Genomic DNA, 144,179 nt, shown 5'->3' with positions numbered 1-144,179 from the left:
GGATTCTTAGAAAAAGTGCTTTGTCCCTCAGTAGTGATAAACATTACAGAGAGAAATTAACTCATTCCCTACTGTTAGGGATGTGCTGTCAGAAGTGTGCTATTCATGTGCCAACCCAAACAATGCCTATTTGTAAATATAGTAAATACTCCAAATCTGAAGTATTTCTGACATTTTGGAAGAGCTGGAAACTTTCCAGTCTGAGAAAATGGGTAACCAGCTTCCAGATGGTGGCTGGAGATCTGGAATTACAACTGATCTCCAAGCAACAGAGACAGGGCTTTTTTGGTAGCAGGAACTCCTTTACATATTAGACAACACAGCCCTGATGTAGCCAATCCTCCAAGAACTTACAGCTGGCCCTGTAAATTCATGCAGGATTGGCTACATCAGGGTTGTGTGGCCTAATATGCAAAGGAGTTCCTGCTATGAAAAAAGCAGTAAACAGAGATAAATTCACCTGGAGAAAATGTCCATCTGATGTTGCCTCCTAAGACTAGTATTCAGACATTTGCCCCTCTGAACATGGAGGTTCCCTGTAGTCACTATAACTAGTAGCCACTGACAGACCTATCCTCTGCATAAATTGGTCTAACCCCCCCTTAATAAAGACATAAGCCCCACTGAATTCAGTGGAAGTTACTTCCAAGTAAAGATGCATGCTATTTGGCTGCTTGGAATATGGGTACTGAGCAATAATTGGTAGCCCATTCTGCTTTTCATTGGCTTGTTTCCCATTTTAGTAGCTCAGCTGCAATATCATATAACTCAAACTGTTACCCAAATGATTACAAATCACTCTAATGCAATTTGCTCTCTCTCCCTTTTTTTCTTTCTTTCAGGGATTCAGAAAATTAATAGACACAAACAGGCTTGCCAGAAAGTTTGAAAGGAAAGACAAATTAAGGGCCTTGGAGCCAGAACACATGCTACCAAGCTAGCAAGCTGATTATGTGCTTCTGAGAAAGGAAATATAGAGTGTGATAGATTTGTTCACTGTGACCAGCAGGAAGCTCTGCCAGAACAGTCTTGGGAGTCTGGCTTCTGCTCAAGTATGTCATCATACGCAAAGTCAAACCAAGCCAGGCACACAGCTCAAGCCAGCTTCATGCTGTCATTGGCTTGACCACTGTTATGGACAAGGACACTGTTTTGACAAATCATAAATATCAATTAGAGAGAAACTCACACAGCTAGGGTTGCCAGGCAGAGGGGCTGGAGTGCCGTTAGCACAGTCCTGCTCCACCCATCATGGCAGCAAAGCAAATTTAGCATTCTGCCATACAAGGTACGGAAAGCCTGGCTCAAAGAAATACCTGGTCCACATATGAGTTGCTTCCACATGGCAACAGTGTCAGCCCAGATGGAATATTTAAAGCCATTTCCCACAAGACATCTCCAACTCACGTGTAAGCTGTTCATGCTACAATCATTGCTTCTGTGGACTGATGATACTGGCTTTTGGCCTTCAGCAGGGCCAAAGGAAAACATGGAAAGGGGAGGCTGGACTTGCCCCACCAATAGAGTGGCCAACTCCATCAGGACATCCCTGGAAATTTAGGAGTTGTGCCTGTGATTTGAGGAGGGATTTCACCTAGATTCTATGATATACCATGGAGTTTGTCATTTTCTCCAGGGAACTGCAGTCTAGATATCAGTTGTCAATCTGGGAGAATTTCAATTGATAACCCTAGGTGAAGTCAGGGCTTTTATTGCCCTGTGTTCCTGTGTGCTCCTGCTCAAAAAAAAGCCCTGGGTGTAGTCATCACATGTATTTGAGACCTTAAAGCAAAATTCATCTTAGCAAACACATGTTCTCAGCCCATCAAGGCCACCGAATAGCTTAAAAAATTGTTTGATAGCCAGGCAACACAGGAGAGATAAAAATAGCCCGGGAGACCATTGGCAGCTGGAGGAGAATTAAGCCCTCATTTTTGCTATGTAACTTTTAACTGAGATGTATACTTAAAACATAAGGTTCCATGTGAGCCTAAAATATCACTATTTAGTAGTAATCTGCAGAGATCAGGGTGTGGGGGAGGGAAGGGGAAAATGAAAATTCCTACAGTGGGAGAGAAAGATGGGTTGCCAGATAAAGCTTTCTTTCTTTCTTTCTTTCTTTCTTTCTTTCTTTCTTTCTTTCTTTCTTTCTTTCTTTCTTTCTTTCTTTCTTTGCTTAGCTAGCACCCCTGCCAAAAAGGGAATCTGCTGTACTGATGATATCCAAATCAGAGTTCCCACTGGACCTGCCCTAACGTAGTTTAATGTGTGTCTATGTGCTCAGCAGCTTGCCATTTTAAAGTCACCTACATTTAAAGGGGTAAACAAATGCAAATGATTGTCTTTACATTCACAAAGCCCCTTTGGAGTGGCAGCTGCCTTATTAGCAGGTAAATTTAATAAATATCTCACTGTCCAAAATGATTCCCCTTGATTAAGATGTAAGTCAGAAGCAAGAATCATAGCCAGAGGCATTTCCTGACTAATATTTCTGAATCTAAACACACAGACATTTTATCACTTATCATTTCTACTAACCCTTTCCCCCCTTCTGATTCTCTTTTGGAGCCCTCCTCGCCATGAAATTGAAAGATTTCAAGTAGTAATGCCTTTGTTGTATTGGGATCCTATTGGAAATATGGATTACAGTATTCTGTGAAAAACATTTATTACTCTGAACTGTGACTCAGACATTGTTGCATTTCTAAGGTTATAGATTTTCTTTCAGCTAAACTAAGGCTGTAAGTCACTGTGACAGTTGTAATGTGTGTAGAACTATAGTACCAGATTCTATTACATACATATTTTTGCCAGAGGTTTATGATGTTAAAAATGTTTCTTCTCTTTCCAATACCTTTCTGTGCCTGTTGTGTAAATATATATAAGCTTACAATGGTGAAGTCAATTTCCAGATGAAATCTTTTCAGGAACACTAGTTTGTCCTTTAGAGAGGGGGGGGGGGTTGCGAAGGGACCATTGCATACAAACTAATTATATTCACGCACAATATTGAATTGTAATAAAAGATGAATGACAGAAAAGTCTATGTCATTGTGAGGAATGGGGAAGGTTACAGAAAGCTGAGGCTGGGAAAGGATTTATCATGTGCTGTGGCTCCGGGCATTGTGTCGAAAGATCTGCGGGCTTATTTGCAAAAGTGTTTTACGGAAAATAGAGCAGGCTCCACTAGAAAGAATGGTGATAGATTTTTATCCTTTATACATAGCAAAGGTAGAAAGATGAAACAGGTTTTTTTTTCAAAGGAAATCTATAGGAAATTGCAAGGCAGGGGGAGAAGCCTTCCAACTCAGTCTGAAATCCCAGCAATTCCCTAAATTCAAGGAGCAGACAGTTGCTAAAGTACAACTGATCCATCATTTTTTATCATTGTAAGCATAAAAGGGGGGGCAGGTTGAAAGAAAGGGGGGAAAGCTCAACATCTGGGGACTACTAGAAAGATCCTGAGCTTTGCTTGCAACACTTCTGTGTTGCCTGGCTATGCAAACAATCCTTTTAGCTAGTTCTTAGAATTCAGATCTAGTACAGTCATAACACAGATGTGGAAGCTGGAGAAAATAATGGCTTTCTGACTGTATTAGAATGCAAAGCAGCATGTCAACAGCTCTACTTTGCTTCCAGAATTTCTACAGCCAGCACAGATAGTGTTTCAATCCAAGCAAGCTTTAAGATCTATTAGGTCAAGAGCAGTTGAAAGGTTTTCTTCCATTATGTAGCGGGTTGGATGTAAATGGATTTGTGGCCTTTTTCATATATTAAGATGTTGGCTCAGGCTAAGAAGCTTGCTGTATGACTTAGGGCCACTCACTATCAGCTCACTCTACCTTAGAGGGTTGTTGTGAAGATAAAAATAGACCATCTACTTGTACTCCTTCCTGAGTTCATTATTAAAGAATGGGATACAACCTAGACGACAGATTTTTTTTAAATGTTAGGTAATGGGCCAGATCATACAAAGGAGCACTTTCCAACTAATAATTAAATAATAAATAATTATCTGATATAGGGGCTGTCCTGTAAAAGGAACCTGTGTCTTGCCAGCTGTGCACTTTCTGTATATTTTTTAAATAAATCAAATACAATCAAGACACCACAAAACTCTGGTATACTCTTGTTCCAGTGGATTAACCACAGCTCTCACAGGTCTCTTATTGCACTTCTGTGTTGCTGATTCCAACACATGTTTACATATAAATTTGCAGATAATCAAAGGGGTATAAAAAGAACCTAGACTAAAATACACAAGAAAAATAGTTACCCATATCAAATATAAATTTATACTAAAATTGCAAATCTATTCCATCTTTGCAGTGTATGAATGGTTTAAAAAATCTGTCTCCATTTTTTCCAGTGCTGTTTTCTGTAAACCAGTAATACTAAAGCAGGGGTGTGTCGAACTCAGTTGCTATGAGGGCCAAATCTGACATAAATGAGACCTTGTTGGGCCGGGCCAGTTGTGCATCTATTTAAGATTAGGTAGCAGAGATATAAACTTTATAAAGGACACAGATAATCACAATTAAAGATTAAAAAAAAAAAAATCTTAAAACATTAGCACTTGTTCGTCTTAAAGTTTCTTTCTTTGTATTTCTCCAATGGGATCCAGGGAACTGGACAAAGGAAGTTCTAGTTCTTTCCTTCCTTCCCCATGGAACTAGAATGGGGAAGAGCCTCAGCCAATAGAAGGAAGAGAGGCTTGACTCAGTAGCTCTGCTGTGTGATTGAGAGAACTCAGCAAAGCAAGCTCTGCCTCTCCCCCTTCTTCCCCAACGGAGGAGCCTCAACAAATGGAGAAATAGAAGCTTTTCTCTGTAGCTCCTGTGCGATTGAGTAAGCCTTGAAAAGCAAGCTGTTATACAGAAGGAGGCAAGAGAGAGGGAGAAGGAAGCAGAGGACAGCCAGTTGCTCAGGGGCCTGATAAGAGCCATCCAGGGGCCTGATTTAGACCCTGGGCCACATGTTTGACACCCCAGGGCTAGACTATTGGAGAAAATGACCTGCAGGCTGACAATTACTGGCTGGCTCAGTTGTTCTTAAGCAAGTTTTCTTCAATCTTGGATTAGTCAATCCTAGCATGCTTTTTGCTATGCTTAGTCCAAAAAAAGATGTCCTCATCATCATCATAGGGGACTGGAATGGCAAAAGAAGTCAAAAGATAACAGGAACAACTGACAAGTTTGGCCTTGGAGAACAAAATGAAGCTGGGCAAAGGCTAATAGAGTTCTGTCAAGAGAACAAACTGGTCATAGCAAACACCTTCTTCCAACAACCTAAAAGGCGACTCTACACATGGACATCATCTGATGGGCAACACAGAAATCAGATTGATTATATACTCTGCAGTCAAAGATGGAGAAGCTTCTTACAGTCAGCCAAAACAAGACCTGGAGCTGACTGCGGCTCAGATCATGAGCTACTCATTGCAAAATTCAGGCCTAAACTGAAGAAAACTGGGGAAGCCATTAGGCCATTCAGGTTTGACCTTGATCACATCCCTTATGAATATACAGTGGAGGTGAAGAATAGGTTTAAGGAACTAGAGTTGATAGAGTGCCTGAAGAACTATGGATGGCGGTTCATGACATTGTACAGAAGGCAGCAATCAGCACCATCCCAAAGAAAGAAAAGCAAGAAAGCAAAGTGGCTGTCTGATGAGGCTTTACAAATAGCTGAGGAAAGAAGGAAAGCGAAAGGCAAAGGTGAAAAGGGAAAATTCACCCAACTGAATGCAGATTTTCAGAGAACAGCAAGGAGAGGTAAGGAGGCCTTCCTGAAGGAACAATGCAAAGCAATAGAGGAAAATAACAGAATGGGAAGGACAAGAGATCTCTTCAAGAAGATTGGAGAAATCAAGAGAATGTTTCATGCAAAGATGGCCATGACAAAGGACAAAAACAGTAGGGACCTAACAGAAGCAGAAGAGATCAGGAAGAGGTGGCAAGAATACACAGAAGAATCTCAATGTCCTTGACAACTATGACGGTGAAATCGCTGACCTCAAGCCAGACATCCTGGAGTGTGAAGTCAAATGGGCCTTAGAAAGCATTACTAACAACAAAGCAAGCGGAGATCATGGTATCCCAGTTGAGCTATTCAAAGTCCTAAAAGATGATGCTGTTAAAGTGATGCACATATTATGTCAACAAATTTGGAAAACCCAACAGTGGCCACAGGATTGGAAAAGGTCAGTTTATATTCCAATCCCAAAGAAGGGCAATGCCAAGGAATGTTCAAGCTATCACACCATTGCACTCATTTCACATGCCAGCAAGGTCATGTTAAAGATCCTACAAGCTAGGCTTCAGCAGTATGTCAATTGGGAACTACCAGAAGTTCAGGTTGGGTTTCGGAGAGGTAGAGGAACTAGAGTTCAAATTGCCAACATTTGTTGGATTATGGAGCAAGCACGGGAGTATCAGAAAAATGTCTATTTCTGTTTAATTGACTACGCTAAAGCCTTTGATTGTGTGGATCACAACAAACTGTGGCAAGTCCTTAAAGAGATGGGAGTACCAGACCACCTCACATGTCTCCTGAGAAACCTGTATAAGGGTCAAGAAGCAACTGTCAGAACGGGATATGGAGCAACTGATTAGTTTAGAATAGGAAAAGGAGTTCAACAAGGATGTATTTTGTCACCCTGCTTATTTAATTTATATGCAGAGTACATCATGTGGAATGCTGCCTGGATGAAGCACAAACTGGAATTAAGATTGCCGGGGAAAACATCAACAACCTCAGATATGCAGATAAACAAACACGAACCTGAGCAGACTTCGGAGGATGGTGGAAGGCAGGAGGGCCTGGCGTGACTTTGTCCATGGGGTCACAAAGAGTCGGACTTGACTGTGTGACTGAACTACAACAAAGTCTTCCTTACGCCCCTAGTAGCTGCAGCCAGAATTGCATTTTAAAAATAAAAGCAAGCATGATGGTGGCTTCAAGGGCTCTCCCTCAAGGGTCCTCCTCAAGCTGCACATGAGGTGGAGTGCACCCTCCATCCTGCCCTTGGTACATCACTGGTCAGTAGTTCTAGGAGGATGATGTATCTTGTCCTCTGAGTCACTGAAAACTTGATTTGAGAAATGTCTGTCAGATGGGCATACAGTCTCTTAACATCAGTCTGTCAGTGGGGAATGTTACTTAGGTGAGAATATAGATATTAGGTAGGTTGATTGTAGGTTTAGTTCCTCACTTCTTGTATCTTCTCTATAACAGAGCTAAACCTGTACAGGCGTGTTGGTATTCACCTTCCTCTCCCAGGAAAGCAATATGTACATCAGACTTAGGGCTTTTTTTGTAGCAGGAACTCCTTTGCAGATTAGGCTACACCGCCCCCATGTAACCAATCCTCCAAGAGCTTACAGGAGGCCCTGTAAGCTCTTGGAGGATTGGCTACATCAGGGGGGGAATCCTAATATGCAAAGGAGTTCCTGCTACAGAAAAAGCCCTGATCAGACTTACTTTGTGTCCTTCATCCCCAATTAAATATTGGGCATGAACATTATTTGTATGCTTGTTTGCCAATGTCCCTTCTCTCCCTGACACAATAAGTGGTTCCACACAAGTCAAGTGTAGCTCGAGTACATCATTTGCACTCACAGTTATAACTTATATTCCAAACTTCAGAATCATCAATCCGCTGTTCTGCCAAATCTTTTCATGGCCCCATTTTTTCTAGATTTTTTTCCAATTATTTTTTGCTTTTGTATGGGATAGATGCATAATCTATGTAGTGTATAGACCATCTTTGCACTACTGTTTGCCATGTTTTCAAGCTGATGTGTTCTGGCAACTCAGCAAGTAACTCCAGTTGTCGGCCTCCAAACTCTTTGCTGTAGTCATTTTCTTGTATATTTTTAATATTGCTACAGTTATGCCATTCTGCATTTCTGCCATATCTACTATTACGTGTTAGTCCTATATGACATCAGGTGAGGGAGGTACCAGGCAAGGTGTGCCCTGCTGGCATGGGGGGAAGTCTGGGGAAATTTGGGGAAATTAGAAGATTTAGCAATGTGGAGTTGTGATATTTTTTCATTGTGCAGTAGCACAAATCAGCTCAAACAGCAGACAAGTTGGCCAAGATATACTTCTGCTGATGTAGATGAATGAAAAGGAGAAACAGATTCATGATCACACTTGATTGGAAGGAAAATATGGGTGGTGATTGAACATGGGTAGTGAATGGCACAATGTCCTCTATTCTAATTCCAGAAGCAGATAATGATATAATTTGATTGTGGAGAATAGCTCCAATGGAAAAACATAGTACTATTCTGTTGTCAGAATATTGGCCCCGTGAATGTAGCCGCATAGAGGGGTAACATATAAGAAGGCCCAAGTTCTATGGACAAGGGCTGTTCTTTGGTAAGGGACTCATATCAGAATACCTGCACATCTGTCAGCTGCCTGACTCAGGCTCAAACTAGACATTAACGCTTACATGGGTCAGGACACGGGGCCTGTTCCAATTCACTGTCATGCATACAAACTGAGAGACCTTCCTCTACAGCAGCGTTTCCCATTTGAGACCTTCCTCTACAGCAGCGTTTCCCATTTGAGACCTTCCTCTACAGCAGCGTTTCCCATTTGCAGGGTCGTGCCCTGGTACCGGGCCGTGGAAGCCTCAATATTGGGTCAAGAAAAGCCAAAGCTAGCCACGCCCCCAGCAAAGCATGAGCTCTGCTTCCTTTCTTTCCTGTCTCTCTATTGTGCAGAGAAAAACTGGGCTTGAAGACTGACACAGGCTGCAAAGCCTGAGCCCTGTTTTACTTCCTTCCATCCCCCAACGTCTCGTGTAGAGAAGAGCTGGGCTGCCTCTCCTTCCTTCTCCCCCCCCACCACAATGTTTGAGAGAAAAGCCAGAGTCCACTGGCACTTTAGAACCATGAAGTGTTCTTCAGGGTATGAGTTTTCATGTGCCTTGCAGCATGTTCTTTTGGGAAGATTTCCCCAGGAGGCCTGGGCAGCAAAGAAGGGGAGATGTTTTTTTCAGCCCAGAGTGGCGGGTAGTGGGCGTTCCAGTAGCTATTTTTTTTTTTTACCAAATTACCCCTGGGCAGAATTGTTGCTGGCTGGGGTCATCTGTTGATGAGTAAGGCTTTTTTTTCTTTGTCCCTCCTTCTTTCTTTCTTTCCCTGCAAGTGATGCTCTATCTGTATTCTTGGTGCTGGGGGGGGGGAACAGTGGGAGGGCTTCTAGTGCCCTGACCCCACTGGTGGACATTCTGGTGCTTTTGGGGCACTGTGTGAGAGAATTTTGGACTGAATGGTCCACTGGTCTGATCCAACATGGCTTCCCTTACGTTCTTATGTTCCTTCTTTCCATGGCTTTCTTTTCTTTTCCTTTCCTTCCATTTCATTCTTTCCTTTTCTCTTCTTCCATTTTTAATGGATGAAACTTTTCTGTTCATCATACTGTTGTTGCAGACATAGGAGCTCTGCAATGAAAAGTTGGCACACCCAGTTGTAGCCAGCTGACCTTTCTATGAGATTTCTGTGTGAGTGAGTGAGAGTGATAGGTGTGGGGCAGTAAGAGATTATTGGAGATTACTGCTGTATATCTCAACAGCACTAGAAGTGATGGTACTATGAACTTGGCACCATTTTACTGGTCCTGCTTTTAACAGCTGTCTGACCCCAAAATTAAGCTCCTCCTGTAGATATTAAAAAGGATGAAAGACGTTCACTGGCTAAGTATCTGCACAACAGGTTGCTTTTAAAGGCATGGGAAACACAGCCAGTAAAAAGCTGCAAGGTCCTCATAAATATCCTTTTGGGGATAACTGCAGAAAAGCTTGTATGAACGTCATATAACTTGAAAATAATTCATTAATTGCAATACAATTCTCTGCTACCTTTCACAACAATTCCCCAGTGTTTCAGCCAAGGAAAAGTATAAAAAATAGCTGTCAGAAAATTTTCTTGAAACCAAGCAAGTTTGGTTGTAGCTTGGCAGGTCTCCAGTAGTAGCAGCTGAAGGAAGGGCCTACTAAATGTGTCAGCATATTTTGAGGCAGAGCAGCTGCCAGGGCCCAGTGTGGATGGTACACAGTGCTGGCATTTCTGATGGCAATGGCAACAGCACTCCCAACTGCATACACTGGCCAGTGCAGTTGAAGAAGGAGTGTGTAGGTGGTGCAGGCAATTGAACACGGGCATTAGGAGTGCTTGCAAGCTGGAGAAGAACACACAGATAGCTGCATGCAGATGTGGGGGTGGAAAGAGAGGACCCTGGGAATGTATGAAAAAGTTGCAGACCGCCCACTTTCCACCCCCATTTTGACTCAGCATGAGTTTCAGAGATAAAACATATTACTTCCAAAGAAGAGGCAGGTTTAGGGGAGTGCCCTGAAAGTGACATCACAGGAAGAGGTGGAGTTTTGGTTCAGTGTGCCCTGGAAGTGACATCACTTGGCCCTTGACCTGGAAGTGACACCACAGGAAATGCCGTAATTCCTGTCTCCTGGCTCCACCCCTGAATTTTAATGAGCCATGAAGGAGAAGTGTAAAAATAACCAGGCCACGGGAGGGGCGGGAGTTTGGGAAACCCTGCTCTACAGTATTCCCTTGCTCTCTTCAGCTCTGGAGCCCTGCAAGTGGGGGGAGGGGCTCTTGGCTTCCTTACCATACTGCTTCCACCAACGCTACGTTAAGAAACCCTGTTCTTCTGTGTGACAGCAGCACATCGGAACAGGTTCCCATATTGTGACCTGAGTAAGCTGTAACATCTAGTATGAGCCTCACTGGATCCTCAATATTGGGAACTGTCTGTGTTTTTGTTTTGTCTCTTACAGGACTTCGTCCGAGCAGCCACATCCATAGAAACACTATCCATTAAAGACTTTAGTGTATGAACCTGCCAATAGTTGCAATGCTGCCTCCTAAGAGTGTCAATTAAAATAATAATAATGTTGTCATTTTTTCATTTTGTTTTGTGATTCATTTGTTCTATTTTCCATTGGTTTGAATGGGAAACACATTTCAATGTGTAACTTTTTTTTATTTGCCATCCAATTTGGTTGTCACAAGCAATGAGCTAGTGCCATGTTGAAAATATTACTGGAGACTTGGGTTCCCACTTCAATAGCCAAATTGATCTGATAAAGGACTCCAAAACATGAATCATCACCAGACTGCATCTCCACTTGTTGGCTTCTGTCCAGGATTATCACCTTAATTCAAAAATAAGACTTTCATAAGAAGAGAGACTTTTGTGATTAACTGGACAGTTTTCTATATAACGGGATTGTATTTGATTATTGTTATTTGCTTTGCTCACCTGCGTATGCCACCCAGGTGTCGGAGTCATCCACTGCTGGCTCTTTAAGGAATTGTTCTTTAAAACTTTCAACTTAAAAAATTTGCCTTATATAATTCAACATTGTCTGAAGCGGGGCTTTTTTTTGTAGCAGGAGCTCCTTTGCATATTAGGCCACACCCCTGATGTAGCCAATCCTACAAGAGCTTACAGGGTTCTTAGTATGGGGCCTAATGTATCATTCATAATATTGATGATGGTAGCTTGGTGGAGACATCTCTAATAGTATGTATTTTGACAACCCCAGAAATTGAAGGGGACTGTGATTCTCTTGTTGTCCATCTTTTGGATAGCTGCCATTTCTTTTGGATAAAATGTTCGGCTACCTCCAAGGTAGCAGATTGCCAAAGGAGAACACTGCAACAGAGAAAGGGAGATACCAGTTTGAAAAAATTCTGATATCTAGTACCATTATAAACACAAAGAAGTTATATATTAACAAATAAAACAGAGTTTGAGTCAATTACTGTAAGAATATTTAATTGTTGTTGTTTATTTTGTTTTTTGTTTTCTTACATTCAGGCAGAGTTATACAGTAAAGAGGAAGTTACCTTGCAAACATGCAGGCAGGCATTTCACTGGCCCAACAAGGAAAAAAGGTAGTAGTGCACAGCAGATAAGCAGAGGCTTGAATTTGGTAAACTTAAAGCAAGCAGGCAACAAGCAGAGCAGACAGAGATGGAAATTGGGTGTCCCAAGCAGGCAGCAACATACAGGATCTATTTCCACAAGACAGAGATTACAGGGTGAGGATGACAAACCCAACCTTTAAACAAACACAAAGTCATATGTGAGTGGTGTGTTGTTCTTGGTTCTCACACACCAGATTCTCACTACAGCTTGCAGATGGGGGCTCAATTTTCCACCCCTGTGCTGTTACCCAAAACAGAAACAGTCTAAGGGAAGCTATTTGGCCCACTGCCAAAGACCCTCTGATGCCTGTTAGGTATGAATCCAGTCACACCCACAAGCCCAATGTAGATCACTTAAGATCCTCCAGCAAGAGAATTTCAACCCAGTTCTTGCCTGGTGATGGAAGCTCTATGTACCTCAGCATCCCAAACATTCTTAGAAGGCCCGTACTCTGCCAAAAGGAGCTCATCCCCACTGTTTGACAATTGCTCTTTTAATCACCCTGATTTCTGTAATACAGATCCAACTTTGTCATTATTCAATCCCTACACTTTGTCCGCACTTTAAGTCTCTAGAGAGAAAGTCAGCCAGTAAATGTCAGACCATTTCCTAGCCTTTTTCTTTTACTGAAACATGTGCTGACCTTAGTCTTGCAAATAACTCAGACTAAGAACATCTCTGATGTTTCAAATAAATCTTATGTTTCACCTTTGTCACCAGGATCAACTCAGTAAAGTGTGCTTCAAACCAGTCCTCCCTAATTTTAATCTGTACAGTCAAAGACTTCAACCGTAAATGAGTAAACCTGCTTCTTAGCAGCTGGCATTCAAAGGGAGACTGAACACAGGGCCGGCTCTGCCACTAAGCAAACTAGGCGATTGCCCAGGGTGTCAGCCTTCTGGGAGTACTGAATTGGGCACCCCCCCGTGACTTGGTGACAGTATCAATGCGGGGTGGGGGGATGTACCAAAGGTTAGCTTTGCCTAGGGTGCCATACAGTCTAGGGCTGGCCCTGACTGCACAGCTATAAAAATCTTCCAGTGGTGGAGGCAACTGCTCCTCTAGCATTTCATTCTACCATTGGGAAGATCTGCCTTCATTGCTCATCTATATTTGTGATTACATACATATACAGAATGAACAAAACTTTCTTAGACCTTGAGTGATGATCAAGCCCAGTTGATGCCAGTGACAAGGATGTATACATTATTCTTGTTGGCTAATGGTATTATTAGGAACTAGTGTCTGTGGTGCACACAATGTTATTTTAAAAAACCACCACTGTTTAAGAAGGCTTTGTCCGGTTTTGGTCTACCTTCCCTGCTAAGCAAAATGGAATTTGGGGGGGAGGGTATTGTGAACGTTATTGTACCTTGTATGTTTTAAGATCCAAGAGGGCAGCCATGTTGGTCTGAAGCAGCTGAACAAAGCAGGAGTCAAGTGGCACCTTTAAGACCAACCAAGTTTTATTGAGAACGTAAGCTTCCGTGCGCTCTCTAAGCACAGTTCATCAGATGAGGGGATCCCCTCATCTGATGAAGTGTGCTTAGAGAGTGCACGAAAGCTTATGTTCTCAATAAAACTTGGTTGGTCTTAAAGGTGCCACTTGACTCCTGCTTTGTATGTTTTAAACTTGGGTTTGTAAGCCGCCTTGAGCCAAAAAAGAAACACGCATCCTTGTTTTAATAAATAAATAAGAGCCAGAACCCATTGCAATAACAGTTGTGTTAAAATCCCTAAGCAAATAAAATGATTGCCTGCAGGAGTACTTGCAACAAGATGGCTCAGCTGCCGCTAAAAATTGTCCTTATCCATGAGAAGCACCTGCATTTAGTAGCATTATACACTAATGAGCCACTACCTTTCATTCAGAGACAGATGCAAAAATATGTTTGGGATGGGGACAGCTATACCACAGTCTATATTTACAAGATGCATGATCTTTGCAGGAAATCTTACTCGCTGCACAAGTGCCATGACAAAAATGGGCATAATTAAGTGCATGAACATGTTCCAGATCTGTTTTGGACAGTGTGGCAGTATTTGTTGGAGAATTCTCCAATCAGAAATGCAGGATACTAATAAACCTAGTTTTATAAAGCATTCCCAGTCCAGCAAACTGGAATGCTTTGTTTTTTAAAAAAATTTAGGGGATACATTTACTGCTAGATTATCACATAAGGAACTTGAGCAGAATTTAATCTGCTCTCAAAAAAAATCTTCCCTGTCAAACGTGTCAAATACAGTTCCCAAATATGCAGCAAATATTTCTTAAATGTTCATTGCATGTGTGATATTGGTATTTGATATCCAATGGCCCTTGCCAGCATTTGGTAGAGGACATTCAGTGCCATTTAGCACTATATGATAGCATCTGATACTTGGCATGCTTTTGCTTAGTGCTAGCACTATTTTTTCAAGCCTACCCTACCTCATGGGAGTATCACCTTGAGATAACCCATGTATGTTTCACTGAACCCCCTTAGAGGAATGACAGACTACAAATGTGATATGTTCCCTTAAGCTTGTGTCCAAAAGAAGCAGTGGTGTTTGCACAAAAACAAAAGGATGCAACCAAAAAATTACAAAACAAATCCATCTATAGGTGTCAATTCCAGCTGTTCCTGTTTTGTCTCAAAATGTCATCATGTTATACGCTAATTTGCTTTTCAACCCTTTCTATAAGTTTAAACAGTTTTCATCCATCTCATTTTATCTGAAGAACTGTGCTGTAAGCCAAAATGCCCTCAAAAGAGGTTGGGGAATTTGGTGGTCACCTTTGGCTTAAAAAGAATCTAGAATCTATGTATACAGATTCCACTTCCAGAAATTATTGCTAAATTTACCAAGTAAGTAAAACAATCATGAATTTATTACAGAAAAATAAAGAATACACACATGCAAGATAATAGACTCATATAACATACATACAGTCCTAATAAAAATAGAGAGAAATGTATAGAGGTAACATAAGGATCGACAAACAGGGTGATAATTACCGATCGTAGTCTTCAAGGAAGGCTCCAATGGCGACAAACGAGGACTACGGGGAAGGGGACCCTCAGCTGGCCAAGAATTGGGGATGTATCTAAACAGCAGGAATGGAATACTGCTAGATGCACACCTGTGGGGAGTTGGGGCTGTGGTTATAAAGACTACCTTGAGCCCTTAGGGAGTAGGAGGTACAGAGGTGGATGACAGATGGTCAGCTGGTACATGACCTCAGAAAAGGGGGAGGCTCCGCAATGACCATAAGGGCTAGACTTATGCGGTAGCCAATAGCCAGTTTATTGGGGGCACCTGATTGGATGCCCATACCTGGCCAATAAACAGACCTGGCCCTGGTTACCTGATTGGACTTCCAGGTAACAATGGGCTAAAGGGGGAGGCTCCAAGATGACCAATAAGGGAAAGAATGGGTGAAATTATTGAGGTGGAGGTGATTAAAAAGCTATCAAAACTTATCTAAAAGGTGACAATAGATGGCCAAATTGCTACCTAAGGTAACACCCGATCTATACAAAGAAATTTGGCTCTGGGTGAAGATGTTCTTCCTCTTCTTCATTCCTCTACTGGCACCATCCTTTGTCGTGGGTTCCGTTGGACAAAGGCTTAAGCAGTCTGACAGGATCCATGCCTAAGATAAGCTTGATGGCCTTATGCATAGGTGACATCTGTTGAGTACGTGAGCCTCCCGCTTCGCTGTAATGGAGTCTGGCACTGCAGGAAGATAGTTGCTGGTGATGTTAGCCTTCCCATATGGATTCTATGGTCAAGGCTGGAATCCATTTGCCTGGACAGTTCCTGGCGACGCAACTTCTTCTGCTGCAACGGCCAAGATGGTGAGCGCATGGAGCGACTGCAAACCCGTCTTTCCTCCTGGTTACCACTCTTCCAGAGATACAGAGTGCTGCTGCAATGTTGTGGATGTTAGTACTCACATAAGTCCCTTACAGTCTGGTAGACAAAACCCATGTTTTCCTGGCAGATGTGTGTGAGTTGAGTCTCCAGGCACCCTGGCAACCAAACAGGTGACTACAATGTTCTGAAATTAGGGGTCTTTTTCTCACAGTGCATGCACATAAAAGCTCATACCTTGAATAAAAATTTGCTGGCCTTAAAGGTGCCACTGGACTTTAACATTATTCAATCCCAGTGTCAGTATTTCCAGTGCATTAAATACCCCATAAGCCAGTGGGGAGTGTGCATTTATTTCAGTAGCATGAACTCGTCATGACACAGCAATGCAAAGTTCTCATAAGGGAATACTGAGCACCTTGAACCATTTTCTGTTTTTCCAAAGGTAGGGCTAGTGATCCTGGACATTTCATCAGCTCCCACTTTTTGTGAGGGCCTTATAATCTTGAAGTTGCAGATGAATCTACTAGGGCTGGTTAGACTTTCAGTCTGATTTCTTAGTGCAGTGGTTGGAATACATAACCTTCAGGCGCCTTTGAAGCCCAGTGATGCTGTGGAAATGTTTGAAGAAATTCTGCAGCCCCAGACAAGAGAATGATTGTTAAGAGACCATGATTTCATGTGGTGTTTGCTATTGCCGGAGCTGCTACTGTTCAGCTCCAACTCACTTTCCATGAATAGCGACATTATTGGTTACAAGCTTTCAGCAGGGAGTGATCACCAGACACTGTATTACAAACTTCTGTGGAGGGAAAGTCTGTGTCGAAAAGATTTTCCATTTCTACCACCTTCCTGCTTCCCTTGTTCTTTACACATTATTTTCTTTTAGCGGAGCAGATAGTTGTACTGAAATTGAAAGGAAACCAGAGATGTGAATAATAACATACCTAGAATTTTTCTGTAAAAAAAATAGCACCTTCCATTTCTTTGATGCTAAAACAGGAGTGAAGAATAAGCTATCATGTGTATTACAATGTGGCTCATCAGAAACACAACATAAATTCTTCTCTCCACCCACCCACACACACCCCAAATTCTCATAGCTTTAGAAAACAGTAATTTCCTTTTAGGCACTGGGAAGACACAGGTGGCCAAAAGTTGAACGGCACCAATGTTTCCCACCAGGCATGCTAGGAATTTGACATTGCCACTGCTTACCTCCCCACCAAAACATTAAGCTACCTCGTCGTGGTCAAGGAAGCCACATTTATAAATCATGGTTTCCCAATGTCTATTTGTGTTTTATATCTCAAATGGATTTGTGGTGCAGCTAATAAAGAGATGTCTTCATTCCTTACATCCTGTCCTTGTCAATTTCTAGGCATTCTGCCCACTGCAAAAAGCCTTAAATCTTACAGGGAGGAACTGGTGAGTACATTTAGCCTTCTTAAGGTCATTTCAAACGGTCGACATGTGGATGAGCAATTGTTCCTTCAAGATTACTGGACTGAAGCAGTACCAGTTCAATAACAAGCAAAAATGGGTCTCACAAGGGGCCCAACACTGGAGATGAAAATTCTAAACAAATGAGATAATTACATGAACTTGCACATTCCTGTTAGTGAATGCACGTAATTTGTGTCTCAAATGAGTGCTTTAAAAGTTAGTGTAATGTACAAGAAGAAGAAGGATTGGTTTTTGTACCTGACTTTTCTCTACCAAAAGGAGTCTCAAAGTGGCTTACAATCTCCTTTCCCAGGGGTGGCCAAACTGCAGCTCGGGAGCCACATGTGGCTCTTTCACACATATTGTATAGCTCTCAAAGCCTCCCCCATCCCATTGACTGGCTTGGAGAAGGCATTTCTCTCTTAAAATCACTTCTCCAAGCCAAGGCAGCTGGAGGCTTGGAGAATGCATTTGATGTTAAAGTTGCATTCTTTCTATCTCTACCTCCCCCCATCTATTTGCCTGCCTGCCTTCTTTGCAGCTCTCAAACATCTGACGTTCATGTCTTGCAGCTCTCAAACATCTGACATTTATTCTGTGTGACTCTTACAGTAAGCAAGTTTTGCCACCCCCATCTTTTCCCTTCCTCTCCCCACAACAGACATCCTGTGAGCAGTGTTCCCTCTAAGCTCAGTTAGTGTGAGCTAGCTCACATTTTTTTAGTTTCCAGCTCACGCAGTTTTGTCTCAGCTCAGGAAAAATGGCCCTAGAGCAAACTAATATTTGCAGTCACTCAAAACTTTAATACCAGTAGCTCACAAAGTAGAATTTTTGCTCACAAGACTCCACAGATTAGAGGGAAGGTAGCCTGTGAGGCAGGTGGAGCTGAGAGAGTCCAGAGAGAACTGTGACTGGCCTAGGGTCATCCAGCAGGCTTCATGTGGAGGAGTGAGGAATCAAACCTGACTATCCAGATTCAAGTCTGCTGCTCTTCACCACTACAACATGCTGGAAACAAAAAACAATTAAAAAGGTCAACGCTGCCCTTTTTGTAGACTTGGGGGAGGCTCAAACATGAAAGTGCACATTGCAGTACATGGAGCTTTGGACTTCAGTTTAGCCCTATGGATTTCTCCACAATCACTAGGCAATGTATATGCCTTTGGCACAAAGACAAACCTATACTAAAACCAATCCATAATGTAGCATATGCTCCACCCACTATTTAAGCCAGGTCAACTCCCTGCTGCCATCACACCCACCACTCTGTTTAGTACAGTGTATTTCTCTCTAACATGCAGGGGCAGAGTGGCCATTTAACTTATATTTCCTGGTGGGCACTGCATTAAAGAACCACTGATGGTCTGGGGCAAATGGAGTTAAGCCCCAGCAACTCTGCCAGAGCCTCGGGGTCCACTTGGCTCAGGTGCTTCATCAGCAATGGCAGATGGTTTCAGCTCAGTAACTGTCACTTCTTGCACTGCTGCCAGTTTCAGGAAGGAACCAGAGCTGACTGGCCTCAGCAGCTAGGCTTGCCAGGTCAGAAAATACCTAGAGACTTTGGGGGTAGATCAGGGGGAGGGTGGGGTTTGGGCAGGGGAGGTGCTTCAGCATGGTACAATGCCATAGAGCCCACCCTTCAAAGCAGCCATTTTCTCTAGTGGACTGATCAAAGCCACCAAGTAATACACCATCTTTCAGTTTGCAAAAATATATTATAAGGATTGTGTACAACACATTACAAATAATACAATAATGATAGAGGCTGGCGGTGCCAGGGCCTTTTAAAATAACAGAAACCCCAAGGGGACAAAAAAACCCATCCTCAAATGAATAGATGTAAGTCCAAACTTGGAAATAGTCCCACTGAAATTCACAAGGTGGGTGCTCCTGAGGAGTGCAGCTTCAATGCCGCCGCTTTCTTAAAAAGACGTCTCTCTAGATTTTGATGACGTTTTAATTCTTTCTTCAGTTTAACGGCTCAATTATTTAGGAACCCCGTTCTACATTCTCTAATCACAGCATTAAGCTTCTTTGAAAGAGCCTGATGTTCACACTGAAATGAGAAGCTTAATGCTGTGATTAGAGAATGTAGAACGGGGTTCCTAAATAATTGAGCCGTTAAACTGAAGAAAGAATTGAAACGTCATCAAAATCTAGAGAGACGGCTTTTTAAGAAAGCGGCTGCATTGAAGCTACACTCCTCAGGAGCACCCACCTTGTGAATTTCAGTTGGACTATTTCCAAGTTTGGACTTATATCTATTCATTTGGGGATGGGGGTTTTTGACCCCTTGGGGGGCCCTAGCACTGCCGGGCTCTATCACTATTGTATAGTTTATTATGTGTTGTACACAATTCTTATAATATATTTTTGCAAACTGAAAGATGGTGTATTACTTGGTGGCTTTGATCAGTCTACTAATTACACCTTAGAGACCAACAGGATTTCCAGGGTCTAAGCTTTCAAGAATAAGAGCTCCCTTCATCAGATATAAACAGGAATGCTGTTCCTACTTGTACTCAAAGGTGCTACTGGACTTGAATCTAGTTCTTTATTTGTTATTAGTAATGTATCTGTATGCTTATTCTGTCAAAAATTTGATTTAACCCTCACTAGTATATTTGAACTTCTAGTATGCAAAAGACCTGGATCCACTGAAGGAGTTCTACTTCAGCAGTTGGATATATCTTAATGAAATCAAAAATGTTATGCAGAATGGGCACAGTGGGAGGGGAGGGGCTTTGCCTCAGTGGCAGAGTACGTGTGTTGCATGCAGAAAGCTCCAAACTCAACACGTGGCATCCCGATTAAATGATCTCCCCTCTTTGCCTCTGACCCCAAAGAGCCAAAACAATAAAAATAGACAATACTGAGTCAAATGGATTAACAGTCCAATTCAGTTAAAGACAGCTTTGCATATTACTCCAATTAGCATTTGATCCTTTGCTTTATTAAACAGATCAGCATTTTCTAATCTACTATTATTGTAACAAATAATACTGATACTTAGAATTTATGAAGCACATTTCAAGCTTCCAAATATATTACCTCAGACAAGCCTTACCACAGGTTTGTACTGTAGCCATTATTATTAACCACATATTGGAGGGCGAAGTTGAGAGAGAATAGAGATTTTTCTAAAACCAGGCCAGTTCATATAATATCAGTAATAGGATTTTTGTAGATGATCTACTAAGTTGCTAACAACAGGCAGTGAGGAAGCTTAAAATAGCTAAGAAGTTTTCCCATCCAACTAGGTACTAAAGTTGATGCATGGGACCTCATTAAAAACAAAATTACATTTCCAAGTCCTTTAAGAAAACAACTTAGAAGATAAAGATTAACTGCAGACTTTTCCTGGACATTCTTCTACAATGCTTCTGAGAAACACCTGTGAAAATCCCAACATCAGACCTGAAGAAAATGGTGATGGGCCCCTTTATTTTCATTTTCTTTCCACAGAATGCTGACTCTTAAACTTCTACCAGTGTTGTAGATTGAAGACAACAGAGCTCCCACCAGGTGTTCACTGAGGCTGCCAGCTGCCTGTGCCACAACTGGAGGGGTACCAAGCCGACATTCCCTGTAGTGACAATAGACTATTTGCTGTGGACCACCAGTGGCACCAGTGCCCAGCAGAGAAAAGAGGGGACCTGGGGGAGGCCACTATCAATGCCCCTCAGGCCTGCCTTTGCCATCCAGCACAGCACCTAACTGTAGGTAGGCATGGCAGGAGGTTGCCCTGGATGGTGCCATGTTCCTGGGCAGCAGGCAGGACCTTCTCCCATTGACAGATCCAGAACTGGAGACAGGAGTGCCGAGGAAAACCAGCTAGCCCTGGCCCCAGCCAGGGTTGGCCAAGTAGTGATGCCTTCTCAGCAACATTGTGGATAGGGGACAAATGAACACCTGTGCTTGCTGTGGGAGACAAAATTGGACATTGGGTGTGTGAGTGCAGGACATTCCATGTATCATGTGGCCAAGTAGTGGACAGCTGCATGGAGGCTAAGCTCCACATGGCAAGATAAGAAGTCTGTGCTGAAGGCTGCAGTCCAATGTAGCATTCAGTGGCACATTACTGAGTACTGGACTGCAAATTAGAGCATACTTATACATTATAGGTGATGGCAGCTATGGCCAACCCATCTTGTAATGTCTAGTAGAAGAAATGTGTGTTGTAACACTGTCGCATTCAGCATCCACTCCAATTCATTTGGCTGCTGCTTGAAGAGGATAGAGAAATGTCAACTGTAAGAGCCTGTTTATTTTTCTAGATGTTTATAGCCCTACACCCCCATAATGTCTAGCTAGGTACTCACTCAGCTGTCTAATAGGGTTTCACAGTATCTCCAGTTCGGTGGCTGGATTCTTTTAGCACAACATCTAATTATGACACACACAAAAGATCAGTTTCTCATGCTAGAATGCATACTTCCTTAAACATGAGAGAATTTTAGCCTTTGTTGTGAGAGAGGCTTGGTTACAAGGGAAGAGAACTAAGACTTCAGATTCCATTGTGTTATACTGCTCTCTAGAGTTCAAAAGTGGAATGTCTTTTTCTCATGTAGAAAAAAGCAGAAGTGATGTTGCACCTTTAAGACCAACCAATTTTTATTTAGAACGTAAGCTTTCATGTGCTCTTAAGCACACTTCATCAGGCGAGGAATCCGGCACAGTGAGCAAATGAAATAGCTGAGCAGAGCCATACATAGCTGGTAGACAGTGGCCCAGAATGCAAAATGGTACAGATTTAAGAACCAATGACAGTGAAGTAAAATTATCTGGTAGGCAGTGGTTTAGAATATAAAAGGTAGAATGACAGAATAGTAAAATTAACAAATTGAGCAAACCTTTGATCTCAGTAGCATGAGCATGCGAAAGTAACAAAACAGTAGTATGTCAAAATGTGAGATTGTCTATCAGTGACTCTATTGCTATGAACCTGGGCCAAAAGGAAGGAATTATTATGTTTACCCATCCAACTAACCCATCTTTAAACATGCAACATACATATAGTTTGTCATTAGGAGAAAAATTTAGTGGGAGATGGGTTCAATATATGTAATGGGATAAGCAACAAAGTCCCTGTTTGAGTGTGTCAATACAGCTAAAAGAGAAATACATTAGTGATGTTCTTGTCCACCTAATTTACTTTTTAACATATAAACATCATTCTAGTTTGCCATAGGAAAAAGGCATAAATAAAATACAGTGAAAATGGGTGAAGTATATGTAATGAGATATGTAAAGTATATGTAAAGAGTGCTTGTGAATGGTTCTCATCCTCTTGGAGAGGAGTGACAAGTGGAGTGCCTCAGGGATCTGTCCTGGGACCTGTTTTGTTCAACATCTTGATCAATTATTTGGATGAAGGAATAGAGGGAATGCTTATTAAATTTGCAGATGATACTAAATTGGGAGGGGTTGCAAACACAGTAGAAGACAGAAACAGGATACAGGATGACCTTGACAGGCTGGAAAACTGGACTAAAACCAATAAAATGAATGTTAACAGGGATAAATGTAAAGTTCTGCATTAAGGTAGGAAAAATCCAATGCATGGTTATAGAATGGGGGAGACTTGTCTTAGCAGTAGTATGTGCGAAAAGGATCTAGGGTCTTAGTGGATAATACACTGAACATGAGTCAGCAGTGTGATATGGTGGCTAAAAATGCAAATGCAATTCCAGGCAGTATCAACAGAAGTAGAGTGTCCAGATCACATGAGGTGATGATATCACTCTGCTCTGGTTAGGCCTCGCCAAGAGTATCGTGTTCAGTTTTCTTACATGCCTAGGGAAATGCTGACTGCCTCTTTGGTAGGGCTGCCAAGCCCCCAGACCGAGCAGGGGTTCTCCCACGCTGGAGGTTCCCAACCTGCCAGCCCATATTGGGCCGGTGGGAGAGCCTCCCCAGACATCGGCGGTGCAATGATGTCACCCAGAAGTGACATAATCGTGCCAGCAACATTGCTCGGCAGCCACTCTAGGCATTTCTGGGAAAACTCGATGGTTTTCCCAGACACTCTAGCAATTTGGGAGGGAAAACTCTATGATACAATAGGTACTATCGAGTTTTTCCCAAATCGCTAGAGTGTCCAGGAAAACCATAGAGTTTTCCTGGAAACTCCTAGAGTGGCCAGCGAGCAATGTCACTGGTGCAATGACGTCACTTCCAGGTGACATCATCATGCTGCATGCACATTGCAAGCACGAAAAAAGTCCCTTGCCAGAGGCAGTGGGAGACTTGGGAATCCTACTCTTTGGGGTCAGCATTTTTTCTCCAGGCTAGTTTGGCAAGGAATCCTGAAGGTTTTTGCCATCTTCTGGGCATGGAGCAGGGGTCGCTGAGGATGCATGTGTGTGGGGGAGATATTTGCGAAGTTCCTGCATTGTGCAGCAAGTTGGACTAGATGACCCTGGAGGTGCCTTCCAACTCTATGATTTTATGATTCAACTATATTTATTATTTATTTACATCATTTATATCACACCTTTCTCCACAGTGGGGACCAAAGCAATGCTTATTCTCTTCTTTTTATCTGCACAACAACCCCGTGAGGTAGGTTAGACTGAAAGCATGTGACTGGTCCAAAATGACCTAGATTGTTTCCACAGCAAAATGGTGATTCAAACCTGGGTCTCCCAGTCCCTACTCTGAAGCTCTCACTGCTACACCACACTGGTTTTCATAGGATGGCTGCTGTTGAATATTAGGGAGCAGACAGGCCTAGTTGAGTCAGGCATGTCTGTGGTTTCAAGCCATCCAGAGGTTGCTGCTAGGCCTAGAGTTACCAGCTTCCAGGTGGGACCTGAAGATCTCCCAGAATTACAACAGAATTTCAGAAAACAGAGGTCTGCCCCCCTGGAGGAAATGGTTGCTTTGGAGGGTGGACTCTATGGCATTATATCTGCCTGAGGCCTCTTCCTTCCCCAAACCCTGCCCTCTTTTTACACAACCACAAAATCTCCAGAAACTTCCCTCAAAGGTCAAAATAGGCTGAAAAGGACCCTGCCTCCTCACCCTGCCTTTTATTGACAGAACCTCACCTAGAATACTATGTTGCCTAGCAACAGCCACTAGGAAACTCCACTGCTTAAAGCTACAGGCACTCCTTTTATCATTTTCAGGATTTTAAAACTCCTCAATGTATTTTTTTATATATATTTCAGATTTTTCTGCAAACTCAAGGCCTTTTTAAGGTTTCTAGAAAGATCTGCCTTGCCTGTTCACAGTTCCAATCACTGGATTTAAATATGCAAAGATTTGGCCAACTTTGCAATTAAAATACAAGAAAAGGAGGAGTCCACAAAATTCAAGTGGGGGGGCGTCTCATCTACCCTTCATCGATGAGCTGGTGAAGTCCAGCCACAGCAGCAATGCCTGGGAGCTGCTACTGTGAATGCAGAGCAACTCCTGTCAGGCCCCAAGTGGCTTCTGGAGTCTGCCTGCACTGTGCTGAGCCTGGAGCAGCTCCCAACATGTGCTGCCCCAGCAGTCAGGCCTCGAGCAGCTCCTGGCATCCACTGATGCCACAGCTGAACCCAGACATTTGAAACTTATGCATTTGAAACCTATCCTGGAAAATTGTCCTGAAATTTGGGGCAAACTATGGGAATTTTTAGTAAATATGCCACCAGAGCTATAGTCAAACCAGTATATTGCATTTTGAGAAACTGTTGTCACCATGTGTATTTTTGTCGCTTTTACATTTTTTCAAGTTTGTGCTGGTATGTCCTGAGAGACAGTTCCTTTCAGCAACAATTCAGTCCCAAGACACATAGATGAAATAGCTGAAAATGTGGAAGATACATTTTTCAGCATACCAAGGACAACAGAATTTGAATTACAGCAAGATGAGTCAACTTTGAGAAGCAATGAATCTTTGTTTCTCACTTACATGCACTTTATAAAAGATAAAAGTTTAGTTCAAGAGTTGTTATTTGCAAGGCAACTAAGAACAGATTTTCAACATTTGCTGCTTCATACTGGAATTTGTTAGCTATCAAAACACAACTGTGTGAGACACTTTTACAATGTTTTGACACTATTGTGGAGTTTTTTGAACACACAAAGGCTTTACACAGTGATTAACTCAAAGAAATCAGGCATGGTAGTGCTTATGTATCAGAACAATTTGCAAAGTTCAGTGTCAAGAATTTGTAGTTGCCAGGCCTCATTTTGAGCAGCCGCTCACAGGAGCAGAGCTCCGGAGCATCCAAATTCTATTGTGTTCTTTCTTTCTTACCACCAATCCCCAAAGTATTTTCTTCTGGGGTCCATTGTTCAAACCCCCTGTGAGAATTTTGTTGAACTCTTAAGATTTGACAAACATTCTAATATTTTCCCCCACAAAAAAAGGGAAAAATAACCAAACTATATAAAGCAGACCAATGGAAATCTTAGTCCTGCTACTGTGGCCACATAGGAAAAAGTAATTTTAAAAGTATGATGGGAGGAAGGCTTTATGATGACAATTCTAATTCAAGAAGCCTTTTAGGATAGATGCTGAGCTGATATAATTTAGTACACCTTCCAGTGATGTTGGGGGGGTGTGGCATATGCAAATGAGTTGTGCTAATAAGCTCCAGCATCTCTTTTTCTACAAAATGACCCCTGGTAGTTGCAAAGAAATTAGATTGATCGTATTATGGCCAAACCTGTTGTCCCTTCATTTATTTCCAACTTAACTTTAGTCAAACACAATATCGGCCATCATGAGCAATACCAATTCGCAAGCCTGCCTGAGCTAGAAGACAAGATGGGATACAAGATGATGATCTGCAAGTTTTTTGCAGTCAATTGAATATGCTACATGAAGATACATCTGAGCAATTTGAGGAACTTCTTTCAATAGACATTCCAGATCAGGTGCTAAATCCATGTTCAGATACTGAGGAATTCAGGGTAGTGGAGAAAGAATTAATATAGCCATAAAATGACATTGAGCTGAAGCCAAAGTTTAAGAAATCATACCAGGAGTTTTGATTGCAAAACTGGGTCGTCTGGCTCACCCATCTCTTATTTTGTCATGTATTCTCCTCCCCCTCCTCCATCCTTCTATTCACCTCCCCAGCTTCTTCTGCCTGCTATTGTCTCTGGCTGTGTCCATGGCCCTGGAACCTACACACCTCATGGCAGAGATCACGCTTCCACTGAATGAGCTGTGCGTTGTGGAGGGCAATGCTGCCTTTGATGTGGAGGTTGCACATGCAGGCCAGCTTGTGTCAGCCAGCAAAAGGCCACATCCTTCACGAGGGAGAATGGTTGGCCATCGATAACAATCATCTCGCTAATGAGACAAATGATTGTTTCCTGAGCCCTCTCTCTTGCCCTTTTCCATAGCACTGGTGGCACCCCCATGAGTATGACTTCTTGGAAAGTGCCTTGCCTTGAAGTCCCAACCACAGCACCCAGAGTCCCTCTTTGAGTTGCCTGCTCTTCCACCCACTTAGAACCATAGAATCATAGAGTTGGAAGGGACCTTTAGGGTCATCTAGTCCAAACCCCTGCACAATGCAGGAAACTCACAGGCACCTCCCCCTAAATTCACAGAATCTTCATTGCTGTCAGATGGCCATCTAGCCTCTGTTTAAAAACCTCCAAGGAAGGAGAGCCAACCACCTCCCAAGAAAGCCTGCACTAGGACGCCATTGGATCATTTAAACCAGCAGAGGGCCTGTGATTGGAGCAGGGCAGCAAGGATTTGGATCCTACTGCCCATTGTTCCTGAGTCCCCAAGCTCAGTTCTCAAGGCTCCAATGAGCCAGGCAAGAACATGGGTAATGGTATCATTAGTCCACATACACAACAAGCAGCAAAGCTCTTTCACGGGTACACCCCCTCTGTCCAAAACCATAGTATCAACAAAGGGAACGCACACTCATCCTACACTTACACAGATCTGAGTCCCATCTAGGGTTGCCAAGTCCAATTCAAAAAATATCTGGGGACTTTGCGGGTGCAGCCAGGAGACATCGGGGGCGGAGCCAGGAGCAAGGGTGTGACAAGCATAATTGAACACCAAGGGAGCTCTGGCCATCACATTTAAAGGGACAGCACACCTTTTTAAATGCCTTCCTTCCATAGGAAATGAAGGATAGTGGCACCTTCTTTTGGGGCTCATAGAATTAGACCCCCTCGTCCAATCATTTTGAAACTTGGGGGGTATTTTAGGGGGAGGCACTAGATGCTATACTGAAAATGTGGTGCCTCTACCTCAAAAAAGAGCCCCCCCAAAGCCCCCAATACCCGTGGATCAATTCCCCATTATTCCCTATGGGAATGGTTCTCCATACGGAATAATTGCCCAGTAGACATTTCCCTTCCCCCCCCCCCGCCGCTTTCTGATGACCCTAAAGTGGAGGGGAGGGCCTCCAAACCTGGGGATTGGCAACCCTCTCTCTCTCACACACTCACACACTTACTAGGTCTGGTTCCCCCACAACGACATCTGAAAAGAACAGAGGCTACACTGCTCCCTCTCTCACACACACAGACACACACACACAGTTGCTCTGAAAGGAAAACAAAACAAGCCAAGGGACTGTGTTGCTGACCCTTCCCATGAAGCGCTTCCTGTTTCCTGCTTCCTGCTCAACATTAAAGGCACACATTATAAAAACGGACCTGTTTGCAGGTTTCTAAACCTGCCCAAGATCTAGAGCTGCATGGTGGCTGTGGGGGCGGGGCTCCCCTCACCGGTCAGCTGGCTGGGGGCAGGGGGAAGCCTGTAAAACCGGGGGATCCCCCTCTGGGACTTTGGGAATTAGGAAGCCTAGTCCTATCACAACAAATGGGAATTCTATTATTGGCAGGCAGCAGTGCCTGTCAGGCTTTGGAGAGTCCTATTTGTGTTTCCAAGGCTGGAAAACACCACGCCAACCATTGTCTAGCATTTTCGCGCCAGAGTTTCTGGGTGGGTTTCGTTTTCAGACTGCACCCAACAATTTGGAAATTAAATTTCTTCAGAGACCACGCATGAGCTGAGTGTTCCAAGCACTGATCCAGCTAGAATTTGGCATGTATTTGGCTTGTCATGTGGTTTGTGCCCATTCCTCCCGGTGTGCAGCCTCTCTGAAGCAAGAGCTGCCAGGATTTCTCTGACCTCATATAAATATTTTCTTGGCCATTTTGCTTTGCCTGGTCAACTGAGTTGCTCTGCTTCACAATTCAACTTGTCTAATACAAGCCACTACATTCAGGAATCCCAGAAGTTTTTTCAGATTCTCTACAGAGGTCTCCCAAAATTACAGTTGATCTCTAGGCAATAGAGGTTGGTGCCCATGGAATTACACTCTTTGGAGGATGGATTCTATGTTCCCTGCTGAGATCCCTCCCCTCCTCAAACTCCACCCTCCCCAGGTGCCACCCCCAAAATCCCCAGGAATTTTCCAACTCAGAGCTAGCAACCCTAAACAGGATACATAAAGTGAAGCAGGACTTTTTTGAGTAGGAATGCAGTTCTGGCTGGCTTGGTGTGGCCTAATATTTTTATTTATTTATTTATATTAAGATTTATACCCCGCCCTTCTCACCTAGGTGTCTCAGGGCGGCTTACAACATAATAATTAAAACAATTTCAGTTTAAACAATTAAATACCATTAAACCATAATTTAGTAAAAACAAGATAGAATAAAAACCGGCGGCCTAATAGGCAAATGAGTTCCTGCTGGGCTTTTCTACTAAAAAGCCCTGTGTGAAACAATGGTGACATCAGGCGGTATGACCTAATATGCAAATGAGTTCCTATTGGGCTTTTTTTATTTTAAAAAGCCCTAGAGGGAAGGTATTGCTGCCCCAGGGACGCTTATTAAGACAGTTATTTCTGTGTGCTTTGGTCCATGTGCTTCTACAATTCCCAGTGATTTTTCTATACATTTAGGTAAAGGACTAAAATATTTGCAGAGATCTCTTCATCAAAACAAGGGTTTTTTTAAACAATTAAAATTGCTTATGCCCCAATTTTCATTCTACTAGACCACTAAGTCCGCTTGCGGAGAGGGCAGGATATAAGTCGAACGTAATAAATAAATAAATAAATAAACAAACAAACAAACAAACAAACAAACAAAAATCTATGAAATTTACAATCCTTGCTAAATAAAGTGATATATTCTGCTCATATAGTATCCACATATCTAATCTGGCCCTCATATTGTTTGGGAGAGGAAATTTGTAGATGTACCAGTATGTATAATAAATGCATATTCTCAGTTTCAGTATGTATCCCATTTGTGTATACAAATAGTAAAATAGATATTTCTGTGAACTTCTTTCATGTAATTTCTCTATAAGAAAACACTGCAAATATTTTCCTACTCATTTGCATAAGAAGCACTGCCAGAACTTTGATTCAGTGTTTAAATGGAGGACGTGTGTTAAACAAGGGTTTTCTTCTCCCTCAAGAAAATATTTATATTCCACTTTTCAGTCCAGACAAAGGAGCCAACACAACAATCCATTCAACCATTCAGTGCTTCATGGTGGTGGGGAGGGTTGCTGTTGTTGGGAGGTGTGTGTGTGTATTTTAACTTAGCGATACATAGAGTAGAGCTGGTGTCTGCAACAGAAATAGCATTACAAGAGCTTTGTCAGGGTACAGTCAGGATAAATTTGATACAACTGTTTTATGAGCAAGCTACAAGTCTGATTATATTTTGAGCACAACATATTACACTCCTTCCTCCAGCCCAGTTCATAAACACCACATTATCTCCAGCATTGGGAACCTTGATATTGCTCATGGAGAATATTTTGTCTTCAATAGACAGCAGAATACTTTTAATAACAGTTGGAGTCCTGTAGGAATGGAAAGATGCCTTCTCCTCCCTCCATCCCCTTACCGCAACCACACAGACAGATGACTGTATGAGAGTTGCTGAGAGCTATACAGCAGAAGTGTTGTTCACTGAATATGGAAGACTTTATCTATGTCTTCAGGACTTATGGGAACCGTGTTTGCTTGTTTTATATCAGCAATATGCCCATCAACCAACTTTATTCCAAAAAGCAGGATCATGCACTACAAAACTGACTAAAGACAATGGCTGTTGCATTATAAAATGACACACATAACTGAAAGCAATCACATGCTTAGCAGGCTGCTGCCATGTTTTGCTTGCCAAAAGCATATGTCAAATTAAAAAATTATTTGCTTCCCACCCAGACCCCTTTGAATAGGGATCGCCTTTCTCCCATGGTGACATGCTGGCTTTCACTTCGATTACTAGAGGGTTTGCTTTCCTTTTTGAGGAGGTATTATGTCGCCTATCATTACCCTCCCCAGCTAAGGGATCTGCCTCTGCAAAGAGCTCATCTTGACTAAAGGCATTCTTATTAACCCTTTGTAGATCTGTAGGAGAAACATGTTCTTCCCTTAAGTCTTATTCAAAATCACAGTTCAGATTTGACCATGATCCAAAGTGCCATGTGTGAAGGCAATGGGGCTTTTTGGCCTCGCTTTTCTACCATAGTTTCTGAAGCCCACTGAAAAATTGATTGGGAAAGCCTCTCAGGTGGGACTCAATCGGATTGCCAACCTCCAGGTGGTAGCTGGAGATCTCCTGAGATTACAACTAATCTCCAGGTCACAGAGATCATTTCACCTGGAGAAAACAAACACTTTGGAAAGTGGACTCTGTGGCGTTATAGCTAGGGTTCCCAAGTCCAACCCCCAAAATATCTGGGGACTTTGGGGTGGAGCCAGGAGACACTGGGGTGGAGCTAGGGGGAGGGGGGGGAAACGGCGAGCCGCCCTGTCTCGGAGCGTGCGACACCGCTGCGCAGCTGACGCCTCTTCTCTGCTCGCCGTGGCTGCTCCTCCGAGATGGGCTCAGGCTGAGCCCATCTCGGAGGAGCAGCCACGGCGAGCAGAGAAGAGGCCGCCACGCCGCTGCCACCTCGCCCACTCCGCCTCTGGGGTGGAAGCGGAGGGGGGGTGGAGGCGGGCCGGGGGCATGGCGAGCCGCAAGTCCGGGTCCTAGAAGGGCCCGGATTCGCGGCTCGCCATGCTCCTGGCCTGCCTCGCTCTCCCCTGCGCTGCTGCTGCCTCTTGGCTGCTCCTCTGAGATGGGCTCAGCCTGGGCTCATCTCGGAGGAGCAGCTGCGGTGGGAGGGGAGGGGGCAGCAGCGGCGCGGCGGCCTCGCCGGCTCCGGGATGCGGCAGCTGGCCATGCTCCCCGGCGCCGTTTCCACCCCCTCCCCCCGCTTCCGTTTTTTGGGGGAGCGGGGGAAGAGGGTGGAAATCCTGGGGTCCCCCGCCCGGGCGGGAGGGTTGGGAAGCCTAGTTATAGCCCACTAAAGTCCCTCCCCTCCCCAACCCCCCCTCAGGCTCCACCTCCCCAAATCTCCAGGTATTTCCCAACCCAGAGGTGGCACCCCTAGATGGACTGCAAGTGGAAAGGGAAACTGGCATCTCCTTCCACTGAGTGCAGAAGCACTTTCCACTTGCATCTGAGGATCTTCCATTTGCCTTGGCAACTGTACATTGCCTCGCCTCGATTTTAAATACATCTAAATTTATTTCTAGAGATACCAATCAATTTTGCCAAACTCAAATTTCCTTTTACTTTTATTTCAATACTCTAGGTTGGACCCCCTAGACAGTCTGAGGTTCAGTTCTGATTCTGAAATGGTAGTCATTCTAGCCATGTTACAGTGTTACAGTGAATTCACATATAATCTGCATGTATACACATATACCTGTTTATAATTGTCAACTAGCATTCATTTCGCACATGAAACCAGCAACCGTTATCTGGATAAATGTAGGGTTTCACTAATATGTCCAGTTGTACACACATTGAATATAACATGAAAAAAATAATGCATGTACAAAGAAAAATCAAGGGTCCACTATTCTTGGATTGTACTTGTGTTCATTGTAGACTGTGATCATGCCTTAATGGCTTCCAAGCCCTGCAGTGGTGTTTATGGTAAGAAATGGGCACCACCAACCCTGTCTATTCACTTTATATTACTTACTGAAGACTAGTGACAAATAAGGGGTTAATTTTTCAAGTTGACAGTCATAGACATTGAAACAGAAGAAAAAGGTACTCAGGCTTTTGAGCTGATTTTTTATTTCCATTTAAACCGTGAGAATAGTAAAAGCATATCTGCAGGCAAGTGAACGAAGCAGAACTACATCTGCATTGAATTCAACACTGACTTTGGGCTGGGGGAGTTGATCAAGGTGACAATTTAACTAGATTTATCTTTGCTGCAATCCAAGGAGTTTGCATGGAATCTCTCTGTCTCTCACTGTGCTATTTCCACCATGACTGATGATTTCAAGTGATTCACTGTTAAAAAAAATGAGTTCACTTGCAATATCCATATGCCCTCTGTAAATCATCTTCTGTTTGTCTACATCTTGGTATCATGTGTACTGTGTAATATTGCACAAAGATATGTTCCAGAGGAGTAGTTATGCTAGCCTGTTGTAACAGAATAAAACAGTGGCACCTCAAAGACCAGCATGAGCTTTCATAAGTCAGACCTCATTTCTTCAGATGCATATTGGAAGGAAATCATTTTGCACACATTTACAAAGAAAAGTACAAGAGGGGAGAGGAAGAGCTGGGGCTGAGAGGGGCTTGGTGTGGACCCTGTCATAAATCTTTCATGTGTAATTATCTGTGTAAGAGTCTGGAACAGATTAGGATATTACACATAAAAGAATATGAATGGTCAGAGGTTCCAAATTCTCATGGGATACAGATAAGCACAGTAAATGAAAAAGGATGAACAACAAATAACCAAGGGAGAGGCACTCTGAAGCATTACTTGATGATTTCTAAAACAAAATAGGAGCCAATTGCACCAATGTAGTTTTATTCAGAACGTAAGCTTTCGTGTGCATGCACACTTCTTCAGACGAGGAATGAGGTACAATAAGCAGAGTACAGTAAGCATAGCTGGTGGGGTTTGGAATGCCAAGTGCTACAAAGTTAAAAACCAACAGCAGAGTAGTAAAATTAAAAAATTCAGAAAACCTTTGATCTGAGTTGTGTTCGCGTGGGAAACCATAAAATAGTAACATGTCAGAATGTGGGAATGCCTGATGATCTCCACGAAGGACTTCTCGGTGAGTTTGGCGGGGGCTGAGAGACCCTTGGCGATCTCGAATGTGGCCGCCCCGCAGACGCTCAGGAGAACGTCCCTTTTCATGCTGTCCTCGGTGACCTTGTTGGCCCTCAGGTAGCATTCTACCCGCTCCGCATAGGACTCCCAGGCCTCGGGATTCGCGAGGTTGAATGGCTCGATGTGACCGGTGGTTCCGCTCTGTTGAGCCATGCTGATGGCGGCGGCGGTCATGGCCCGTGGGTTGCCCTGTCTCCGATGTAGCCGACGTGGCTAGAATCCCACCTTCGTCGCCACTGTAACGTACTGAGACAGGAGACATTGGTAGGGCAACATGCTTTAATGGAGGCACGCTACAAGAGAGAGAACACGCGGGCCGGGTCCCACTTATGTACAACTCCAGGAACCTCCCTCCAGACAGGCCAGTCCAATCCTGGCCTGTTGAACTTCCCGCCACAGCTGGTGATTGGCTGGGAGTTCGTGCCCTGTGCTGAGCAGCCCGGGGACGCCCGGTCGCTCCGCGCAGGGTCGCGCTGCTTGCGTATATCTTTATCTGGATACACTACAGTGGCCAAGTGCAAAGTAATGCACATTGGGGCCAATAATCCCAGCTACAAATACTAGTTGATGGGGTGTGAACTGGCAGAGACTGACCAAGAGAGAGATCTTGGGGTCGTGGTAGATAACTCACTGAAAATGTCAAGACAGTGTGCGTTTGCAATAAAAAAGGCCAACGCCATGCTGGGAATTATTAGGAAGGGAATTGAAAACAAATCAGCCAGTATCATAATGCCCCTGTATAAATCGATGGTGCGGTCTCATTTGGAATACTGTGTGCAGTTCTGGTCGCCGCACCTCAAAAAGGATATTATAGCATTGGAGAAAGTCCAGAAAAGGGCAAATAAAATTATTAAAGGGCTGGAACACTTTCCCTATGAAGAAAGGTTGAAACGCTTGGGACTCTTTAGCTTGGAGAAACGTCGACTGCAGGGTGACATGATAGAGGTTTACAAGATAATGCATGGGATGGAGAAAGTAGAGAAAGAAGTACTTTTCTCCCTTTCTCACAATACAAGAACTCGTGGGCATTCAATGAAATTGCTGAGCAGACAGTTTAAAACGGATAAAAGGAAGTACTTCTTCACCCAAAGGGTGATTAACATGTGGAATTCACTGCCACAGGAGGTGGTGGCGGCCACAAGTATAGCCACCTTCAAGAGGGGTTTAGATAAAAATATGGAACACAGGTCCATCAGTGGCTATTAGCCACAGTGTGTGTGTATATATACAAATTTTTGCCACTGTGTGACACAGAGTGTTGGACTGGATGGGCCATTGGCCTGATCCAACATGGCTTCTCTTATGTTCTTATGTACTGATCGGAGGGGTCAAGGGGCATAGCCAATCATGCCAGAGGGAGGGAAGTGCCCCTGTGGGAGCCGTCGCCTTAGGCTGTCACCTAGTTCGCTGACTCCCATGCACCAGCCCATAAAAAAAATTTCCACTGATTTTGCCAAGATTGGAGATACTTCTTAAGCCTATTTTAGGGCACTGTTGAAAATAATTTTCAGCCAAACTCAACTCTAATAAGGTAAACAATGAAGATTATATTAGAAGGTGGTGGTAATCCCCATCCTAACCTGGAAAAGTAGTCTACATTATACTGCAGAATTAATTTGGTCTGCTTCCTCCCTCTCCTTCAGTATGGTGATAATGACACTACACTGCACTGTTCTAGGCCATCCTGTAGGCAATATAAGCATCAACCGGAAATATACATACCTCATCAGCAATATTGGCATAATAATATTGATGAGTTTATTTTTCCATTCTTAGCTCAAGAAGCATTTATAGGGGGATTTTTGAGTCATTTTTTTTCCTCATGAAAGAAGTATAAAAAAACAAAAATGCCTATCTTCTAGTTTGGGGGATGAGGAACAAGCTGCTGCCACATGACTGCAAGAGTACTGTGTCTTATAAACCACCTTCCCTCCCCTCTACTTTAACAAAAGGTAGTAATGGAATCTAAAGAAACATGGAAATCCAACTTGCCAATAGAGAAACTGTCAAGCAAGTATTCTTTTATGATGCCAGAGATGTGGCTATGTGAGTCTGTACTAACAATAATAAACAGCAATCTTGCAGTGTTATAAAAACCGAAAACATTTTATTCCAGGATAATTTTTCAATAACTAGAGCTCAGGAAGAAGTCTGAAAAAGTGAGCCTCAGTCATGTTGGACTTTTTGTTCATTTATCTCTTGTGGCTATGATCAGTGAATTTCACACTGTCGATATATACAGCACATTCAGTAACACTGGGAACCATGGGACTGAGGCCTGTAAATCCCAGAACATGACATTACCGCACCAAAACCTAGAGATTTATCCAGGCAGATCTGGAATTGGAGCAGTGGCATAAAAGCTGCATGTTGCACTGTAACAAGTTTATTGTTCAGTTATGAAAGTGTACTTCAGCTTTTTCTAAACCCTTGCTTGATTATAAACCACAACTTGACAAAAGAACCAACAATTCACTAGAACTTACAAAGCAACAGTGGAGTTCTGTGCATAAGAAGTCATTTTCTCAACTGGAATGGGCAAATGGCCATAAACTGGATGAAGCAGGAGCCTAGATAATGTATGGCCAGTGGGTGCATTGACCCCTGAAGAATTCAGGTTTGCCCCATCTAAGGATTTTTTTAATTTTAAAAAAGGCATTGAATTTAGGACATGACTGCTTCTATTAAAACACTTTATTTTAGAACAGGAAATTTTCTGATTAAAAAAAACTGATTAAAATCCCAGTGACGATGCTTCAGCCTGTATGCCACTTCACTTGTCCAACTCTCTCCACCTAATATTCCCACTAGATCAAAGTGGAGTTTTCAAGATCATCATCACTCTTGCCAGGTTTAAGTCACCCCAGGGGGAAAAGCCCCTTATTGGTTATGATTATTGATTAGATAGTGTATTTAAAAGGGGTATGAGTAACTTAAGAATGCTATTATTTAAGGGAGATTTTCACTATGAGCAGAAGAAATGTTATGAAATTAAAATTACTGTTCTCAAACAACTTACATTTCTGATGCTCATAGACAATTGGGCTCAGCAGTTGGCTACAGAAGGAAACCACTTTATTGACTGTCATTTTTTTTGAAGCCCCATCATGGAAAATGGCAGCCCTACCTACAGTGGAAAGCTGGCTACATCTTAGGATGAAGGTAAAGCTTCAAAGAGCCAGCGTGGTATAGCATTAGACAAGGACGGAGGACACACAGGTTCAAATCTTTGCTCAGCCATGATGCTCATTGAGAAACACTAACCAATCTCCCTCAATCTAGGGTTTATTGTATCAAATAAAGTAGGAGAGAACTATGTATGTCGCCCCTGAGCTCCCTGGAGGATAGGCAGGGTAAAAGAAAATGGCAGAAATGCATGGGATCTGGTACAGGGTAGTGAATCTGTTGCCCTGTAGAATTTCCCTCCAACCCTCAGCTGTGGAGAGGGGTTTTGTTCTTGGATAGTCATGCAACTTTGGGCCATGCCCACTAAGACATTCAGTATTGGATGTGTGGTCACTAAGGGCATTTAGCCTCTTGGAGCACTGCACATGTCTCTCCTTCCCTGCCAGACAGAGTCTAGTTCGGGATAGTGGATCTGCTGCCTTATAGAAGGGACTATTTGCCTTCACATGATTATTTGTACATAAAGCAACCATTACAAATATGCCCTTCATCTCCAGAGTTCTCCCATCCAAATGAAACCAAACCTGGCACCCAGGAATCCCTGGAAACTCAGCACTCAGGAAAATAAGAAAGGAATAGAAGAGCACTTTAAAAATGATATACAGGCAAAGGAATGATCTGAAAATAACTGCTCAGGTATCATTTAAATTAGGCAGAGATGCAAGAGTATGGGTTTTCACCTTAAAAATTGTCAGAGACCCAAGCCTGTATTGTCAGGCGACCCAAGGGTATTGTTCCTTGAGCAATACCCAGCCCTGTGGGTCCTTAAGGTTGCACACAATGCACACAAACAAAGCAGATCTTTTAAAGGTATATAAAAGTTGTTATTCAAATATTTTTAAAACATATCACCATGCAGTACGGTCTCTATAGCTTAGCAACAGAGAAATAAAAAAGCTGTCTGGTCTATCTAATACATTTGGTACTCAGTATTAGATGGCATATCTTCCTGCAAAATAAGAATCCAAGCTGTAGCCTAAAAGTATTCTATACATTGCAATCTATCATGATGAAGCATAATGTATCAGAGCATACTAGCATGGCCTTCCCCATGCCTGTACCCTCTCTATATTATTTTGTCCAGGTGGTCCCTTGATCTGATCTGGAATCCCCCTTGATGGAAATTTCCAAAAAATGCTTAACATCTGCTCCTAATCCCCCCCCCCAATCTGGTTACACAACTGAGCAGAGGTTCTCACAGTTACCCAATTGCCACATTCTTGAATCCAGACTTGAAAGAGATTAGGATGGTCCAAATCATGGGCACTTGTGCAGGACCTAATCTAGGGAGGGGGGCAGAGGGGGATGCTTGCCCCGGGGTATGGAGCACATTCTATTTTATGGGCCCATAAGATCGAATGGGCCCATAAGGGGGTGCCATTTTTTAATTTTGCCCCCCTCCTGAAAAAACATGTAGATCCGGTCCTGCACTTATGAGTTAGAGAAGAATTTCTAATAATCATATTAATCCTTATGGGAAATCAGGGTACTTTGCCTGATCAAAGTGTAGGGCTCACTGCTGCACAATTGTCATTTATTTCAGTGGGGGCCCGGACAGGAGTTTTTCATCAGCCTGATGTATAAGATTCACCTGCATCATATCTTCTAGATTCTTGTGGAGAAGGGATTCTGTTCTATGGGGATATCCATGTTTTAGTTGCAGGTCCATGTATGAGCAGTGCAAAAATCTTTGAAATACAATTAACTTCCTATAAACAGACTTACCTGGAAACAATAGAACTTCTACCATGTAAACTCGCACCCTTGGAGAGGAAGAACCCTCCACAAAAGCTTCAGGCATTCTGATGAAAAAGAAATAACCAAATACCACGGAATATTTAATTATCTATGCTGGAAATGAGAAACAGGTGTAATTAAACTAACACTTTTTAAATTAAGTGACCCCTCTTGACCAGCCATCTGTGAATAATTCAGTTTTTTTTCTCTTATTATTACTGTAAAATTAAAACTAGGGCATATAAATGGTGAGATCCTCTTTAACTATCTTTAAGCACCAGCAATATATATTTTCCACCAGTTAAAATCCTTAATGATACCAAAAAAATCTGTCAAGCATAACTCCCCCAATTCATTTGCCTGAAACCATCAATATTTTATCATGCACTTGCAGTTGGCTTTAATTTAACAGTCCAGGTTACTAATCAAACAAAACACCCAAGTCATTAAAAGTTAGCGTGCCATTTAGAAAGTGCATTTCACGTTTATTAAAATATCTTTCATGGAGCCATTAGAAGGCTAAAGTTTTAATTACAATCAGATATTTAGTTCTACTTCAGTTATGCTTTTGGCACTCTCTTGCAACTGCCTTGATTAATCTTCCGGACAGAGCTCATCCATTACCTTCTGAAATTATTTTCCTCTTTACTTCTTCATAATTCATCTCTTCCCCCACCCCACCCCATCCTACCCTCCTCCAAACACGTAAAATGTATTAAGCAGGTGTGCATCATACCTCCCTGGAAAATGTCCTTATAAAAGGTTCCATTTCAATTGCAATTTGGTCTCCAAAGCACTAAAATAACTATAATTCAAAGAAAAGTGCAGTGAGTGACACAGAGATACAGTTCTTTGTTGTCAATTTAATTTTTGAACTCTTTTCTTGGACAAGAAACACTAATACACTCATTCCCTCTCCCCGATATTAACTTTTTATTATGTTCAGTTCAGTGTTGTCTGCTGGACCTTTCAGAGAACACCTTGAATTCCAACATGCTTCTCATCTCCGTTCATTTTCTCCTGAAAGATAATCATCTGCTTCACCACTATTACTTTTTTTTGTTAAACAAATATCCCATAAAACAGCAATTAAAATATGATGCAAAGCAATTTGGATAAACAGCCAGCATATCATGAAAAAGTGGCCTGAAAGTTCAATACAATCATACTTAATTTCAAAAGAGGAATTAGTTAAAAATAAGAGGATTAGATAAAAGTCACCTAAAAGGCAATCAAGAGTGTTAAAATCCTTTAAGAAGGTTGGGGGCTATCTAACCCTATTATAACAGAGGCTCTAATAAAATGCATGCCACAGATTAGAAAAGCACAAATAAAGCTCAAAAGTACCCAATACTGTTAAACAGCACAGCCAAAAAAGCTGTGAAAAGTTCACTGTAGAAGAACGCAAAGTCTGGTACAACAAAGATAAGTGCTTGGAAGGATAAGAAAAAAAATTGGAGAGCAAGATATTTGTGGAATGTGGGGCATTTATAGGAACATAGCAGGATCAGCCAGAAAACTAGCCAATGAACATGTAGGAGTGCCACTGCGCCCAACCAGTGCCACTGGGCCCAACTGCATGGTGAGGAACCCCAAAAAACTTGGGAGGGACTTCACTTTTCCCTGTTTCCTATTCCCCATACTATTTCTTCTTTCTCTCCTCCTAGCTACCCCTATATCCTTCTCTTTCTTGCTTCCTTTCTCTCCTTCCCCCACCAACCAACCTTTTATATGCCTCTCATCTGTAGTTATACTTACTCTTTATTTACTTCATTTATACTCTGCTTTTCTTCACAATGAGGACCCAAAGTAGCTGACATAATTTTCCTCTGCTCCATTTCATCCTCACAATGACCTTGTAAAGCAGGTTAGGCTGAGTATGTCTAACTGACCAAAGCCACCCAGTGAGCTTCCATGGCAGAGTGACTCAAACCTGGGTCTCTCAGATCCTAATCTGAAACTCTAACCACTACACAACTCTGGTTTTTGTGGAGTGGCTGCTGTGGGGTGACCAAGTAAGTCCCAGGTGAGTCATGCAGGTATCATGGCATCGAGTCACCTGGGGGTTGCTCCTAGGCCGTGCCTTGATGAATCTTCCCTCAAGGACCAAAATAGCCCTAGAATTGCCCTTCTACCTCTCCCCCCCTTTAACAAACAGAAAACTAGAGTTGATAGCTGGCAATACTGTTGTGGTTGCCTAGCAACCCACCTAAGGGCTACTGCGTTTCTTAAAACTACAGACCAATGGTGTCAAACATCCAGCTCACAGGTCAAAACTGCCCACCCAGGGCTTTGATCAGGAGCTAATATGTAGCATCGCCCCACCCAAATGTCTTAATGCGGGAGCCAGTTACGCAGAACTGAGCACATGTACATTTGTTTTATGTACAGGTTACAAAATTCACCTTCCTTGGTGCTGAATTGTGGTTATCTTAGCATAAAATATAGAGAGTCTGGCTACAACGAGAAAGAAAATTCTAAATCAAAACAAAGTTAGCATGCCTGACCAGACAGTGCTAATAGAAAACAATTGATATATTGGTTGAATTAGACGCTTGAACTTGAGGAATTTGTTCAGGCATACAAAGTATTTGTAAAAGATTTTCATCATTATCTAGCAACCTTTTTTTCCCTGTTAGCCTGCACTGCCACTCTTTGGTGTTGTCCCTATGCAAAAAGCTATTGCAGAAAGCTCTGGCCCCAGCATCAATTCTTGTCCCCAATTCAAACAGTTACAAACAGCTGGCATGTATACTGCTGTGCTTGAATCCCATGCCACCCAAACTTCCCCCTTCCTTTCTCTTGGCAGATCTGTAGGGGCATCAGTAGGCAGCATAAGTATTCCATCTCTCACACGTCTCTGATCATTGTAAATGTCTTGTTGATAGGGTTTATAGAGATTCAAAAGGAAAGGATTCCACGTAGGTAAAGTTTTGCGGATATAATTGATAATAGTGCCATCTAGTAGTTAACAGCAAGAATAGCATTTTAATAAGTAAGTGTTGGCTGTGTATTTCCTCAGAAGCTTCTAAAACTATCAAGATGATATGATCCCATAAGATGCCATTTGATAGCACAAACATACACTTTTATCTCAACTTCCTACAGTTTCTCTCCTTTCTTTCATGCTCCCCTTTCCCCACCTAACTCTTTGCACAACTTCACCCAAAACTACCCAACCCTATACCACCTGTTTAATTAACTATAATATATTACTGTTGTATAAGTAATATTAAACCATAAAAGTAATGGAAAATATTGGGAGAAAATCTTTTAAAACTGGGGTGGATCCTACTCCTATCTCACCATTCCACTGAGCAAAGTTTGAAGCCTTCTTCCAACCCAAGGGCATTGAAGGAAGAACCACTTAAATTGATTCATAGCTCCTTAGGCTTGAGAAAGATCCTTGGAGGATGGTTGGATCTACCTCAGTAACTTTAACTGGGTTACAAGTTTGTACACCTATGGTTGTGGCCTTAGTAAATTATAACCTTGACACTTTGTTTTGTAATATTTGGCTGAAACCAGAGATATGTTTTAAAAGTTTCTCTTGGGGTAGATTATTTTTTAACAGCCTATTCACATGATGATAATCCCATGATGCAATTATATCAAGGTGATTATCTCATGGTCCCTGTCTTGCTGATTGAAAAACAGGTTAGCATGGTGGCCAGGGGTCGCTTCTATCACTGACATCTGATCCACCTAGTCTCTCGTAACCTAGCCTCAGCCAATCTGGCAACACGAATCCATGCTTATGTAACCTCATGTTTGGAGTACTGCAATGCACTCTTGGTGGGGCTGCCCTTGAAAACAACCAGAAACTAGAACAGATCCAGAATGCAAAAACCCAGCCACTGGGAACTTGCAATAGGCCCTGTACTAAGAGCCTTGTAAACTCTTGGAGGATTGGCTACATCAAAGGTATGTGCTGTGGAATAATAGCCACCTCCCCTTAACCATTGAAAGCAAGTTTAAATAATTCAGTCTTAAAGGCCCTGTGGAACTGTGGCAGGTCCTGCAGGGCCCTGATGTCTTTGGGGAGGGCATTCCACAGAGTGGGGGCTGTTATCAAGAACGCTCTGGCTCTGGTGATGGATAATTGAGCTTCTTTCGGTGACCTTAAGAAGATTTGGGACCCCGAACATAGTGCTCTCTGGGGTATATATGGGGAAAGGCGGTCCCAAAAACAGACAGGTCCCAGACCATACGGGGCTTTAAAGGTTATAACCAGCACCTTGAAACGAATCCAGAATGCTACAGGCAGCCAATGTAACATTTCCAGCACAGGTTGAATGTGCTCCCCTACAGGTAGCTCCATTAACAACCTGGCTGACACATTTTGCACCAGCTGCAGCCTCCGAATTTGAGTCAGGGGCAGCCTCATGTAGAGGGCGTTCCAGTAGTCTATTCTCGAGGTGATCATTGCACAGATCACTGTTGCCAAGTTGTTGCGCTCCAGGTATGAAACCAACTGCCTTATCCGTCTGAGATGGTAAAATGCAGATTTGGCAGTGGCTGCTACCTGGGCCTCCATTGTCAGCGAAGGCTCCATGAGCTCCCTTGACCTTTGAAACTGGCACTAATGGTATCCCATCAAAGGCCAGCAGAGGGATCTCCCTACCCAGGCCACTGTGACTTAGGCACAGGACCTTTGTCTTCGCTGGATTCAATTTCAGACAACTCTGCATGAGTCATTTCACTATGGCTTGCAATGCCAGGTCCAGTTCTTCCAGGGTGCAGCTCAACTGGCCTCCCATCAATAAATAGAGTTGGGTGTCATCCGCATACTGGTGATAATCCAGCCCGTATCTCTGGACAACCTGGGCAAGAGAACGCATATATATCCATATCATTTCAAATGCCCTGTTGGGGTTAAAAATAGTTGTTTAAAAAAAGCTGGTTTTCAGTGTGATGCTTTATGGACTCTACTAGCCCATAGCCAGGATTTTTTTCTGGGAAGAAGGGCTCCAGAGCATGCTAATTAACTTAACTAATTTAATTAATGCAGCCAGGACACATGTCTCTCCACCCAACATTATTCCCCCCCCCCAGCACCACTCACACAGCAGCAGCTACTCACCACCTCCACCTTGGGTGACCCCAATCCCAGGCTGCATCTCTCCTGCAGTTCTTCTTGGGTCATGGGTGGGGGTGTAGCAGATTCAGAAGGCGGCATCACCCCTCCCGCCACCTAAGGGTCTGCCCTGTGCTCACATTGCTTTGAACACAATCCATGTACAGTATACCCTTGATTTTTCTTTGTACACATATTGACTAATTCTGATATTACATTCAAAGCATGTACAATTGAATGTGTGATTTAAACACCACATTTAAAGGCAGCCAAACCGGAAAATGGAACATACTAGGAATATCTCGATTGGGGAAGAACGGGGTTGCTTAAACCTAACAATTATTTTAATAATTACTTTTTTTTTTTTACTTTGTCAGAAAATATTAACTTTAAGATCAGTTTCTTGAAATCAAATTTTAAAAATAGTGCAAATCATCATTTAATAAACAACTCTAGATTCATACCTTTAGCAATTAAAATAGAGGAGTGACTTTCCTATTTTTGTATTTCACAGATGATACTATCCCCTTATCCTGTGGTTAGAAGGGAGAATTGGAAATCATATGTTTGATGTCTCAACTTAATCAAGATGTTTAAAACATGACTAGTACCAGCAGGGAGAAGCTTGGCTATAAAACCAGTTTTGATTAGTACAGCTAACATTCTTAGAAATCTTTGAAACTTCTTTATATGAGAAATTGCAGGTTGCAGAAGCTTGTAGGATGCAGAACCCTTTGAAGTTACCCTTTATGTGAAACTCCACATTTACTGTCCACTGCACTGAATTACAAGAATGACGAAGTACAGGGTACATGCAAAAGAATATTCTTCCCTAAACTTTTGAAAGTTCCTACTTAATCTAGATTTTTCTGCTCTGATTTTTCTTGAACTTGTTATTTTCTAACTATAATATTTAGCAATTTTATTATAGATTTTATTTATTATAGATTTTATGCTTCCCATAATCTTGTGACCGTAGATTTTAAACTGTAAGATTTTTTAATGGAATTGTAGTGTTTTAAGAGTGTTGGGATCCACTTTGGAGACTCTGGTTAAAATGTGGGATACGATCTAAAAACAGATATAAAGCTGACATTTGAAAAACATGTATTTTTAAAGGCTACTAGAAACTACTAGAAAACACAGAACTACTTAGGTAAAACTGTCCTTTACCCCAGGTTTTTGGGTAAAAATTATAACTTTGGTAAATGTTTAAAGATTACCGTATATTCTTAAGAAAACCACAATCACAGGTGCACAAAGTTTTTTTGTTATTTATATTTTATTAAGTTTTTCATTAAGCATATCATAGACATTCATTCCATCGAACGAACAGAAGCACTCATCCTACACCTTGTACACCGCCACCAAATATTCTCCTAATCTGAACTGCCTGAACTTAATCGAGTTAATTAGATGCCGGCATGCCAATTCCCCAGCCCAAGCACCCCCAGGCAAACAAATCCCAGACTTCAAGATGCGGAGCTTTAAGCATTAGATGCTTCTAAAAAAAAGCCGACCAAATCTCTTCAAATTGTTGTTGACATTGCCGGCGATATGCTATCCTTTCTTGCACAGCCAAAGCACACATTCCCTCGAGCCAAGTAGTAATCGTGCCGGTGAAGTCTACACGCCACCACAGGTGCACAAAGTTACTGGTCGGGTTTTTCTAGCTAGCCTTCCATTTGCCTGGATATGGATGTCTTATAATCTTGTGCAAGAACAGAAGCCATTAGAACAAATCAGGTGCTTCCTGTGGTTTCTGGAATAAATGTCCTGAGGAATTTAAAAAATATTAGTTAGCGAGCAAAGTATTAGTGAAAAAGAACCTCTGCAAAGACAATATATGTAAAACCAAAACATCCACAGCTGCATTGCTACTAGGGATGGGCACAAACTGTGAAAATTTGGTTCCGTTTGTGGCATGCCTACATCGCAAACCACAAACCACCATGAACTTTTACAGGTTAAATGAATCGGTTCAGTTCATGAGGTTAATTACACAGTAAAATCTCCCCCTCCAGCATGCTGGAGACACCAAACTTGCATGCTGACTCTCCTCTACCTGCCCTCCAGATTTGGTGAGGATTGGATTTATAGGACCCAAGTTACGACCCCCAAATAATGTGCCCCCATCCTCCATTGTTTCCAATGGAGGGGGAAAACAGCAAAAAAAGCAAAGGCAACAGAAACTGAGCAGAACAGAATCAAAGTCCCCAAGAACCTTTGCAGTAAAAACTGAAGGGGGCAGGATTTTTGCAAGTCTAACATAACCAATGTTACTGTGACAGTACAAACCCAACAGGACTAAGGTCAAACTAGAGAATCTCTGAAGTAGAAATTGAAGGTAGGGGAGCATTTTTGCAAGCTCAGGGGAACCAGTGCATGTATTAATGCCCAGCAGAACTCAGTGCTAATGTGGCAATGCTAGCTCAGCAGGACTTGCACAGAATTTCTTGCACAGAATCACATTCCAAACTGGGGGTGCGGGTGGTTTGGAATTCCATCAGTATCAGTGCAGTGTACTAAGTGCCCTGCAGAACCCAGTGCCAATGTAGCAATACCAGTTCTATCACAATCCAAGCAGGGGGAACATTTCTGCAAGCCCAGTGGGACCAGTACAATCTACAGAGTGCACAGAAGTACCAATGCAATCAGATTGTTCAGCAGAATCCAGTAATACTGGCATGGCAAGCTTAAAAGGACTGATCTCAAAGCACAGAGTCACAAATCCAAGGAATGGGGGTGAGATTTTGCAAGCTCTGTGCAAGAAAGGAACCTCAGTAAAGGGGGGGGGACCCCTCTTGAAACTGACATGATTAGTCTGAAACTGAGAACAATGTTTTCAAGGCTGAAGAATCCCTCTCCCCATTGCTTTGAACATTTCCTTTGAGTGGAAACATTATGTCTGGAAATGTATCTGTTCATGAACCCACATGAAACTTCAACAGCTTGAAAGTTCATGGAAAGTTCATGCTGGTTGACCTGAACTTCACTTTGTGAACCAGCCAAAATCCATCACAAACTTTAGTTTTTGTGCCCACACCTAATTGCTACCACAACAACAATAAATTAAATAACTAAACCAAAAGACACTCTTATTATTACACTGATTTAATGGGTTCCATGGTCCTTTTTTCATCCAAGGCAATAACATAATTCAGTGAAAATTTTACCTTAAGAGCAAGATTAATTTCAATATTAGTCATCTGTCCCGTTTCACTTACTGAGCTCTTGTTACCATGCTGTTTGCTTTGCAGATTTAATCAATGTGTAATGCATTAACTCCTTTCCTTCCCCCACCCCCAAGCAATCAGTTCAACTACTTGTCTGATATCCTGGCTAAAGGGTGACACTGCAGTCTGCATACCAGCAAGTAACAACAAGGAATACTCACTGGCTCAGCTCTACTTATAGGTAGTATTGCCAACTTTCCCCTACAGTGCAACTTTTGAGGTCCATAAATCATGAATGGAATGATCCCATTTGTAGGAGTGATGTGCTTTGCAAGTGAATCCAGCACTTTTTTATTTTCTAAAATACTGTTGCATTAAACTCTGATGTCAACTATAATTTTAAAGGATTTTATTCATATTTCTTCTAGGTAAGATAAAATGACAGGGTGCAGCAAGAATAGAGAGTAAGCATCAAGCCCCCTCAGAATCTTGAGGTCTGAGTTTTCTGTTTTCAGAAGCAATCCAGTGGGCCACCCTACCAAAACCTTCATAAACAGAAACAACCTCCAACGCAGCAAAAGGAGATACTGCCAGAAGATGGAAAGAAGATTTAAACAACATGCTACTGCATGCAGTAGTTTTTGCACATGCCAATCTGGTGGCTGGGAAACATTCCCAAAAGCTTTACTATTTATTTAGGCCAGGGCTAGAATACTTGCCCTGGATGGCCCAGACTAGTCCAATCTCATCAGATTATGGAAGCTAAATAGGGTTGGCCTGGCTAGTATTTGGATGGGAGACCTCCAAGAACTATAAGGGCTGTGACTAAGAGGCGGGTAATGGCAAACCATCTCTAAATATCTCTTACCTTGAAAACCCCATCTGGTCACTGTAAATCAGGCATGACTTGATGAAACTTACCAACATAATACTTGCATATGAACACATAAGAAAATAAGAGAAGGCATGTTGGATCAGGTCAATGGCCCATCCAGTCCAACACTCTGTGGCACACAGTGGCCAAAAAACTCAGATGCCATCAGGAGGTCCATCAGTGGGGCCAGGACACTAGAAGCTCTCACACTGTTGTCCCTCCCAATCACCAAGAATACAGACCATCACTTGCCCCAGACAGAGAGTTCCAACAATACGCTGTGGCTAACAGCCACTGATGGACCTCTGCTCCATATGTTTATCCAGTCCTCTCTTGAAGCTTGCTATGCTTGTAGCCACCACCATCTCCTGTGGCAGTGAATTCCACATGTTAATCACCCTTTGGGTGAAGAAGTACTTCCTTTTATCCGTTCTAACACGACTGCTCAGCAATTTCATTGAGTGCCAATGAGTTCTTGTATTGTGAGAACAGGAGAAAAGTACTTCTTTCTCTACTTTCTCTAACCCATGCATAATCTTTTAAACCTCTATCATGTCACCCCTGAGTTGACATTTCTCCAAGCTAAACAGCCCCAAGTGTTTTAACCTTTCTTCATCGGGAAAGTGTTCCAACCCTTTAATCATTCTAGTTGCCTTTTTCTGCACTTTTTCCAATGCTATATCTTTTTCGAGGTATGGTGACCAGAATTGTACACAGTACTCCAAATGAGGCCACACCATCAATTTATACAGGGGCATTATGATACTGGCTGATTTGTTTTTAATTCCCTTCCTAATAATTCCCAGCATAGTATTGGCCTTCTTTATTGCAGTCACATACTGTCTCGACATTTTGATGGTTGATGGGGTGTGAACTGGAGGAGACCATGACCCCAAGATCTCTCTCTTGGTCAGTCTCCTCCAGTTCACACCCCATCTCTCTCTCGGCTCGGCTTCGCGAACGAAGATTTAAGAAGGGTGCAATAGTCCACGTTTGCTGCAGGCTCGCTGGTGGCTGACAAGACCAATGTGGGACAGGCAGGTCCGGCCACAGCAGCTGCAGGGAAAAGTCTGATTTAGGGTTGGTCCTGCAGCAGTGCGATTCTTCCTCAATCTCCTTTTGTCCTCAAGACCAGCTATGCGTGCATTCTCAAAGGAAGAGACAGCCTGGTGGATGGTGTGCCTCCATGCTTTGCGATCTGAGGCTAGGTCAGACCACTGGTGATGGTTGATGTGACAGGTGCTAAGGGATTTCTTCAAGGAGTCCTTGTACCTCTTCTTTGGTGCCCCTCTATTTCGATAGCCGGTGGAGAGTTCGCCATACAGGGCAATCTTGGGAAGGCGGTGGTTTTCCATCCTAGAAATATGCCCTGCCCAGCGCAGCTGCGTCTTCAACAGCAGTGCCTCGATGCTGGTAACCTCCGCCCTCTTGAGGACTTCAGTGTTGGTCACAAAGTCACTCCAGTGGATGTTGAGGATGGTGCGAAGGCAGCGCTGATGAAAGCGCTCAAGGAGTCGCAGGTGATGACGGTATAAAACCCACGATTCGGAGCCGTAGATGAGGGTTGTCATCACAACCGCTTTGTAAACATTGATCTTTGTGCCTTTTTTCAGATGCTTGTTGCTCCACACTCTTTTGTGCAGTCGGCCAAATGCACGGTTTGCCTTTGCCAGCCTGTTGTCAATCTCCTTGTCGATCTTAGCATCTGAGGAGATGATGCACCCCAGGTAGCTGAACTGCTGGACTGTCTTCAGAACTGATTCACCCACAGTGATGCAGGGAGGGTGATAATCTTCCTGGGGTGCAGGCTGGTGGAGAACTTCTGTCTTCTTCAGACTAACTTCTAGGCCGAATAGCTTGGCAGCCTCTGCAAAGCAGGACGTCATATGCTGCAGAGCTGATACTGAGTGGGAGACGAGTGCAGCATCATCAGCAAACAGTAGCTCTCGGATGAGTTTTTCCATTGTCTTGGAGTGTGCCTTTAGTCGCCTCAGGTTGAACGGGCTGCCATCGGTGCGATAGCGGATGTATACACCATCGTCATCATCTAGATCTACTGCGGCTCTTTGAAGCATCATGCTAAAGAAGATCGTAAAGAGAGCTGGCGCGAGAACGCAGCCTTGCTTTACACCTGTGCCTATTGGGAAGGGCTCCGAGAGGTCGTTGCAGTGTCTGACTTGGCCTCGCTGGTCTTCGTGTAGCTGGATGATCATGCTGAGGAACCTTGGGGGACATCCTAAACGTTCCAAGATTTGCCACAGGCCTTTCCTGCTAACGGTATCGAAAGCTTTGGTAAGGTCGACAAAAGTCACATACAGAGCCTTGTTCTGTTCCCTGCATTTCTCTTGGAGCTGCCTGAGAACAAATACCATGTCGGTGGTGCTCCTGTTAGCTCTGAAGCCGCACTGGCTCTCTGGGAGGAGTTCTTCTGCAATTGTGGGCACCAGTCTGTTCAGGAGTATTCTGGCAAGCATTTTGCCTGCGATGGAGAGCAGGGTTATCCCCCGGTAGTTGGAGCAGTCTGACTTTTCCCCTTTGTTCTTGTATAGGGTGATGATGATTGCATCGCGAAAGTCCTGTGGTAATTTGCCTTGTTCCCAGCAGGTGACAAGTACTTTGTGAAGTGAGCTATGTAGTACTGTGCCCCCATGCTTCCAGATCTCTGGTGGAATTCCATCAACTCCCGCTGCCTTGCCACTTTTCAGTTGCTTGATGGCTTTAACAGTCTCTTCTAGGGTGGGGATCTCATCCAACTCTGTTTTCACCGGTTGAAGTGGGGTGAGGTGGATTGCTGAATCTTGAACTACGCGGTTGGCACTGAAGAGAACCTGAAAATACTCCGACCACCGGTTCAGTATGGATGCCTTGTCTGTGAGGAGCACTTGGCCGTCTGCACTATGCAAGGGACTCTGAGCCTGATATGATGGACCATATACTGCCTTCAGGGCTTCGTAGAACCCTCTTAAATCACCAGTGTCTGCACACAGCTGGGTTCTCTCTGCAAGCTTGGTCCACCACTCGTTCTGAATGTCTCGAAGCTTGCGCTGGAGGTTGCTACATGCAGCGCGAAAGGTTGCTTTTTTCCCAGGACAGGAGGGCTGAGCAAGATGTGCTTGGTAGGCAGATCTCGTTTTTGCCAGTAATTCTTGGATCTCTTGATTGTTCTCATCAAACCAGTCCTTGTTCTTCCTTGTGGAGAACCCAAGGACTTCTTCAGAGATCTGCAGGACGGTAGTTTTTAGGTGTTCCCAGAGTGCTTCTGGAGAAGGGTCTGTGGGGCAACTGGGGTCCTCAATTCTTGACTGGAGTTTTGCCTGGAAGGCAGCTTTAACTTCAGCTGACTGGAGGCTGCCAACCTGAAACTTCCTCCGAGGGATACCTCCTCTCCTGGGTGTGGGTTTAAAGTGAAGACGGAGATTGCAGCGTACAAGACGATGATCCGTATGACATTCTGCGCTGGGCATTACTCGGGTGTGTAAGACATCTCAAAGGTCTCTCTGGTGCACCAGAATGTAGTCGATAAGGTGCCAATGCTTGGACCGTGGGTGCATCCAGGTTGTCTTCAGACTGTTCTTCTGCTGGAAGATAGTGTTGGTGATGGTGAGCTGGTGCTCCATGCAGAATTCTAGCAGGAGGCGCCCGTTGTCATTGCAGTTGCCAATGCCGTGTTTGCCAAGTACTCCTTTCCAGGCTTCCGAGTCTTTACCTACTCTGGCATTGAAGTCGCCAAGGATGATCACCTTGTCCTCTGTAGAACAGTGTGCGCGGTACTGGCTGGCTCCACCCTTTCACCTGGGGGTCATCTGCCATGGCCCAGTAAGCCGGGACGCCGGCAGCGAGTCCTCCAGGTGGTAGGTGTTACATTAACGAGCTCTCTCTGCCCGGGTTTGATGTTAGAGTTTTCCTTCTCTTAGGCTGGCGAGGTTGGTGGGCCCAGCCTGCCCATCCGGTTATACCGCCGGACATTCGGTCGCACCATGACATAGCAAACTCTGTGAAAACGGGGGGGACCAGCGAGAAGGTGTTGCTACGGATGCAGTAATGCAGGAGAGGCCATTGCAGTGACCATCTGCCAGGTATAGCCAGACAGTGACCACGCGGCGTTCACTACACCGGGAGAGGAGAGGCTATGTATTGCGCATGCACTTTCCCTGGGGGGGGTAGGATTCCCAGAGGGAGCCCACCCCCCACCCACACCCCATCAACCTGTATTTATAGTTAAGAATTTTGGCCCCAATGTGCATTACCTTGCACTTGGCCACATTGAACCTCATTTGCCATGTTGATGCCCACTCACCCAGCCTCAACAGATCCCTTTGGAGTGCCTCACAATTCTCTTTGGTTCTCGCCACCCTGAACAATTTAGTGTCATCCACAAACTTAGCCATTTCACTGCTTACTCCCAACTCCAAATCATTAATGAACATGTTAAAAAGCATTGGACCCAGTACTGAGCCCTGCGGCGCCCCACTGCTTACCACCCTCCACTGAGAAAATTGCCCATTCGCACTCCCTGTTTCCTATTAATTATTTTTTTGATCTACAAGAGGACTTGTCCTTTTACCCCATGACTCTTGAGCTTACTTAGGAGCCTTTGATGAGGAACTAAAGCTTTCTGGAAGTCAAGGTAAACAACATCTATTGGGTCCACATGTTTGTTCACCCTCTCAAAGAACTCTAATGGGTTAGTGAGACAAGATCTTCCCTTACAGAACCCATGCTGAGTCTTCCTCAATAATTTTTGTTCATCATTGTGCCTACTAATTCTCTCTTTAATAACAGTCTCCACTAACTTTCCTAGTATTGAAGTCAGACTGACTGGCCTGTAATTTCCCGGATCTCCTCTGTAACCCTTGAGGTTTGGAAGTAAAGCACCAATCAGCATCTTTTCCCTGGATCAAATATGAACCAAACATTACACAAAAGATGTAACTGATAAGATTTAATCAAGCAAATGTGCTACAAGGAGGTGAACTGAATGAAAATTCCACATTGGCTTAGCTTTTTCTATTACATTAACTTATAAATGTAACAGTTTCCTAGCCTGTTCTTTGTATCACTTTTAAAATAGAGCTGCAGTAGCGGGGAAGCAGGAAGAAGCAGACCAAAATTGTTGAAATGTTCTTGTCATTTCCTGCAACATTATCAATCAATTCAGAAATGTGGTACATGTGCATTTTTACTTTATAGGTCCAAACTGATATCTAGAGTTGTTTGGCTAGAATTTAGGCTTTTCATGCTCCCATTAATAATAATAATAATAATAAATTTTATTTGTACCCCGCCCTCCCCTGCCGAAGCAGGCTCAGGGCGGCTAACAATACGGTGACCAATGGTGCACCAACAATAAAACAGTTACATTAGAAACATTAAATTAAACATTAATTAACCTTAAAAACCTGATTAAAACAATTAACTAAAACATGTTATATTAACACCATAGCCACTACAGGAGTAGTCCCCAGCCTTGTTAAACTAAATAACAAAACAATAACTAAACTGTTGGGCACTTTGGACTTTTGAAAACAGCTAGTGAGTGCCACAACAAATTGTCTGCTATAGAGGGGCTGAGTTTAGTCACAAAACATTTAAAGGTTCCAAGCCACACATGCTCCTATGATGGAGACAGCTGTTTCCAAATGGATGTTCATGCAGACCTTCTGAGATCTTTTTAAGCACCTTCCAACTGCAATGAAGTTGGAGTTAATTGGATAAAAACTGAGTTGATACCTCTGGGAGACAATATATCTTGCAATGATGATTCCTAGAGATATTACATGATTATGCTAGATTTTAACAAGCTAATTGCTAATGTATCTTTGGATTTGTTCAGATAGGCAACCTTAAACTTGCCTTTATAGGGGCAAAGTAAATTCACTCAAAATTAATGTTATAAATATGATTGTTTATATTTTACATTGATATAGTAATAACATTAATACTTTATTTTGGAAATTTATGAGGGGCTCCTTATCATCTGGCATTTCTTTAATGAGAATGCAACTCCCATTCAATTTAAGGATTTGGTTCCATGATCTTAATTTATATTATTAGGAACATTTGTTAGCTTGTACTAATTACTGGGATTGCTCCTCACTGTTGGGATTTTTTTGGAGGCTTCTTGTCTGGTGCCTCTAAGTAGAATGCATTAGTGTCTAATTATGCTAGAAGTATAGCATCCAGATCACGTGATGTGATGGTATCGCTTTACTCTGCTCTGGTAAGACCTCACCTGGAGTATTGTGTTCAGTTTTGGGTACCACATTTTAACGATATAGACAAGCTGGAACGGGTCCAGAGGAAGGCGACAAAGATGGTGAGGGGTCTGGAGACCAAGTCCTATGAGGAAAGGTTGAAGGAGCTGGGGATGTTTAGCCTGGAGAGGAGGCAGCTGAGAGGTAATATGATCACCATCTTCAAGTACTTGAAGGGCTGGCTGTCATCTAGAGGATGGTGTGGAATTGTTTTCTGTGGCCCCAGAAGGTAGGACCAGAACCAATGGGTTGAAATTAAATCAAAAGACTTTCCGGCTCAGCATTAGGAAGAACTTCCTGTTAGAGCGATTCCTCAATGGAACAGGCTTCCTTGGGAGGTAGCGGGTTCTCCTTCCCTGGAGGTTTTTAAACAGAGGCTAGATGGCCATCTGACAGCAATGAAGATCCTGTGAATTTAGGGGGAGGTGTTTGTGAGTTTCCTGCATTGTGCAGGGGGTTGGACTAGATGACCCTAGAGGTCCCTTCCAACTCTGATTCTAGAACAAATCTTGTTCCCCCTGTGAATTCTCGCAGCTATAGAATTATAGTGCGATATATCAATTTGAGCCATTTCACATGCTAAATTAACATTAGGGGCCAATCCAGACATAAATTTTGGGAAGAAATCTTTTTAATTGAAGTCTTACCAAAAAAAGAGGGGGATTTTTATATTGGACCAATTGATAGAGTATGATTATGAGTTGTTATCATTTTCTCAGCTGAGATGTGACTTGTCAAGTTGCTGAATGGCAATATTTACCATTGCAACATCTATTATATCTGTATACGGCTCTGCGTTTTAAGTGTCTCAAGTGTCCTGAGCCTGCTTTGGCGGAGAGGGCGGGATATAAATCTAATAAATCAAATCAAGTCCCCTTGGCTGCTGGAAACGCTAATTCAGGGGTGTCAAAGATGCAGCCTGTGGGCCATATCTGTCCCCCACAGGGCCCCAATTCAGCCCACAGAGCAACTGGCCCTCTGTTGCTGCTTCTTTCCTGTTCCCTGCATCACAGCTCTTTTGCCCAGTCTCTCCTATTTCCTACTTTGCAGAGAAAGAAAGCCTTCCCTCAATTAGCTGAGGGAGGCGGAGGGAAAGAGCCAGAGAGAACCTTCCTTTGATTGGCTGAGGGCTCCTCCCCCTCCTCTGGTTTGCACTAGTTAAAAAGCCTGAGGACATTTATTTGTGTGCTTGGACTGAACCCTGCTGTTCCAAACTGAGACCTAGGTTTCCTATCTTATTACCAATACTGCTATCTCCATGTCTATTACCCCTATACATATCACACTTTAATCCAATCAAGCCTGCTATTGCCATTTGGCATCTGAAATCATCTTTATAAAGTTTATATCTCTGGCACCTCGTGTTAAATATTATGGCACACATGGCCCACCCCAACAAAGTGACATTTATGTCAGATCCATCCCTCATAACAAATGAGTTTGAAACCCCTGAAGTGATGCAGAAAACAAAACTTACAATATTTTTAATAAATATTTGCTGTTAATAAAGATGATATGCAGAGTCTCAGGAATGTATGGAATAAGGAGCTAGACCAATCACCCTGTTTTGCCAAAAGCAATGCAATATGACTTTAAAAGTTTATACTTGCTGTCTCCATGGATCTTAAATAGTGACTTATTCAGCAAAAAATATGTTCAGGGTATACTGGATACCACAGTGACTCTTTAGTAAAGGACTGAGTAAAGTGTCTAGTTCAGGGGTGTCAAGCTCATTTATTATGAGGGCCAGATTTGACATAAACGAGATATTTTTGGGCCCGGCCATGCAGGTCTTAACATGTAATGCTAGGTAGAACAGATAAAGGCCACAAACACAAATAATTTTTTACCTAAAATAAGACATGCTTAAAACATTAGCACGCTTGCAGTATCTTTTTTAACAGTCTCTGATAACTTGACATCTCTTGCTCTGAATTTTTGCATCAAAAACTGGAGACAATGTCTGTGTTGCAGCAATTTTGAGTATGCTGTTCAGGTGTTGTTCAGGTGTGCAAACCTACTTTTGATTTATTGACATTCATTACAGAAATCTCATGGTCAATGTTTTGATCCCAAAACCCAGAGGAAAACATGAAATGGCTGGGCATTGTGAACTTTTGTACATATGTTGCTTCATGTGCTGGACAAGAACATGTGAAGGCACCATGGCACAGACTGAAGGCTATTTTTTATCTATAAAACTCGTCTTCCCTAGAAAAATAACTGCAGCTCCTATAAGACAGTTCAGGAACAAAGAGACAGCCATGTATAGGGGTCAATACCAGCCTACTATCTGGTAAATTCAAAATCCACAATCACTCAAAGGAAATCAAAGGAAAATGTGAAAGAAAAATCAAAGGAAATGTGCTGGACACACACTCTCAGTCTAATCCTGGCACTGGATTATGAGAGCATGAATATAGGGGAAGGCAAACTCAGTTGCACCCATAACAAGCCCAACACACACACTGCCTCTCTGTAGCAAGGCAAAAACTCATACCTTAACTAAAACACTGCTGGTCTTAAAGCTAATTTCTTTGTATCTCTCCAGTGGGATCCAGGGAACAGGGCAAAGGAAGCTCTCCTTCCTTACCCAGGAGACGACGAAGGGGAGGAGCCTCAGCCACTGGAAGGAAGAGAGGCTTGGCTCAGTAGCTCTGTAGTGTGATTGATTGAACCTTGCCAGCTTAATCACACAGTAGAGCTACAGAGCCAAGCTCCTTCATTGGTTGAGACACCTCCTCCTCCCTTTGGGAAGAAGGGGGAGAAGGAAAGAGCAAGAGGCTGCTTTGCTTGGCTGCCTCTTCACAAGAGAGAAAGAAAAGATGGCGACTGAAAAAAGCTGGTGAGGGAGAAGGAAGCAGACAATGACTACTTGTTGGCAGACCTGACTGGAGCCCTTTGGGAGCCAGATCAGGCCCATGGGCCATATGTTTGATACCCCTGGTCTCACAGGATGCATCCATTAAAGATATGTCTTGAGCACCTTCAGTCATTCGGTTTTTCTGGAAGTAATTATACATATCAATTTCATATTAGAATGTTCATTGATTTTTGAGGATGACTGCATTTTTAAACTATCTGCCCATCCCTTGGAAGCTAACCCATAGTCAACACATATGAACCCTCAGTGCCCTTTCTAAACTTAAAACACTTGTATAACAACATTGGAGAGATAATGCCCACCTCCTATATATCAGTGGACTGAGGACCTTAGAACTTCATCAATATTCAAAAGCATGACATACAAACAACTGCATATGGACTTATTTCTAAGAAACCTTTTCTAAAAATTATTTGTAGATCTGCCACTAATGTTATATTTTTGTTTCTACTTTATTTTATTCCATTTACAGCTCGCTCTTCCCGAGACCAGCCCAGAGTAGGTGACAACATCTGATATACAATTAAAAGCCTTCTAAATTCAACATATAATTGCTCAAAATCCATTTTAAAAAACAGTAAAATAAGACAATTTCTATAAAAATCTAGATGGCATAAAATTAAACAGGGGAGTATGCAGAACAGCTAAGAATGGAATGGGGGGGGAGCGGGGGGAGAAAGGAAGAAGGGGGAGGCCAGACTCTAGCCATAGTCTGTTGTCTAGGGGCCCTCAACCATAGGCCCAATGGAACAACTATTTTACAGGCCCTGCAGAATGATACCAGATCCCCCAGAGCCCTGATCTCTCCTGGAAGATTGTTCCACCAGATCAGAGCCAGGGCCAAATAAGCCCTGGCCAAGGACAACCAGATGCTCTTTGGTCCGGGGACCACTGGCAGATTTTGCTCAAGTGTAACACTCCTTGGGGGACATTCCAGGACAGGCAGTCCCAAAGGTGTGCTGCCCCAGTGCTAAGTGCTTTGAAGGTCAGCACCAGAATCTTGAACTTGAACAGTCCTAAATCTGGAGCCAGTGCAGCTGACAAAGCACCAGTAGAATATGCGCTCTAAAGGGTGTTCCTGTCAGCACCCTTGCAGCTGCATTTTCTGGATCAACCTTAAGGGAAATCCTACATAGAGCAAGTTACAGTAATCCCTCCAGGAGGTGACCATTGCATGAATCACTGTGGCTAGATCAGAGGGTGATGGTTACGGGGTCAACTGTTTCACCTGGTAAAAGTGGTAGAACACCAGCTTAACCACCTTTGTGACCTGGGCTTCCATTGAAAAGGAGGCATCCAGAATCCAGTTGGTGGATTTTGAGTTTTTTCCCCTGGAAGCGGGGGGGGGGGGACACCATTTTTTAAAAAATTCAACCAAGTGGAAGAAAGCCAAGACTGGCTCTTTGCTGGGGGAAGAATGGGTACCAGTAAATATCATTTGGCACCTTGGGATTCCTGCATTATACTGTTTCCCATAATAATCTCTAGAATCAGGTTTCTGTGTACACACACAGAAATAGAAACAAAACCCACAAAAGCCTCAGATATGGAGCAATTAGATGCAAACAGCAGCAAAGCCTTAAAGTGGGACACAATCAAATGCACATGGCAGAGAGAATAGGGAGATGAACCCTTCTGCACCTGTGTTTTTCTTCAATTCTGAAATCCACCAGAAGTATCTTTTAGTCACAAGCCTCAAGGATAGCAATGTCACTTTAAAACAAAGGATAAGTCGGAGGAGAAGGTTCAGTACATACAATTCTTGCAAATCTATGCCTCTCTTCACTGAAGTCTCTTCAGTGTTTAAAATACTTCATTGGGTGAAATAATCCAGTGACCCTGCAAATGAGGCTGGTATTACCCACCTGCTTAAACTAAGTGCCATAGGGTCCCCCAGTTCTGGTAATGACAGCAGTATGGGGAGAGGAGGGACTTCCATCTTCCCCAGATCCATTCTCGTGACCCAAAATGGAAGCAGGAGGCATTATTCGCCCTGTCTGCCAGTGGCTCTAAGGAACATGTCACATCTCACTCAACCTTAAGCTCAGAACTGAAGTAACATGTGAATCAAAAACCTCACAGCATATAACATGTTATATGGCACTACTTCACATTATCCAGGCTCACCAAATTATTCATTTACTGAGTATCTTGAACTTTTATTTATTAAAGGACTGTACCTACAAGCTAAAATTAAAGGGACACCCACATGTATAATCAACTCGTTTAGCTTTTATTTGGAAGAAAAAATTACCCCCATCTTAAAAACAGCCATCTTACATTTCAGAATACAAATCTGAAAAAGCTATAAAAACTAAGATAAGTATTCAGCCTAGTAGACAGCCCCTTATTGCTGTAGTTGTAACCCAAGTCCATGTATTTTGGTCATTTGGTTTCAAGAATTCAAAAGGGTTTGAACACTGTTTACATACTAATAAATGGTCCATAATGTAAGCATGATTATACAACAGGAACAGCCATGGTCTTTTCACTCAATCTATATTAAGTTACACTCCTTGAGAAACAATGATTTACAAGTACAGTTCAGTTGGAAACTATTAACAGCAGCATTAAAGTGTTATCACAAAACTCTATGAAAAATTAGATGGTATATATAACCCAACTAATCCTTGACATGCACATAAGGGTCCGGCCCAGTATATTCCTCTACAGCATCGTTTCATACATATAGTTCTATATGGTTGCATTCTTTCTCCCACACAAAAGGCTTTCTCTTCATTGTTAAAGCAAATTAGAGTGATACAAATATCCTGTTTGAGAGTCTCAATAGCAAATGAAGCACCTGAGTTAAGTCTTTACAAACATGGTTTTGCAAGATTCAATGAATATATCCACAACTTTGTATGAATCTAAACACTTTCTTACAAAATGTGTTATTAGAAATATACCCAGATGAACATATAACCATACAATAGCAAAAGCCTTAAGCCCCATTAATATGATTTTTGATTAAAAATAGAAGGCAATTAAGATGTACTCAAAAGTTACAATAAGAAAAGCTTTCACAGTATAATACTGAGACTGTCACAAAGTTAAGAAAATACTGATATCAAAGGTACAAACAATCACAATGTTCATAGACAAAAATTACTATACAAGGAAATTTTGTAAAACCAAAAGAAAATGCCACCAACACTCAGGACATAATGCATCCCGTATGTGTATGTGTGTGTTCAAGTTGTTGCCTCATCTTCAAAGTTGTCACTATAATGCCTTGCTTGTTTTGTTGACTGTAGAAATCCTTAATAGCAGATGGTCACTTCTTCGTAGGTATCTGGTCTGTAGTTTCTGACCACTCCCTGGCTTGAGACATTCTTTATCATTGAACAATTTCAAAATAGTGCAATATTGCCATAATATGCTGAGGCATGAACACATAGCCAGTGTAAAGTGCCATTCCAAGGATGGACACTAACATGGAATCTGAATGACAGTAAAGGAAAACCACTACCATATGCCAACACTGCACTAAAATTCATAATGCAAGGAAGTTCTGAAAAGAGTGATAAACATGCATCTATTTAGACAGTCGTAGGCAACTGGAGGAGAGGAGCTACATCCTTTCCTTGGCCTGTTTTACTCATTTGCATTTCATATTTTTAAGCCAGATGGAGTTTGCCTTGTGACAAATAAAAAGTGGTGTACATATGGCATCAATTAGTTAACATTAGAACTAGTTAATATTGTTTAGATTTGATGTTTCTCAGAGGCTCTTCTATAATCACCCATCATTAAAGGCAAGTCAGGTGGTTGCCAGAAACAGACTATTCTCTATTGATTCACCTTGTTATGGAGGTCCTTTCCTGCACTCTTTCACATGGTACCTAGTTTTGGACATCAAGTTAAATGTTTTTATTTGCTCAGGTCATAACATTCATATAAGCAACTTTTATGTTGACTTTCTGCTAGACCTGGATCGTTTTGACCCTCTCAGCTTGGAGGAAGTTGACAGAATCCTCTCTGCTGCACGCTCAACAACTTGTGATTTGGATCCATGCCCCTCCTGGTTAATTAAAGCTTGCCTGGAGGAGCTAAGATGTCCTATACGGATATTGGATCAAGCTGAGCGGGCTGCAACTGAATCCAGCGAATACAGAGGTCCTTTGCCTAGGTCACAGTGGTCTGGAAGGAGGGATCTCCCTTCCAGCTTTTGACAGGACGCCATTGGTACCAGTGCGCAAGGTCAGGAGCTTGGGAGTGCTACTGGAGTCTTCCCTGACAATGGAGGCCCAGGTAGCTGCCACTGCCAAATCCACTTTTTTTTCATCTTAGACGGCGAGGCAGCTGGCCCCCTTCTTGGAACGAAGTGACCTGGCAACAGTGATTCATGCGACGGTCACCTCGAGATTGGACTACTGTAATGCCCTCTACATGGGGCTGCCCCTGTACCAAACTCGGAAACTGCAGCTAGTGCAGAATGCAACAGCCAGGCTGCTAGTGGGACTACCTTGGTGGGAACATGTGCGGCCTAGGCTGCGGGAACTGCACTGGCTGCCAATTGTATACCGGGTTCGTTACAAGGTGCTGGTTATTACCTTTAAAGCCCTATATGGCCGAGGACCTGCCTACCTTAGGGACCACCTCTCTCCATATGTTCCCCAGAGAGCACTGCGCTCCAGCTCACAAAATCTTTTGGAAATCCCTGGGCCTAAGGAGGCCAAACTAAAAACAACCAGGGAGCAGGCCTTCTCTATAAAAGCACCCCAATGGTGGAATCAGCTGCTGGAAGAGGTGCGGGCCCTACGGGATCTTAATCAGTTCCATAGGGCCTGCAAAACTGCCCTCTTCCAACTAGCCTTTTAAGATGAAACCATTATGCTATCTTGGACAAACAGAGATTGTAGCACCATTGTATTGTTTTTAGATTAATTTTAATATTAATTTATATATTGTATTTATACCATTGTTTACTGATTTTATTATCTCTTTATTGTTATATCATGATATTATATCATGCTTTGTAAGCCGCCCTGAGCATGCCTTGGTGGGGAGGGCGGGGTATAAATAAAAACTTATTATTATTATATTATTAGACATTGGATATTGTTTTGTAATTCATTATATTTTTATCTATCTCATTTTAAATATATTTTCATGTTTCCTTCTTATTGTGCCTTAGAATAGTGTAAGCCAACTAGAGAACCTTCCCAGTTAGTAGACAGAGTAGAAACATTACAGGGAAGCAGTTAGATTTACATTCAGTTAGTATTTTACAAAAAAAGAGATCCTAAACTTGCTTTCCCCTATCAATAGACAAAGGAGTTGACAGGAAGAAAAACTTACTCTTTGTTATTCTTTTCACACAAAAGTTGAGGTTGAACAACCTTGACCTGAATTTGAGGCCCTGACCTGAATTTGAGGTGGTAGCAAGTTAACATACAGAGCAGGGGAGTAAACTGTGCTGGACTTATTTAGACTCTAACAAGGGGAGGATCCTCAAGGACATGAAGGGGGCGTCTCATTTTACTTGATATTCCCTTCCCCACTATTTTGTCTTTCTCTTTTCTGTCAGCCTCCATAGCTTTTTTGTGCTTCCTTCCCTTCTTCCCACCCATTAGCCAACTTACCTTTACCTGCCCTCTTCCCATTCCCTAGCGACCTCTTCCAAGGAGAAATCTGGTTGAGTTGAACAGTGGCCACCAGGCCTGTCTCCAGCAAGTTCTCCTCCAGTAGAGGACACGATGGGGGGTTGGAGCAGGACCCTTTCTAGGGCTGTTTTGGCCTTCAAGTCCACCCCCATTCTCCCTCCCTAAGCTCAGCAGCGATATTGTTGTAGTTACCTAGCAACTTCCAAAATGGCTACTGAGAGCTCAGTTGGCATTCTAATCTTAAAGCCACAAGTGTTTTTTCTATTACTTTGAAAGGTTTTAACCCCTGGATGTGTTCTTGGGGTTTTTTTAAGGTTTATTTCTCTGCAAGTTTGGGATTTCCCTATGTGGGTGCACATTCAGCCAGTGCTGTGCCAACTGCATTAGCTGCCGACAGAATTCCAGATCTGTTTCAAGGTGTTGGTTTTAACCAACATACCTGCAGGACAGCCTCCCCCCATATGTGCCCCAACAAGCCTTGCACTCTCTGGATCATCACCTACTGGTCATCTCTGCCCAAAAGACGTCCACCTAGCCGACAGAATTCCAGATCTGTTTCAAGGTGTTGGTTTTAACCAACATACCTGCAGAACAGCCTCCCCCCATATGTGCCCCGACAAGCCTTGCACTCTCTGGATCATCACCTACTGGTCGTCTTTGGCCCAAAAGACATCCACCTAGCCTCAACCAGGGCCAGAGAGTTCCTGGACCTACTTCCAACCTGGTGGAACCAGCTCCCAAGAGAGATCAGGGCTCTGTAGGATCTTTTGGTTTCACAGGGCCTGTAAAATGGAGCTGTTTCACAAGGCTTTTGGGTGAAGCAGTGGGTGTTGAACACTACCTGGCCCCTCCTCTGATGACTTGCTGTAAACTGTTCCATCAGATAACCTCTTTAAAGGCACTGGCCTCTCTCTTCTTTACTGTGATACAGTACCAGGACACAGCGGAATGATTTATCAGATTGCCATCTTGTTTTAAGGGCTAAAGTTTTACAGTAGTTGTGCTTGATTTTATTGCTGTGTTTTTGCGTTGTAACCTGCCCTGAACCTACTTGCAGAAAGAGCAAGATAGAAATTAAATAATAATATACGTATAAAGAAATTCCCCCTTCTAGCCTAATCAATCTATTAATCCACACTCTATAGCCAGATCCAGAATTATATGATTGATACCAGCATGCTAAATTTGCCTGGCACCAGTGTGACCTGACAAAAGCCCACAGAAACTGCATGAAGGGAGGGGGTAGATTATGATCTACCAGCAGTGTGTCATAAATCCTTAAATGGAGAAAAAAGCAAACACACTTGACTGGTGAGGGACCCTCTACTTTCTGTCTTCTCATAAAGTAATTTCAGAAAAAATAAAAATAAGATTTCTCCTCCCACCCATCTTGCTCTCTTGAACCATATGCGGAAGAAGCAGGGAAGGAGTTTGGGGTTTAATATTTGGAGACAGAAAGTGTCTTCTAGAACTCAAATTTGGTTGGGAAAACCTGCCTGCTTCTGACCACTAATTCCAAAGAATGACTATTCAACAATACCATTTTAACTAACCTCACAATTTGCTAGGTATCTAGTTATCAGTAGCAAATGATCCCTGCTCTCTAGAACCAGGAATCCCACGAATACAACACAAAGCCATGCAGATGGCATCTGTGACTATTGCCCTTTCACATGGCCAAAGGGAGTACACAAAGTAGAGTGCACATGTTGCATCATGATTATTTTGCAAGTTGGTATCAAGGTAGCTTGCCATGGTGAGTTGGCACCATTAGTAATTATACCAAATTCATCACTGTTAATAGGCAATGACTTGCACTGAGTATGCAATGCTGCTGGGGGGGGGAATGGAAGACAGACACAGCAAGGACACAAGAAGCTGACAAAATGCAATATGATATTTTACTTCTAACACACTATACTGGGGAACAGGCTTTGCCAGATTCTTGTTCTCGCTCATAAGGGCAATAGGTTAATAAGATCTGCACTTGTGGTGGGAAGTTAATTTGATTGTTGATTAGAGCCTTGGATTGTGTGTTGCCTGCATGACTCTTGGACTGGTTTCTGACTATGGTTTTTGGATCTGCTTGGCTTCTGCTTATCATCTTTCTCTTCCACATGAGGTCAGACTGCTGAAAGAGGGGACAAAACTGTCACTGTGGGGAGCCTATGGGACAAGATCTCTTCTGCTGGGGACGAATGGCTTATGAAGTGCTGTTCTGACTGCTGATTAGATTACCATCATGTCATTTCAAGCGGAGCTACCTTTGAAGAGGCCCAGAAACTATAGTTAGTACAGGATGATACTGTTAATTTGTTAATTACAAATTTAATTTGCTGAAGAAGCAAAATTACAAGACCTAAAGGGCAAGATGAGGAATCTGATACCAGAAGGAAGGCATCTAACTAGCCATTGGTGGAGGCACACAGCTCAACCCTGTGCATGATTACTTGGAAGCCTCACTGAATTCCTTAATAAGAGTTTTAAGTAAGCCAACTATGTCCAAGATTGCAACCAGATTTATCTGGACCAAGAAAGACCCTGAGTTTGGTCCATCAAGTTTTTGTATTCTAGGTGGAGAAAGGCTTTTTGGCACTTATTCTTACAAAATCTCTTCAAGGTGACATAATGTCAAGTACCTGCCATGAACAACTTAAATCTTTTGTAAGTGCCTTACAAACTGTTTTGAAATACTGTACCCCGTCATCACATCCTCTCCTTTCCTCCCCTTATTCCCACCACTTGTTGCAATGCACATCTGGACGGCCAAGTCCTAAGCTATTCAAAAGCATTTCAATCCTGGGTGTACCCAGGGGAGCAAGCTGAAGGGTGAGAGTCAAAACCTGAAGGAAGTAGCCAGCACTCGAGCAGGGAAGATCTGGAGAGGCTTAACTTGCATTTTGAAGCCTTTCCCCCACGTTCTCCTGTTTGTCTGTTTTTATTGTATTTGTATTGTATTTTTTGTTTTCAAACTGCTTTGTATCCCCATGTACCTAAAAAAAAAAAAGATCTGCACTTGTGTGGACTCTACTGCAAAAGGGAGTTAATATATTAATACACAACCTTGCCATATGCTTAATGATTTTACATGCTACAAACACAATTCTAGCATAAACATACAATATGCATATTTATGAGGCTAGGGAGGTAGTGACCCAAGAAAGGGCCTTCTCCACTGTGGCACCAAAACTTTGGAATTCCCTCTCTACAGAGAATCATCTTCTATCATTGACTTTTGCCAGCAGATGAAGATTTCATTTCATCAGATGTACCCCCAAAAATGGTTATTGACCCTCCTTGTAGTATTATTCATGTGTTGTTAATTGAATGTTATATTTTAACTGTATTTTAATTGTTTAAAAAATTAAAGTTCTTTTAATGTGGACCCTGATTGGGTGTAAAGGCAGCATAAAAATGTTCTATATAAATAAATAAATATTAGCAAGAGCCTTGTCAGCTAACCTTGATGGAGGCTCTCTCAGGTCATTAATGATTTGCCTCTACAAATGTTTACAGTTTGTGAGGGATTAACTGACAGGCAGAAAGCTTTGAGGGACATTATATTCAACTGGTGATGGCAAGCAAAATTTCTAAAGGACTATGCTTCAGTAATGGCAACAATGCAGAATTCTTTCTTCTCTACATCACTATATGTGCAGAACAGTCACTTGGAAGAGATGAATGGGATGAATGGTTCAAGGCTGCCTCACATTAACAGAGAAGGAATTTCCATATATGTGCCGCAGTGTTCCCTCTAAGCTGAGTTAGTGCAAGTTAGCTCAGTTTTCTAGCCTCTAGCTCACACAAGTTTTTATTAGCTCAGGAACAATGTCCCCAGAGCAAGCTAATTTATGCAGTAGCTCACAACTTTAATGCCAGTATCTCACGAAGTGGAATTTTTGTTCACAAGACTCCACAGCTTAGAGTGAGTATTGACTTGCTGTCATGGTAGTCCCCCAACCTACAAGAAACCTATGGTCTATGATTCTTTATGGATCATTTCAACAACTGTCAAAAAAATTAAATCTAAATTAAAATAAATAGAAACAGCAAATTCTTCTGTTGAGTTCAATAATGATTCCAGAAGCAGAAAAGTAACATAGTCAGAACAAAGACAATGTCTCAGTTCCAATCCACAGTAGTTTTTAGTTTATCTGTAAGATTTTGATCTCTCTTCTGTCAAATGGTAAGTGTAACACTAGTGAAACCGCCATATGCAAAGAGTCAAGCATGGGAGGCCAAAAATATATCCTAGATATTAAGCACCAGCCCCCAAATAATCCAAGTGCAATAATTTAAAGAAAGGTGTGCTCTTGGTATATCTGATAAAGCACACTATGAGATTACTGTAACACAACAATGTAATGCTCTTTTCAATTAATGGTGGTCCCATCTATTGGACAGCACAGCTATATTTGCTTCAGATGCTAACTCGGGAGAACTACTTATGTTGCTGCAGCTGGCCTTTGCATAGAGACTTCTAGCCCAACCCCATAAGAGCGACCTGTGTTTTGACATAAGGATCAGCTATGCAAAAGGCTGGCCTGAAATGGGAAACCAAGGCTATGTCTACTTATTAAAGTAATGGATACACCCATGAAGGAGTCTGTTTTGCAGAAGCATGGATGAAACAAGTTCAAAGAGTGTATTAAATGTTTATAGCTTAACATCCATGGTTTGGATCCTTCACAGAGAGAATTTTCCAACTTCCTCAACCCTTCTGCTGCAGTTTACCACTCTGCTTCTGCTCCCAGGGGTTGGTAAACTCTGGGGGAGTAGCAAAGTGGGAATCTGCAGTGGAGCAGCAGGGGGACTGCCAAACCCTCCAACACATGCACAGAAGCAAGTACAAGCAGAAAAGCAGATTAGAGTCTAAGATTATATTTGAAGTAAGCAAACCATAAAGGTTATAAAAAAACAGCACAAAAGGAATTCTCAATTCTGACAGCAAGTTTTTAAAAGATGAAAGTGGCAGGGAATATTCTGTAATGAAAAGCCAGTATGAAGAACAACCACAAAAAGGTGGGAGGGAGGCTGCTAATGACCTGGAAATAATTTTCAATGAGAAGTCTGAACAGATAATCTGTAGATAAAAGCAGACAAAACAAACAATGAGCTACTACTAAATGAGAAACACCCTTAGAAGAAGATGGAAAATATAAAATCTCAAGTTGCCCTGTGAAATGTGTACTAAATGGAGTACTTCATACCTTGCATCAGTGCCCTAGCAGGTACACAATGTCTTCAAACAGTGGCACCATTTGTGAGAGGCCTTCTATGACAGTAAAACTCACAAATCCAAATATTAATTTGTTGATGCAGGCTAAGAGTGAAAAGACCGGGACTTTAACTAGAAATAGACACTGATTTTGCTTCTTACAGACACATAAATAGTGACAGACTTTGTTCTCTTGTGAAACAAAAACAAGCTAGTAGATAGATACAGGAGCTGGGAAAGAGGTCATGAAAAAGGACAGCTTTTCCTATTGCTCTTCTATGAAAGAACTTCAAAGGGAGAATCAAGTGAAAAACTGCTGGAACAGAATTCATCAATTAGTTTATATACCCCTATTAGGTCTGAATAAGAACCTTTGTTTCCTCACTCACTACAGATGCTAATGTCTTAACATGACCAAATATTCAGCTGTATCTTTAGATTGCCACTTGAATGCACTAAACTGCTCATCATAGTTCACATTGTATTTTATAAAATTTATAATTTATATTAATCTTTGCCTCCCATCAGTTATTGGGGGTGGTCCTCACCAACTCTGAACAGACCACTCTTTGAATGGTTCTTGTTTGACAGTAACCTGTCCTGTAACTTTTCCCCTCACTTCCTTTTCTGTTACTTTTAGTTTTAAATATTAACGTAAAACCACTTCATATACCAAATAAGATGAGCTTCAGTTCACAAAAGCTTATGCTGCAATAAATGTTGTTAAGTGCTTAAGGTGCCCTCAGACACCTGTTAATTTTTATCCCTAAAAGGATTTCTCAGATTTGTTTTGAAAAGAAATCTTCACAAGAAAGCATAGCAATTACTGTACCCAACTGCTCACCACAACTGAAAAACTTGATTCTAGCTACTGCTGCATCAGCTACAGCACACTACAAACCCTTTTCCTCACTCTGACAGTCTCCAAACCCCATATAATGTAAGGACCTACACCTACATCAATATATCACATCTAATTTCAAACCATTCCACAAAGTATATGATTCACAGATTGGATCTATGGACAGAAGGCAGAGGATTTCTGTACAAAATGAAAGGAAGCCTTAGATCTGCAGAAAAATCTGAAACCTAAAAGGGGGGGGATTAAAGTTCGCTAAAATAATAGAAGCAATGTCTATAGTTTTAATAAAAGAATGCTCATATTATTGCTAAGCCTTCAAAGTTTCTACAAAGCAAAGCCTTGGGGGGGGCAGAGGAAACAAGTGTAGACTGGAAGGCCAAAACAGACCTGGAAAAAACCCCCCCATCAGATCATCTAATACAGGCGGAATCACTGTAACATGCCTGGTGGTTCCAGCCAGTGGTTGCTGCACAATCAGGCCCAGAGGCCACTGCAGGCTTAGTTGCACAGTGGCTGTCACAGGCCCAGTTACATGGTCCCTGGAAATAACGTGTTTTGATACTGAAATGACAGAATACTTCTCTTATGCCTAGGTGCCATCCTTCCATTCTGGTGGCTGTGATTCCACTCCCAGAGCACTTCCAATCACAGTTCCCATAATTCCACTCTGGGGCTGTCATTCTAGATCCATAGCGGTTTATCTGGTTCCAAGGCCCATTATTACAGTGCAGAACATTTAAGCTACCCCCAGAGATCATCATTCCACTCTGAGGCCTGTCGTTCCAGTAGTGTAATGCTTATGCTAGGGACTGTTATTTAGAGAGAGATCTCTAAATAACAGAATCATGGAAGGGACTTTCTAGGACATCTAGTTCATCCCCCTTGTACAATGCAGGAAACTCACAAATACCTCCCCACATACACCACCAATGACACCTGATCCACACCCAGAAGATGACAAAAAACAAACAAACAAAAACCCTCCAGGATTCCTGGCCAAACTGACCTGGAGAAAAACAGCTGCCTGACCCCAAAGTGGCAAACAGCATTTCCCTGGTCGTGTAAGAAAGGGCCATGGGAACTAAGCACTGATGCAACCCTTCCTGCTCTCATTACATAAATCCCTTAAGCATTTTTGTTGCAACGTTTGTTTGCTGTAATGCATTTCAATGGAGCCCATGTAAATCAACTGCCATTCTTTCCAGTGGCCCTTCAGGCATCTCTCTCACTGTTGTTTTAGTACTTCCTCCCATAATCATTCAGACTGCCACTGGGACCTGGCCGAGCAACGACCACACAATCAGGCAAGTCCTTGCTTCTCCCCTGCTTGGAAAAATATAAATATGGTCGGTACCTGCATGGATAGGGACACTATAAAAGGTAACTGAGAAAGAAGCGGGGAGTACAATTAACAGGTAAACAAAAACCACTAAAGTTTAGCAATGACCTTCCCTTCCAGAGGCAGGCAGGCCTGTTCCACAATGGCTGTCAACCCCCAATTTATTTCCCCCCAAACCTCAGTTCTCAAACCTACAGCCCCCTCTTCCTCTAAACGCTTCGTCGGCTGTTGGGACTCGCGCTCCTCCAGGAGTCCGGCGGCCGCCTTTTCTGATAGCCAACCCCACTCCTCTTCCCCGTCCTTTGCCTCGCAGCACCACTATTCCTCTCCTGCGGCGCCCTGCTCTGCCGCGCCCTTTTCACCAGACCTTTGCCCAGCAGCGACCTGCCCCTTCTAGCCCCTCCGTCAAGCAAAAGGATACTAAAGATGGTTCGCTCCCAAGGCTCCAACATGTAGAGCGCGGTCACCAGCAGATACTGGTAATAAAGCCACGACATTTGTTTCCAGGCCGAGTCCAGCGCCATCTCAGCACCACTTCCGTAGGTAACCGCACCAGTCAGATAGGCAGCTGCCGCAACCAAAGCCGAGCAGAAAAGGGCCGAAGAGGAGGCGGGAAAGCGGAAGGGAGCTTTGCCGGTCAGTTTCCGCGCGGATTGGCTGGGCTGTTTGCTGTCCCGCCCGCCTTGCCAGGGAATGTTTTCGCTTCAGGTGGCTGGGGTAAAGTTTCTTCGTCTACACGCTGACGGCAGCTTCCGGTAGATGTGTCGGTGCCCTGTGTTCGGAGAAGCCGGAAAAGAAAGCCACCCTCGGGGTTTCTAACTTTTATCGGTATTTCCCTGTGACGTGCAGATTGTTTAGTGTTCAGACCAGGCGCAGCGCTAGGGCCTCAGGCGCCCCAGCCTGGCATCTGCCCCGCCCCTGCCTGCCCTGCAGCTGCACCCCCGCATGTGCACCGAGGAGTTCTGAGACTGCCCTGCAAGGCAAGAGTAGCCGGGCAGGGTGCATTCTCCTCCAAACTGGGCTTCCCGTGCAAGGAAAGCTGGGCTTCGAGGAGAACGTCTGTGCAGTGGGCTCTTGCAGACTCTCTTCTTAGGACAGCTTCAGAGCGCCTCCAAGAGCGAACTGCACAGGCACGGCTCACCCACAGCCCCCCTTCAGCCTTCTTGGGCAGACCAGAGAAGTCTGAGTGGGGGCTGCGCCTGCGCTCTCATTAGTACTCAAAGTACTGCCCTAAGAAGATTGCCTCCGAGTGCGTACTGCGTATGTGTTCTCCAAGCCTGGTTTCCCTTGCAGGCAAGAGCTGCTGGGTGGGGCACATTCTTCTCTGAGCCCACCTTTCTTTGCAAGGGAAAGTGGACTCAGAGAAGCTGCACTGACACACACACACACCTTCAAGGGAAGAGCAGCCAGACGGGGCGCATTCAAGGGAAGGTGGGCTTGGAGGAGAGCACACCCCAATGTGCCATCCCACCACTCTCAGCTTCCTGGGCCTGTGATCCAGGAAGTCGAGAGGAGTGGGGGAGGGGGCACCCAGCAGTACCCCACAGGTGAGGTGGCATCCCAGCCAGCCACCTACCTCACGTACTCCCACGAGCTGGCAGAAGGCTCAAGTTTTATCGGTGTTTTGCCTTAGGTTGTAAAAATAAAGAGGAACTTAATGGCTCCTTCAAAGTTAACTGCACTTTATTCCAGCTGAAGGCCGGGACTCTGCTGTGCATGCCATGTGAAAGGTCGCAGCATGAACTGCCAGTGTCTCCAGATCTTCTCAAACCCTGGGCAATGGCTGCCAGTCAAAGTAGCCATTATCGACCTTGCTAGAGCAATGGGCTGACTTGGTATAAGGTAGCTTCTTAGGTTTGAGGTGCCGCAAGGCTTCTGCTTATGTTTTGCTTACAAGATACCTCTCTCAAATTGAACAGTCATGAATGTATAGGTGATGCCACTCTGGTCCCCATTTTAATGAGTTCTGAGAGAAAGATGGGCTTTTTATTTTCTAGACAAATGACCTCCACTTTTCCACCCCATCACTACCAACAGAAGGCAAAACACTTTCAAAACTCCATAGAAAGTTTCAGAACCTAGATGTAATATGGTTTAGAGATGTATATTGTTTTTAAAAATCTGACCTGTTGGGATACCCTTTAGTGCAAGATACTACATTAAAAGATAACTTTCTGTAGAAAACAAGCATTTGCTGTCTTCTTTTACAAGATAACCATCTCTAATAATACTAAACTAGGCTTAAATTCAGTACTGTACAGACAAAAAGGAATATTTCCTCACACTAGGCTTAATTATGGAATTCAGTGTCACAGGATGTAGCAAAGAGGTCAGAGTTTACCTTTTTCACCACTGCAACAAACGGGTTGATACTTTCTTTGAACTATCTACTACAGCTACAAGATCTTTTCCCCCTTCCGTTTCATCAAGTTCAGACCCCATTAGCTTATACTTGAAGTTGGGGGGGCGAGGTTTGTTCCAACACGCATCACCTTACACTTACCAACACTGAATTTCATTTACAACACTGTCACCCACTTATCCAATTTGTGGAGATCCCCTTGGAGCTCTTCATAGCTAGCCTTGATTTTCACCATCCTGAACATTTTTGTGTCTTCTGCAAACTTAACCACTACACTACTCAACCAGTTCCAGATTTATGAACAAATAGTACAAGCACCAAAACTGATCCTTGTGGGACCCTGCTGCTTACTTCCCTCCATTGTGAGAACTGTCCATTCATTTCAGCTCTTTGCTTCCTGCCATTTAACCAATTTTTAATCCAAAAGAAAGTTCATCTTAATCCATGACTACTAAATTTACTCAGAAGTCTGGTGAATTACCTTGTCAAATGCCTTTTGAAAGTCTAAGTGTTTAATGTCTACTGGGTCACCATTGTCTACATGCTTATGTTACCAACAAAGGGGTGTCGCCTACACTTGTTCACTTCCTCAAATAACTCTAAAAGGTTTGTGAGGCAGAACTTCCCTTTACATTCTGATTTTCCCTGAGCAGGCTTTGTTCCTCTTTGTGACTAATAATTCTATCTTTGATTAGTTTCTACTAATTTCCCTGGGATATTAGGGTGACAGGCCTTTAATTTCCTGGTTCCCCTCTGGACTCCTTTTTTAAAAAATGGTGTAACATTTGCTAGTCTCCAGTTTTCTGGTACAGTGGCTGAATTTAGTGATAGGTTACATATACAGGTTAGTAAATCAACTCTCACTTTTGAGTTCCCTAAGAACTCTTTTGTGTGTGTTCTATCAATACCTGGAGACTTACCAGCTTTTAATTTCCCCTGAAAGCCAGTTTGGTGTAGTGGTTAAGAGCACAGACTCTAATTCGGGAGTACCAGGTTTGATTCCCCACTCCACCACATGCACCTGCTGATGTGACCTTGAATCAGTCACAAGTTCTTTCAGAGCTGATCTCTCAAGAGCAGTTCTTGAAAGAGCTTTCTCAGCTCCACCTACCTCAGGCAGTGTTCCCTCTAAGCTGAGTTAGTGTGAGCCAGCTCACAGATTTTTAGCCTCCAGCTCACACATTTTTGTCTTAGCTCAGGAACGATGACCCCACAGCACAATAATTTATGCAGTAGCTCACAACTTTCATGTCAGTAGCTCACAAAGTAGAATTTTTGCTCACAAGACTGCAGCTTCGAAGGAACATTGCTCACAGGGTATCTGTTGCAGGGAGAGGAAGGGAAAGATCGCTCTGAGACTCCAAGTGAAGGGTGGAGTAAAAACCCAATCTCTTCTCTTAACTTCATTTTGTACCACCTTAATTTGGCTCAAAATATTCAGACCCTTCTTGAAAATAGTGGCTCTGACATAGGTACATGCTCCACACTTTCCACAGTGAACATGGGGCGGTGGGGGGGTGGAATCCATTGTGCTTCTCTGCCATCTTCTTTTAGCAATCCCTTTATTCCTTGGTTCTTAAAAGGCCCAACTGCTCCTTTGGCTGGTTTCTTGCTCCAGATATATTTAAATAAATGTTTACTGATGCTTTTAGCAACCTGTTCCTCAAAATCTCTTTTTGCATGACTTACATTTCTTTTGCCAATGCCTGTAGTCCCTTCTGTTCAATTCACTGGGGCAGCCCTTTCCTTTCTTAAATAAAGCCTTTACTTTTTATAGCTTCCTTGACTTCCCACACCCTCTGGTTGTATTGCATTTGACTGAAAATCAGTTGCTTGTATAGAGAGTTCCTCCCCATCTAGAACTTCATTGCTTCTGTCACCAGGCATTTGAGCAAGTTTCAGGGCTCCCCTGAAGCTCCTCCATTGAGGATTTATAGGCTTCCTTACAGGAGAGCCTCACAGCCATCACCTCATCTAAGTCATAAATGTTGCAGTTTGTAAAAAATTAAAACATTATAGCATGAGGAAAAGGAGGGAGAGAAAGCCAGTAGAAAAAGATAGCTTTTGACAAAGGGACAGGGGGAGGGAAAGGCTGAAATCTGCCTTACAAGCACTGTGAAGAAGAAAGCTGAGGAAAAAACTATGAAGCGGGGTTCCTCATTTATCCCTGCAGTCCTTGCTAAGGAAGGAAAAGAACTGCTGAAGGAGGCAACTTTCTACTGGTAGTCTCAGGAAGCAGCACTCTGCTCCTGCTTCCCATCCCAATGGCCAGAATCACCCACAAGTCAAGGGTTCTCTCATCCTATGAGGGTATACAAGTTATGAACTTCTTAGCAAATGAAATCAGTGAAAGTGTGGCACTATAACCTGAAAATTCAGAGGAACAGCTCAGATTCCACATCTGAAAGACTAAAATAAAGCATCCCAAGGATGAAGCGCAGCCTTGTAATGTCCTTTCACATCAGAACTGGAACTCTCAGTTCAGTGCTAGGAGGTAACATCAGGGGATGGCCTTGGCCTCTATGCCCTGTTGGTCCTCTGTAGTACAATCATAGAATCATAGAGTGGAAGGGACCTCCAGGGTCATCTAGTCCAACCCCCTGCACAATGCAGGAAACTCACAAACACCTTCCCCTAAATTCACAGAATCTTCATTGCTGTCAGAAAGCCATCCAGTCTCCAAGGAAGGAGAGCCCACCACCTCCCGAGGAAGCCTGTTCCACTGAGGAACTGCTCTAACGGTCAGGAAGTTCTTCCTAATGTTGAGCTGGAAACTCTTTGATTTAATTTCAACCCATTGGTTCTGGTCGTACATTCTGGGGCCACAGAAAATGATTCTGCACCATCTTCTATATGACAGCCCTTCAAGTACTTGAAGCAGTGCCGGATTAAATCCTGTGGAGGCCCCTAGGCAGTCAAAATCTTGAGGGGGCCCTCACAAATTATCTCAGAGTCAGAGCACCTGCCCCACTGCTCGCAGCCCCGCTGCAGCCTGCAGGCACCTTCTCAAAAGCCCTTTTGACAAAGCTGCAGGGGAGAGGCAGAAAGAGGCAAACTTGGTGACATCAGAAGCAGCCACACCAGGCAAGTTGAGCAAAAAGCAGCTCAGTTGCTGGTTGTGTACGCAGGCTGGGAGGGCTGCAAGCAGAGGGAAAACGGGGGGAAGCTGGCCTGGGGCCCCTAAAGGCATGGGGGCCCATAGGACAGTGCCTACTTGGCCTAATTGTTAATCCGGCCCTGACTTGAGATGGTGATCATATCACCTCTCAGCTGCCTCCTCTCCAGGCTAAAACATGCCCAGCTCCTTCAACCTTTCTTCATAGGACTTTGTCTCCAGACCCCTCACCATCTTCGTCCCCCTCCTCTGGACCCATTCCAGCTTCTCTATATTCTTCTTAAAATGTGGTACCCAAAACTGAACACAATACTCCAGATGAGTGACAAGTGGAGTGCCTCAGGGATCTGTCCTGGGACCTGTTTTGTTCAACATCTTTATCAATGATTTGGATGAAGGAATAGAGGGAATGCTTATTAAATTTCCAGATGATACTAAATTGGGAGGGGTTGCAATGGGCCTACCATGTCCTTGCTCTTTTTCTTACTCTGAACATAAGAAAAGAACTCTTTTTTGTTGTTTTTAGCATCATTGGCCAGCCTAAACTCATACTGAACTTTAGCTTTCCTAACTTTTTCTCTACAAGCATTGGTGATTTGTTTATATTCATCCTTGCTTACAAGGCCCTCCTTCCAATTCCTAAAGGGCGCCTCATGCATTCTGTCAAGAAAATCCTCACCTTCCTTTATACACTGCAGTGTGGACAATCATGCCTCCAGTCCCTGTATCTTCTCCTCCAGCAGGGCCACTAACTTACACTTACACTGCAAGTGTAATTGCTGCCGCTCTCAGGTAGAAATACAAACATCCCACAGTCTTTACACATTACTGCCTCTGCTCCTTCACCAGTCATGCTGCTGCAATCCATATCAAAATTCTCTTTATCTTGACTTCCCTATAAATTCCACTACCAACTGCCACTTAAAACTACTTGTAACTACCCACGTTTCTACAGAACCCCTGGGGAAGACCCCCAGGCTAAGAGCCACAGGCCAAGAGCCCTTTGGCTCGCGCCACTGGCAAGAATAAGCCTTGCAAATTAAAGGCTCAAGCCCCCACCCACCTCTGACTCAGCAGTCAGAGCAACACACAAAAGCAATCAGAAGGGTGGGGCCAGCAACTACCCCCAGGCAAACAAGCTCTCCTCACTCAGCAACAGCTACACAGAAGACACACAAAAGCAATCAGAAACCCCTCTCCAGCAGGCACCAAGCCTTTCCACAGTTCCCTCCCACAACAACCCTAGGTAATGGTCCCCAGCAGTTTTAGAAAAGCAAATCAACACTCACCTTACCAGCATCTCTGTCCCAGAGCCAAGTACCTTCCTCTATTGCAGCTGAGCCACTTCTGCCTCTGGCAAGGATGAGCCTTGCAAATTAAAGACTCAAGCCCCCACACCTCTGCCTCAACAGCCAGAGCCACACACAAAAGCAATCAGAAGGGTGGGGCCAGCAACTACCTTCAGGCAAACAAGCTCTCCTCACTCAGCAACAGCTTACCAGCAGCTCTGTCCAGCTCCAAGCACCTTCCTCTAATGCAGCTGAGCCACTTCCGCAATTGGTTGGCCAATGTTTGTGAGAGGATGCTGGACTAGATGGACCACTAGTCAGATCCAGCAAGGCTCTTTTAATGTACATCATTAGTACACACTAAAGGAAGGATGTTTATTTTATTTTATTTACGTTATATTTATATCCCGCCCATTCTGTACAGACTCAAGGCAGCTAACAGCCTAAAACAGTCAGTTGAACTCATTTGTTAGGAGAGCTGGATCTGACAAAAATGGGACTTTGTGGGGCCAGGCCATGTGTGTCATAAAATGTAATGTGAGGTAGTGGAGATATTAACTTTATAAAGGACACAAACACAATTAAGATATTACTTTTTAACTTAAAATATAAACATAAAACTCTTGCAATATTTTGTTTAGACTGAAAAGATGGGGGAATAGTGGGATTTTGCAATGCAATTTTTAAAATAAAACATCAAGGATAAACAAGGATCACAGCAGAAGCTAAAAAATATATAAAATGCTCTGAGCCTGGGGAAACAAGAAAATAGCATTGCAAGCTCCCCTCCCTCCCCGAGTCTACTCATATTGGAAATGGCTCCCACGTAATATCCTGCTTTGGCTGTGGGTTCCCAGGTTAGAGTATTCACTAGGTCAGGTCCATTCAGTGGAGATAAGCTGGCTGTAAGCATCACTTTATTTGCAAGGATACAACTCCAGGAAGCATGAGCTTCAGCGGACTATAGGAATGCTGAAAAGTGAAACTGATCTCCATTCTATTTAAACACATTGCAGCACAGACAAAGTTGCAAGGAAAATGTGGAATGGATTTTCCATTAAGATCTCTGGGCCCTATCTATCTGGGCACAGAGACCTTAATGGAAAATCTATTCCATATTTTTCTTGCTAGCTTTGCTTCCTGCTGCAGCTGGCAAAGACAAGGCAGAAAGACCAGGGAACTTCATCAGCCTTGGAGTTTAAAAGGTAAGGACAGGAGGGGGGAGAAAAGAGCCCCAAAGGTCTAATTAAAGCCCTGGACAGGCTGGTCCTGTCCTCTGGGCCAAACATTTGACACTCCTGTGCTAAAATATTCTCCAGAAATTTTCCTTAAGTAAGAACTCTTATGATTTCTTAGTGAAAAATCACAAGATTCCAACATAGGGAAGAATTCTTGCTTGCAAATGAGGTTCAATACATCCAAAGAGATATCCTTAAATTTCATTACTAAAATTGGAACAATATTCAGGATCACAAAGTAGGTGGCTCCAACTCTGAAATTCAGAAATTGCCTTTGAGACAGCTTTCTATTGAGAAGAAGATGTGAGCTAGACATATCAGAGACCACTTTAAACTGCAAGCAAAAACAAGTGCTTGTGGATCAAAATGTTTGGAGTGAATGAACAGAACAGAATCAAATCCAAAAAGGCTTGAACTGAGTTTAATTATGCCAATTTGTACAAAGCAGATACTATTTTTCCTAACTTAGCTAGTCACCACCACATTCTATCAACTAAACACAATTGACCGTAGAACCTGGCCTGATCTTCTTTTAAAAAGAATGTTTTTATTCTGACGAATAAAACTGAAAGAAATACATACATAGGCAACTGCTCTATTAGTTATTTACATAAATTAGATAACTTGTATTATGTCTACAGACAATATAATGAAGAGATAGTGCCACACCAGTTAAGGTTGGTCTTTTTATAGATGATACAAAATGGAACAAACAAAAACCATTGCCTTTGAAATTTAAGACAGTCTTAAGCAACATGACATGCATTTTAGCTGTGGCTTGCTAAAACATTGAAAAAATGAAAAACTTCATCCTTATCCAAAACAGCCACCTCAGTTGAACATTCAGTGCATTTTACTGGGTGATATATCTCCTCCTCTTCTTGTTTTTCCAGGCCAGCAATGGATTCACTACTCTGTTTAATTTTCTTGTGCGCCTTCGTCTTCTTGTTCAATGGGCCTTTGTATTTCAAAATCTCCTCTTTGATAACACTGCAGTTCATCACAAACATTGCTCTGTACTGAGTTCTGTATGTTTCATGTCTAAAAATAAAGGGGAAAATGAAATCATATTTAACTGATGGAATACCGCACAAAGAGTGCAGTATGAATCCAAGAGATCTGCAAAGGAAGAAAAAGGATAGAAGAAAATATTGTACACATTCCAGAAGTTACGTTATTATAGCCAGTGGCACATTAGAAACAGGTTACTTTAAAATGGTATTTGTAGTCCACAGCATATCTCCAGAGTGGTGTAGTTGTGAGAGGATTAGACTACAATCTGGGAGGGCTCCATAAGCATTTTATGCTTCACTGGATGTAAGCCTATCTACTTAGAAACTTTTATTAAAATGTGATAATAAACAGAAGCAGCACTTCATGATTGAAAACATCAGGTTTCTAATTGGTTCAGTGCTGGAAAGCAAAATGTTACATATATTTCTAAAAGATAATTTTCCTCCCCATGAAAATGAAGGGCTGTTTCAGCAAACAGTCAAAGCAGCAATTCTTTACGAACATACCTCTCCTATCAAGTAAGCATGATTAGTGATGTGGTTGCCTCCTTTATTGTGTGAACAAGCCCCAGTTCTTAAAGGACCAGTCTATGAAAGTTGAAAGATACCTGAAATTACAGCATGGCTGTATAAACAAACCTTTGCTTATTTAATCAACAGAGACTGAATATATATCACACAGGTGGGCTTATGTTTCAGTAATTACCTCTGACAGTCGAGACACAATGTAGTCATGCAGGCAGGACAGTTCAAAACAGCATCACTACTTGGAATAGCTGGAAGTCTCTTGCTTTCCTTTTGCTTTCCTTCAGGCCGAGCACTTCTAATATTATGATACCTACAATAACGCAGTATATAGGCAAAGGAATTATTTTGGTTAGGCATCCAGACCCTGCACTACAAGTATATTATTGTTGTAGTCTGCCTTTTTCACCAAGTCTCAAAGCAAATTATAGAATAAAGCAGTAAAGTCAGATACCTTAAGACCATAAGTGTTTCATGTTCTCAGACGTGCAAGAAAAATTCATCCCCCCTCCCTGCACAGTTATGTTCTCTCAATTTTAATACTCATATTTCAACATTTCATACACACACACACAGACAAGCCAGTAAGACAACCGGGGCCCATTTACTATGTGGGAGCTGCTTTCCCATAGCACAGATTTTATGCTGTTTCAGGAATGCACAGATGCCACCATCAAGGAAGTGCTTATGTAGTCAATAGCTACGTGGCCTGGGCCAGTTGCTATGCCTCCTTCCCATCCAAACATCTCCTGTCTAAGAGGAAAGCAAACATTCACATATGGTAGAACCAGGGAGAAGCAGCTAACAGGCCTCCTGCAGGTAAATGTGAATAAAACCCTAAAGTTTGCCATGCAACCTGATTTTTCATAATCTTTTCCTATCGTGTTCTTCAAGAAAAGTTATAATGAATGGCTTTTAGGATTATTCTTTGTCCCATTCCTTAAAAAAACCAAAAACCTTCCAGTAACTAAAAAAAAAAATTCTACAATATACAAGTGATTTGTTTCTTGTGTCAGACTGTGATGGTTCCCACTTTTTTAAAAAATGGGAGAGAAAATATAAGAACCATCAGATAATGGGCAATACACCCTACCACTCTGTACACAGAACCTGGAGATTTACTGCATTCCTTCATGCCTGCAGTCCCTTCCAACACCAGGAAAGATTATTCCCAAGGTCACAGCACCCACAAGGAGGAAAAGCCATACAAGCCACAGAAGAGGCTGAAGGAAGAACAAGAGGGTTAAATCTCTCCTCCTAGAGGTACAGCTCCACAGAGGAAAGGGTTTGACTTTAACACCTTGCCCCTCCTACTACAGCCCACCAATGCAGATGGCTTCTCCCCAGCATGGATCCATCCTACAAACTCATGAATGAAATTTCAGGGGCTATTCAAACGGCAGGAAATGATTCTTGGATTTGAATATATGCAGTCGATATGTGAGAGCTGGACATTTTGGCTATTGCGGCAAGTCCCATCTTGGATAAAGCATTTGGGAAACGAACCAGAAGTCGGCAAGCTCATTGACGATGACTGCAGAGCATTTTGCCTGGCCCCTCTAGGAGGTCAAGGAATGTATGGAAGACCATGAACTGTGAATATCTTCCAGGTTTGAAAAAGGAAATATACACTGGCTTGTAATTGTGCCTTTAAGAGGCTTTGAATTTGGGCTTTAATAGATGCAAGGACTTTTATAAGTGCATGGTGTATAAACTGATGTGTTACTTGTGTCTGTTTATGCAAAATGAGAAATGTGGATGTTATATATTAATATATTTATAGTATAAAGTACATTGAATAATTTCAGGGATTTGAGAAATAATTAGTTATTGTGACTTGACTGCGACAGCCATTGGACTTCTTGTATGTAGTATCCCCAATGAGAGTGGCAGTTTGGCCTCAAAGCATTCAATTCATTCTCAAAGACTAACACAAATGTTCTTCTTGGCCATACCTATTCAAAGTTTGGTGGGGGGTTTTTTGTTTTTTGTGTGTGTGAATTACAATATTTATACCTACTTCTCAGGATAGGAAATATCCATGGTTGCCATAGCAAATATATAATATATACACATCGTGACTCCAATGTGAAATTTAAGCAACTTGGTATAATTAAACATGTCAATTTTGAGTATCCCCATGGCCATAAATATCCCTCTTACCTTCTTCTCTGCCTGTCTACCCACTCCTGATCTCTTTTATCTTCTTCTGGGTCATACAGCAACTCATCATTAGTTGGAATTCGACGCTGTTTATGTTTCCTTTTTTCCTTAGTTTCTTGTGAAACTGTCAAGTTTACACACAAAATTGTCAGAAAACAAAGAACACGATAAACAGCAGACTACAGTCCATTATGTTAGCAATCCAGCCATTAAAAAGTTAAAACAAAGCATCTGATCCATTTGTAGTTCCTTAGAAGAATTAACACAGTCCAACCTATACAAGCCTCAGCCTCTGTAATTTCTCACAAGATTCCTAACAGAATACATCAGGCTCAGCATGTTAGTTATACTGATTTTTATAATTGCTCTTTTAATGTAAGAACTGTTGCCATTTATTGCTATTATTAATAACCGGTATTCAAATAAAAATCTAAAATGATTCAAGAGGACATTTTCTTACAAACCCAACAGGAAAGGATTAACTAACTGATGGATATAAGGCACTCTTCTATGGGACGGCAAACAGGCTGGCAGACACAGATAGAGCTAGTGGCACTGAATGATCAGTCTGTAAGAGAACTGCTGCCAATAAGATCCAACAGTACTGAGGAGAGGGAGGAGTTGGATTTATAGCCTGTCCACTTGGAGTCTCAGAGCAGCTTAAAATCTTCTTCCTTTCCTCTCCCCACAACAGACACCCTATAAAGTTGGTGCGGCTGAGAGAGCTCTGAGAGAACTGAAAGAACTGTGGCTGACTAAGGGTCACCCAGCTAGGGCTGCATGCGGAGGAGTGAGGAATCAAGCCTGGTTCTTCAGATTAGAGTCCACTGTTCTTAACCACTACACCAAACTGGCTACACCTAACTGAAGGACCAATTGTAAGATTTGGCATAAGACAGCAATATAAATCACTCTAAAATTATTAAGGTATAAAAATGCACACAGCTTGGGATATAGGACTACTGCAGTACTACAGAGAAATCAGCTCTTCTGATCTTCAATAAATGTTAAAAGCAACTTAAAGCATTCTGCCACCAATCCACTCTCTCCACAAGGGGAGTACCCCTTGCCTTCCTATATAATATGCTAAATATCTGCCCTGCTTCCCCCATCCTATCCTCCTCTACTTCATTCCTTATGACTTTACATTCTTATGGCTTTACAGAAGGATGCATTTGTCAGGATAGCCAAGAAAACCAAGAAATTGTATGTAAAGGTAATCTATGACAATTGCATAGCATTTAAAGGATATTTTTGTTAAGAGACATTTATAAAAGCTCTCCATGAACTTTTAGGTTCCACTCATGAACAGGTGAGCAGCTCTGTGACACAGAATGGTAAAGCTGCAGTACTGCAGTCTGAACACTCTGCTCACGACTTGAGTTCGATCCCGGCAGAAGCTGGGTTCAGGTAGCCGGCTTAAGGTTGACTCAGCCTTCCATCCTTCTGAGGTCGGTAAAATGAGTACCCAGCAAGCTGGGTGGAAAGTGCAGATGACTGGGGAAGGTGATGGCAAACCACCCCATAAAAAGTCTGCCATGAAAACGTCGTGATACGATGTCATCTCAGAGTCAGAAACGACTGGTGCTTGCACAGGGGGCTACCTTTACCTTTTAATAATAATAATAATAATAATAATAATAATAATAATATTTTATTTTTATATCCCGCCCTCCCCGCCAAGGCGGGCTCACCATGTATGTGAATCCACTCACCTACACATTACATTTATGTAATTGATTATCAAAGCCCAGTGACTAATAGAAATTGGGTGTGCAGTTTTTTGTGTGAAGGACAGAAGTTGGGAAGAGCACACAACCAGTCAGTGTACAGGTCAGGAATGGCCAAAGTGAGGCTTAGGAGCCACATGTGGCTCTTTCACACATATTGTGTGGCTCTCAAAGCCCCCACTGCCCCATCAGTTAGCTTGGAAAGTGCATTTAAAGTTGATTTCTTTCTACTTCTCCCTCTTTCTTCCTTTTCCATCTATTTACCTTCCTTCCTTGCAGCTTGCAAACATCTGACATTCATATCTTGTGGCTCTCAAACATCTGATGTTGATGTCTTGCGGCTCTCAAACATCTGATGTTTATTCTATGTGGCTTTTACGTTTATTCTATGTGGCTTTTTAAGCAAGTTTGGCCACCCCTGGTATAGGTTAAACATGAAAATCACTCCAGACAAATGCACTCTCAGACACACAAGGACAACTGTGTCCAGCCTAAATTGCATCTATGATGCAAGCCACTACAACTTAAATTAAATTAATTTGACACAGGCAAAAGTTTCCTCATTTGTGTGAAGAGCTCTCTGTATGAGAAAGAGGCTATTAAATGTGAGCAGCATCACCCTTGCCAGCTCATTCTTATTTTATTAGATGGTTAAATAAAAATAAGTTCATGTCTCAGTCACTTTTGAGAGCTTAATTATTACTAAACCGTTGTTATCTGTCGACACAATGTGCCATCATTTCTGTAAATATAGTTAGTTATATACAAGATAAAGAGACATTGTTTAGTTAGTGGTTATTTACCTACTTTATCTTCATCCTCTGAATCAGAATCAAAATAAATGTCATCATAGTACTTTGAAGTGGTGACAGTTCCGGACTGCCCAGCACTAGAAGTCTCATCTAGTCACAAAGGTGAACACAAAATATGAAGTCACCATGGAATCACTACAATTGAGAAGACATCTAAATATTTTCTTGGAAACGCAGCAGTTTGACATTCCATGTAACAGTCTATAAAGTTACTTCAAGCTTTTGATTCTATATTTTCTGAGAGGTTAGGAAACTATATAATGTATACTAGACTTTCCCCAAGGACTTACAGCAGCCTCTCCAAAAAATCAAGAGAAGTTTGCTCAAGCCCACCCAGGAGGCTTCTGAGACAAAGAGGGATCGGATCCCTTATCTAAGCCACTGTGCCACAGCAGTCCTCTCTGTCTATGCAGTTATATTCCTCAAACATTATGAGAAAACCCACATCTTCTGAACATTAGACCAAGTATGACATATGCTAAATATGTTACTATAAATAACTTGGTAATTGTTGAGTCATGTCCAGCGAGCAACCACATGAAACCTGGAGCATGGGAAGAAACTCAAAAGAAACATCCTCAGTTTTGTAATGCCAGCAGCCTTATGTCAACTGAAGGCAGCCAGCCACAAGGAATACATTGTATGCACCACGACTGGTTAAATCAGCATCAGCCCAAGCTGAAACACACTTCACACACCCTGACTGCAGGAACTTTGTGCTTTACAAACACTCCAATTAGAACTACCTGCATATTTGTTTTGAAAAGTATAGCCAGTCAGGACTGCTGCTAACAGATATGGGGTGGAAACTTTTCCATATCTAAAGAAAAATTAAAATTATGAACAGATGCCATTGACAGTACAACATTAGGCAAGCTTGGCAGTTAAGTTGTAAGTAATGTTTTTTCAGGTTTTATTCCTAGGAATTCAGTGAGAGAGTGCATATATGTTTTATCAATTTGTAAACAGAGGTAGGGGCGATAAAGACATAAGTACTATAATATTTTTTTTTAAATCACCTGTACAAGTCAAATCAAAGCTAAAATTTGTATTTATATGTCCTATGTGGTAAAAGGGATATTTTGTCCCACTTGCTGGCAGGCAAACCTTTCTAGCTGTACTGGATCTTAACTCTGTTTTAATTCTGCATTAATTTTGTACGACACTTATGATATCATGCCCTGCAGCTTTTACTGTTTTATCAGCCATCTGGAGTTTGCAGAGACAAGATGGGGTGTAAATATTTAAAATAAATAAATACTATAAGCACCACCATGAAATGGAGCTAATTAGTAATGCATGGGATGAGATGTCCCAGTGGGCTCTCCCCCTCATGCTTAATAATTAAATTCTGTTGAAACAGATGAATGTCCATAGCATATCATACATAGTTCTCTGAGTGTGCTAAAATTAGTGTCAATAAATTTCAGCATCTTTTGGTTAAATTTAAATAATATAGGTGAAATACATATTATATTACTCCAATTAATATATTCTACCTAAAGCTTAGAATCTGCCATTTAAATCACACTTGGTCGGGTGGTTTGTTTCCTAACCATATATTTCAGTTTGTTACTATCAAGACATAATGTTAATGTAAGGTACTTTTAAAATTTTGTTTACTAATAATAAGTAAAAATAAGTAGTTCTAGTTTTTCTGGGAAAAACACATTATGGGTTGCCAAAAGCTCATTTAATCTGAAAAAAGTAGATAGCAACCATTGCAACCAACTCAACATTCTCTAAAGTTAATGTAGGGAAACATTTTTGTAATAAAACAAATTGTTAGAGAATTCACAAATAATTAAGATAAACTAAAAATGATTCCATCTAGCTATGTTTGGTTTTGTTCTATAAAACCCTATTGGTTGCAAAGAACGACCACATGGACCTATGCAATTCTAAGGTCTTGGTTAGTCACGAGTTTTGACAGAGGACTAATTTGAATTAGGGGTGGGGAAATGGGTGGGCAAAGACTCTGACCTCCACTTCCAAGGCAGCATGTCAGAAAGATATTATATTGTAGTGGCTGTGGTCGAACGTGCTTGCTCTGACCTGCAGGTCTGCCCTCCTAGGGGTTTCTCCACACCTGGAGAGACCTTTCTTCTGCTCTCAGGGTAGTATGCCACCACCACCTGACCTTTTGCTGGGATTGCCCACTGGGAGGGTATGGATCCCTAGCTTTGCTTCCAAATTCTGTGGCTTTGCCTATGTGTGTCTCCCACTGCCCAGCACCAGGTCACCACGGGGACAATTTACTGCTTTGCATGCCCCCAGAGGAATAGCTGCTTGCCAACTGCTTGCTTTCCTCTCTGGCACTCCTTTTTGAATACTGTATCCAAGATGATGGAGGTCTATGTGGTACAGAGAATCACTACCAGCATCAAAAGTTATATATTATTTATTAAAAAGAACGTGTTTACAAGCATACTTTTAGCACTGCATCAAACTGAGCAAGAAATACAAAAGAAATGGGGGAAAATGCAAATCCTTTGTCCCTTTCTCTATACATTCCCTATCAGATATTAAAATAGGTCAGGCCCCTTTACCTTTAAGAAGTTCTAGTGCTCTACAATGTGACCATTACCTTGAAGCTTTTGAGGCAAGCACAGTCAATGGCTGCCTTGCGAGATATCTGTGTGTGCTCACAGATGCAGCATCCCATGGGAAAAGATTTCCTTCCTGTTGTAAAGAGCTTTTATCATCTGTAGTACTCCACCCACTAACCAGGTCACGGCAGCTCAAAGAATTTTCCCGGAGATCTCCAAAAATTTCCTTCCTGGAGACTATCTAGGATTTTGTCCCTCCAAATCTCTGTTCCCTGCTAGGAGGAAGGGAGAGAAAGGAGGGGAGGACTTGCCCATTCCACTCTCTCTAACTAGACCCACTAGCATTTCTTAAGAGGTAGCTGAGGTGCACTGGGAAAACCTTTGACTGACTTCCTTCTTTCCAGCCTGTTCTCTGCCCAAAGGGGGAAAAAAACTAAAATGCAAAAGGGGAGGTTTTACTTATCTCAAACCTCCCCGGAATAAAATGCATTTCTTCACAGTGGTCATTCTCTTTATAATTCTCTTTCAACTACATATTAAGCATGAGGAATAGGGGAAGAGGAGGGAATATATCACCTCTTAAGAAGCTAGATTTGATTCAAGGGCTTACAGTTACTGACTCCTATTATGCTTCCAATGAAAATAACTTGTGAACACTAGAACTGTCCCAATATTGGCATAATCCAACATAATAAACAGAGATACACAACCATTCTCTTATGTTGGTATAATCCAATGTAACAAATAGAGACACGTTACTCAAAATCTATAATTTTCTAAATATATTTACCTGTAAGCTGTGATTTCCATTTGCCTTCAATATTTTTCATGGTGCAGTCCAATTCAGCTTCCATTTCTTTCTGGAACTCATCTTCACTAGAAGATTCACTTTCTCCAGTCAGACACTCCCTTATTAGTTTGCGCTTCTGCTCAGGCGTGCCATGTAAGAGCACATCCACTTCATCTTCAGAGCTAAAAAAGGATGAAATATTCAGGACCATTATATCATGCCAATCCTGTCACTGGTTTAGTAAAAGCACCTGAAAGGGTCTATGCTCCCCTCTCCCCACTTTAAAGCTTTAATTACAAAAAAGTACTATTAATTCTGCAACAGCAACAATGAAAACATCTGCTTTTAATCAAAAATTCTGGCCCCTAGGGATGACTAAATAAATTATAAGGAACTAAAGCCAGCTCTACCTGGAGTTGAATGGTTTACCTATGCAACTCCTAGGAAACCCAACACAGAGCCAACACTGTAAAAAAAAAATCACAGAAAAATGCCATCCTAAGAACATAACAGAAGCCATGTTAGATCAGGTCAATGGCCCATCCATACCTTTGTCACACAGTGGCAACCCCCCCCCCCAACCTTACTTAAGAGTTCCAGGAGATTCTGTCATAATGCCCAACTTTGGATACAAGATGGCCTAAAACAACTGCAGTCACAAATGTACATTAAAGTCCACATCTGGCTGTTCACTCAGGAGGAAGAGTGAATCTATTATCGATATACTATCACCCACGTATGGCTGCCATCTTCATAAGACTTAAATCCGCAGATCGGGGCCACAAAGAGGCGAAATAGATCTTTCTTCATACTTCTTCAAAATAAAAAAAAAAATAAAGGGGGGGGGTTAAATTCCCTACAAGTAGACTGGCGTTGTCTGCGCATGCTTGCGCTCCAGTCACAGCGGAGAAGTATGCCCGCAGCGGATCTATAGCGAGCGCCGGCGTCTTCCTCGTCCGCGGCTGGAGCAGTCGCCGGCCGCCGTTTCTGACAGCCGCTGCACAAGCCTAGCAGCAGCAGCAGCGGAGAAATCCGCCGGCCGCCGCTCTGGGCCCAGGTGAGACAACTGCGGTGGTTGCCGGCAACAGCTGCAGACCCCAAAAGAAGAGGGCGCCGGTCGCTGCTTTGGGCCAGGGAGGGTGTGGGGGCAAAGGAAGCCGGCGGCAGCTGCGGGCTCCGTGGTGGACGGTGGGGCCGGGAGCCTCGCCAGCCTCAGCAATGGGAGTAGGAGTGGGATCCCACCCCCCCAAGTCCCGGCAAGTCTCGCGGGCCCACCTTTCGCTTGTTATGAATACCCGAGTCATTGGATTCATACATAAATCAAGTGTGCGAACACCATCGATACCCCTGAACAAAGCAAGGGTCAAGGTGCACCTTTAAGACCAACCAAGTTTTATTGAGAACGTAAGGGGATCAGGTATCGAGAAAATCTCGAGGATAACAAATACGTAAGTCAAGCATATCAGGGTAGGGCAGTTTGCGGCTTTCTCTGTCACGTACACAACAAGAACAGGGAAGGATGCCTAAAAGTAAAGTTTCTTTCAGTCTTTTAAAAAAGCTGTCGATGGTTGCAAAGAAATATTTGGAGATGACAAACAGGGTTAGCTTTGGAAAAGTAACCCCGCAGTAAAGAAATGTGCATTTTCTCATAGGACTTGGGATGCATTCTCGCAATTAGGGTTGCCAGGTCTGTGTTGGAAAATACCTGGAGACTTTGGGGGGTGGATCCAAGAAAGAGTGGGGTTTGGGGAGAAGAGGGGCCTCAGCATGGTACAATGCAGCCAGCTGGAGATCAGTTGTAAAAGCAGATCTCCAGGCCCCACCTGGAAGCTGGCACCCCTACTTGCAATTAACCCCTCAAGAACATTTCTTCCTGGATTTCGCATATCCAACCCACCCTAACTTGCATAGCCTCCCAGTCCGACCTGCTCTGCGCCAGCTCCTCGTCACTGGGCTCTTCGATTACATAGGGATCATCCTCCTCCCGCAAGCGGCTCATGGCGACCGCTTCAAGCTCGGTCACCGCGGAAACGTTTTCCTTCTTCTTCCGGTTCCACCTAGTCGGGAGGTAGTGCTTCCGGTTCATGAGTCATCCTTTAGTGTTCACAGAATCAAATGCTGGTGAGATATCCTTTAAGCGTGTCTGGTATATTAGTTTCCTAGGTTTTTGAGCAATTAGATCGCCTTAAAACGTGTGTGTATGGGGGAGGTGTCTTTCAAGATAAACCCCTATTTTAATGAGCCAGAATAAGTACCACCTCGTTGTTCTTCTGCTACCTTGAAACTAATGCCTTCTGTTGGTTTTCCTCCTGCGGTAAGCAGTGCAAATGAAAGCAAGGACTCCTAATACATTTACTTTGTGTAGAAGAGCTTATCTGAGGAGCAGCGTCTCTCTTTCCTATTCTTTAGTCTATTGCATATGAGTACCCAGCCATCATTCCCCTCACTCATCTCTTAGAGAATATTCAGCGTGATTAAATTACATTTTTTATTGTTAGGGCTTTTGATCCATAAATTCAACTAGAGTAGATTCAGGTAGCTGTGTTGGTCTGAAACAGCAGAACGAAGTTTGAGTCCAGTGGCACCTGTAAGACCAATGAAGTTTTATTTAAGATATAAGCTTTTGTTCAAGGTATCTGAGGAAGTGTGCTTGCACATGAAAGCTTATACCCTGAATAAAACTTAGTTGGTCTTAAAGGTGCTACTGAACTCAAATTTTGTTCTTCACTAGAGTAGGTAGAATAGAAACCAGCATAGTCTATTACAAACAAAGGATCACAATAGGAGAGTATCCCCCAAGTCTGAGGAGCAAATACAAGAGAATAAGGAAAGTGGGGTTGTCAAAAATTAGGCACTTTAAAAAAATTATTTTAGGTGCGATCTATTACAAAACCAGAGGATTTTGTTTTCATCTCTTACTGTAAATTGATAAAGCACTGTCCCATTTATTTTGCTTTCACTGTAGTGCTGCTGCTAGCTACCTGCCTGTAGCTTGTGCACAGAGGTCTGCATGTTTGTCTAGAAGTAAAGCCCTCTAAGTTCAACTCAGCTTACTTAAAAGCGATGTATGCCTGGAATTAGAACTTGTGTCTTCTTGATCTGAGTCACTTTCAGACTGCTTCTCCCAGAAAATAAACATTAGACAGCTGGTCCATTCATCTGACTGTCTTACAGCAGAAAAAACTTCAGGTCCTTGAGTGGTAGGCTGCACTTCTGAAATGGTGGCATCTGGATTTGATTTCCCTCTGTCTAAAATCTTAGGATAGGATTTAGCAACTTCAGAACAATATTAAAATGAAGAATACTGGATTAATTACTGTTAATATTAGCTTAAGTTTGGAAGGGAGGTGTTTTGACACAAATGCATTCAGCATGTATTACTGGTTTTTGTATTTTGATTTGAAGAAAATTAATGAGAGTTCTTCGGGTTCTTAGAAGCATAGTTTTTGGTCCAAAGCTGTCACAGCTACAGCCAGCAGAACCTGACTACTCTAGCACAGGGGTGTCAAACATGCAGCCTGGGGGCCAAATCAGGCCCCGGAGGACTCCTATCAGATCCCCAGGCAACTGGCTCTTATCTGCTTCCTTCTGCATCTTGGCTTGCTCAATCACACAGGAGCTACAGAGCAAAACCTCAATTTTCTCCATTGGTTGAGGCTCCTCCCCCTCCTGGTCCCCTGGGGAGGGAGGGAAAGAGCCAGAGCTTCCTTTGCCCAGTTCCATGGATTGCATGGGAGATACAAAGAAAGCCCATTTAAGACCAACAAGTGCTAATGTTTTAAGCATGTTTGAAGGTTTTTTTAAACAATCTTTAGTTGTGTTTGTGTCCTTTAAAGTTTATATCTCTGCTATTTAATCTTAAATAAGTACACACATGGCCCAGCCCAACAAGGTCTTATTTACAGTATATCACAAAAGTGAGTACATCCCCTCACATTTTGTAAATATTTAAGTATATCTTTTCATGTGACAACACTGAAGAAATGACACTTGGCTACACTGTTGTACAACAGTGTAAATGTGCTGTCCCCTCAAAATTATGCAACACACAGCCATTAATGTCTAAACTGCTGGCAACAAAAGTGAGTACACCCCTAAGTGATAATGTCCAAATGGGGCCCAAAGGGTCAATGTTTTGTGTGGCCACCATTGTTTTCCAGCAGTGCATTAACCCTCTTGGGCAGAGTTCAGAGCTTCACAGGTTGCCACTGGAGTCCTCTTCGTCACGTAGCTGGTGGATGTTAAGAGACCTTGTGCATCTCCACCTTCCATTTCAGGATGCCCCACAGATGCTCAATAGAGTTTAGGTCTGGAGACATGCTTGGCCAGTCCATCACCTTTACCCTCAGCTTCTTTAGCAAGGCAGTGGTTGTTTTGTAGGTGTGTTTGGGGTCGTTATCATGTTGGAATACTGCCCTGCGGCCCAGTCGCCAAAAGGAGGGGATCATGCTCTGCTTCAGTATGTCACAGTAGATGTTGGCATTCATGGTTCCTTCAATGAACTGTAGCTCCCCAGTGCTGGCAGCACTTATGCAGCCCCAAACCATGACATTGCTACAGAAGTTGAAGGGTTAGGGAGTCAGCCTGTCAGTGCTCAGACCATATGCTGCACGCTGCATCAAATTGGTCTGCAGGGTTATCGTCCCAGAAGGAAGCCTTTTCTAAAGATGACGCACAAGAAAGCTCGCAAACAGTTTGCTGCAGACAAGCAGACTAAGGACATGGATTTCTGGAACCATGTCCTGTGGTCCGATGAGACCCAAGATAAACTTACTTGGTTCAGATGATGTCAAGCATGTGTGGCAGCAACCAGGTGAGGTATACAAAGACAAGTGTGTCTTGCCTACAGTCAAGCATGGTGGTGGGAATGTCATGGTCTAGTTCTGCCGGCATTGGGGAGCTACAGTTCACTGAGGAAACCATGAATGCCAACGTACTGTGACATACTGAAGCAGGGCATGATCCCCTCCTTTTGGAGACTGAGCTGCAGGGCAGTATTCCAACATGATAACGACCCCAAACACACCTCCAAAACAACCACTGCCTTGCTAAAGAAGCTGAGGGTAAAGGCGATGGACTGGCCAAGCATGTCTCCAGACCTATACCCTATTGAACATCTTGAAATGGAAGGTGGAGGTGTGCAAGGTCTCTAACATCCACCAGCTACATGATGTCACCATGGAGGAGTGGAAGAGGACTCCAGTGGCAACCTCTGAAGCTCTGGTGAACTCTATGCCCAAGAGGGTTAAGGCAGTGCTGGAAAATAATGGTGGCCACACAAAATATTGACACTTTGGGCTCCATTTGGACATTATCACTTAGGGGTGTACTCACTTTTGTTGCCAACAGTTTAGACATTAATGGCTGTGTGTTGCATAATTTTGAGGGGACAGCACATTTATACTGTTATACGAGCTGTAGACTCACTACTTTATACTGTAGCCAAGTGTCATTTCTTCAGTGTTGTCACATGAAAAGATATACTTAAATATTTACAAAATGTGAGGGGGTGTGCTCACTTCTGTGACATACTGTACATCAGATCGGCCCTCATAACAAATGAGTTTGACACCCCTGCTTTAGCAGAGAAAGATTTTACCATCATTGATACAATGAAGAAAGGAGAACTACTCTGAGGAATTTTTACACTGTCAGTTTTCCCAAGAAAAGGGTACAGTAGAGTAAGGTCTAGGCCTGGCACCTGCATTCACAGCTCATTTTGCTAGATCTGTTTCAGTGCAAGGAACTGCTATGAATATTCCTTTGTGCTTACCATAGAGATGGCTGGAGAAGCTCACAGCTGAGTGCTGTTATTTAAAACATCAGCTGCCTTTTTTCTTGGCAGAACTCAAGGTTGCTTGCCATATAAATAAAACAGTTAGAAATTAGGCTGCTAATGAATAAAAACTAAATTAGTCAAATACAATCCTAAATAAAGCTTTCTTCAGCTGCCTCCTGAACATCAAATGCAAAGATGCCAGGTACACCTCCTTGGGGGATTGTTCCATAACTATGGGGCTCCCACTTAAAAGGCCCTCTCTTGTATGCCCACCAGATGAGCTTCTCGTATGCCCAGCAGATAAGTGGAGCAGTCAGGAAGACTCTGTGATCTTAATCCCTGGGCATCTATATACATAGGATTCCACATTAGGGCATTTTAGTAAAAGAATCAACAGCATTCACTATTAAGTAGGTATTCATTAGATTTGAAATTATATACATAATACAATGACTGCAGAATTTTAGAAAAAAATCACTTTTCACAGTTTATTTTACAATAATTGGGATTAGTCTACAAGTTAAGGCAAACATACTAATGCATTTGCTTTTCTTTTGAAGTTCCTATTATAAAGATTACATAAAGTTTGCTCCAAAATTTCTAGGAAATGTTTGTTATTTGGTGGGGAAAAGTTAAGATGCCTGATATTACATGGAGTAACCAAGACAATGCTTTATAACAACAATATTCAAACACCTAGTGGCAATATTTTATCAATTTGGAACAGTTTGTTGTCAAATTATCAACTTCAGAAGTTACAAAAAGGTAGTAAAATAAGAGTGGCAGCAATATTTAATACTAGCCTTAACAAGAACGTAATTATATTGGCTACTTTCACAAAAAGAAAGAGAGAGAGAGAGCAAGAATGTTTGGTTTTCTGAACAATAAGAGCATACAATGATTAAATTAACAAATGTGAATATGTGTGTATAACAACTTTGCCATTGCTTCATATAGTCTGGAATTACTCAGGTGAGCTTATGCTTTTTCGGGGGGAGGAGCTTGTTTATGTGTCCTTTGTAAACTGATTTCCTCATCAAGTTTTAAATGCCAATTTAAAGTCATGAAAATAAACTCCAGCAGAAGGCAGCCCTTTTAATGGGAGGTTGAATCCTGGTTTATGTATCTCCATTTAACACTGCCAGACAGCTCTGCAACAGCTGTAGATTACCCTGTAAACACAAAATAAGTATCACTGCTTTTGCTTAGTCTTGCACACTGTAAAATCCAGTCTACTAAATGATGATAAAACCATCTACAGTCTTTCCTCTTTAGCTGTAAAACATGCAGGTAATACCTGGAAGACTGTCAGAAGCTATGAACAGCACAGGATTTCTAGAACATCACACAGTCAAGGTGGACTGGCCAAAGGGCAGGGTGGGGCTCACCCCGCCCTGGGGTGCAACTTGAGGAAGGCCTTTGAAGGAGGGCCACTGAAGCCAGCATCATGCTGCATTCAGCTAAACATCTTTCCTTTTATTTTTAAAATGCAGTTCTGGCTGCGACAAGTAGAGAAGCAGGGAAGTCTGAACATAGCAAAAGCACTCTAAGACTGGCTAGACTTCTGTTTCTCCAAGACTTAAGCAAACTTGTTTAACAGATTATACAACCAAGCCAGCAAACTGACAGCTGCTGCAGTAACTGCCAGCCTGCAGGTCATTTTCCTCTAATAATCCAGGCCTTCCTCTCTTTTTTCCCTTGTGCTCAGCTCAGCCAGATCTTGCAAAGCAGTAGTTAGGGTGTTGCAGCAAAATATACCTCTCCGTATCTCTCTTAATTTCTCTCCCTCTTTTCCACATGTTTCTGATTCATTTCTTTCTCCCTCTGTGACATCCCCTGCATAGCCTACAATGGAATACATCTACAGCCACACAATGTGCAATGTTTATGTGCATCTTTAACTGCAAAATACTGGGCACCTAGGCTATGGGTACCTGCTGTGTATCTGTATCTAAAAACAGAGATAGAGATAAATGGTAACCTATAACACAGGCCCTGAGAGGAGAGGGTCATCTAGTCCAACTCCCTGCACAATGCAGGAAATACCTCCCCCTAAAGCAGGGGTGGGGAACCTCCATTCTGAGGGCCATATACGGCCTTCGAGGTCACTCTTGTGGCCCTCGGGGATTGCTGGTCCAAACCAAGCCATGTGGCAGCCTTCCTGGGGCCTGGCTGGCCAGCGAGGATCGTGGGGCCCAGCTGTGCTGCGCAGCAGCCTCCGCAGGGCCAGGCAGGGATCACAGGGCCCAGATGTACTGTGCGGCAGCCTCCCTGGGGCTTTGCTGCCTGGCCAGAATTGCTGCAGGGCCTGGAAAAGTTACTGTCACAGTTCAGTTTGCACTTGATTATCCCAGATGGTGTGGCCTAATATGCTAATGAGTGTGTGACCTAATATGCTAATATTAGGGGATGTGGTCTAATATGCTACTGAGTTCCCGCTGGTCTTTTTCTGCAAAAAAAGCCCTGGACCTATGCCTAGGGTGGCGGGCCATGTGTGTGTGTGCCAGATCAGGCTCTCCCCACATGACTTCAAATAGAAAAACAATTATTTGCATTAATTTTGCTGGCCTGAATCATTCTCCCTCAGTGGAGCACTGTTTTTTAAGATGATATGGCCCGCGAATTATGTTATAAATATCCATATGGCCCTTGACAGAAAAAAGGTTCCCCACCCCTGCCCTAAATTCACAGGATCCACATTGCTGTCAGATGGCTATCTAGTCTCTGTTTAAAAACCTCCAGGGAAGGAGAGATAATGTCGAAAACACTGACATTTTCAATGATATATCATCACTGCACACATCACAGCATATTAACTGCAGACCAAATTAGTCCCATTTAAATACAACTAAACTTTGTACATCTTTATTTTTGAGTGCTTACTGTCAGGTAAAAGTGATGAAAATACAAGGAGAATTACCACCTTAGCGTGCTTCAGTTCCAATTCTGCCAGTTCAACTAGATTCTTCCGGAATGCAGCAACTCTTCTAGTTTTAAAGTCTATGAGTTCTGTAAGACATAAAAAGTTGGAAATAGATTCGAAGTTCAAACTTTAACATTTCATAAACAGGAGGGATTTAAAAAGTCCTACACCAGCATGAACCTAGAAACACTTTTGAATTCTAAGGGTGTAATTCAAGCTAGCAATCTAATCCTTAACATGGCCAAATGTGTGAATACTTAAATACAGAGACAGGAGCCATATTAAAAAATACAGGGGAGAGTTAAAACTCCCTAAAATAATGAAACCAGTACCTGTGACTTTAAGAAATGAATGCCCTCAGTGGCTGTTGCTAGCCAACCACTACAGTATCGCCAACCTTAAACTCTTAGTTTCTGCAGTAAAAAGTGGGGGCCCTTTCCAGGCCTTTGAAGACTCATTGGGGATGGCAGTAGCCACTGGGCAACTTGATACCATGTGACCTGCATGACTCATCCAGGAATGGCTGTTTGTTACTATTCAACAGCAGCCACCTCATGAAAGCCAGTGCTGGACTTAGGATCTGTAAACCCAACTTCAAATCACCACTCTGCCAATGGAAGCTCACCAAGGGACCTTGGGCCAGTTATACATTCTCAGCCCAATCTACTTCACAAGACGGCAGTCAGAATAAATCCAGTCAGAATAAAATGGAGGAGAGGAGAATGATGTAAACTGCTTTGAGCCTCCATTGCTGAGAAAGGTGCAGGATAAATAAATAATTACAGCAGAAATTGTGGGGTGGGGGAGAGACAAAAGTTAGGCTGGCTGATAGACAGAAAATAGAGAAGGGAAAGGAAAAGATATGGGGGTGTCAGGAGTGGGTGAAGAGGAAATAGTGTAGGGAGGAGTATAGAAGAGAAAGCAAAGTGCCCCCTGCAAGTCCTTGAGGGTTTCCTCACCATGTAGCCAGGCCCAGCCTGACAACAAGAACTGTGCAACTGGGCCAACCCAGAAGCCACCACTACAGAACTGGGTCATGGTTTTCCTGAGTAGAGGCTGCCAGGGAGGGAAAGCTGAAGACAGGAGCAGATAAAGTTAAGTTGGCTGATGGGTGGGAAAGAGAAAAGTTACTTGGAAAAGGGGAGACACTATAGAGCTTTCAGGAAGGGTAAAGAGGAAATAGTGGTGGAGAAGAAAATGAGATGCCCCCTACAAGCCCTGGTGGGTCCCCCTCTTGTTTTCTCTAACATAAATTTAAACAACACTTATATAATGTAATTTGACAACTAATTAATGATCATCTGTTTCTAGGGAGAACACACTTTCATACATATGCATACTTGGTCAGGCTACATTTGGGATACAATAGAGAAAACCTCTGATATTTAATCAACTCAGCTGCTCCAGTTATGATCCCCTATGAAACCAAGGAAGATCAGACACACCAACTGGACTCAAGTTAGTTTCAGCACAGGGAGCTGAAGAGCCACATGCATCTCAAACTACTTTAGGATCTTGCTGTCTACTGATTTTAACCACATCATGACTTCAGAACTATTAGGAGAATAAAATAGGAGTCAATTGCACCTTTAAGACCAACTTAGTTTTATTCAGAATGTAAGCTTTCGTGTGCATGCACACTTCTTCAGACGAGGAACGAGGTACAGTAAGCAGAGCCACATATAGCTGGTGGAGTTTGGAATGCCAAGTGGAAACCAATAGCAGAAATAGTAAAATTAACGAATTCAGAAAATCTTTGATTTTGGTGAATACAAGTATGGCGATATATCTACAGTATTCCAATGTGCTTCTCTTTTAGGATAGTGTATCAGAATAATGCTTTTATATTGACATACTCAAACAAGGGATATTGGCTGTTTATCTCATTACATATTCCAAACCCATCTTCCACTATATTTTAATGTATTTTTTCCTAATGGCAAACTAGAATGATGTATATATTTATGTTACATGTTAAAAGGTAAATTAGTTGGACAGGAAAAACTTCTGGGAAAGAAATGCCTTTTTTTTTACCCAGGTTTATTAGCAATAGAATAATTAATAAGCATTCTCTCATTCTGACATGTTACTGTTTTATGGTTTCCCACGCTAATGCAACCCAGATCAAAGGTTTTCTGAATTTGTTAATTTTACTATTCTGCTATTGGTTTTTAACTTTGTACCACTTGGCATTCCAAACCCCACCAGCTATATGTGGCTCTGTTTACTGTACCTCACTCCTCGTCTGAAGAAGTGTGTATGCACACAAAAGCTTACGTTCTGAATAAAACTAAGTTGGTCTTAAAGGTGCAATTGACTCCTATTTTGTTCTACTACTTCAAACAAACACGGCTGCCTATTTGGATCTATCTGTTACGAGATAGTCCTCAGCTGGCACTGAGGACACAAGCACAATGCATACAGTTAGCCCGCCTTGGCGGGAGAGGGCGGGATACAAAAATAAATTTACTTTACTTACTTTACTTTACAGTTACCCAGATGAATTTTCATGTATTAATCAGCTTGGAATACAGTTATTCTTTTGTGGGGATACAATGTGTAGTTTGGTTAAACAAAAATGCATACTAATATATTTGTCTGAAAGGCTACAATAAGGAAATACACCAAACTTTAAAGCTCTAACAAGTCCCAAGACTTTCCAAATACCTTGTTTTGCTGATTCAGATATTTTTTCAAATTTCTGACAACAAATTTGCTGAGTAGTTTCAGCTTGCAGGACATCTTTGTTTTTTGCTCTTGCTTTGTCTAGTGCCTTGTTGGCATTTTCATAATCCACTAAGGACCTAGATCTTCTGTATAGAAGGTCCTACAAAACATGTACACCATACAAAGTCAACAAGATATATTCATTTTGGGAAATTTATCTCCACTCAAACCAGATGTGATAATGTTACTTGGAGATTACCGTAATTTAAATTCAATTTTACCAAGCCATCCAGGTTTCCCTAATGCAACCTGTTTTCCACGACAGACAAGTCCATTTGCTTAGGGGTAACTGAATAGAAGACCTATGGTTAAAATATAACTAATCTTATGGTTCTCTTTATAGAAAGAAGGCTTAGACTCAGAGCAGCACAAAGTTAATTCCTCTTGCACATAGGGTGTTTGCCAATCTTTTACAGAAGCAACCCAACCACAGATTCCAAAAACTCCTCCCACAGTGGCTCAGGGAGAGGGAATAATTATATTTGAAGAGGAAAATGAGCAATGCAAGTCCCTCCTTTTGTTTGCCCAATGAAGTGAGGAGGGAATGGCAGGATCTAAGCCTTTGTTTTAACAAGTAGAACACTTTGGTCTTATGAGAAAGGACATTTAATATCAAATAAATAATTGGTAGAAGCAAAAAGATTATATGTAGTCTTTTCAGTTACTGGCTAAAATAATTACATACTAGTCAGCCAGCACCTTTAAGACCAACAAAAGTTATTATAATGGAAAAAAGTAAGCAGTAGGGTCCCACAAAGATCAGTGTTGGGGCCAGTACTATTTATTCATAAATGATCTGGAACTAGGGGTGAGTAGTGTAGTGACCAAGTTTGCAGATGATGCAAAGGCTAACTGAATAGTTCCAAGAGGCTCTCCACAAACTGGGTGATTGGGCAACAATGTGGCAAATGAAGTTCAATGTTGGTAAACATAAGGTGATGCACACTGGAAAAAAAATCCTAACCAAGTATAGGCTAATGGGGTCTGAACTTGCTGTCAGCCAGGGCTCAGCAATAGCAAGGATTCCTTAGGAGAACAGGACACCTCGGGAGAAGAGGAGCCCCATGTAGCCAACGTTGAATCAACAGAAGCTGACCAGCAGGAGGAGAATGAGCTGCAGGCTTGTCAGGATTCACAGCCAACAGCTGGTGCAGAGCCACCAACAATTTCCGTCCAATGAACCTCAGTTGGGGCTATTCCCAGCCCACAAGTATCACCTACACCCTTAGAGCACCTCAGACAAGGACTGAGAACAGAGCTACAGACAAGACAGCAAAGTGCATGTCTCCTGGCCTGACACCAGCTGCTTGCTGATAACAAGGATGAATAGTTGCAATATTGCTTTTGAGCAGCTAGCTGCTAGCATGAGCCTTAGGTATGTGGCAATAAAACCAGCCAAGAGAGGTTGTTAGGCATGGATGCAACATGTATAATTCCAGGTTACTAATTCATAAAACATAATCCTAAAAATAAAGAAAAGTAAATATTCACCTTTGCAGCTTGAGATTCTCTTAAGTAGTATTTGAGAAGGTCTGAAAGTTTAAGGTCTTCATCAGCAGACACTCGGGCTTCTATTTTCTAGAGCCAAAGAAACTAATTTCAGGGACAATCAAGTGATAGCAAATTCATAACATCATACTTCACAATATTTTTAGTAAACCCATTCCATTTTCAATGTAATGTTTATAGATGTGTGCTTTAAATATATAAAATGCAGAGACTTATGTGAATTGAAGAATGGAAGAATTTTGAACAATTACTTTGAAATACAAGGGATCTTGTATTGAGGCCAAAAGGGTGTGCATACTATATACACTATTGCTCTTCTTATAAGTCCATTAAATAAATTATGTTCTTAAAAGTTACTTCACCATGAATTTTCATGAGTCAGAACTCACTTCCTTAGATGCATAAAAGTGTACATGCATACTAGAATAACCTGTACCCATTCCTGATAACAATTATGTTAGCAATGCAGATTAAGATTGCATATTACAAGCAACATATCCTACAGAGCAGGAAGAAGGTAAGTGTTTTACAATGAAGAATGTGTATAAAGGTGCCTGTATCTCCCTTTCATAATTGATAAACCCATCATACCAATCATCTATTTTTTGGACTACGTAATCAGTGAGAATTCAAAGTAGAAAAAGAATTTCAGTATTGTAAAGTAAAATAGTGCCCCTGTGGCGCAGAGTGGTAAAGCAGCAGTACTGTCTCTGCTCACGACCTGAGTTCAATTTCGGCGGAAGCTGGATTCAGGTAGCCAGCGCAAGGTTGACTCAGCCATCCATCCTTCTGAGGTCGGTAAAATGAGTACCCAGCTTGCTGGGGGGAAAGTGTAAAAGACTGGGGAAGGCAATGGCAAACCACCCTGTAAAAAGTCTGCCGTGAAAATGTTGTGAAAGCAGTGTCACCCCAGAGTCGGAAACGACTGGTGCTTGCACAGGGGACCTTTCCTTTCCAAAGTAAAATTATGCAAACCCTACATAATGACCAGCTCTTTCTAATTATTAAAAAAGTATGTCTTTAAACACACATCAGTTTTTGCCTACCTCATACAAGTGGACAGTTGAAGCACTACATTGGTTAAGAAGAACTATCTCTGTGGGGTTCCACGTACTAAGTCTCTTCCAGTTTACCTGCCTGCCTGGCCTTGGTAGGTCTCATCAGTTTCCATTTAATAAAATGGCAAAAGGGTAGATTTCAAATGAGTTAACATAATGATTAAAGTGTTGATGTTGGACTAGTGTACAAGGTTTAAACTGAAAACTGCAACCGTCAAGATACTCAGTACTGTATATGATACTAACCCACATACTTCTTGTATAACAAGTTAGCAGACCAACTACCTCTTTTTACATGGAGCATTACAACAGCCTTGCAAGAATTCTAAACTAGCAAAGCTTCAAGAGTCAGTTGTTTAAGTACATACTGAATAAATATGTGTGGCTTTAACATGGAGAAAGACCAGCAAGAATAAACCCCAAGCAGAAAAGGAGGGTTTAAATCTCCCGTTTTCACAAAGCTGAAGAAACCATTTTTGCACACCCCTGTTATGAAGAGTCCCTAATTAACAGTTTCAAAATAGAGACATGGAGATTTTAGTAGGAAAAATGATCATTTGGTAACCATCACTGTGCAGGTTAGATATAGGCAAGAAGTCTTTTATAATACATACCCTTGTTTTATCAAACAATTCTGACACTTTCAGAAAAAATCTAAAAAAAAGGAGATACAGAAAAGTGGCTTAGGTCATTTCTATGTTAGCAGATTTCTTTCTACCTTCAAGAGATCCAATATGAAAAACATGGAACAGACTTTTCTGTTCAAGACTAGTAGCTTGTGTCTAAAATTTCCATGTTCAGAAGCGTGAGTTCTTGACCCCACCCCCACAGCACCCAAAATAGTAATGAGGGGGACCCCAGAAGCTACCAGGGGACATTTGAGGACCTTTGCAAGAAGGGAGAGTCAGCAACCCACCCCCAGCAGATTTTGTTTGACAGAATCCAATCCTGTATGCACAGTATGGGTAGTTCAGTACAGAAGACTGATTTGCCCCCATTGCTTCCATTTTGGGAACACTGCGGTACTAGCAACCCAGAAAACTCAAACTTTGATGATATTGTATTTATTTATTTATTTGGGATTTATATCCCGCCCTTCCCACGAATGGCTCAGGGCGGCTATGTGTTCAGCAATACCCATTACATTTGTCTGTGTGTCCCTTTAAAGATAGAAGAAGAAGATATTGGATTTATATCCCACCCTCCACTCCAAAGAGTCTCAGAGTGGCTCACAATCTCCTTTACCTTCCTCCCCCAGAACAAACACCCTGTGAGGTGGGTGGGGCTGAGAGGGCTCTCACAGCAGCTGCCCTTTCAAGGACAACCTCTGCCAGAGCTATGGCTGACCCAAGGCCATGCCAGCAGGTGCAAGTGGAGAAGTGGGGAATCAAACCTGGTTCTCCCAGATAAGAGTCCGGACACTTAACCACTACACCAAACCGGCTCTCCAATTACAATATTTTATTACAATATCCCCCCAGAGATATTACAATATTTAGAAAGCCTCACTTTTTAAAAATCTTACTTGCATATATCTGTGGAATCCTGTGTTCCCAATGTGTATAGTGATGAGCCAATTCTATTGCAGTCATCTGCAACATCTAGAAAATGACACACCTGAGAGTCAGTTTGTCTCAAGCTACAAGATTATTCCAAACAAGCAAAATTCAAATAATATACGGAGGCACTATCTTCCAGATTACTGCATAATATCTAGAGGTCACAAAACATGGATTTATTTTGTTTAGATATTCCACTGCAGTAACTGCAAGCTTGGAGCAACACAATTTGGAAATCCATCCTATGCCAAAGCCTTCTTCTTTAGGATTATTTAAGTGGTTCAGAGGCAAATTTCTTCTCCCCTCATTTGTTTTCTAACTGATGCTCCAATGATCTTAACATTCCAGCCCCTTGGGAATATTCAGTATTCGTTTCACTTTCCCCTCCTTTTAGTTAATTTAAGTCCAATTAGGCAGAGACATCTACCTTGACTGTGGGTGGCCTTGATTTTGTCACATTTGCCACTTACACAGGAGCTAGCCAGTTTATTATCTAATATAAGCCCTATTCACAAGTTAAAGTGAATGCTTGTACAATTGATGTACGAAGTGCAATGAAAAATCAAGTGTACATGTGTTGAGTAATTCTCGGATTCAAAGCATATGCAGCTGAACAGCCCTCCTGACCCGGATAGCTCAGGCTAGCTTGATCTAAGAAACTAAGCAGGGTTGGCCCTGGTTAGTATTTGGATGGGTGATCACCAAGTCCAGAGTTGTGACACAAAGGAAAGCAATGGCAAACCACCTCTGAACGTCTTTCCTTGAAAATCCTATGGGGTCACCGCAAGTCAGCTGTGACTTAATGGCACTTTCCACTACCACCACAGCTGAACATCTAATTTAAACTGCACATTTATCCAGCTGCTGGCCCTGGGTTTTTTTGGGAAGTGAACATGCATTGTCTCTTTCATACAAACAGCTGTATACGTATGCAGGCAGGCTGTATGTGTGTATTCACTGTATCATGTGAACAGGGCTACAGTGATCATTTATACATTAATGGAATGTAGTTGAAAACCCACTACATAGTTTCCTTGTAATCCACCCTGCCTTTTTAAAGTCCATGTTTCTACAGCTCTCAAGGTTTAAAAAGGAAAGATGGTGCCTGCTTAAGGCCAGAACCTACTCATTCTTTCTCCCTCCCAGTTTCTCTCTCACATGCACACACAAAGACAGAGGGTGAGAGAAGAGAAAGGAGGAAAGAATGGAACCTCACAGTCTTATTCTTAGATCCACTACAATGCTTCTGTGAACACAGAACACAACTTTCTTGCCTCTACTTTCCTGCAGCAACCCCAAACTGGAGGGGGGCGGGGGGGGGGTCCATCTGAAAATGGGAGATGAGAAAGTTGTCCTCTGCACATGGTATCTTTCCATGTTCAGAAACATTCTGGTGGATCAAAGCCACCTTTATGTACCTCCCCCCCCAAAAAAAACCCCCTTAGCATTGTGGGGGGGAGGGGTTATCCCACAGTCCCCCTAACTTTGGCAAAAATATTCTAAACTTGCCGTATGTCAGAACAATCTAGTAAATCTATACATAAAGCAAATTTATACAAAAATGGCTGGGCAATTTCCCATCACGTACGTTGAGGATAGAATTTGGGTCTTTTTTTCTTTTCTTTTTTTAATACACACCATATTTTGCATTCCCACTCAGCCAACTTACTTTTGTGAGATCTTGTCATTTTATCAGATTTGATAGAGGAATCTTTCACACGGTTATGGTACTCAACAAGGAATGTTCTTTCATGTTCAAAGAAGTCATCTACATCCTATATGACAAAACAATCTTTATTCAGGGATGCAGTTAGCTACCACCTGAGCTGCTTATCCAGCAAAACAAACACTTCTTAAAATGATCACGTGGAACAGGCACAGGACAGAAAAGGGAACATTGTGGTCTTTCTGCAGAGATGTGCATTGCTCTCCAGGCCAAGAAAGGCAAAACGTTGTACAGTAGAACAGCTAGATACAAGTCCAGTAGCACCTTAGATACCAACAGGATTTTGAGGATATGACCTTTTAGAGTCAAGGTTCCCTTCGTCAGAGCTTTGACCCTCAAAAGAGCAAAAGGTCATACCCCAAAAATCTTGCTGATCTCTAAAGTGCTACTGAACTTGTAACTAGTTGCTCTACTGCAGATCAACACAGTTACCCTCTGAAACAGTTCTTCAGTGATACCACTGTGACTAACTGATTGTCAGCCACCCTGAGTCCACTTGCGGAGAGGGTGGAATAGAAAACCTAAGAAATAAATAACAAGGCTAGTGGCCAATTTTTTAACACCAGCTTCCATGTCAATGGACTGAAGAAGCTGTTCTATGAAATAAGTGTCTCAATCTACAATTTTGTATATAGAAAAAAGTATTCACATTTATTGAGACTTTATATTTAGAATGCAGAAGATACACATCAAGCATAAGAAACTGCCACTCACTTAGCACTATCAAGTTTTTAATTTCTATATATCTATGTTAATGTTTATCAGATTGTTACATGCCTGAGGTCCTACAGTGCTCTGGAAAAAGAGAAATAATATAAATATTCTCATATATAAAGAGGAGTGGAGCACCTTTCCTATCAAGAAAAGTTGAAGAGTTTGGGATTTTTCTGTTTAGAGAAAAGATGACTTGGGGGCACAAGGTAGAGTTTTATAAAATTATGCACGTGGTGGAAAGAGTCAACACTTTTCCTCTCACCCAAATACCAGAACTTAAGGGCATTCAATCAAGTTGATGAGCAGTGGAGTCGGGACAGACAAAAGGAAAGAGTTACAGAACAAGTGATTAAAATGTGACATTCGCTACCAGAGGATGTAGTAATGGCCACAGAGGATGTAGTAATGTAAATTTTGCAGTATGTAAAGCCCTTAAAATTGATTCTAATAAAGAGCATACAGCTCTATATCAATTTTGGGATACTTTGATTTGTAATAAGCATATGGAATTTTAGAAGCATATGTAAAGTTAAGGAAATGAAGTCTACTAGAATTATTCATTTGGTATGTTTTTAAAGTTTAAATGCCTAGACCTCATGGTCACTAGAGGATGGAAAGCAGAGACAAACACTTTGTCCCATTCAAAGAAATGTAGGGGTAAGAAGACAGAGGCTTAGTTTAAACCATGGTTTTGTGAAATATCATCATTGCTAATGTGTTTGCATGCAGGCCATTCCATTGACTGTGGTTAATTAGGGTCCATCAAACCAGGATCTAAAATTGGTTTTACCACAGCTTTAATGTGTTCCTGCAGTGTCTGAATGCAGACATACTGGATCCTGGTTTCACAAGCTAACCATAGTTAAAATAAGCCATGGTTCCATGTTATGGATGAACTAAGCCATACAGCTAAAACACAGCGGTGTCCGTCTGCACTTCCTCAAGAGAGTTTCAAAAATCCACCACTGTCAGAAGGTACAATTATACAGTGGTATTCCCCATGCCAACTTGTACATCTGAATGTCGCCAGCTATATTAGGCAGTTCAACTGATACCACCATCAGGAACAGATTAGAATATTAAAATGGCCCATGAACAAACCAAATCTAATAGCTGCTTCAGCAATACTAGACAAGGCATAGTTTGCTCCTGGCTAGCAGTGGCCCTTCAAAGCAATAACCCACTGGAAGCCTTCCCAGTAAGTCAAGGGGTCTGCTCAAGCCACTTATCTATGGTGTCATTCTTTTAAGGTATTCAAGCCTGGATTTTTGTTGTTGTTATTTAAGTTCTACAAACTACCCAATCTGGTTTGTTGATACTTTATCCTCCTGTCAACATCACATTCCTGTCAAAAACCATCAATGTGATACAGCTTCAAACAGTAGTTAAAACCAGCTTTAGAAATCACCTTTACTCCTGAAACAATGACACCATCAGCAGACTTAACCATGTTTTTAAAGAAGTCTTCTAGTTTCTCTTTCTTGTTTTTTCCACGAACACTCAACTGAAATGCAGAAAAAGCTCTATATTAGATTTTCTTATTTTAGAGTCAGGAACATTCAATTTCACTTTCTCAGAACAGAGGGCAGAAAGCCTAGCTAGAAACTCACTCCAATACTAGTCTCATTTCTGCCTGTTCATTCATTTATTGTTCTAAGAATCATTAGTCATTCAAATCACATTCAAAATCTCACAGCTATTGGTATTTTGATCCTTACAATGACTTTTCTGCCCCCTCTCCTAATTACACAGTAAAAATGAAATTATTCCAATTTCTAAAGATACTGTCCACTTTCCTGGATACAGGGAGGGTGTCATGAGGAACAGTGCTCAGAATAGCTACACATGACTCCTAAGCCACTGAGTATTACTGGTCTAGATAGTGCAAAGTATAGAAGTTGTTCTTGCATTACAGTAACTCCTTAGAAAATGTGTATCAAAAGCAGAAAAGCACAAATTACCTTGTATAATAAGTATCATAATACTAACACCAGAATATGAGATAGCAACTCTTGCTTTGGAGAATCTGTTTATGTTCCCACAGGACAACTACGGTTGTCAAGAATCAATGATCCATTCAATTCAATACCACTTGCATACATTTGTCAGTTTTACAAATACATTTTGCCGCTTTGGAGGGCTGCTGATATATATTTTAGTACTCACATCCTGATTATATTCCAAGAAGACATGGAAATTTAAGTCCTTTCTCAGAATAGGATGTGCTGCTACACGACACAGGAAAACTTCATGCATGGCTACTGTCTTCTTGAATATTGCCAAATACTCTCTATGGAGGAAATAAATAGCACAATTACACATTTCTAGCAGAAGAGCAATGCATTTAAATTAGCAGCCTGCAGACAAAGGATTGGTTGATTAGTTCAAGTCAGCATCCAGGCAAAATCCCCTTGGAATTCCCAGGACTCTACTTTAACTACAGTATTGTAACCATATGGTCTAGGCTCTAGACCTAGCCATCCTATGTCTTTGGTCCACAGTTCCCAGTCCCCACAGTCTCTACTGTTTGCCTTTCTGTAGTGTACATCCCTTCCTGTCTTTAAGCCCCACCTACCATTTTTGCCCCATCCTATGTTTAACTATGTTTATTTATTAAAACAGTTTTATCCCATCTTTCTCCACAAGCAGACTCAACATAGGCATGTCTCAGCTTTACCTTCCACTATTTGCACAAAAGCTCCAGCTTTTCCATACTGCAGCTTGTTTGCTCCATTTTGTTGTGCCACTGTCTCTTAGCCATTCTTTTGAACCTCCCCATCCAATACACTGCCTCTTCTGATTTTAAGCACTGAGCAGGTTCTTCAGAGTCCTCTCCTGCAAACAGGCACTTCTTTGCCTGTTTCCTGCCTTTACCCCATTCTCTGAGTTCACTCTCTACCTACCCTTTTTCCTTCAGGCTTCTCTTTATCTGTTACTTACCCTACACTATTTTTCAGTCTTCATGCTTTGGTTCAGTGGTTCCCAACCTTTTTGGCACCAGGGACCGGTTTAGTGGAAGACAATTTTTCCACAGACCGGGGACGGGTTGGAGAGATGGTTTCAGGATGATACAATTGTGCACTTTATTTCTATTACATTATATATTACATTGTAATATATAATGAAATAATTATACAACTCACAGCCTGGTTGCTAACAGGCCACGGACTGGTACTGGTTCATGGCCCAGGGGTTGGGGACCCCCTTGGTCCCTTAGCTTCTACACTATCCAGGATTTCTTCCCTGTCCTCACACTATCCCTTTGTGATGATAAAGTCAGCCAAAATTGCAGCTTTCCTTTCCTTCATAGAAACTGGACTGTGATTTTCAAGTTCCCTGAGCAACTGAGTATTCTATGCCCTCACATTACTTCCAAATGGTCTGAAAAGGCTCCATAACAAAGACAATGTAACACAGATCTCCTGCCAACATTATTGATATTAGTACTGCCATTCTTATTCACTATAGAGCACACATCAGTTTGAGCAACACCATCAAGGCAGAGGAAACAACCAGAGTGCCTTCTGACTGAATGTTTCCCTCAGGAAAGCACAGAGCGGTCAAGAAGACAAGGGAGGGACTGAAGTTGCCAAGAACAGATCTCCCACACAATATAGTCATTGGCATATTGATGTGCCAAGTTTCTCTAAATAGACCAGAAAAACAAGAGGTTAACTATGAGGTAAGTCAATCCAATAAACTTGTTCTACACTGGATGTGTCTCACTGAAATCCAAAACCATTCACTTTTTATTCATCCTTGTTTCCAAGGCATTCAGACAAAAAACAGAGGTTCCTCGTCTCACCTTTATCCTCATAACAACCTTATGAGATAATTTAGGCTGAGATATGGTGATTAACACAAAATCTCCTAAAGTGCTCACAACGTCCTCAAGAAATTTAGAATGTCTCAAGTCTAACCGATTTCACACATTGTTAGGGTAATACAGTGTTTTCTTTCCTGGAGAGGAGGGGATAAAAATGGAATAAACAGGTTCAAAACCCTCCAGCTTCCAGTGCCCACCCACCATTGTGTTCATTAATGTATACTTTTCTTATCTGTGAGTTAACATTAATTATACAATAAGTGAGTGAATGCTCCAAACTGACTAATAAATGAGTGATGTAGAATGCACAGAAAACAAACAACAAGGGAAATCCATACAAAAATATGCACATACGCTTCCAACTCTTGCTTCATCTTCGTGAATTCTTCTTTGGTCATTGATCCTTCCCCTTCACCAAGCTTTTGCAATTTCTCTCTTGAGGCATCAAAATCAGGCCTAGGTGGTGCTGGTGGGATCTGTCAAATGAGAAAACCAGGAAGTACTTTTGAATTTTTGACTTCTTTAAACAAACAGCATATGAAGCAGCAGCATAAGAATATTTTGCCCAAAGCTCTGCACTTTTATCAATTTAGGAGATACATTATCTCATGAAAGATTCAGCTGGGGATCCTGCTCACATACTCCACTTTGAATATTAGTTTCTGGCAGAGTATTTAACTTATTTCTAATTATAAGGTGCCTAAAGGGTAGAATCCAGAACTATGTTTGTTAGTGGCTACATTCATATGTCTTAAACTACCCATGAACACTCTCTTCTTTCTTACAATGAACATGATTGGATGTTTCCTAGTATTGGAGGCATTAAAACTCCTTTTTGCTGTTAGTTCTGAATGCAAGTGCCTGATCACGGTATAGTTTATTTCCTCCCCACAACCCAGGATTTATCTGTGATTCACATGCTCAGTTTATGGTGAGGAAGCACACTCTTGTTTGTCAAGCACCTGCACTCAGACATCACAACTTCTGAAACCAGGAAGCCTTCAATTACATTCCACTTGTGAAGGGAAAGAAAGGGGGCTTGTTAAGAAGCTGCATTTGGGCTCATCACAGACTAAGGTCAGTTGTGACATCTGAATGCAGCTACTGTTTAATGATTAAGCCTAAAACACAAAATATACTTAGCCTGAACAAACAACATGTTATACATAAACTTTATGGTATTTGTCATTTTAAATGCACCTTTTTCAACTCTGTCCAATGTAGGCATACTGTCTCTAATTCCAAATTGAGCTGTAGAGTGTGGATCGATAGATCTGAAAAACAGAGCTAGGGACAAATAGGGGGGATTTTGCTACAAACCTAAGAGAAGTCCCAGGATTCCAGAAAAATCCTGAAATCTCATTTGGAGATTAAAACTCCCCCAAATAATACAAATGTCACCAGTAGCATAAGGTAAGAATGTCTACTGAGTTCTCAGTCACCATTTTTGAGATTGTTCAGCTACCACAACAGAATAACATAACATAAGAACTCTGCTGGATCAGACCAATAATCCATCTAGTACATCATACTGCCTCACAAAATGGCCATCTAGTTCCTTTGGATGGCCAACAACAGGGTACAGAAGCCAAGGTCTCTCCCTGATGTTGTCTCCTGACTCTGGGATTAAGACGATCAGTCCCTCTAAATGTGGAGGTTCCCCTCAATCACCATGGCTAGTAGACATCTGCGTGAATATATCTAATCCCCTTTTAAAAACTATGCCTGTGGACATCACTACATCCTCTGGCAGTAAATTCCACATTGTAATGGCTCTCTGTGTAAAGCAGTATTTCCTTTTTTCCATCCTGAACCTACTGCCTATTAACATAATTGGATGTCCTCAAATTCTAGTATCTAGGAAGGAGAAAAATTTCTCTTTGTCAACTCTCCCCACCCTATGCATAGTTTTATAAAAATTTTCATATCCTCTGCTTAGTCATCTCTTCTCTAAATTGAGAAGTCCCACACTCTTTAGCCTTTCCTCATAGGGAAGGTGCTCCAAACCCTAATTATCTTGGTTGCCCTCCTCTGTACTTTTTCCAGCTCTGCAATTTGTGAGATATGGTAACTAAAATGGTATACAGTATTTCAAATGAGGCTGCGCCATAAATCTATACAGGGGCATTACAATATTGGCTGTTTTATCCTCAGTCTCTTTCCTAAATCCATAACACAGAGTTTGCCTTTTTCACTGCTGCAGCACACTGGATTGACACTTTCATTGAGCTATTCACTACAACCCCAAGATCTTTTTCCCTCTCAGTGTCAGCAAATTCAGATCCCATTAGCCTATACCTGAATTGGGATATTTTTGTCCCAGTGTGCCTCACCTTACTCTAATCAACACTGAACTTTATTTACCACATTGTTTTCCCCCCACCCAATTTGTGAAGATCCCCTTGGAACTCTTCACAGTTCATTTTCACCATCCTGAATAATTTTGTGTCATCTGCAAACCTGTGCACTACACAACTCACCCCTAATTCCAGATCATTGATGAATAAATTAAATAGTACTGGCCTCAATAGTGATCCTTGTGGGACCTCACTGCTTACTCCCCTCTATTGTGAGAACTGTCCATTGATTCCTACTCTTTGCTTCCTGTTATTTAACCAGCTTTAATCCATACGACAACCCATCCTCTTATCCCAGGACTGATAAGTTTGCTAAGGAGTCTTTGGTGAAGGTACCAAAAGCCTGTTGAAAGTCCTGGTATATAGTGTCTATCAGGTCACCATTATCTACATGCTTGTTCACTTTCTCAAAGAACTCCAAAAGGTTGGTGAATAGGATTCCCCTTTGCAGATGCCATGCTGATTTTCCCTCAGCAGGTTTTGTCTCTCTATATGCCTAACAATTGTCTCTGATTACAGTTTCTACTAATTTGCCTGAGACACATGTTAGGCTGACTGGCCTGTAATTTCCAGGTTCCCCTCTGGATCCCTTTTAAAAATTAGTATAACATTTGCTACTCTCCAGTCTTCTGGTACAGTGGCTGAACTTAGTGATATTGTTGTATCAATAAGCATTCTAAACCTTGGTTTCTGTGATGCAAAGCCTGAGGAAGGAGAAACAGGTGGCAGCCACCACCAAAGTGAGAGAGGCTGCTAGGGGGAGGGTTAGAGGAAAGCCGAAGATAGAAAAGCCAACAGGAGACAGGTTCACTGATGGATGGAAAGAAAAGAAGGCAGCAAGAAAAAGAAAAAAAGTCCTCAGGGGCTGCCAAGAAAGAACAATGAAATAGTGTGGTGGGGGACACAGGGAGAAATGAGATGCCACCCACAAGTCCTTATGAGTCCTCTCCTTGTATTTTGTTATTTGTAGAGCTGGAATTTCCTTCAATTTGTAAAAGATAGCAAGCATAATATATTCTTAGAAATACTATGCAGCACATTCTACAAGTTAGAGTATTTTTAATGTATAGAGTAATTTTCTACAGTTTCGAATAAGTACAGCTCATTACCGTTGGTTTTAAAGAACCTAAATCACACATAATCTCAAGAAATTCATATTCCGATATCTCACCCAAAAAGTTCAATCTAAAGACAAGAATTAATTGCCAGGTTCAAACATGTAACTTTGCCTAGGTAAAAATGTGCCTCCCCCCCCCCCCCCGCAGTTAATATGAGGGAAGAATTTCAAAATGTTTATTAACCCCACAAAAGTTAAACCAATGCTTAACTTGTCTTCTGCTAGTGCATAGAAAGTGTTGTCTTGCTCAGCTCAGAGAGACAACACCATCCCTTATATTGGTATTATGAGCCAGCCAGGCCTCCTGCCCATGGACAGCAGCCAATAACTGTGCTACAGTGCCATATTAAACCCTGTAGAGGCACCAGGCAGTCAAACTCTCGAGAGGGCCCTCACAAATTATTTCAGAGTCTGAGTGCCCACCCCGCCACCTGCAGCCCCCTTCTCAAAAGCCCCTTAGACAAAGCTGTGGGGAAGAGGCAGAGAGAAGGAAACTTGGCAATGATACCAGCAGCAGCCATACCAGAAAAGTCAGACAGAGAGGCTCAGTTCCTGGCTGCACGTGCAGGCTGGGAGGGCTGCAAGCAGGAGGAAAACCGGGGGGGGGGGGGGGGGAAGCTGGCCTGGGGCCCCTAAAGGCTTGGGGGCCCATAGGCTAGTGCCTACTTGGCCTAATTGTTAATCCGGCTCTGGTGCTACTGTCTTGATATTCAGGACAGCTATAATGAGAAACTGAGAGGAGACAATGGTACCAACAGTATCTCTTCCTGAGAGGTAAGGTTTACCAAAGCATCCTGCTCTGCTGGTAATATACCACACAAAGTTATTTAGAAGTTTTAAAGGTTGTCAAGCAACCTTTATCACTTAAATGTTGCTGATGTGGCACAAACATTTCCAACGGAATCCCAACTGATGCCCCAAGCACATCTCTGAGCCTTTTTTTAGTTAAAGAAATGCAAATTTGGAACTAAAAATGGAAGTCAGTACTCCCATTTTATTTATCTTGGTTGTAACTTCTCTATCAGCCAGCCTTTTAATCATAACAACTCAAAACAATTACTCCCACAAAGTTTTTATACACACACACACACACACACTAGATAATTTGCTATTTCCTTACAGACATGATGTTTTAAGCGCCTACTTTTTAAAATGGTTAGTAATACCACCTGTAAAAAAAGCAGTCCCCAACATGGACACACATCTTCCTTACAAAACTATGTATAATCATGAGTCTCCAAGTGAAGAAAAAATGTTTAAGCCTCTTGTAGAAGCTTGGGCCTATAAATCCACTTGAATAGATGAAGCTACTTTACAATACTCAATCAACCCATTAGTCTACCAAGGTTACTGCGGTCTGGACTGGCAGCAGCTCTTTAGTGTCTCATGCTGAGATCTTTCACAGCACCAACTGCAAGGTCCTTTTAACTACAGATATCAGCAACTGAATCTGAAACCTACATGTGAAGCAGATGCTCTGCCACTGAGCCACAACCCCTTTTCTTTAACTGAAGCAATTTAAATATCTGTTGAAAGCAAGACCACCACATTCACCAGTATGCTTGATGCTACAGTTACCAAATTTAAAAAAGAAATGAAATATTAAATCATGCAAGTTTCTGATGAGATGATGCAATAACTGGAAGGTTAAGGAATGCAGTACAATACTCTCAAGCATGTGGTTTCTTAAAGTAATCATCATAATGTTCCATTAATCATTCTGAAGGTAGATAAGTACCAGCTTTCAAGAGGAAGTATTAACAGATTATGTATTCTTCACAAAAAACCCTACTTACAATATAGCCTGCATAATCTTCATTCTCAACAAAGGAATCATGAAGCCAGATAAATTCTTCATGTTGTCGGACAACTGAAAATTCATTTTGCTTGAAATTAGGTAAAGAACTCTGCAAAACAGGTGGGAAAGAAAGCATAAATTAAGCTAAGGTTTATCACAGCCCTGCTACATTTATAAAAATATATACAACACTTAAAAGTATCAGTTACTAAGAAAAGCAGCAGTATTTTCCAAAACAAAGAAAGAATTAAAAAGAAGTCTGATATTTAGACATCAGATACAATTTAATAGCATTCTGAAAATAGTTACACCCAAAGGAGAATTTTCAAAAATCAGATTAGCATGGTGTTGGACTAAATGAAAGACTACAGAAAAATAAATAATGGGATCCAACATCAAACTTTTCCATGTATTTTGCTTACACACCTTGAATTTTTTTGACAGATAACTGGAGATAGAGACACCACCACTAAAAATGTTTTCACATATTGAACATATGAAGCTGCCTTCTACTGAATCAGACCCTTGGTCCATCAAAGTCAGTATTGTCTTCTCAGACTGGCAGCGGCTCTCCAGGGTCTCAAGCTGTGGTTTTTCACACCTATTTGCCTGGACCCTTTTTTGGAGATGCCAGGGATTGAACCTGGGACCTTCTGCTTCCCAAGCAGATGCTCTACCACTGAGCCACCGTCCCTCCCCAATATTGAAGTCCAATGAAAATTCCAAGTAGCATGTTTGCAACTGCAACTTTGCATGGCAGGCTGTAAGACTTCTCTTGACATATAACATAAGCAAAAAATTGAAAAGACAGCAGATGTAAAAGCTACGCACCAAGGTGGGTATTTTACCTTTGTATGAACGGTAAATTTAACTTTGTCTCTTTCGCTAAGAGCATCCGAAATGTCGACTTGCAAGGCAGAATCAGTTTGTAGATCTACATTGACTGGTCTAAGCTAAACAAAGAAAGGAATCAGCTTTAGTAAGACCTTTAAGCAAGAACACCAAATTTAGTTTAGAGTTTTGCATATATGCTTTAATTTAAAACAAAATATTGCAGCAATAGTATCATTGTAACAGACTAGGAATAAGGCCTGTTGTGAGGGAAAATACAACAGGATCCAGAAAGGAGTTCTGGGCGAGTGCCCTCCCTTGCTGTCTTCCCACCCACTCACCCAAGTGAAGGCATTCACTTCCCCCAACCTTAGTGACTTCCCACCTACCCAAGGCAGCTGTTTTCTGCAGTGATCTTACTTCACCTTTCTATCTCCTCCCCCCTCCCTGCAGCCTCTACCTAGGAAAAGACAGTCTTTCTCCATAGTGGGGACCAAAGCAAGTTACATCATTCTCCTCTTCCCCTTTTTATCTGCACAACAACCCTGTAAAGTAGGTTAGGCTGAAAGTCTGTGACTGGTCTGAAATCACAGTGTGGACCAAAGCAGGGGGGAAGAGACCACAGCAGGGTATAATGACACAGAGTCCACCCTGCAAATCAGCCATTTTCTCCAGGGGAACTGATATCTGCCATCTGGAGAGCAGTTGTAGTTCTGAGTGATCACCAACCCTCACCTGGAGACTGGCAGCAATGGTTCCCCAGGAGGAAATGGCTGGTTTGGAAGATGAAGTCTATGGCATTGTACCTGTCTGAGGTCCTACCACCCTCAAACCCCACCCTCTCCAGGCTCCCCCCCCTCAAACTGAAGTTGGCAATCTTATCTTTTTCCTGGAAGCAGTCACAAGTAGCCAGGCCTAGGATAGCCAATCTCCAGGTGGAGCCTGAAGATCTTCTGGTATCACAACTGAACTCTAGACAACAGATCTCTCTCCCCCTGGAGAAAATAACTGCTTTGGAGGTTGAACTCTGTGGCATTATATTCAGCTGAGGCCTCTCCCCTCTCCAAACTCTGGCTTCTGTATAACTCCACCATAAAATTTCCAGGAACTTTCCACCAACCTGGAACTGGTATCCCTAGTCAGGACTGGGTCCAATGAGTTCTCCCTCAAAAGCCAAAAGAGGCCTGGAAAGGGCCTCCCCACCCTGCCTTTTACTGACAGAACCAAGTCTGGTTGCTTTTTACAAACAGAATCAAGATTGGTTGCCTAGCAACAGCTAGAGAGCCAGTACGTGGACTCTAATCTAGGAGAACCAGGTTTGATTCCCTATTCCTTCACTTGCTGGAACGGCTTGGGTTAGCCATAGCTCTCACAAGAGTTGTCCTTTAAAGGGCAGCTTCTGGGAGAGCTCTCTCAGCGCCACCCACCTCACAGGGTGTTTATTGTGGGGGAAGAAGATATAGGAGATTGTAAGCCGCTCTGAGTCTCTGATTCAGAGAGAAGGGCGGGGTATAAATCTGCAGTCTTCTTCTTCTTCTACTGCCTAGCAGTTTCCTCATTGGCTCAATCCTTAACCATCCAGGGGCTAGCAGGGGGGAGGAGCAGACCCAGCCAATGGAACACACAAGTTCTCTTGAGTGGCAGTTCACAGGCCAATGGCTGATGTGGTAGGCACCACAGCCAAAGGGCAAGCTGAAAAGTGCCAGCACACAGGGGGGTTATATATATAGGATACAGCCCAAAGAAAATTCTAATATAACAAAGAAATTAAAATTCACTCCAGCTATTTTGTAAAGTTTGTATGAAATGCTATCCTGATAAGAATGCTGCTTGATTTAAATGGCATGAACCCATGCCACATTCCACACAGCTCTGTGTTATGTTTCAAAATCTTCAATTAATAAGCAAGCCCCTATATGAACAGTATTTATTTATTTATTTATTTATTTATTTATTTTATTTATATCCCGCCCTTCCCAGCAAGTGGCTCAGGGCAGCTGGGACTGCCAGTACTCTACAGTTCAGAGAGAAGCTGCGCTGGCATGCAAATACTTTACATAAGGAGGGGCATCTTCTCAAAGATCAAGGCAACAAATATGGAAGACAGAAGTCCTGAGATGTGGAGGTCAGCAACAAGAATGCCTTCCCTTTTGTGGTAATGCCTTCCCTCTGAACGTCCCATCAAAGGAAATCCATCTGATCAGTTTACTATAGAACAGGGATGTCAAACATGCAGCCCAGTGGCCAAATCAGATCCCAAGAGGGCTCCTATCAGGCCTACAAGCAACTCACTGTCATCTGCTTCCTTCTCTAGCTCTTGCTTCCTTGTCTATCACAGCCAGGCTTGCTTAATCATGCAGAAGCTACAGAGCAAAACCTCTGTGTTCTCTCTTGGCTGACCACCATATGAAGCTACGTATGTACAAAAACTCGCAATGCCTAGCCATTTCATGTTTTCCCCTGGATCTTAGGCTCAAAGCATTGACCAAGAGATTTCTGTCATGGATGTCAATAGATCAAAAGTAGCTTTGCAACTTACAAAAACATACCTAAACACCACCTAAGAACACAAGAACATAACAGAAGCCATGTTGGATCAGGCCAATGGCCCATCCAGTCCAACACTATGTCACACTGTGGCCCAAAAATCAGGTGCGATCAGGAGGTCCACTAGTGGGGCCAGGACACTAAAAACCATCCCACTGTTGCCCCCCCATCACTAAGAATACAGAGCATCACTGCCCCAGACAGTGAGTTCCATCAATACACAGTTGCTAACAGCCAAGGACCTCTGCTCCATGTGTTTATCCAATCCGCTTTTGAAGCTGTCTATGCTTGTAGCCACTCCTCCTCTGGCAGTGAATTCCATGTGTTAATCACCCTTTGAGTAAATAATTACTTCCGTTTATCTGTTCGAACCTGATTGTTCAGCAATTTCATTGAGTGTCCACAAGTTCTTGTATTGTGAAAAAGGGAGAAAAGTATTTGTTTCGCTGCCTTCTCTATCCCATGCATAATCTTGTAAACCTAGATCATGTCACCCCTCAGTCGATGTTTCTCCAAGCTAAAGAGTCCCAAGCGTTTGAACCTTTCTTTATAGGTAAAGTGTTCCAACCCTTTAATCATTCTAGTTGCCTTTTTCTGCACTTTTTCCAATACTATAATATCTTTTCTGAGGTGTGGTGACCAGAATCGTACACAGTACTCCAAATGATGTTGCACCATCGATTTATACAGGGGCATTATGATACTGGCTGATTTGTTTTCAACTCCCTTCCTAATAATCCCCAGCATAGTGTTGGCCTTTTTTATTGCAGTCACATGCTTTCTCAACATTTTCAGTGAGTTATCTACCACAGCCCCAAAATCTCTCTCTTGGTCCGTCTCCACCAGTTCACACCCCATCAACTTGCATTTATAGTTAGGATTTTTGGCCTCAATGTGCATTATTTTGCTCTTGGCCACTTTGAACTTCATTTGCCACATTGATGTCCACTTGCCCAGCCTTGACAGATCCCTTTGGAGTGCCTTACAATCCTCTCTGGTTCTTACCACCCTGAGCCACTTCACTACTTAGTCCCAACTCCAAATCATTAATGAACAAGTTTAAAAGCACTGGACCCAGTATTGAGGCCTGTGGTACCCCACCTGAATAACACAATAAAGATTGCTCCTGCACAGACATTGTCTCCAGATTTTGATGCAATAATTCAGAACAAGAGGTGTCAGTTACCAGAAACTGTTAAATAAACAAAATGTTGCACGAGTGCTAATCTTTTAAGCATATTTTATTTTAAGTTTTTGAAAAATCTTTAATTGTATTTATCTGCATCCTTTATACAGGATTTGTTTCAGGTTTGAATGAGACTAAACATATACCTACCACACTAATGTTCCATACAGTTAGCAATATATAATACACATGCAGCAGAGATGAATATGAAAGCTTCTCTCCAATGAGATCTGCTGATGGACCAAGCCTTCCCACTTTCCCCACCTCTGAGGCAACCTACTAAGCGCCCACCCACCCTCCAGTTTTATTCCTGGGGGAATTAACAGACTCTCAGGAATAGTACAGAGGCAAAGAAAGGAACAGCAATCAGTACAGAGAATAAGCAGAAACTGCTGTCTCTTCTTCCAAAAATGAAAGTCCCTTTCCATTTTTAGAACACAGTGGTTAGATACAAGCCATCATGTCAAGCTTCATGCTTTGTGACTTTTCAAAAAATTTAGAACATAGCAAGTGACTTTCACTTTATTAATTAAAAGTCACATTGCTGGGAATGCATTCTTCCTACATTTCTTGGAGAGTTTTCATATTTGCCCCTTCCCCACCATGCACTCTACAGAACTCTGTCTATTGTGTGCTACAACCTCCTGTATTTCCACGTGCTACCACTTCTTTTCCTCTAACCCTCTGTACTATCTCTCATTTCTCACCCCTTCCCTTTCTGTTTGTTTCCAGCTCTCTCTGCTCTAGCCCTGTTCACTGTTTCACAGAACGGCACATAAGGCTTTTATTTTCCCATTAATTCACTCATCCAGAAGAGGTTCTGTTGCAAGAAGCTATGCAATATGGCTGCCTGCAACAGGATGAACAAATTGGTGCCAACTTCACCATATACCTCTGAATCCATAGAGGAAGAGTAGGAATGCACATGCTGTAGTGACAAAGTCATCACCACTACAGGCCTACTTCTTACTTTGCATGTGCAGTGCGGGAGACCACAGCAGTGATGCTCCTGCACCTATACCACTAGAAAGCTCAACCTGTGTGAGACTAACCCATGCTCTCCTTCTTAACCATTTCAGCACTGCTGTTTCTGGAAACTGCAGCAATGCTGACATGATTAGGAAAAGCAGCAAGGCCTTGGGGCTTCTCATGAAACCTCAGCAGAATAGGGAGCTGTGTTACAATGACTTCCATATCCCTGAAGAGTAGGATAAAAAGAAGGAGAGGGATGTTAGACATTCTCACAAGTAAGTAGGAAGGGGTGGCAAATGGGGGGTATGTGGAATTTTCTGAGGACCACAGTCACGGAGGGGACTGCAACAGGCTCCATTGTTCAGGAATCAAGTCTGATGTAGAAACTTATAGCCATACCAACCTACCATCTTCTCATTGCAGCACCTGTAACAGAGAGCCAAGACTCCTACCATTCGCTGTAAAGCATGTATTCAGTCCAGACCCAAGATGGCTGCCACATGAGAAGCTGTATGACTGCAGAAGACAATCTAACTTGGATGTCAGAAAGTATCTTGGTGTTTCATAATGCATTTTATACAAAATCTCTACAAAAGAAGAGGTAAAACTCAATACACACTTAAAAACTTTACCCACCTTGGATAAGTAATGTTCTTTTTTGAATTTACTCTGGAAATTGACTTGCTATATGAACATCCAAACATATTCCAATAATTGCTCACTGAATTTAATACATACAGCCTACAAATTGGCTATATGCAAGTCTTATTCTTAGTAACAGGCTACATTTATAAGGTCACCATTGTTTGGATTTAATTCCAAGAGGAAACAGTGAAGCAAATAAATATGTCAAAATTGGAGACAGATGTGTAAATGTATCCTTCTTAATTGCAGAGTGCTAAGAATAATTAACTGAGACCTTGTTGTTATGCTCCATCTGTCTCCTCTCAAACATGGAGGTAACTAATAGCATCTTTTTCTTTAAGGTGAGATGATCTGTAGTGCAATTATGTCTCCAAAGAAATGCATTCCAATACCATTCTAGTATTAATTGTCCTGGAATGCTGAAGTGTTCTCCTACCGGTTTCTCAGTCTTGTGATTCTTGACTGACAAATTCCATTTCATTGCATCTGAGCAGGTGTGTGTGCACACAAAAGCTTACACCTTGAATAAAACTTTGTTGGTCTTAAAGGTGCCACTGGACTCAAACTTTGTTCTGCTGCTTCAGACCAGCACAGCTACCTTCCTGGATCTATCATCTCACATTTTAGTTTTCCAGAATATCTTCTTCATTTAGGGACAATGCAGAATGCAGCTTGCACATATTTCACAATTTGCAGAGCCACATCCCAAACTTCCATTTAAAATAAAAGTGTTCATATTTATAAGCCAAGTATAAAATCATGCTCTATACTTGCTTACCACAAAGCTTTGCAAGAATATAGAGGACTGCAGCTCTAGTCTAGCTCTCTCGAACACCCAGAATGGCTGTCAACACAGCTTCCATGCCTTAATTTAATGTAAATGGGACATTGTATAATGTGTGGGTTTTGGCCAGAGTCAGCTGAAATTCAGTCCTCATCTTTTTCTAGGCTTTCCCATGAAGCATCATACCATGCAGCAAAAGATTTCTATTTTAACAAGTGCCACCTGTATTACTACTTCTGAGGATTGGTATGCTGCATTAACTTGTCCCTGCATACCACTGTAACTGGATTGCTAACATAAAAAGTTTTCAAAACCGATAGCCTTTTCAAACAGGGAAGGGGGGGAGAAGGAAGACAGGGAAGAAGATGAATTCTGATGCAATACTAAAAATACTCGTCCATTTAATTCAATGGTCCTTCCAAGTGTTTAGGACCAAACTGTAAGCAACAAGTAGCACCATCCTAAAGAAATACACCTCCCCCTAAGAAATGTCTTGTGTCAGTCATAATATTCAATGCAACATTACAGTATTATTTATACTCTGGGTCTTGAACAGCATGCATATCAATCACTCCTGCACCAATTAATCAATTCTTTAGTTCTGTTTACTAAGCCACATTCAGCTATACATGCAATAATTCTGAAATAGACTTTCAAAGCATCTTGAGAAGGGGGGATGCAACTGTACTGAATTTTTTAGTGCTTCTTTTTACTTAAGATTGGAAAGCTCAGGTTGTAAACAAAGAGCTCTTGGGAGTTTGCATAATTGTAGACTATGTACAGTCCCATGGGGAATCGGCAGAATTATATGTTTACCATTATCACTGAGCCATGTCTATGTGCTGCTACTATGAAAACACTATACACATCTGATGCAGTTTCTTTATTCTCAAAGCAGCAGCACTGTACTAATGCCATTCAACCATATGTATGAGACTACATCTATACCAGCACTCTTGACAGAGCTGCCAAACTTTTTATCAGTTGCTATGCCATTAACAGCTTTCTATAGCTATTGTCCTCTGCTAATGGTTTATCTCCATACCAGAAAAGTTTCACAATTTCTTTAGAGCAACCTGTTGCTAAAGATACAAAAGCTTGTTTCTGGTCAGTTGTAGCCAGATAGGCATGATAAATCACCAGCCTTTACCATGCACTTGCTGGTTCAATCACAGAAATAGTAAAAAAATGCTAATTCCAAATACTCGCAGGCCAGCTCTCTATGCTTCTTGCAGCCAGCTGGCTGCAAGAGACAGGGAGACTGCTGCTGCCTCTTGCTCTCCCATTCTGCTTGGCTAAGCAGGCCAGGAAAGAGGTGGGGGCCAGCAGGCCTGGTCTTCCTGCTTCTTACAGCCAGTGGGTTGCAAGAAGCATGGACCTGCCAGCTCTTACTCTCCCATCCTGCTTGGCTGAGCAGGAGGGGAGGGCAAGATGAGGGACCAGCTCAGGGGCCCTGAGTTGGGGGGCCTCCCTTATAAGTTGGGGGAATGGCCAAGAGCCCCCCACTCAGCTACAGGCCTGGCTACGCTGCTTTTCAAACAACAAGGCTGGATCCATGAGCACCTCCAAGCTCTTAACATGCTCTATTTATTTATTGTATTGCAGAATCACACACACAAAGTATATAATATAAAACAAGTATCCAATATAAAAATACATAACATGTTCTGCAAAAAGCCATATTAAGTACTTTGATTTAAAAATGCAGGCTAATTTTCAAATAAAGCAAGAGCATTGAAGTGGGGCATCCTGATCACATAGTAACTATGCTGCCCTTGTGAATATTTAGGAAAAGTAGAGTCTTGAACTAACACTCACCTAGATTACAGGTATAAGCAGCAAGGCTACAGACTAAAACCGCTGCCTTTCTAAGATACTTCATGCATTCTACAAGCATTATGTTCTATGGTATTTTAAAACTATTAATGTGCTCCAAATCAAACATTTCAAAATCACCACAGAAAATAAGCTTCAAGCTGAAAGAAATTAACAAGCAATTAGGTATTAATGAAGTATCCTGAGCATTGACTCAAGACCTAAGTAGTCGGTATACTTTTTTCTTTTGCCTTCAAATCCCAGTCAACTCATGGTGACATCATAGGACTTTCAAGGCAAGAGACAGTATACTACAGAACCAAAAACACTTTCCAAAGAAAAAGTGACTCAACAGATGGTTCCTACATAGACAGAGGGACAAACCAAAGCACCACACAAAGCTTTGCAGAAAGAGGACACAAAGCAAAGTAACAGGCTAAAAGAAAGCTACATTGAGAAATAAGGTGGGGAAGGAAAGAATGCAGTCATGAAAAGCTCCCAATAAGGTTCTTTCCTGACATGTTTCAGAAATGACTAAAAGCAGTACAATTTCTGTAGACTCTGTATCAGTATACTTGCCCTCTAAACCTGTGGTCCCCAACCTTTTTGGCACCAGGGACCGATTTTGTGGAAGACAATTTTTCCAAGGACTGAGGGTGGTGGGGGAATGATGGTTTTGGGATGATACAATTGTGCATTTTATTTCTATTAGTTTGGTGTGATTAATTGTGCAGACTCCTATCTGGGAGAACCAGATTCCCCACTCCTCCACTTGCAGCTGCTGGAATGGCCTTGGGTCAGTCATAGCTCTCGCAGAGCTGTCCTTGAAAAGGCAGCCTATGGGGAGAGCTCTCTCAGCCCCACCTACCTACCTCACAGGGTGTCTGTTGTGGGAGAGGAAGGTAAAGGAGATTGTGAGCCGCTCAGAGACATTGAAATTCGAAGTGGAGAGCAGGATATAAATCCAATGTCGTATTATTTATTATTACATTGTAATATATAATGAAATAATTATACAACTCAAGGCCCAGTTGCTAACAGATTGGGGGTTGGGGACCCCTGCTCTAAACAGATCACCAGGCATGGCATTTGTGTGTAATACCAGTGTTCTGCATGAACTCTTTTATTAATCACTTCAATCAGTACTAACAAAATGGTCCGGGGGGGGGGGGGGGGGAGGAAGGGATGAAATAACCAAATCAAAAATACAACAACCAAAAGCTGACAAATTTAAAATAACGCAGATATAAAGGTCAAGATGGATTGATTAGATCAAACAAACAGATCCTGGCCATCCTAGTCCATCGGCTGGCCCTATGCTGTGATAAAACCTCTGCTGAAATACTGGTCTGAGATTTTCAGTATATCATGATGCTCCCAACTAAGCTACCAAACTGTATTGTTTACTTTTATTGGTTTTAACTGTTGTTTTACTGTTTTAAAAATGTGATTATCCACCCTGAGCCAATTTGGGAAAGGGCGGAATATAAATTATCTAAATAAGTAAATATTGCTTACATGCCAGTTCTCTAAGATACTGATCTGTCCCATTATGTAGTTATTTTCGTAACTCATATCCATTTATAGAGAATTTACATTTGCTACTGTAGGTTATGCATGCATTGCTATCAAATTTGGCAAATCACAAGGTTTTTAGCCAGTTCTGCAGGTTCAGAGCAAAGGAAAAGATTTGCAACTATAACTAATTAATTAAGATCAGATTGTATGTTGTCATGCTAATACAATAATCATGTGAAATGAGACAGGAAGGGGGAAGTTTTCAACCACTCAAAAGAATTTTTAACAACTGCATAAAATTGTTGAGTGGTCAGAGTTCCCCCCAAAAATCCTGACAGAACAAGGAATTAATGATTTAATAATGCCATCAGGGAAATGCCTAGGACTCAATAGTGCATATGAGATGAGGAAAATCATAAATTGTCGGGCTTTTGATCTTGTTCTGTTAAGTGGTTTTTTGGGAGAATCTGTAAATTCTGTTGCAGGAGCTCAGAAACTGGTGCATCTATATGCTGTGTCAATGCTGTGAAGCAAACTACGACAAGCGACTACTGAGGTACTAAGAAAAATCTGTAGTAGGTCCTTGATGTATCAGAAGCCACAATTACAATCAATCAGATTGCATACATATGGGGGACCCAAAAAGTGTCTGCATGCCCAATCATGTTTCACAGGGGTACTCTAGCATTTCTCAGACCTCAGCCTGAAAGTCCTCATCTGAATTCTCCAGATGCACTGAAGATTGCTGAGAAATAGGCTTCCCAACCCCCACCCCCCACCCCTGGCAGGGGACCCCTGAATTTGCAGCCTCCTCCCCCGCTCTCCAAAAATCCAGAAGCGGGGGGGGGGGGAGAGAACATGTGCGTAGGCATCATGTAGTTGTAGAGCTCCTGATCCGTTTGTAAAATGTGTGCCTTTAAGGCTGCGCAGGAAACAGGAAGAGCTTCATTGGAAAGGGTCAGTAACAGTTTCCATGGGATTCCATGGTAATCTCCTGCCCCTCCCTTTGTTTTGCTTTCGTTTTCAGAGCAAGTAGAGTTCTGCAGGAAGAAGATCTAGTAAGTATTTGTGTGTGTGAGAGAGGGAGGGGGCAGGGGATTCCCTGGTTTGGAGGCCTTCCCCCCCCTTTAGAAAGCGTAGGGGGTAGGGAAATGTCTACTGGGCACTTTATTATTCCCTATGGAGAATGATTCCCATAGGGAATAATAGGGAATTGATCCATGGATATTGGGGGCTCTGGGGGGGCTATTTTTTGAGGTAGAGGCACCAAATTTTTAGTATAGCATCTAGTGCCTCTCCCCAAAATACCCCCCAAGTTTCAAAACGATTGGACCAGAGGGTCCAATTCTATGAGCCTCAAAAGATGGTGCCCCTATTCTTAATTATTTCCTATGGAAGAAAGGCATTTAAAAAGGTGTGCTGTCCCTTTAAGTGTGATGGCCAGAACTCCCTTGGAGTTCAATTATGCTTGTCACACCCTTGTTCCAGGCTCCACCCCCAATGTCTCCTGGCTCCACCCCCAAAGTCCCCAGATATTTCTTGAATTGGACTTGGCAACCCTACTGAGAAACCCTGAGGTCTCCAAAACTTAGAGGCATGCCTACTACTCTGACAAAAGATCAGTGTAATGATCAATAAGAAAAACTGGCATATTGTTTTGGGATACTGGAAGATGTTATGGGAAACAAATCTTCTGTCTCCTGAACGTCAAAGTAAACAATAATTAAGAGTTAAATTACTTGGTCATGCCTCTCTCTGCACCCCAAGGGAAAGATATAACCCTGGAGGAGCGCAGGCTTTTGCCAGCTTGGAGTCCACATGCTTTGTGGACACTGTCCTGCTGTCTCCTGATGCCCTCAGAGGCCTACCCCCAGGACTTTATGGAGTTCTTCCTTTTGACAGCTTTTGGGATTTTCCTTATTCTGTGGTCTTTTCATTCCCTCCTTGTAGAGTGATTTTACATTCAGGATATTTAAGGGCCAAAGAATTCTGAGTGCAGAGGGGCCTGTTCTGTAGCTCTGACACTTCCCAACTGCTGTGTGCCCTGACCTCCCTCTCCTCCTAGTTCTTAGGATTCTGAGAGGCTCACACGCCTACAAGGTTCCTTTCTTATCGACGTTCCAGGATCCCTGAAACTACATTAAGTTGCTTGCTAGGGAGATGAGCTGTAACTAGAAAGGCAGGAAGTAGTAGGGAGGCAATTTATATTTTAATGGCTGGAATGGATCACATGCATTAAGCTTGCTCTTTTGTTTTAAATGTATTTGTGATGCATAGTGGTTTACAGTTTTCCTCTCCATTACCTAGTGTCTCCTCTTCTGGATACTGGGTTTAAAATGGCACTGCAGCTTCACATCTTGTCTGTTTATGTACTGCCTGTTTGTGGTCCATTTTATATACATTCTGGTGTTTCTCTGTTCATGTCTATTATCATTTATGCATATGTCAAACAGGTTACTTTTGTAATACCGCCTTCAAATAATGTTTTATTTGTATCAGTAATACCTTGGAGTCTCTGACTTCCTAATGACAGCTATTTATCCACTGAGATGATAGGAACCTGTAATAGCAGACACCTGTTACTTAAGGGGACTAAATCATTACTGATGAGAAGAAGCATTTCACTAGCTATGACAGCACATTAAAAAACCTCGCATAAAACAAGGCCAACCTGTCCCCAACCCAAAGTCCAACTAATTATGACAAGCCACACTCATATAGAGGAAAGCTGTAATAGAAGATGGTACAGACAAAAAAGTTTTGGGGTGAGAAAAGTAAATAATTAGTTGGAACTAGCTTCACACTGTTTAGAAGGTGGATCTTTCACTATATTCTAATGGGGAGAAAATGCTGCAACATCCACTCCATGGTGGCACTGTTTAGTGATCAAAGCAACAGACCAGAACTAGAGAGCCTTGTGTTCAAATCCCCACTCAACCATATGGGTCTCCAGGTAACAATGAGCCAGCCATACTCAGCCTGACCTACCCCCCAAACCTGTGGGAAGAAGATCCATGCAATCCACCCTTCATACTTTGAAGGAATGGTGAAATAAACATTGCTATAGATATTCAAAGTTTCCTTCATTTATGAAGAGGGTAATATATATTCCTATAAACAGGAATAAAAACAAGGAGAAAATAGGAACTTCCAAATGAAAAGGTGGGAAAGAAGGGCAGAAAGATGGAGGAACAAAAAAAAAATTGGAAACATGAGCCAGGCATTACTGTCAAAATAAGGTTTAAGGAGGAGGAAGAGGAAGAAATGAAGATGCAGGTAAACTATCTCCTGCTGAAGGTTTTTGATAGGATATGAACAGCAAATGTCTTTTTTTGGAGGCAGGGATATTTGGGGTTTGTTTTATTTGGTTTTCATTTGTAATGTTTTACTTTTAAGTCACTTTAGCCAAGAGAAAAATTGGGGTATAAATATTTTGATTAATTAATAGGAAGCTTTTGATAAATGCATTTAAGAAAGATGGGAAGCAAACGTGAGGTTGGCCAAAAGAGACAACAAATAGGAGTGAAAAATAAAGTGAGTTCATATAATGAAAGTCAGAAGCTATTTTCAGAACACAGTATGGGGAAATGAGGATCCAGTGATGGGGAGCAAATTAAAAGAAAAGAAAAGAAAGAGGCAAATGCAAGGGGAAGACAAGAGAGGAGTGAAATTGGGGAAGGAAAGGTCTTAAGAAATTATCCCTTCCTTGTATGAAAAGGATCAGAAAAGAAAGAGGAAGGATAAACTGAAACCACGCATAAAATTACTTGGTGTAGCAGATTTCTGGTAGCTCTCATATCATATTTCCACCACCATTATTGTATTTATTTATGTTATTTATAGTGTTCCTTTCTCACTGGGACTCGAGGCAGATTACACAGAATGAGTCAGTGCAATCAAAAAGATTGGACATTGAACAAACAATGGAATAGGATTTGGGTTGTAAAATCAACCAGAAATCTAAAAAACAGAACTAAAGCAAAGTATAACTGTTAACATAACATATTAAATAATGCAAAATTATACAATAGAATCCAACCCACATCAAACTATTATTTTTTTGTTTATTTATATTCCGCCCATTCCCCCGTTTGGGGGCTCAGAGCGGAGTACATCAAGATAGAAATAAAACCACAATAAAATATCATAATAAAACCAATTTCAACAATCAGTAAAGTGCAACAGGATAATTCAGCAAGATAGTATGACAGCAAGATGGTATAGCACAAAGAGTACCACTGTACAGCACCACAATACAGTAGTGCAGTAGGGGAGTAGGGGGGAGGCTAAGTGATCGAATCAAAAAACCTGGCGGAACAGCTCCGTTTTACAGGCCCTACAAAAGGCCAGAAAGCCACGTAGGGCCCGGATCTCCATAGGGAGCTGATTCTACCAAATTGGGGCTAGGACCAAAAAGGCAAGATGGGCATCTCTTGGGCCAGGGGCTATCAGAAGATCTTGGGAGGTCGAGTGAAGCAATCTCCAGGGCATGTAGGGAAGGAGACAGTCCCATATGTATGTTGGCCCCAGGCTGCGCAAGGCTTTGAAAGTCAGAACTAACACCTTGAAATGAATCCGGTACTCTATAGGCAGCCAGTGCAAGCTGCGGAGTGCCGGCCATATGCTCACCCATACAGGTGATGCAGTCAGCGGGCGAGCTGCGGCATTCTGCACCCGCTGCAGTTTCTGGATCAGTTTCAGGAGCAAGCCAGCGTAGAGTGAGTTACAGTAGTCCAGCCTAGAAGTAACCATTGCATGGGTCACTGTAGCCAGGTCTTGGGGGGATAGATATGGTGCTAGTTGCCTGATCTGTCGTAGATGGGAAAAGGCAGACCCAGCAGCCGCTGTGACCTGGGCTTCCATGGAGAGGGAGACATCCAGAATCGCTCCCAGACTCTTCACCTGTTGGGCCGGTACCAGAGCGGCACAGCCCAGGGTTGGGAGCTGGATGCACGAACCCACACCCCCTCGACTCAGGTACAGGACCTTCGTCTTAGTTGGATTTAACTTGTCGATTCTGCTGTAACCATCCAGCCACAGCTCCTAACGCCTCGGACAGCTGTTCAGGGACAGATAGAGCTGGGTGTCATCAGCATAATGGTGATGTACAGTATATATACAGTAGTACAGACTACAGTCCCCAATAATTTATCCAAGTAACTTTGTAAAGACTTTTGTACAATGCTACCCTACAGCCTACACAGAAAAGCCCTCTTGAATAACTGTTTTACACTGTTTGCAGAAACCCAGGAGAGTGGGAGCTTTCCTGACCTCAGGAAGTCCATCACATAAGATGGAGGCCACAGCGGAAAAAGGCACAAATGGGCAGTTGTTGATTTTTCCTATTTGCAGGTTGGCACCTGCAGAAAGCTCTACTTGGATGAGTGTTACTGTCTTGAAAGGACATGGGTAATGGAAACTTACAAGTTCTTGTGCATTCTTGTTCATACCTGACAAAGGAATCTTTAAGTCTTGCAAGCTTATACCCTGAAAAGCTTAGTGTTTCTGGATTCAAATCTAACTCTTGCATATGTCTTTTCCATAGTTCCTGTGGCTGGATGGTTACAGCAGAATCGACAAGTTAAATCCAAGTTCATCAGCTGTCCCTCTGGAGTAAAGCAAATAATCTTATTTTTAATGTAAATAAGACGAAGGAAATTCTAGTGGATTATAGGAAGAGTAGTCTGGACATTCAGCCGTTGTTTATTGATGGGGTTATGGTAGAACAGGTGACAGAATGGAAGTTTTTGGGAATTACTATGAAACAGGATCTAACATGGGGAGCAAATACTTTAGCTCTAGAGAAAAAGGCCCAGCAACGACTATACTATTTAAGACTCTTAAGATCACAACAACTGTCAGGGAGTCTGCTGGTTGCCCTTTATCGTAGTTCCATTGAGAGCATTTTATCTTATTGCCTCTGCGTGTGGTTTGGGAGCTGCACGGAAGCAGAGAGAAGGGTGCTCCAAAGAGTGATGGTGAGAGCACAGAAGATTTGTGGATGTTCTCTCCCCTCATTGGTGGATCTGTATGATATGGGATGTAGAAGGAAGATACAAATGATCTTAAGGGACCCTTCTAGGGTGACCATAATGTCTGAAGGCCAGCCAGGGACACTGGGGGGGGGGGTGTGCGCGCGCCGCCGGAAACAGGAAGTGACGTCACTTCCGGTGATGTCATGCCACCACCGGAAACAGGAAGTGGCATCACTTCCTGTGACATCATTTCCCCCGCGTCACCTGCCGGAAACAGGAAGTGACTTCACAGAGACTCTGGAGGGCCTCCAGGGACCAGCGGAGGCCGCGGGGAAGCCTTGCTGGCCGGCGCTGGTCCCCGAAGGCCTTCCAGAGGCTCTGGAAGGCCTTCCGGGACCAGCGCCGGGTGCCCCGCGGCTTCCCCGCGGCCTCCGCTGGTCCCTGGAGGCCCTCCAGAGACTCTGGAGGGCCTCCAGGGACCAGCGGAGGCCGCGGGGAAGCCTTCGCTGGCCGGCGCTGGTCCCCGAAGGCCTTCCAGAGCCTCTGGAAGGCCTTCCGGGACCAGCGCCGGGTGCCCCGCGGCCTCTCCGCGGCCTCCGCTGGTCGCTGGAGGCCCTCCAGAGTCTCTGGAGGGCTTCCAGCGACCAGCGGAGGCCACGGAGAGGCCTCCACCACTGCCGCCGGGCCCCGCGCGCGGGCGGGGAAGGCGGGGAGTGAGGGTGGGAGCGTCCCTGCGCGTGCGCAGGGGCCCTGCGCAGGCGCAGGGACGCTCCCTCCCTCACTCCCCGCCTTCCCCGCCCGCGCCCGCGGCCCACCGGCTCCGGGGCTGCCTAAACCGGGACCTTTAATGGTCCCGGTATAGGCAGCCCGGGATCCGGGATTGGGTGGCCAGATCCGGGAATGTCCCGGGAGACCGGGACGGTCTGGCCACCCTAGACCCTTCACATCCGGGCCACTTGCTATTTGAGATTTTACCGTCAGGTAGGCGATATAGAGTGTTGAAGGCAAAGACAAATAGATTCAAGGGCAGCTTCTATCCAAGTGCCGCGGTTAAGCTAAATGCAGGGGTATGAATGGTTATGTGTTTTTAGATGCATTTAAATGGTCTATGTATATGTCCTTTTGTGGGTGTTGATGTGTTGGTATGTTTGTGGAAGAGCACCTCATTTCGTTGCTCTCATTTTCTTTATTGAGAACAATGACAATAAATTTATCTATCTATCTAATTTATCTATCTATCTATCAGTCCCACATGCTCTTACGGTAATTCTTATCTCTTTCACCAGGAGCTCCTCCTGCTTATTCCTACTTTATTCCACCACACATTGATCGGCATAGGGGAGTCAGCCTCCTTGAAAGGCAATCTTATAAAGGAAATCAACTGGCAAGCAGGGTTGTAGCCTCTGGCCAATGCCCTCTTGGATTTACCCTGGAGACTTTCCTGTATCAACAAAGGTTGTACATGCAGATGTGTCCAAGTCATAAACATAACACTGGCAAGCTGACAAAGAGATTTGTGAAAAGCTATTTAGGAACAAAATGCATTACACATAATTCAATTGACATAAAATTCTACTTTGTACTTTAAAAGATACATCTTTATTTTATTCAAACAACAACTACACATATACTGCTGTACAATAAGGTATCTAGGCCTTTCTTCAGTTGAGCCACTTAGAAATATAGCAATGTTAGCAATCACCATCAGTGTAACAAACAAAAGGAAAACTTATCACCTGGACACAGGGCTTTTTTTGAGACGGAATGCACTGGAACACTGTTCTGGCTGGCATGGGCAGCATTCTGGCTCATCCCAGGCAGCTTTCCGGCTGGCCAAGGGTCAGGGGACCCAACCACGCTTGCTCAGCTTTCCCCCAATCCTCCGCCGGCAAGCAGGGGTCAGGGGACCCTGCAGTGCCTCCTCGGCATTTTTCCTGCCCTCCACCAGCCTGGTGGTGGTCTGGGGGCCCTGCCGCACCTCCGCAGCATTTTCCTGCCCTCCACCAATCTGGCGGGAATCAAGGGGCCCTGCATTGCTTCCACAGCCTTTTCCCACCCTCCGCCGGCCTGGCGGGGGTCGGGGGGCTCTGCATCGCCTCTACAGCCTTTTCCTGCCCTCCACCGGCCTGGCAGGGGTCAGGGGCCCCTACGACGCCTCCATGGCCTTTTCCCGCCCTCTTCCGGCCTGGCAGGAGTCAGGGGGCCCTGGGACGCCTCCACAGCCTTTTCCCGCCCTCCACCGGCCTGGCAGGGGTTGGGGGGCGCTGTGGCGCCTCTGCAGTGTTTTCCCCGTGCTCCACCGGCCAGCAGGGGTCGGGGGGCCCTGCCGCTCCTCCACGGCTTTTCCCTGCACTCCGCTGGCCTGGCGAGGGTTTGGAGGCCCTGCTGCACTGTGCAGTGACAAGCAGCAATTTTAAAGGTGAGTTGGTACCATCCCTTCTCCCCCCTTTCTTTATCTTTTATTTTCTTTCCATTTCTCTCTCATTCATTCTGTCTGTCTTTCTTTTTTCCATTTTTTTCCTACTTTCCCACTCTTTCTGTATTTTTTTCAGTCTTTCTTTCTGTCAATATTTCTTTTTCCGTTTGCCTTATTTCCCACCTCCCCTATCTTTCTTTTTTCTCTCCCCCTTTCATTCATTCATTTTACTATCAGTCTTTCTTTTTCCTTGTTTTATTTTCCACTCCCCCAGTCTTCCTTCCTTTCTGTCAGTCTTTCTATCAATATTTATTTTTCCCTGTTTGCCTTATTTCCCACCCCCACACTTCCTTCTTTCCTTCCTTCTCTCTCTCTCTTTCTGTCAGTCTTTCCCCCTGTCTCTCTCCTTCCTTCCTCTCTCTCTCTTTCTGTCAGTCAGTCTTTTTCTCTATTTGCTTTATTTCTCTTTCTTTCTTTAAGCACTACACCAGGGGTGGCCAAACTGGGGCTCAGGAGCCACATGTGGCTCTTTCACATATATTGTGTGGCTCTTGGAACCCTCACTGCCCCGTCAGCCAATTTGGAGAAGGCATTTCTTTCTTTAAATCACTTCTCCAAGCCAGCCAGCAGCTTAGAAAATGCAAGTTGCTTTCTTTCCACCTCTCTCTCATTCCTCCCTTCTGCTCTCAAAACATCTGACGTTCATGCTTTGCAGCTCTTGAGCATGTGACATTTATTCTATGTGGCTCTTAAGTTTAAGCAAGTTTGGCCACCCCTGCACTACACCATGCTGGCTCTTGCGATCGAGTAGTGTATTGGAATTTGGTTGGAGTTTTTTTTCAGGGATGGATATTAGCGTTCCCTCTAAGTTGAGTTAGTGTGAGCTACCTCACAGATTTTTAGCTTCCAGCTCACACATTTTTGTTTTAGCTCAGGAAGGATGACCCCAGAGCACAATAATTTATGCAGTAGCTCACAAAGTAGAATTTTTGCTCATAAGACTCTGCAGCTTAGAGGGAACATTGATGGCTATATATTTGTGGACTTTTTCCAATGCTAGAATATCTTTTTTGAGGTGTGGTGACCAGAATTGTACGCAGTAAACACTTGAAAGTACTACACTATTTGTTGTTGTTGTTCAGTCGCACAGTCGAGTCCGACTCTTTGCACACTCTTTAAGCTGCTTAAAATACTCATATATGAAGGAAGAATAGTTCAGAGTACTTTACTTGTAGAATGTTTTAAATTCCATAAACACAGATTCTTTCAGACATGTCAGAAAGGTAAAAATAGAAGTTTTTCAGACATCTGAGAATTCCTGGTCTCTGTTTAATTCATTTTGATTATACATTATTCCTAAATACTTATACCCCCATGTAAGAAATCCCACCAATTGTGATTTTTAACAAATGCAAGTCTTTGAGTCCTAAATAATGTATAAACACTAAACACAAATTTGATTCAAATGGAACTAATCATCATATAACACTAGTTAAACAACAACCTTGGGCCATTACTGCTAGAATAAACCTCTAGTTGATCGCAATTACACTGAATATTCTAAAACAGATCTTCAAAACGGGTTTGTAGTATGCCAATCTTCTACTGTTATGATTTCTGGTATAACACCATTCATTGCAGTCTGGAACAGTACGTTTTGGATTCTTCGAAATACGACTAAATTCATTATTTTTTCTGCCAACTCCAATTCACCAATCTCATTAACTCTAGGTACAAGAGAAAGAGACACCAATTTGTAGGAAGCAACTGACTTTCAGGACTGAAGGTTATAGCAATTATCATTAGAAAACAATTTACTAAGAATCTTATACCCCTTATCCCAACTGTACATAGAATCACCCTGTTAAATTGTCACCCAGAACACTGCTCATAGTTATAAAGGAAACTGCCTTCTCTTAAGCAGGTATAGGATATCTTTGCTTTAATTATACTAATTTTGGTAACAACAGAGATAGGAAGCATCTACAGAGATTTAACCACAAACATGCTATAGAACTCAAACAATTACATCCATTTTGAATATGAAAGAATTTGTATATATCTATTACAGCTACAAAGTTAAACAAAGAATTGCATGCAGCATCAGACAATAACAGCAATCAGTCACTTTAAACAATCTAGTTGATGCTATGAGACAGAACAGTTTACATTGGCTTCACTAGTTTGCAGTTCTGCTATTTATGACCATACCCCTTTCCTGTGGTTACCTTAGGTCGATTTTTGCCTTCTGTCCTAAGAACAGTTTCTTCTGATCAATTTCCGTTCCTTAGCTCTCTAAAGCTATACCCCCCATCACCAATTATTTATGAAGTTCACCAATGCATAGGAAACATTTTCCTGCCCAAAGGAGTGCTTGAAAAGATCTCACACAACACAAAAGAGATCGATGCCTTCTCTAAACAAAACGGAGCATTAGAAACCAAACATATCCCATCAACCCGAAATGGAGAGACTCAACCTACCTAACACACTATGCTGAAATACATCCAATACAGTTAAAAGTACACCACTACAAAAACATTTATAAAATCGATACAACTGTGACTGGAACTACAAAAATACTGAAGCGCCTACAAGCCACACATCCTCTTCACCTGGCAACGAGGGGAATTGCAACAAAGGTATTGGCCATAGTAGGTTTAGTTAAATATTAAATGCATTTTTTAAAAACTGCCTGAGAGAAAGAAGAGCATGCGAACCACACCGAGAGAAACAACCGAGTAGCCCAGGGCTAACCTCCATCCAAACCATCCCTGACAGCCAGGAGTTTTCAACGAGCCAAAAGCAGCTTAATTTGCGAGAAACGCGTGACCCATCCCTGGGTTCAGGGGGAAGAAGCCTCCGAAGAGGCACCGTCGTCGCGCCCCCTCGGCAGGCAGGCAGGCAGTCCGGCAGGCAAGCAGCCCTTCCCCACCCACAGGAGGAAGGAAGACATAAACGAACCCCCACACATTTGCCCCTCCACTTGCTGGCGCACACCCACCCACCCACCCAGCCAGCCTGGGACGAAGCCCACCGGCAAAATAAAAAAACAAAAGCCCTCCTCAGGCAGTGGGGCAAGCGCACTTACTCCTCGGTCTTCTTCGGAAAGGAAATCTGGGCCGTCGTCCGAGCCTTCCTGGCTCCGGGAAAGGGCGGAGGCGGGAGAGAAAGAGGCCGACAGGAGGAGAAGGATTCATCAGTCGAAGAGGGAGGGAGGAAAAAAGGGAGAAAGCACAAAGGTTAGTGTGTCGCCGCCAACACCGCCGCCCTTTCCCTCAGCCGGACACCTCACGGCCGCCGATCCCTAGGAACCTACCATCATGGCTGCTCCCAAGCCCTCACTAGGCTCGCTCAGCAAACACAGGCCCAGCCCGCCAGGCTGCCCAGACCAGAGGGGCGGGATTAAGGCGGGGACTGGGGGCGGTGGCTGCGGCTGGGACAAACAGCCACTGCTGGCCCGGAGGTTGCTGCTGAGTTTGCGCTAGTCCACGGCCTGCTCTCTGGGCGACTGCTGGACTACGGGGCTGCTTTCAAGATAGTGAGAGGAAAGGTACGGGGGACAGCGCTGCGGCATCGGTGTCGCAGGTTTGGGCATGAAGCGCCTTTCGGGACTTGAAAAACTCTGGCAGATCGGCTAGTGAGGAGTACAGTAGGTGACACGATGCAAAGAAGGCGTTTAAGGGCAGAGGTATCTGCCGAATGCGTTTCAGTTTTGGAATGATCTCCGTTGCAGCTGTTGGCCAAGTGGATGTCCGAATCAGGGTCCAAGTGTTGTTATTCACAGACTTGCAGCTCTAAGCTCAGCTTCACCCTTCTTGAGCCCACTGTAACTCTGCCTCGGATTGCACTAGAACAAAATTTGAATCCAGCGGCACCTTTTAAGACCATCAAATTTTATTCAATGTAAAAGCTTTCCTGTGCAAGCATACTTCTCCAGATAGGGTGAAACAGAATTTTTTTAGTCATTACATATAGGTAGAAAGAGGATGGGGGTTAGTTGCCAGGAACGTTTAGTTGGAGCCAAAATGCACAAGTACCTGGATGATTATAACAGATTGGATTAAGGCGGTTAGTAAGATTTGTGAATGGCAGTAAATTAGCATACAAATACAAGAGTTAAATTTATGGAAGTTTGAGTCCAGTGGCACTTCCAAGATAACAATGTTCAATTCTGGGTCCAAACAATAATTGACTTAGAATGTGTAGATGCATGTTTATTCAGATACATTTAAACAGAGTTCCTCAAATGTTGCATATAGGGGGTAAGCAGTCAGAAAGGGCTAATTAGAGTCAAGATACCTACAAAATTGAACAATAAATATAGCTAAGATTGAAATAACACCGTTGGTAAGACACCTGACTAGCATTGAATTGATATACAGATAAAGGAATTAACAACAGATGTGAGAACTGAGTTTGAGCCCAGTGGCACCTGCAAGACCGACAAAGTTTGATTTCTAAGTATAAGTGAAAACTGAGTGACTTTGCACGTATAGTGAGGTATCTCTGTTAAGCCCAGGGGTTCCATTGTCCTGAGTGTTGTAATAACTTGAAATTCAGCAGTCTCCCATTCCAGTCTGTTTCTGAAATTCATTTACAATAAAACAACTATTTTGAGGTCCCTCACTGAGTGCTTTGGGAGGCTGAAATGTTCTCCTACAGGTTTCTCAATTTTATTATTCTTGATGTCGCTCATCTAAAATGCTTAGGGCTGCCACATGGAATCACCTGGATATAACCAATTAACATGAACCACCCTGTTATCAACACTGCACAATCCTGGCAGGTGACAGGAACTGCTGCGCAATCCATTCCCCCATGTAAACAACTCACTGCACATGGAAAACTGTGTTCTGCAAATAGTAAAATAGTGATCTACATCAGGGGTGGCCAACAGAAGCTTTCCAGACATTTTTTGCCTAAAATTCTCATCAGCCCCAGCCAGCATGGCCAATGGCTGGGGCTGATGGGAGTTGTAGGCAAAAAACATCTGGAGAGCTACCGTTGGCCACTCCTGATCTATGTCGTGTGAAGAGGACAAAACAGTCAAACTTCTTTAAATAATCAGAAAATTGCTATGGCTATAGTTGTGTACACATTTCAGAGTAAGCAAGCCCCACTGAATTCAGGGGGATGTATTTCTGAGTTACCATGGATAGTTCAGGAGGGAAGGTAACATAGTATAGTCCAGATGTGGCCAAACTGTGGCTCAGGAACCACATGTGGCTCTTTTGCACATATTGTGTGGCTCTAAAAGCCCCCATCACCTCACTGGCTAGCTTGGAGAAGGCATTTCTCTCTTTAAATCACTTCTCCAAGCCAAGCCAGCTGGTGGCTTGGACAATGCATTTAAAGTTGCCTTCTTTCCACTTCCCCCTCCCTCACCCTCTATTTTCCTTCCTTGCAGCTCTCAAATATCTGATGTTCATGTCTTGCGGCACTCAAACATCTGACATTTATTCTATGTGGTTCTTATATTTAGCAAGTTTGGCCACTCCTGATATAGTCTGATCTCATCAGATTTTAGAAGCTAAGCCAAGTCAGTACTTGGAATGAAGACCTGGAGAAAAAGACGATGGCAAACCACCTCTGCTTTTGACTTGCCTTGAAGGCCCCTTGCTGGGGTTGCCATAAGTCTGTTACAACTTGACATAGTTTACACACACACACACACATGGATAGGCCCAAGCTTTAAGAAGAGCTCAAAGGACCACTGCCTCACAGTGGTCAACAAGATGCCCTCTGGAAGGCCTTCTACAAGCAGAGAATGAAGGTCAGCATCTCCTGCCACCCAGCAACTGATGTTCAGAGATTCACTGCTTCTGGGCATAGATGTTCTATTTAACAATACTCTTTAGGACTGATGCACATCATATGTGTGATCTGCATCCTCATGTAGCCTGCATAGACCGCAAAAGATTAAACACAGAAAGATCATTCTAGAACTGCACTGGCATCAATTAACCTATCCCATGCAGCTTCTGGGTTTTTTTAGAGACATTATACATGCTGCTCACCTTACTATGCTAACAGTGTAAACTCTTGTGCAACATACTTAAGAGTGCTTGAGAGAGGGATACAGGGAAGCAAAAGCCCTATGAGAGATGTAGGGGGTGCTCCTTGGGCTTTATTTAATGTATTATTTGAAAACAGTACATATCGCTCACACAGTGTTTCTTTTTGGCCTAACAGAAACCATAGAGCAAACTCTTTTGTTATGAGGGCCGAAACTGACATGAATTAGACCTTGTTGGGCTGGGCCATGTTGGTCTGAGCCATGTCTGGCAAGGCCATGTCTGTACCTATTTAAGATTAGGTTGCAGATGACACAAACAAACACAATTCTTTTTTTAAAATAAAACATGCTTAAAACATTAACACTTGTTGATCTTAAAGGTGCTTTCTTTGTATTTCCCCCATGGGATCCAGGGAACTGGGCCAAGGAAGCTCTGGCTCTTTCCTTCCTTTTCCAGAGGACCAGGAAGGGGAGGAGCCTCAGCCAATAGAAGGAAGAGAGGCTTGGCTCAGTAGCTCTGCTGTGCGATTGAGAAAGCCTGGCAAAGCAAGCTCTCCCTCCTCTCCTTCTTCCCCATGGGAGTCGTCTTAGCCAATGGAGAAAATAGAGGTTTTGTTCTGTAGCTCCTGTGTGATTGAGCAAGTCTTGCAAAGCAAGCTGTTATGCAGAAGGAAGCGAGAGGAGAAAAAAGCAGATGACAGCCAGTTGCTTGGGGGCCTGATTCGGCTTCCAGGATGTATGTTTGACACCCCTGCCATAGAGAGAACAGAAGGAAATGTGGAAAAGTTTATGCCATGCCTGGAAATTGACTGATCCTCTGTAAGGGAGTTTTAGAACTATGGCTCTGAAGATGGGCTGAATCCTTGCCTAAATTGCATCATATACACACCCTTTGATTCTGAAAACAGGGAAGGCTGAATGGCCTAATACTCTCAGGAGAACAGACAGCCAGAAGGAGCAAAATCTCATCTTGATAGCTTGACATCACCATTTGTTGCACTGACATCTTTGGATGCCTTCTGCATCAGCTAGGTTGTCGCTGAGAGAACAGCAGTGCAAAAAAACAGAGTTTGAGTCCAGTAGGACCTTTAAGACCAAAAAAGTTTAATTATGGGTATAAACTTTAGTGTATGGATCATTCAGATTGATCTAAGAATACTAGCAAAGTCTTTGGGAATGTGAGCATTAACACTTGTGCTCTTGAGCCATGCCTACCTTGGTTTTTCAGATCATGCCAGGGAAAGGAATTGGAGCCTTTGGTGGAAATCGTGAATGCATCACTGACTGAGGCATCTCGCCCTAGACCCTGGAAGGTTATTAGACCTTAGCTTAAAAAACCTTCACTGGATAGGGATGAGGTGGCCAGCTTAGATCAATCCCCAATCCGCTTTTTTTTGGGGGGGGGGGAGTTAACTGAGCATATGGTGACAGAGAAGGTCCAAGTGTTCCTGGATGACACATCTGCCATTGACCCATTTCAGTCTGATTTCAGGCCTGGGTTTGGTACTGACTCAAGATGGTGTGTCACATGCAGTTAGATAGGGGATATTCTTCCCTGCTGATACTGTTAGATCTTTCAATGGTCTTTGACACCGTTGACCACTCCACTGTAATTTGACAGCTGGAATATATTAGGGAGTAGCCTTTTGGTGACTTCAGTCTTTTTGTCTGACCAGACATAAAGAGTTTCCAGCAGAGAAGAATAATCTGGGTGGGATTCTGTGGATTCTATTATCTCACCTGTATTCCTTAATATATATACAAGGCTGCTAAATGAGACTGTATGGAGTTTGGGGATGGGTGTCAATTCAGTACTTTCTGGGCCCTCAATTGACCTAGTTACAGCCTCCATCTTTGAACAAAATATATTTCAGACCCTGACTCTATAGTTTGCCATTAGAAATTGATTTTTGCTGAGATTGCAACAATACAGCTCTGAGTGAGTGTTGTGCATTCCATGAGGAACATCTAACCACAAGTAGCTGTAAACACTGGAAAAGCACCTCATAGTAGTACAAGAAAGCTTTCATTAAGGGGGGCAACTTGTCTAATGGTGAACCAAATGGATGTTTACAACAGAAGACCCCTCCTATCAGATGACCACAATGATGTTTAGGCCTGATATTATGGGGTAAAGAGAAACAGGTTAACTAAAGAGAAAGGGCTCACAGGGGAGAGGGAGGGAGGGAATGTGTGCCTGCACAGAAGACAACTTGATGAACAACGGTTAACAATATATAATATAATTATATAATATATAATATAAATCTTAATATAAATAAACAAGCAAGTAAATGCAACACTATTTTCATCTTCAGTCTTCTGTGCAGTTCCACATTGGGAAACTGAAACGCTACTTACTCATAAGCAGATGTGATGCTGTCCCATTGGAAGAGAGAGTATAGCACAGCTTCGCCTAGTGAAGCCTCTTTTCTGGCATTGACATTGATTGCTTAGTGTGTCACAACAGTCTCCAAGGATGACCACATTGCTTGCAGCCCTTACAGATCTCCGTCAGTGATATGCCATGCAAGAATGCAGCTGATGCAGCCTGAGCCCTGATTGAATAGGCCTAAACTGACAGAGAGCATGGCTATCATAACACCAAGATCATCCTCGTGATCCGCCTTGAAATGGTTTGAGAGAAAGCAGCTCTACCTTTTGAGGCACCCGAATAACACACGCTCACACCAGTTTGTGTAAATAATATAACAAAGTCATCCAAACTTATGCAGCACCTTTTGTGCCTCTGAGATGAGGAAGGGAAAGAAAACAGGCAACATGCTATCTGTGACAGGTGAAACAGGGCAAGAAACTTTAGGCAAGAAACTCAAACTTGGTCTTAGTACCACCCTTTCAGAGTGGAACTTTATTAATGGGGGGTCCACCCTAAGAACCACCAACTCCTGCACCCTCCTGGCTAACATGATAGCAACCATGATAACATGATAGCAACCATATTAGCTGCCCTGGGCCCAATAGGGGAGGGCAGAATATAAATATAATAATAAATAAAGAGGACTTCTGGATAGCCCAGGCAAGCTTGATCTCGTCAGATCTCAAAAGCTAAGCAGGGTTAAAATCTGGCGAGTACTTGGATGGGAGACCTCCTTGGAACACCAGCAGTTGGGAGGCAGGGATAGCCTTTGTTCAGCCATGTCCTTGAATATCCTCCACGCCCCCAGTAGGGGTCATTCACCAGAGGCTGCGGTGATCTTCAGGTGCACACACACATAATATCAATCTACTTTGAAGGAGTATGAGAGGCTCACAAGCAGTATTCCCTCTAAGCTGTTAGTGTGAGCTAGTTTACAGTTTTTTAGCCTCTGGCTCACACATTTTTGTCTTAGCTCAGGAAAAATGGCCCCAGAGCAAACTAATGTATGCAGTAGCTCACAACTTTAATGCCAGTAACTCATGAAGTAGAAGTTTTGCTCACAAGACTCCACAGCTTAGAGGGAGCATTGTTCACAAGCCTGTGAGGGATGTGTCTCTGCAATCTTTCTCAATCCTTGGATAGGTAGCTATGAAGGCAACAGCTTCCCTGCTAGGAAATTGAGCTAAAAGTAGGATAGAAGGATGGTAGTGTGCAAATTAACAATTTGCCATTGAGATTGGCTAATATGTACTGTTTATGGTTTATATCTGCACTGTTTAGTGTGTCCTCTACTAGAGACTAGTTTAGAATTATGTGTGTCCTCTACTAGAGACTAGTTTAGAACAATATTTTATCTATTCGTGCATAGGTATTCCATAAGTTTGCTGTTGCATTATTATGCATTTTTCTGACATTTTTGCATGTTTTTTTAATGTGTATACCTGTATCATACATCAAATTCTGTTTGCAGTGTACATTTTACTTCTGTAGTGTATTGTGGAGTAATACCTTCCAATAAACTGTTTAATTTGTATCAGTAATACTTTTGAGTCTGCATCCTCCTACTGACAGTCATGTACCCATTGAGGTGAGAACCCATAAAAAAGAAGCCTGTTGCTTAAGAGGCCCAAATTAACACATCCAACATCAACATTTCATTCATCAAGTTTGGTTCTGAACTGGTATTTTGAGGCTGTGGTCAGGTGGCTAAAACAGAACAAGCTGTAGTTGAATCCTGGTCAGGAGGACTGATGTGCTAGGGACTGGATCCACTCATTCTGGACAGAGTGGAGTTGGCTTTTTCAGAACAAGTTAAGAGTGCATGGGTGCTCATGGATCTAGCCTTACTGTTTAAAAAGCAGGCTAGTGCAGTGGCCAAGAATGCATTCTATTAACTGCATCTGGTCTGCCAACTGTTCTTTCTTCGATTCAGCAAATTTGATCAAGTTGATCCATGCTTCCATAACCTCATAGTTGGATTACTGTAACCTGCTCTAGATTGGGTTTGCCTTTGAGGATGGCCCAGAAGGTGAATCTTGTCAGAATGTTGCAGCCTGACTAGTGTCAGGTGCTAGCTGATGGGAGCACATTACCTCTTTTGAAACAACTATGCCAGCTATCAGTTTGTTTCTGTGTTCGATTTGAGGTGCTAGTTGTGACCTTTGAAGGCCTTAATGGCATGAGGCTCAACACAACTGAGGGACCATAACTTTCCATATATTCCCATGTGCCAGCTAGTTTTCGGACTGCCTCCTGTTGTTTGTTCCCATATTTACAAGAGGAAAGGCAGGATAAGAATATTTTAATTAATAAATAAATCCTATGCAAAATTACAGTCCTTTAAATCTGTTGAAGCTAGTGGGCTTAGATGGGGGTAGCTTTGCTTAGGATCACACTGTTCATCTTCAAAACCAATGTCTTATATACCACGACTTGGCTCAGCTATGGGTGGTATGTTCCATCACTGGTCACAAAATATAACCTACCAGTAGAGGAGTCTCTTGCAATGCAAGAATGTACTTTGTGCTAACAGAATACCCTGCCCTTAGCTGAGCCAAATGATAGGATACAGCAGACATATTCTGTGGAAGTTTAAAGCCTATGATTCACTTTTTCCTGTTACTCCAATTTTCTTTTAGACTGAAAATAAGTCATTACTACTTTTGCCTGTGTCATCTATGTGTAATGAAAACCTTTCATTTGCATAAAAGGTTGACAGGGAAGTTTGGAGATCTGTTTTGCACAGAATGCAGATTGACAACTATGTAGAAA

The 144,179-nt window shown here is 42.5% G+C and overlaps 3 protein-coding genes across 3 annotated transcripts; all 3 read right to left on the bottom strand.

Moving 5' to 3' along the window:
• Positions 1 to 58,827: 58,827 nt before the first annotated feature.
• On the bottom strand, positions 58,828 to 70,274 carry SPTSSA (serine palmitoyltransferase small subunit A). Its single transcript, XM_060263280.1, has 2 exons — positions 70,065 to 70,274; positions 58,828 to 60,059 (listed from the first exon to the last, which is right to left on the bottom strand). The coding sequence occupies exons 1-2, from the start codon at positions 70,165 to 70,167 to the stop codon at positions 59,956 to 59,958; spliced, it is 207 nt and encodes a 68-aa protein (XP_060119263.1). The 5' UTR covers positions 70,168 to 70,274; the 3' UTR covers positions 58,828 to 59,955.
• A 7,778-nt stretch (positions 70,275 to 78,052) lies between these two features.
• On the bottom strand, positions 78,053 to 89,336 carry EAPP (E2F associated phosphoprotein). Its single transcript, XM_060262098.1, has 6 exons — positions 89,155 to 89,336; positions 87,230 to 87,411; positions 83,882 to 83,980; positions 81,349 to 81,472; positions 79,367 to 79,498; positions 78,053 to 78,688 (listed from the first exon to the last, which is right to left on the bottom strand). The coding sequence occupies exons 1-6, from the start codon at positions 89,313 to 89,315 to the stop codon at positions 78,415 to 78,417; spliced, it is 972 nt and encodes a 323-aa protein (XP_060118081.1). The 5' UTR covers positions 89,316 to 89,336; the 3' UTR covers positions 78,053 to 78,414.
• Positions 89,337 to 93,469: 4,133 nt separating this feature from the next.
• Positions 93,470 to 136,486, bottom strand: SNX6 (sorting nexin 6). The gene is made up of 14 exons (XM_060261452.1): positions 136,331 to 136,486; positions 136,103 to 136,150; positions 115,171 to 115,275; positions 114,321 to 114,431; positions 109,405 to 109,526; positions 107,391 to 107,514; positions 106,633 to 106,728; positions 104,454 to 104,559; positions 102,751 to 102,826; positions 101,840 to 101,879; positions 100,150 to 100,236; positions 98,599 to 98,758; positions 95,932 to 96,017; positions 93,470 to 94,180 (listed from the first exon to the last, which is right to left on the bottom strand). Exons 1-14 carry the CDS (start codon positions 136,334 to 136,336, stop codon positions 94,127 to 94,129), a joined length of 1,221 nt encoding a protein of 406 aa, XP_060117435.1. The 5' UTR covers positions 136,337 to 136,486; the 3' UTR covers positions 93,470 to 94,126.
• Between the last annotated feature and the right edge of the window lie 7,693 nt (positions 136,487 to 144,179).

The sequence above is a fragment of the Heteronotia binoei genome, chromosome 21, assembly GCF_032191835.1.
Source record: "Heteronotia binoei isolate CCM8104 ecotype False Entrance Well chromosome 21, APGP_CSIRO_Hbin_v1, whole genome shotgun sequence".
Lineage (NCBI taxonomy): Eukaryota > Metazoa > Chordata > Lepidosauria > Squamata > Gekkonidae > Heteronotia > Heteronotia binoei.
The sequence above is the reverse complement of the archived record's forward strand: the minus strand, read 5'-3'. Positions and strand labels throughout refer to the sequence as shown.

Bases quoted from the DNA above. Each gene is read 5' to 3' on its own strand.
- SNX6 (XM_060261452.1), bottom strand. The intron at 109,527-114,320 runs GTAAGTAGGGTT...CTCATTTGACAG, and splicing joins AAGATTATGCAGGCTATATT to ATCCCACCAGCACCACCTAG. The intron at 94,181-95,931 runs GTGGTAATTCTC...TTGTGTTTACAG, and splicing joins TGGAACTGAAGCACGCTAAG to GGTAATCTACAGCTGTTGCA.
- SPTSSA (XM_060263280.1), bottom strand. From the start codon at position 70,167: ATGGCGCTGGACTCGGCCTGGAAACAAATGTCGTGGCTTTATTACCAG. The intron at 60,060-70,064 runs GTATCCTTTTGC...ACTGTCATTCAG, and splicing joins TTGGGAGCGAACCATCTTTA to ATTCCATGTTAGTGTCCATC.
- EAPP (XM_060262098.1), bottom strand. From the start codon at position 89,315: ATGAACCGGAAGCACTACCTCCCGACTAGGTGGAACCGGAAGAAGAAG. The intron at 87,412-89,154 runs GTCGGACTGGGA...ATCCTTTTTTAG, and splicing joins GAGGAGCTGGCGCAGAGCAG to CTCTGAAGATGAAGTGGATG. The intron at 81,473-83,881 runs GTAAATAACCAC...TAAACTTGACAG, and splicing joins AGAGGATGAAGATAAAGTAG to TTTCACAAGAAACTAAGGAA.